Here is a 144,179-nt window from a genome sequence, read left to right as displayed (position 1 = left end):
TTGATGCAGATGTGAGTACCTATTCTTAGACTCAGTGTAAGAGTGACATGCTACATAAGCAACAAATACACACGTTACTCACGTGATGATCTAATGAATCTGTTTGTTGGAATTTTCACACTTAAGTCAACAATGTGAAAATTAGATAGGGCAAATCTCATTAACTACCTTTGTAGCGTTGACATTTCATTTGCATCCAGCAAGACGAAAGCACATCTCTTCATTTCACACTTTACTTTCCCAATTTCCTCCGCAGCTCTGCCAGTGGGGCACGAAAGGAAACAATGTATGACATTAATTTCCGCGGCGTTTTATTAATGCACAGATGTCAACTGCAGGAGCATACAGTAGAGTATGTGTGCATATTTTCTCTGGATGTGTTAATGAAGCTGTCAACCCACTACTAATGACCTCCAAACCACCTCATGTAGACACTCTGTTCTCTGTTCTCTTCTCAGTTTCAAGCTCTGGATACAGTATGTTAGATATGTCAGGACAGTACAGTGTGTTAAAGACTCACAGTGTATCTGTGTCTGACTGTGTCTGTCAGACAGAGGGTCCTCTATCCAGGTTTCTGAAACCAGGATATAGGGTTTACATGCGCAACACATAACCAGAGGGGTGTTCCATCAACACAGCTAAAGAAAGCTGCGCTTACTTGAAAATGCCTGCCTTGAATTAACCCTTTGAAAACGGACGTCCCGCGGGCGACCCTAGACTGGCCGCGGGGGGTCGCTGTTTACATAGTCCAATTCAAATAGATCTAAAATAAAAACCATTACAGCTAGAGCTTTCATTCTTTTTGCAGCCGAAAGCTAAGGCTCTCATCTTTTACGCAATCATGTTGTACGGTTGTGTCAGAAGATGATGACGCCATTATATCACGTTACGTGCGGGTAATAAAACCGGGTAAAACGTAATGACGACGCGGGGTCGCGCAATGGCGCAGAGTGCAGCAGAGCAGAGAAGCAGGTCAAAGTCTGAGAGATTGAGAGAAAGTTGAGAGATTCATATTCAGATATTGAGAGAGTAAGTGTATTTTTGGAGCATATACGTGTCTTTTTTTTGTCATGATGATGAAGAAAAGAGGGCTTTGGAGGTTTTGTTCGCAAGTGGTGACCAAACAGAAGAGGCGCTTTCTTCTGATCCAGCCTCCTTCAGTGAGGATGAAGACCATTTTGCTGAAGGCATCGATCCATATCAGGATATGAAAGTACATTTTTAGGGATTATTATTTATTTATTTGTTTGTTTTTTACATTTTGTAGGTTTTTTTTGTGCTGTGTGTGTGTGTATAGCGGGTGTGGGAAGTTTCAGTCCCAGAACGTTTCTGCTCGTCAAAAGATCATATTTTCAATTTCATCATTATTTTTAATGATATGGTTTTTTTAAATGTTTTTTCTAATGTCATTTTCATTTATCTTTGTTTTAGCCCCACTGGAGATGAATTGTGTTATATATTTTTTAAATATATGATACAATTTCAATACCTATATCAATTATTGTGATTTATTGACTTTCATTAACCTTTTAGCTTAGGTTGTACAGATTCTAGGGATATGAAGCATTGGAGATACTCCAAAAAATGACATCACAATAATCAAAAATACCAATGTACCAATTGCGTGTGCATGGAGTGCATAAGCAGCCCAGAAGAGTTGACTGTTGACAAGATGATACTGTGTTGCCAAAAGAAGTGAAAACTAGAGTGGTGTTGTTTTCAGCAGCGAGACAAACCCTGCTGATGAAATGAAGGTTATGATATTGTGACTCTAGCTCTATAAGCACAAGCGAAGCCCTCTACAGGACTCTATGGGTAATATGCTCCTCCAATCAATGCATCCAAGCACATGAAATTTGCATGTACATAGCCGGCCAAATAGGACACGCCTACCGATTCTGTGTGTCCCACACAGTATAAAAGGCAGCACCTCGCTGCAGTTCCCATCCTGAAGCCACCTCAGCGGATGGTGTGCAGGGTCTATAGGTAGAAGGCTCCGTCTGTACTTATACAACGAGGGTTACAATATCATAATCCCACACAGGGTCGTCCCTCTACCTGACTCTATGGGTATGAATGTTTGCCCTGCCACAACATGTCATCAGACTGCCTCACTGAGCTCGACCGTCCACACCAGGGCCCTCCTACTGCTTTATAATCCCAGCCACTTAAGTGGAGCAGTAGGGGGCCCAACCCAGCCCATGTAACATGTACATGAACTGCGTAAAACCATGGCCTAACCAGGCAGGGGACACTGGTCACCCTGCACACCCCATTCCCCGAGTCATCTGAGATCATGGGAGAATGCAGCCTGCATCAGCCTGTCTCTCAGGAGCCAAGCCTGGAGAGGTTGGCCCAGCATGGACAGAGCCTCCCACACTTGGGCAATGGACCAGGGCTGGGCTGCCAACATCTGGGCCAAATCAGTGTACCACGGCGCCAAGTGATTGTCCAGGGATATCAGGATGACCAGCAGTCTCTCTTGTCTCACTCTCGCCAGCAGAGGGAGCATGAGATGAAGAGGAGAAAAGGTGTAAAGCAGCCTCCTTGGTCATGGCAGATGTGGAAACGCATCCACCCCCAAGGATGGGATTGTACGAGAACCAAATGGTGGAAGTACGGCGGTGTCTCGGTTAGACAACAGCAAGATGGCGCTGCCTGGTGGTGGGGAAAGACTTTGGTGAAGGGAAAAACACGTGCGTGGGGTACCTACATTAGCGAAGCTGACTCACAGAAGGATGAGGTTCCTCCTAGCTCAGTTCACAATGAGGGCGTGTTCTTCAGAGCGTGTTCAGTTTTTAAAAAAAAAAAAGGGGCAGTGATGTCATGGCTGTGTCATCAAGACGCTCCGCTGTGCAGGAGCATCTCCGCCAATGAGAGACTGTATGTTGACTGTTCCCTGCTGAGGTGTGAAAATTGCAAAGCATCACTGGAAATTGAGTTTGCAATGGACTCCCCTTGTCTGTAAGCAGAGTTCTTGGCGCTGTTCCTTTGTCTCAGGGGGACAAAGGAAAGACCACCTCGTAGTCAGGCCTCAGCGGATACATGTAGGCCTTCTCTGTGTGACCTCGTGGTTTGAGGCCCAACACCAGGATACTGTGGCATGTAAACACATGGTCCAGGTTTCAACAAGGGGAGTCACATCCACCTGCTACATGATGCACATTTCCTAATTTGGACCTCACCAGACCAGAATTGGGGGTGTTTGCCAGAGATAAAACTGAGTTCTCAAGTGACTCTACATAACCTGTTGTTCCCCTGTTGTTAGGTTGTAAAAAATAGGAAATAAATGAAAAGTGCAAAGCAATAATCGCTTTTGGAGTTCTGCCCTACAGGTTACATGCTGTGCTGTCTTTGTGTTATGGGTGTATAAATACCTACAGGGTATTTATGAGCTAAGTTTTTAGCTCAATAGTCAGCGCAGTCATCTATGTTCTGGGAGATTCAATTTCGAAACTTGGTGTGGGGACCTCCTTTGTAAGATAGTTTATTCATAAACCCTTATTTAAACACTTTAATATCCTAAAATTAAAAGTGTAATAAAAACAAAAACAGGACTTTTATACCTATTTCCACTTTTATTTGAATACAAATACACATAATTTTGCTGCCTCAACAAATATAGATAAAAATACAAATACTGGGCCCTCTGCACATCCCTAATGGAGATGAGTAACCTCGTTTCTCATGCTCCATGTAAATGTCATATCTCGAATATGATCAAAACCAGGATACTGGTGTGCATGTAAACTCACTCATTCTGTTTTGATACACAGAATGTGCTTACATACATGAGTATCCTGGTTTCGATCGTATTCGAGATATGATATTAGTATTCTGGTTTCTGATCATCTGTGTCCAGTTTTGTCTTGATTCCTCAACATCTCAGCTGCTCACTTCTCTACCAACAGAGATAGTTTACAAACCTGGGGGCAGCCGGCTCAGGAGGTCGTTCACTAATCGGAAGATCCTCCAGTCTGCATGCCGAAGTGTCTTTGGGCAAGATACTGAACCTCACATTGTTCCTCATGGCTGTGCCGTCAGTGAATGAATGTGTGTGAATGGTTAGTTCCCTCTGATGGGCAGGTTGGGACCTTGCATGGTAGCTCCTGTACCCATTCAGCGTATGAATGTGTGTGAATGGGTGAATGTGGCTCGTAGTGTAAAAGTGCTTTGAGTGGTCAGAAGACTAGAAAGGCGCTATACAAGTACAATCTATTTACCATTTAACATTTACCAGGATCAGGTGTTTACATGCTACAGTATCCTGGTTTCTATTGGAGTACTACAGGTAGCATATCCAGGTTTCTGCCCAACACATAACTTGAATACTCCAAAAACCTGATAATAGCCAGGATATTGGTGTGCATGTAAATGCTCTCATAGATATATAAAAAAATATATACATATCATAATTAAAACCATTAAGAAAATGCTTGATTTTTACTGTGTTCATAGTAGAGATTAGGATTGGATGCCAGAAGGTTTTTTGTACTGGTGGAGATATGTGGGGTGATTGCGTTGTTTCAATCATAACATCTCCAGCAGTCTGAGTTAAATAATGATAATTTTAGATGAATGAGGAAACAATCCTCTCACTTGGAAAGTTTTTATAACTTTTAATATTATTGATATTCTAATCATTCTCTGAGAGGCTAGACTCTGTGTGTGTTTCTGTGATGTGGACTGAGAGGCAAGCAGCTAAAACAAGTGTCTCTGACACTCCCGGAGAAACCCAGAGAGCAGAGAGTGAAGCGAGGCCACCAGTAGTAACAGCAGCAGTCGCAGAGTGTGTTCTCAATCTTACTGGCTGGATATCAGCTGCTGCCATCTGTGCCAGCCACATTTCACATTCAGCTCCCCTTTCTGAGCCCAGAAATCAAGCAGGCAGATTCTCCTAAAGTCTTGGCATTACATAGGGAGTGGAACAAATGGGATTTCTCTTGTCTTTGATCTTTATTTTCAGTTTGATGCCATCTGCATGCAAAGGCACTAGCATGGCCCACTACTGCAGAAAAGGGAGCCACATTAATATATAAATGAGAGCAATTATCTAAAGAGGCTGCCTGCATATGTGTTGTCACATGCCTCATTGTGGAGGCTGCAACTGCTATGCACATTCTATTATACATATGAAAATCATAAGATGAGGATTCTCTCCATATTGTGCAGGGATGATCTGACTATCTCCATATACAGTACATACAGTATTTTTAGCAGACCCCCCAAACAATATGTGTACTGCAAACACTCAAAGTGATGCGATTTAGTGTAATGATGTTATTGCTTTTGGTCGTCACATTCAGGGAGGTTTAGGCATAATCACACATAATTACAGCCCATTACAGTCAGGAGCTAAATGATGAAAGAGACTTAATCCTGAGGAAAGGTGGAAGCTGGTTCTCCCTGTAGATGAGAAGCAGATGGAATCCTCTTTTCAACTATCCTTGCCATTCTCCACAAAGTTAAATATCCAGAGCAAATTTTATCTATGTAATATTGACACCTCATGTTAAAACTCTATTTGAAGGTGAGAGGGAGATGTACAGATGGATATCAATGTCATGTCTGTATATTCAGTACAGAGCTGGAGTCAGGACACGGTAAGCCTAGCTTAGCATAAAGACTGGAAATAGGGGAAACAGCTAGCCTGAATTTGTTTAAATGAAAATGTAAAAATGGCAGTTTGTGCTGGAGCTACAATTTCTAAGCTAACCACCTCCTGACTCAGATTCTCTTGTTAATAAGGAAATAAATAAATCATATAAATCTCAAAGTTTTATCTCAGGAAATCAATGTGATCATTTGATAAGGGATATAAAATATTTTCATGTGGCCCCTCAGTTCGCTCAAGCTCAATTGATGTCATCGTACGGTTGTTGAGTGACAGTCAAATGAGTTGGCGGTTGTCCTGGTCAGTGGAGAGTTGTTTTCGCCCTCTGCCGGTCCATAGCTTTGTTGTCTTATGAACCACGGTCTTTGAAATTTTAAGGATGGAAGCAAACCCTCGCTCACTGTATCCCTCTGCCAGTAAAGAATTGAACTCTTCTCTTCCTAACTCAAAACTTGTCTTTTCAACCTTTTTGGCATGGTCAATAGTTATTTCAATTACTTTTGAGGTTCTACAAGCACTGTTTTTGCCATCTAGCTGGTTCTATTTCAAGAGGATAGTGATAACTACAGTAGTGGTTTTTATACTTTTCCTCGTTAAATAAGATTTGGTTCACGTGATCACCTAATCAATTCCTCATTAAGTACAATCAGGTGTGCTTGTGTTGGAATTCAACAGACAGTGGAATGGAATGGCTGCCACACATGTAAAGATGCTGATTTAAGAAAATTTTGGAGGTGTATGTGTTCTGCCTTCATGGTTTATGAATTAGTGCCCCCTCCAGGCCTTTTAATGTACTTTTAGTTTGACATGCACTGTGACCCAGAACAGGAAATCAACTATTTTAGTTTCCAGTATGCAGCCACATTTTTGCTGAATGGTCTCAATAACCATCTGCAGCAGTCCTTCTTATTGTTTATGCCTTTGAAAGCATCGTCTATAAGTATTAATTTAGCACAGACCATAGAACAATATCTGAATAGTATTTTTAGGATGTATATTTTATAATGCCTCATTTCTGTACATTAGCAATTTGTTAGCTTAACCACATGCCATGTCTACTGCACCGGAATCATAAGATAGCCTGTAAGAGGTATCTACAATATGTTAATATGTCATTGACATTTATTGTCCCTATCAACTATTATCAATATATCTGAGTTAGAAAAGCTTTGAAGTTTGTAAATAGGTTCTAACTCTATATTTCTCTGCTCTAGCATCAGCATATCCTGTAGCTGCTACACTGTACACCTGAAGCATTATACGACAGATGCATAGTAGCTATATGGAGTTTATATAGTAGCGTATAATTTGATTATGCATCTTGCGTATTGTTTTCCGTTGTTTATGTTTTTCAATTTCACTACTATTCATGCTGTATATAAGGGTGCCGCCCAAAAAAGCACCAGGAGCTTGGACACTATATCCTGGCTCCCGTATTCAATTGAATAGAGTTTGGCTTACTGCTGAATTGTGTGCCGATGCACACATGCAAGGAGAGCAGTACAATATGAATGAAAATAAGGAAAAACACAATAAGTTCCCTTTAAAATTTAAAATAACATTACAGGTACCCTTGATTGATACCACCCACCAGCACCTCCGAAGCTCAATAATTAACATGTTATATCTCATTTATGTCACATAACATATGATATCTACTCATGCCAGTCTACTTCCCAAACGGGAGCAGCAACTTCCTGAAATTTCAAGATGTAGGCATACAAGATATAACACATTAATTAGTGAACTTCAGAGGTGGAAGATTTTGTAAGCATTGGACACAGCCAGTCTGTTTCCAGTCTTTGTGCTAAGCTAAGCTAACCAGCTGCTGGCTGTAAAGTCATATTTTACAGACAGATATGAAAGTGATATCACTCTCCTCATCTAACACTTCACCAGAAAGTGTATTTCCAAAATGTCAAACTATTGCAGATGTGGCCGAAAATACTGGTATCCTTCCACCTTTTTTCTTTAAAAAAAAAACTAAATTTTCTCTGTATTAAGTTGAAACTGACAGAAGTATATGGTATCCATCATTCTTTATTTCACATTGACTATAACTGAAACTTTGCTTTTGATTTACAACTTAATATATTATTCATTACAATAAAATAAATGAAAATGGCATGGCCAAAAATATTGGTACCCTTAACTTAATATTTTGTAGCACGGCCTTTGGAGGTAATAACTGCAGTTAAGCGCTTTCTGTAACTGAATAAGGTTTCTACACTTCTCCACCGGAAGTTCGGCCCACTCTTCTTGAGCAAACTGCTCCATTTATCTCAGGTTTGATGGGTGCCATCTGACAACTGCAAGTTTCAGCTCTTTCCACAAATGTTCAATAGGATTCAGATCAGAACACATAGCAGGCCACTTCAAAACAGTCCAACGGTTTCTTTTCATCCACTCTTGGGTACTTTTTGATGTATGTTTAGGGTTATTATCCTGCTGGAAGACCCATGACCTGCAACTAAGACACAGCTTTCTGACACTGGGCTGTATGTTTCGCTCCAAAGCGCCTTGATAGTGTTCTGATTTCATTGTGTCCTGCACAGATTCAAGGCATCCAGTACCTGAGGCAGCAAAGCAACCCCAAAACATCACTGAACCTCCTCCATGTTTCACAGTAGGCATGGTGTTCTTTTCTTTGAAGGCTTCATTTTTTCTTCCATAAATATAGGGTTGGTGTGATTTACCAGAAAGTTCTAATTTTGTTTCATCTGTCCAAAGCACATTCTCCCAGAAGGACTGTGGCTTGTCAACGTGCATTTTAGCAAAGTCCAGTCTGGCTTTTTTGTGTCTCCCTCTCAGAGGTGGGGTCTTCCTGTGTCTATTACCATGGTGCCTGTTTTCATTCAGACAGTGACAGATGATGTTGCCTTGAAACTACTGTACCTTGAACATGAAGATCAGCTTGGATCTGTATTGAAGTTTTCCTTGGTTCTTTCTCCACCATTTAAGCAATCCTTCTGTTCAATCTCGGTCCCATTTTCCTCTTGCAACCACTTCCAGAGATGTTGGCTCTATTTCCATGGGCCTTAAACTTCTTACTAACATTGGCAACAATAGTCAGAGGAACATCAAGCTCTTTGGAGATGGTGTTATAACCTTTACATTGACCATGCTTGGCTATTAACTTTTTTTCTAATGTCTTCAGACCACTCTCTAGTTTTCCTTCTGTTTTCCATGTTCAATGTTATGCACCCAGTGGCACAAAACAGTAGAGTGAGTAATTTTCTCCTTTTAAACTAGCTGCATGAGAGATTATATGACTGAAAACACCTGTGATACTAATTAAAACACAATAGTCTGCTTAAAGTATCACTACAAATCAATTATTTCTTACAATTTCTACCGCCAGTAGGCCACATAGCCGACCTCTACCTGAGCAGTCTGGTGTCCACACAGACAGTGTTGCTGCTGCGGTGCTGCTACTGTCAGCTCTATTTTTCTTCATAGAGTTTGGCTTTGATAATGGCCATCAATAATATAATGTTTCATATCACTTCATTATATATTTAATTTATATTTAGTTTAGTCAGAAAAAGGTTAAGAAGCATGTGCTCAATTGTTAAAAAATAAATAATATGTGAGGTGAAAGTGGTTTCTTTCTTACGTTCATGGTGGGGTCTGGTTCGGGCTACTTCTGTATCAGCCACATACACTCCTCACACAGGATAGATTTTTTTATTGATTATATGAATCATTCCGCCAGTTAAACCCCCAATGTCACTGCTCCAAGTGAAGAAAATCCCTCCTGACGACACCAAGGTCCCCAAACGAGCCAAACACACTCCGACAAACAAACCTCCAAAATAACTGTCAGGAGGGAAACTGACAACAAATAAGGAAAATAACAACACCAAATCTCCTTCTGGAAGCAGGTGAAGCAACCCGCAGGAGTCCAAGTTTGAATTAATATCACAGAAAGCAAGGAGGAGTCGAGAAAAGAAGCTCCGTGTGTCACTGACTCTCCGTACTGGAGTTCCGTGGAAGAGAGGCTCTCCGCCCTGGCCTGCACCACGCAGGCTGACCCATAGTGGAGACACTTCATGTCTATGACACATTCTACAGATATAGACATTGAAACCATAGTGAAATGTGTAATGCTGCTGGTATGATGTCAATATGACTATCAACTGATCATTTTTTGAGAACCCCGCGCGTCACATGGAAAAAATAGGCGAGACCCCGAATCCCTAGACGCGAGTCTAACGCGGGCTGTGGGGCTGCTCTAATCTTTTAACATGGGCGCCGAAATGAAAAGCAAGAGGTCCTGTGACGCCCACGTGCTGCTCACGCAGTCTCTCTGCCCCGGCATGAAGGGTCCCAGATGTAAAGGGTACCACTAATTTTGTCCAGACTATTTTAGAATGTTTTTTTCTTTGTCTTTTGTTCCACCACAAACCAAACATAGACATGCATTAATAATAAAATATATTTTAATTTCAACATTGTTCACCGTGAATGGTGTATTATTTTAATAAAATACCAGTGTTCCAATAATTTTGGCCATCTCTGTATGTTATATACTGTATAATGTTTAATTAACCCTTTGAAAACAGACGTCCTGAGGGCGGCCCTAGAATGGCTGTGGGTCGCTGTTAGTCCAATTCAAACAGATCTAAAATAAAAACCATAACAGCTAGAGCTTTCATTCTTTTTGCAGCCGAAAGCTAAGGCTCTCATCTTTCACGTAATCACGTTGTAGACTTGTGTCGGAAGATGATGATGCCATTATATTATGTTACATGTGGGTAATAAAACCGGGTAAAATGTAGTGGCGACGCGAGGTGGCGCAGAGTGGAACAGAGCGGAGAAGCAGGTTGAAGTCTGAGAGATTGAGAGAAAGTTGAGAGATTCAGATTCAGATATTGATAGAGTAAGTGTATTTTTGGAGCATATATGTGTCTTTTTTTTGTCATGATGATGAAGAAAAGAGGGCTTTGGAGGTTTTGTTCACGGGTGGTGACCAAACAGAAGAGGCGCTTTCTTCTGATCTGAACTCCTTCAGTGAGGCTGAAGACCATTTTGCTGAAGGCATCGATCCATATCAGGATATGAAAGTACATTTTCAGGGATTGCTATTTATTTATTTGTTTGTTTTTTTCATTTTAGAGAGTTGTTTTTTGTGCTGTGTGTGTGTATGGCGGTTGTGTGTGTTTTTTGCAGGTGTGTTTTTTGTGGGTGTGTTTTTTTCCCACACCGGCCATACACACACACCCACGAAAAACAGGTGTGTGTGTGTGTGTGTGTGTGTGTGTGTTTGTGTGTGTGTGTGTGTGTGTGTGTGTGTGTGTGATTTTCACGGGTGTGGGAAGTTTCTGCACAAGGCAGAGCGTTTCTGCTTGTGAAAGGATCATATTTTCAGTTTCATTATTATTTTTAATGATATATTTTTTTTAATGTTTTTTCTAATGTCATTTTCATTTATCTTTGTTTTAGCCCCACTGTAGATGAAGGAGCAACAGAGGACCACCCAGAGGCAAAGCATCCCAACACACATTTTGTCTTTTGTTTAATTGATGACACAATTTCAATACTTATATCAATCATTATGGTTTATTGGCTTACATAACCTTTTAGCTTAGGTTGTACAGATTTTAGGGATATGAAGCATTCTAAGATATTCTGGGAAATGACATCACAATAAGCAAAAATACCAATGTAGGCACTGGGGAAATATGTGTACTGCAGATGAAACTAACAAAACACCTTTGCACTCTATCTATCTATCTATCTATCTATATATCTATATATATATATCTATATATCTCAAAAACTAAAAAATGTACAAAGTTCAAATAACTTATGGAATGTTAAGAAATATTTTGTTCATGTTTCTACATTCAGAAATGTTTTGGATCAATGTGTTTTGTGTGTTTATTCAGTCAAATTTGATGAAAATATATGAAATATATGACACAATTTCAATACCTTTATCAATTATTATGGTTTATTGACTTACATAACCTTTTAGGTACCTTAGGTTGTACAGATTCTAGGGATATGAAGCATTTGAAGATACTCCAAAAAATGACATCACAATAAGCAAAAATACCAATGTAGGCACTGGCAGACCATTTCTATTGCAGAGTTCAAAGGGTTAAGGTGCATATCCATGTTGTCACTTCATGTTTTGTGTTAATTCACAAATAAATCAATGGATAATAATATATTAATGACATTTAATGTGTTTTGTGCATGGTTTAATAAAACCATCCCTAAATGTTCACCTTAATTGCAAAATTAGGGGCCTTAGGTATAAATTAAGGGATGGTTTCGTGTTGGGGGGGGGGTTACTTCTCAAAATCCCCTACATATATCCTCTTAAAATGCCTTAATGTGTTAGAATTCATCAATTTAACTTCTTTTATTTAAAAAAAATTAAATTTAGACTTAAAATATATTATTTACAATATTATTAATGGCTAAAATAATATATCTTTAAAACTAAAACTCCAATACATTAATTCATCCATTATTTCTCCTCTTAAAATCTTAAATACCTTAAGTTAGATCTTTATTTGCGGATGATAGTTTTGTAGCAGTACTTTAAACACTACCATGAGATTGATATTAATCATTTCATTTCACTCTCAGAAGGAAGGAAAATATTTCCATAAATGTTCCTTTAGACTCTGCTGTGTGCCTTGGCAGTCAGATGTCAGAAGAAGATAAGTGTGTGCCACAGTGTGTCTTGGGGATAGGGTTTTTATTCCTCTGAGTTTAGCTGCATATGTCTTTGTTTGCTCCCCTGTTTGTGTAAATGAACACCTTCTTCTTCCATAATGACTTCTTAACTGCTGCTGTTTCATATCCGTTTGGACAGCCTAATTGGCCCAAATCATCTATTCGCCGCTAGCTTTCATTCTCTGGGCGCTGTTAGGAAGACTCCCTGCTGGTCAGGAACCTGCCTCCTCCTGCCATGCAAATGAGGCAGAGCCGAAGCGAAAACACTGGCAGAATAAACTGTCCCTCCCCCCTCTCAGCCAGCCCCAGCACACCACCACTATACACCTCATTAACCCACAGAGGGCACAGGAAATGAAACCTCTGACAGGACGTTAGGGAGCAACTAATGACCCAATCAGCATGGTTGCCACCAGCCAAATTAGCATTAAGCAAATGCTACTGACTCTCTCGCTCTCTGTATGTGTGTGTGTGTGTGTGTGTGTGTGTGTGTGTGTGTGTAGGGGGTTGAGTGTGAGTGTGAGCCCTCAAGAAAAGTTATCCATCCACTGCAGCCCTCACTTCTATAACTGTGTCTCCTCAGTAAAGAAAGGAAATAAAAGTAGATGTTCTGCACAGATAAACCATGAATTACGTTGGCATTATGTTCGTCCCTCAGAAGTTCCCTCAAAAACATTTTTATCTAGTTTTAAGCCACATTTTTACTACTCCTTACTGGCTCCTGGCCACCAGGTTTTTAACTTATTTTCAGTTATACGTCTCCCAGTTGGATCAGCCTGTCAAGCCTTGCACAACCCGGCTTGATTTTAGCATGGGAACTAACTAGCATCAGCTAACCAGGACTCCAGATACCAAGCATCAAGAAGCTACAACTATTAACTGAAGCCGAATTTCCGCAGCAGGTCCACTTGTCGGACCTGTGTCAGTAAATTCCGATGCTTGATGCTGTTTCTGTGGGTCACCTTTGCTAATACCAGATCAACGCTGAGGGCTCTGGGTCGGAGCCCTTGCGTGTAAGTGCCTGTGCCCTCCCTGCTAGCAGCTGCTACCCACCACAACTGGTCGCTTAACTATTATTCTGCACTCTCAGCTCTGTACTGGCTTCCTTTTTATTTTCTGTTTCCCAGCTACACATCCATAAGCAATACCTCCACTCACCTCTCCGCTGGACTGTGTCAGCTGTGGGGATGAATTTACACACTGTACAAAATCCAAGAGTCACCTGTCACCACCACGCCCTGTCCTGCTGCTGAGGCTACTTCTCCTCCTGTCGTCACCGAGCCTGCCTGTCCATTGTAAGCAGCTCTATGCCTCTGGTCCCCTCCCCCCACTTAACTGTGGTGTGGGTCGCTTCAACTGCACATTGAGTTGCACTCAACCTGTGCAACCCAGAAAATAGCTTTTGTTGACAATTTTAATCTCCTCTGGTCATATCAACAACGTTACAAAGATAGCTTTTTATCATTTAAGAAAAATGGCAAGACTCACACCCTACCTTTCTTTGGAAGATGCTAAAAACTGACTCATGCCTTTGTTTTTATCACGCTTAGGTTATTGTAATGCACTTTATACTGGTTTACCAAATAAAACGACGATGGGCTGCAACTTGTTCAAAAGTCAGCAGCAAGAATTTTAAAAAACACCGCTCTCAAAAGTAAGAAAAGGGAACATGTTACACCAGTATTAGCATCATTGCACTGGCTACCTGTAAAGCTGTGGATATTTTTGAAAATTCTTTTACCAGTTTTTAAAACCCAAAAAGGTCTAGCATCTTCATATCTTTCAGATTGCTTGTCAGAGTATGTTCCAAACCATTCACTTATGTGAAAAAAGTATGGTAAGGCAGCTTTTTGTAGCTATGCACTGAAGATTTGGAACAAACTCCCACCACCTAATAGAAAAACATCCCCTGTTGATAATTTCAAGAGGTAGCTCAAAATTTATTTTGATGGTCTTGCTTTTAATTATCTTTTTTTTGTTTTTTATACCTTTTTTGTAAAGCACTTTGAGCTGCATTTTATGTTATGAAAGGTGCTATATAAATAAAGTTTTTTTATTATTATTATTATTAAATATTGAGTCACAGGATCTGATATACACACACAGACTCTGTGATGCAGGGAGCTACAGATCAGCCACCATATATTCAAACATATTTTGATGCATTTATTTTGGTGCATCCTGCCCTCATATATTTGCATGCTAAATAAAGCCTTATAGGTAAATGTTTGATGGCTGTTAATCCATGGCTTGTGAATGGTAATAAGATCCTACTTAACCCCAGGCTGCCCATTCCTCTGCACTGTGTGGGGCTCCTGGTGCCACACACACACACACACACACACACACACACACACAAACACTCACACACACACACGCTATCCAGTGTTTCCATGCAAATGTTGTGCAATTTTTACAGGGATTTTCAGAAAGTCTTCAAAACGAAAATGTAAATATGTGTTGAGATGATGCAGTGTGAAAAACAAGATCAATGACTAGAAGAGTAACACTGTTACATCGTACCGTTTCACTGCTGCTTCCCATCTTACGTGTCATTGGTATAATTTTCAGAAATGAATTTGTCTCCTGTGTCGACACACTGTGTGTGGTGTGTTTGCTTGCTTCTTTTTTACTCTTTGGTGTTTGTGATGCAGTGGAGGCATAGGAAGGTGGGCAGCAGGCATATGCTGATGTTGCATTTACACTGCCAGAAGTAGAGGGGTGTTCTATCAACGCAGCTAAAGAACACTGCGCTAACTTGAAAAAGCCTGGCTAGAACTAACGTGAACTTTCACTTGAGAGTGAAGCCGTTCCTCTAAACATAGCTGTATCTAATCAAGACTAACTCTAGCCAGGCTAGAATAAGCTTGCAGTATGCATGTGCACGTAGGATATCAGCAGCCCAGAACAGTCAATTGTTGAGAAGAAGATACTATGTCTGAAAAAGAAGGGAAAACTAGAGCAGTGTTCTTCTCAGCAGCAGAACAAACCCTGCTGATGAAAGTATATGAAGAATATAAAGGAGTCATCACCAAAAAGGGCAATACTACCGCAGGTGAGGGAGATCGTTTGGCACAGAATTGATGACAGATTCAATTTTTTTTTTTTTGTAGGTGTGTAGTGATGGCCTAAAGGTTAGAAGAACAAACTTATTACTAGAAGACAGTTCGATCCCCCCATCTGGTTTGATGAGTCTGGGTGGGGAAAGAAATGAGTAGGGCTTGTCCGTGTACATGGTTTTATCTTTATTTGTTAATAAATGAGCATTCAGATTGTGGCTATATTATCACTAGGCTAGATTATATCATATGTATGTTTAAAATTATGGTGTAGGCAACTTAAGAGAACCAATTTGGCATTACCAACATTATCATCTACTCTTTGACACATTTTCTCTTTCGCAGGACGTCCATTTACAAGCGTCAATGAAAGTTAAAAATTAGGAAGTTACAGTTGGAGATGAAGAAACTGGAGAGGTACAGTGGAAACCTCTTATATTGATCACGTCTGTCTGTGTCAGATATCACTACAGGCAGATAATTATTAGAACCAATTTATTTTTCTTTATTTTGCATGCAGAATACCATCTAATTGACATTTGTATATTTATTAGAGTATAAAGAAAGTGGTAGGCAAAGGCAAGTGGTAGGGGTAAGGGGTGTATTGGGATTGACCCTTGGACTCATCAGCAGGAGTGGTCGTCACCTGTGAGGAGTAGAAATAAGATGAAGAAAGGCATCAGGATTAAGGCACATGCACTACTGTGGAAAACATTTTTACTGAGAGTGATTACTTTCTAATTAACTGTCCTTTCATCACACAATCATCTGTCAGTCCCCATCATCCCAGGTCTCGCTGTGCAAGGTAAGATTTTCATTTATTTATAAGTCTTTGAAAATCCACAGACAAAGCCAATTTAGCCAGCTCTTGTGGCAGTTGTGCTTGTTATACTATGTGCCTGTTTTTAGATATTTTATATTTATATTTTATATTTATTTTGGCTTAACTACAAGCACCTCAGCAGTCATCTGCTTAGATCTGTTTTATGTTTTAAGTCACACAAACCATGTTTTATCTGTTGTGTAAGTTTTCACAGAGAAAACAGTACTTTTAGGTAATTGAATTGTCAATTCAGTGTTTGATTATCAGTCATCAGCAGAACCTGAACCTGATATCCTGTGAGCGACCAAATAGATGCTGTTGATCTGTTGTTGTTTCTGGAGATTTCACCACCACCTTGGCTGTTCTTCACACTGAGCGCATTCATGAGCGCTATGTTAGGCACGATGTGGTGAGAAAAACACATATCCCGCCTGACATAGCGACACTCAAAAGTGGGTTTATGGTTCACTGCGCTTGCCTGTACTGTTATTTTTTGGACCGGCCAGCGCAGCTCATCTCCCTGGGAAACGATGATTCGGAAAGCAGCGTTATATCCATACACAGGAATAACGCCACGTTATTCACTTCATGTCTGCTTAGTGTCAGTACTGTCTCCCGCTGTTCATGTTGCTCTGCTCAGGACCGGCATTGGATCTTCGCATTGTGAACTGAGTCTGATTTAACCAGGCGATTGGTTCACCACCATTGACCTGAAAGGTGCATATTTTCATGACGAGGTGGTGCTTCAGCCAGGCTGTGGGCTGCTCTGTCAGAACCCAGACGGATGGTCCTGCCGTCCAAGACGGATGGCCCTCAGACTGCGGCGGGGAGTGGCAATGACAGCTTTGATTGTCACGCAGGCATTGGGGCTCATGGCAGTGGACCATCCAGCCATTCCACCGGGGCTCCTGCACATACGCCGCCTGCAACGTTGGTTCACCAGCCTATGCTTGGATCCACAGAAGCACAAGCATCGCTTTGTGAATATCCCCCCATCAGTGCAGGAGGACCTGCACTATTGGGAGTCCCCACAGAATCTGTTGGCAGGGACACTGCTTGTCCAAGTGACCTCCTATATAGTGGTGTTCACAGATGCGTCCCTGACGGGGTTAGGGGGCACTTGTCTTGGGAGAGCAATAGGTGGTTTGTGGCCTTCAGGGTAAAACCTACACATCAACCTCCTCAAACTTAAGGAAGTGCTCCTGGTTCTCCAACACTTCCTGACACTTCAGGGAAGACACGTGTTGGTGAGAATAGACAACCACACCACAGTTGCCTACATCAACAGGCAGGGCGGAGTCCAGTCCGCAGCCCCATTGAAGATAGTAGAGAACCTGTTGGTGTGGACCTCAGAATACCTTCTGTCTCTGAGAGCCCACCACGTTCTGGGTCTGGTGAACACCGGTGCCAACTTCATGTGGAAGGGTGGCCCTCTGTCGGACACCAGTCGAAACAACTCTTCTCCTAGTGCTTTTGTTTACAATAACTTACTGAAACTCAAATGTATGTTTGAGTTAAGAATTTTTGTAGAAATTGATCCCTGCAAATGGGGCTGATGAAAGGTTTTGGAATTCCAATATCAGTGTATAAAATAGGGTCAGAAAAGATGTAGCCTATAGCTCTCATGAAGACGTCTTATGGTTGTCCAAAAATTCTGTCTTTATCATGTTTTTTTATTGACATCTATACAACAGCCAGAACACATGTGTAACAAACTTTCATTTTGGCTCTTCCAAAGACATTCTCTGCCTGTCCAACAATTATGTCTTTAACATGTCTTTTCATTGATGTCTATACAATGTCCCGAAAAGACATAAAAAACTTCCATTCTGGCTCCCCTGAGGATGTCTTCTGGATGTCCAGAAATCAGGTATTTTTGACATCTTTTGGACGACTTTTTGCTCACTGGGGTGGTAGATGATGCCAGCATGTATTTCTATGTTCAATCAGTGCAAACTGTCTGACAGCTGCAGACGTGCACATGAGATACAACCACTGTCAGCAGAACTCCAATCACCTGTCTCTCCAAGAATGTTCAATATAACAGACTGCTGGAGCATCTATCCATCCTTCCATCCAGAAGTGAAAATAATACGTTTATAATTAAGGTGCTGCCTATCCAGAGTCCAGCCTATTAAACCCATGTAAGTCATTTTTGTCTACATTAAGGTTAGATGGTGGCTCACACACTCTTATTCCCTCCATGACTACAGTTTCTCTGTAGCACATGAGGATTGGAAATGAGGACTGGATGTAGGTATATAAATGCTGACAGAGGTCCTAATATGTGAGCAACATTTTGAGGCAACACTATTTAGCATGTTTGACATTTAAAAATAGAGTGATACATATACATGGTGTAAAATATGGTTATACCACACAAAACTTTCTAGATCACCAACAGGAGGCATTTTGAGAAAATATGAGTAACTGAAACATGCTGATCATATGGAGAGAGAGTATACACCACAAGACTGGTTCATCTGTCAGTGTGACTTTTTCAGTGATCGGTGTATGTGTGATGTCCATCATGGATGAAATAAATAAATATGTTATTTTGCGCACTGCTCACTGCTTCCATGGCAATGTTATGCTTTCTTTTTACACTAAAAGAATGATGGGAAAGTCTCAAAATATATTCATTCCATAAGAAAAAAAGAGCATGCTTCACACAGCCATTCACTTTTTCAACAGAGCTAAGGCTTAGAATGTCCCATCAACATAGTTCTTATGTCCCTAGAACACTCTCCTCTATCATTACTTGGTGGCGTAGGGACAACCTGTGTACACATGCAAAAAATCCAAATTGTTGCATTTTTCTTCATAAAAAGAACATGTGTAGTTTTACTCACATGCAAAACAATGGCCTTTCTGAGTTTCTAATGAGTTGACGCGCATCACCTTGTCTGCATACATCACTCTCTTGTTCCCTACCACCAACAGGCAGCAACTCTGTAATATAAAATAAGATAAATACAGTTTTATTATATTTGTTTCCTGATAGACACATCCCAACTAATGCACCATAACTCTTTCTGTCCATATGATGTGCTCGGTGTGCTGGGGGCGTCAAATGAGGCAATGCTATGCCACTGTGTGTTGAACTTAACTTATTGCCAGAATACCAATATATGGCAGGTCTGGATTTATAGTGACTATGGGCCCTATCTACGTCGGCACAGAGCGGCGCTAAGCGCAGCGCAAATGTCTTTGCTATTTTGAGACCGACGCAGTTATCATTTTCCTGTCCAGCGCTCACGTTGCTAAAATAGCAATGGCACTTGTGCCCATCAGAGCGCCCATGGGTGTGTTGGTCTAAAAGTAAGGTGTGGTCAGGCTCAATGTTGGCGCATTGCTATCTTGAGGCAGCAGAGAGCGATTGTGCTATTGACCAACAAAAACTTGGTCTGAAGTCAATGGCGCAGTGTTTCACTGTTATTTTAAGGGCGCGCTATCAAGACAGTAATATGTGCCTACAGATGTGGGTGCACAACATATGCTCTGCTTGTTACACACACAGGACGTGCAGCAGCGCAAAAACATGCAAAAGGTAACAAATAAAAGGATTACAATGTGAGAGATTATTATTGTGTATATTAATATATTTTAAAAAATACATGTCATAATACGTAGTCATAATATTTATCAGAATTAACTAATTGCAGTAATGATGGATTAAATTGTTTAATTATTTGACCAAATCGTGGCAATACATGTATGTATTTAAACAGACGGACAACAACGGATCAGACACAGATCGACTTTCCTGCTGCATCAATACAGGAGGACATGAGGAACACATGAGGAAATAAATGAGGTGAAAACAATGATTCAACTAAAGAAGGAAATAAATCTGTACAGCTTCTATCTGCTGCCAGCAGCAGGATCAGCACCTTGGAGAGATGATCAAGTCCTGATAACTGTGTTAATGATTCTTTACATGATTAAAATTAATGATTTAATTTTTGAACAATATTTAACAAATATTCTTTAACATCTCCGAGAGTACAGTGATCAGGTTTCCATACTTTCAGTAATTAAAACCTCGCTGATTTGACCTGTTACTCCATGACTGAACAAAACGAGTTTAAAGAAACCAAAGCTGTCATTAAAAAAATAAACCTTTTCAAAAACCTAACGAAGATAAATTTGCAACAAATTAATGAACAGGACCTTAAACTAGTGGTCTGTGGCTGACCACGGGAGGGTCCAGGAGCAGCAGGGGCCAGTGTGCTTGTTATGGATCGTGCACTTTCCCTTTGAGCACTAGCAGGTCTGTTTCTTCTGCAGAGAAGTGTTCCTTCTTACTACTTGGCAAATGCACCGTCATAATAGCAATCTGCCAAGGTGCAAGCGCACCTGGCTCTTAAAGGGAATGGGAGATGATTCTCTGATTGGTTTATTGCATGTTAAACCCAAAACACACCCATAATTAATTAGGAGTCTATGGACAACCCCTTTGAACCATGCGCCTGGTGCATCGACCATTTTTCACAGCAAAAGTGTATTTGGACACACCCTAAATGCGCTTCAGACCATGCGCTTTAGATCATTGAAATAGGGCCCTATGTCTTAAAGTCCAACTTAAATTCCTTTTTTTTCTGCTACAACATACATATCTACTCTGTAAATCATTTGTCCTGTGTTCTCTCTTAAGAAAAAACTGGAAACCAAAAGTCAAGTCAAGTCAAATTTATTTATATAGCACATTTCATACAAGTGCAAACTCAGTGTGCTTAAAAACAAAAGCAAAAAAAAAAACAGGTTAAGATTATACATGACAAAAACATATAACATACATATATAAAACATATAAGATAAAAACATAAAAAAGGGGACGTTACATATATAAAAAAACATATAAGACATCATATAAATTTAGGTAAGAAAATATTACATAAAGAGAGTAGGATAAGAAGGTATCATTATTATTATTATTATTATTATTATTTATTATAATAATAATAATAAAGATATAAGACATCATATAAATTTAGGTAAGAAAATATTACAATAAAGAGAGTAGGATAAGAAGGTATCATTATTATTATTATTATTATTATAAATAATAATAATAATAATAATAATAATAATAATAATAATAATAATAATAATAATGATTCTAAAATGAAAGTTTTACCCATTAACCACACACTTTAAACCTAACTAAAAGCTTGTGAAAAAAAAAAAAGTTTTTAGTTTGCTTTTAAAAGAAGACACTGTTGTAACAGACCTGAGTTCATGTGGTAGAGAATTCCAGAGAGTAGGATCATAATGACTGAAAGCATCATGAGCTGATTTAGAATTTATTCTGGGTATAGTGAGGAGACCTTTACTTTATGATCTCAGGGGTCTGTCTGGTGTGTATTCAGAGAGCATGTCAATGACGTACTGGGGAGCTAAGCCGTTCATAGCTTTAAAAACAATAAGAAGTATTTTAAAATCAATTCTTTGTTTTACTTGGAGCCAGTGAAGAGAAGTTAAAATAGGAGTGATGTGTTCACACCTTTTGGTTTTAGTTAATACTCAGTGTAATATAGGCCTACACAGGCTTACACAAAAGATCACTTAAGTAGAAAATGCATTACCATTAGAAGAGCTGTAGTCTGTGACTGGCGTGCTGAACTTGCACAGCACAAGGTCCTTCCATTCGTCTCTCAGCTTCCTCATTAGGTCTCATTCAAAAGCCAGCTGTATGAGCTGAGCCTTGCAAGAGTACATCATTGTAAAAATGTTTTTAAGAATTGAGAACAAGTTCTCACACATGGTGGCAGAGGCACCTAATGTCAGCGAAAGTTTGAGGGCAAGCAAAAGAGTGAGCATGGCTTGAACTACTCCATGTTGTTCTGAGAGGAGTCTTGACACGGTCATCTTCTTCTGATCATCCTCTTTCACTCTAGCAACGTATTGCTTTGCTGCGATGTACTCCATTTCCACAATGGTGGATTTTGTTAGCTCCATAAGGGTTTGCACTCCTGTCATGTTCGAGAAAGTGTCACTCTCTGGGTCAAGAGTGACAAGTGCAGCTGCCAATTTGGAGTTGCATTCACTGAAGCATCCTTACATTTCACCAAGACCGTGGTCCAACAGACTGAAATACAGCCTGCACAACTCAACCTTATCCATTGTGTTGCATCCAGTTGTTTCCTCAACCACATACTCAGCCAGCAGATTTTACAAGTGCCATTCCTTGGCTGTGAAATTATTGCTGTTGAGCAATTCAACCACTTTCTCAAATCCATGGCTGTGATGAAAATATTCAGCTAGCTAACTTAAACTAGCTTTCTCATGGCATTGACAAACTTTTAGTTTTCAAAACTTGAATTCCGGCTCAACTTAAAACTTAAAATGTAAAAATCTAGTGCATTAGGTCACAGCATTGTAAAAGCTAAAGCTATGTATTTCAGATTTTCAGTCATTTACAATGGATTTCAGTCATCGCTAGATGTACGCTGATGGGAGAAAACAGTGACATGCTTTTATGCAAGTGAGGGTGCACAGTGAGTGAAGTGGAGGGGCACTGCACCCTGGTGCCCCTTCATGAACCCAACTCTGATTCACCAGGGAAAAGTGCTCAGCTAATGTCAGTTAGCAGCTAGTTAGCTAATTAGCTGCTCAGCTGCAGCACATTAAACAACATGTAAACATACCTGCAAATGCCACTTTGAACCCGTTAAATGCTGGTTTGGCACTTGCTTTTCAAAAGCACTGTTAGTGACACACTGTCCATGACTTGTAGCAGTTTGTTTACTTTGTCTCTGTTCCACACAGTGTAACATCAGTACCCTGCCAGCTGCTGTCAACGAAACACACACATCCCCCCACAGCCGTCTAAGACAAAAAGGAGCATTTCTGGTATTTCCCCAAAGACCTGCTTTCTTCATTTTTAATAATACAGAACTATTAACAATGTATTTTAAAAATGTTGACCTGATTTTGACTGCAAAGAAGGATGATTAAATGTGATATCAGTATGACTTTAAACCTGTAAATAAAGAAAGTGAAAACAGTAGTTTACTTCCCTAAACTTAACCAAACACTAACCATATGATTGGCAGAGCACTCATAAGAATAATTGTTGTAATGCTAATATAGCTCATCGTTGTGTTCAGGAAGTGATTTTGTGATGTAGGACGATGAGAAAGCTATACGAGACTCAGGTAGTAAGTGAGGATCAACGGCCAACACTGAACAGTTATTTTGCACAATAACAGCAGCCTGATCTAATTTAACAGAATAATCCTATTGGAGATCGTTAAAACCTAGCAGCTCCATTAACTGGAAACTAAATGTGAGAGGTTGTGCAATCAGGCACCATTTAGAGAAATCCATTTTCTACTTTAAATGAGGAGAGCCAGTTGTCTCAGAACATACTGTATGTATTTGATCTATTTAGCCACTGACCTCATTTACTATCACAGCTCCCATTTCCACAAGCATAATTGATCCTGAATGTTTCAGGCTTCTTGGTATTGTCATATGATGTCACTGCATTTCAATAAGATCACGCACTTTACAAAGGCAGTGACATGTACATTTAATTAATTAAGTCTTTGTTGTAGGTGTAAATGAACTGGTCCCAGATGGATTCAGTGCAACAGATCCATGAATTTGTTCTGTTTAATTGCACACCACATATAATGAGGCATTGGTGGTAGATGGAGGTAAAGAAGTGTTTTGAGAATTCTGTGTCAGAACAACAGTACTAGACTGAATTAAGCATGAAAGCAAGATTTAACATTTCATATAACATTTATTATCTTCCCCCTACTTTTGCTTTCGGATAAAGGAAATAAGACAGTGACAACACAGACACAAATACATATATGAGGATTAGAGTCACTCAAATATATGCATGTTTGCATGCATGAGGATGGGCACTGTGGCAGCTCTGAAAAGGTGTATTACACGCAACATTTCAATTCTATTGTCTCCACATCTCTGGGATTCACCACCAAAATGCTCAGATTATCATCATGTAATGTGTGTGTGTGTGTGCGTGTGTGTGTGTGTGTGTGTGTGTGTGTGTGTGTGTGTGTGTGTGTGTGTGTGTGTGTGTGTGTGTAGATAAGTGGGCCAGTTGTAATGAATCAAATTGACTGGAGACAGAAAAAAGGAGTGAGAAACAAAAAGAGGCCATCCTCACAGATGCTCTTGTGAGGTGGTAAACAATTTAAACTTTACAGTAAATAAAGGCAGAAAACAATAATGGGAAGGCACTCTTGCACAGTATCCACCACTCCATGCTTTCTGAAGACATTTCCCACTGTAATGAAGACAAATCAGGAACAGGTTTCAGTATTAGAGACACAGTCAGGACTAGAGACATCAAGTGAGGCTTTATCAGCATTGACTTAAGTGGGAGAATCTGATTAGATCCCTGTCTATCTGTATGAATTGTGTGTTTAGGGGTTTTTAAGCAGTGTTAAAAACATCTTTGCTCTACAAAGAGACCAAATGATAGCATTTCATGTTATCTTCTTTATGCTTTTAATGGATGAGGCTGGTGTTATTCTGTATATTTCCTATTGTCAACAAATCCCATGAAAAGACCAAAACCAACATTTTGACTTCTCTGCCTGCCTCCAGTTTATTCATACTAACACAGATATATATTTTTATTTATATGAAAAAGGCTCAGTTATTTCTTAAAAACGCTGATCACTCTAGGTTTTAATAAATGTTACTCAAACAGGAGAAAATGATGCATTTGTTGGGGACTATTTTCAGCAGTGCTCTAGTAATAATTGGTGCTGTAGTGAGTATATCTGGCAGCAGGACAGTGTGTGTGGGATTGTATAGATATATATACAGTACTGTGCAAAAGTTTTAGGCACCCTAGATGTTTAGATTCTTATCCATTATGCAATACCATCAGGGAGGTGTCTGATCGGTCCCAAATTTATTCATGACATAACAATGACCCCAAGCATACAGCTAGAGTCATAAAGAACTATTTTCAGCAACAAGAAGAATGATGAGTCCTGCAACAGATGGTATGGTTTGGCCCCCACAGAGCCCTGATCTCAACATCATGGAGTCAATCTGGGATTACATGAAGAAGCACCTGAGATAGCCTAAATAATAAATCCACAGAAGAACATTCTATCTCCAGGATGGTTACAACAACCTACCTGCAAGTTACCATGAAAAACTGTGTTAAAGTGTACCGAGGAGAACTGCTGCTGTTTTAAAGGCAAAGCTGCTCACAGTTTCATTGAGGTTTATATATATATACACACACACACACACACACACACACACACACACACACACACACACACACACATATATATATATATATGTGTGTGTGTGTGTGTGTGTGTGTGTGTGTATGTATGTATATATATGTACATATATGTACATATATATATATATATATATATATATATATATATATATATATATATATATATATATATATATATATATATATATATATGTGTGTGTGTGTGTGTGTGTGTGTGTGTGTGTGTGTGTGTGTACACACACGTATATATATATATATACATATATTCACTTGAATATAGAAAGTGGTTTAGGTTAGGTTACATTAAGGTTAGGCAACAAAAGCACATTGGTTAAGGTTAGTGAAAGACAGTGCTTTTGGTTAAATGGTAATGAACACATCATGTCAAGTCAATTCAGCCTTTTTTTCCGTATTAAGATCATGATCTTTCCCTAACCTTCACCAAGAGCTGCCAGAGCCTAAACTTAACCATATGTTGTTCTGTAAAATTGGAAACAAATTAAATACATCGTCACTGACCAACTTTCCTCATTATTTTGACAGAAAACATAATTTAGGCAGCATTACATTTCCTGCAAACATATTGGTTATTACAATTTAGCAGTATATAAACTTATATTTCTGAGAGACAGGGTTGCTCTGCAGCAACACACAACTTTGATAAAAAATCATAAGAATCTCTCATAAGAATCTAAAAAGAATCTTAAAATTCCTATTCTTTAAAATTTGATGATACATTTTCCTAAGACTTGATTCCTGTTAAGAAGGAGTGATGACTGAAGATCCATCAGAAGAAGAAAAGATGACAGAACACTTCGTCCTGTCAGAAATAAAAATTAAATTCTAGAGGGTCACTCTGGTTCAGCAGAGTGGTTTTGTTAGAGAGTCTCTCCATGTCCCCACATGTAATTGAGGAAGTCTCAGCTCCACACATGTCGACCATTAGGTTAAGTACCTTTTAAAGATAATTGGAAAATGCAAATGAGCAATAATTGTACTGTATTATGCCTACTTGTTGGACCCTTTTCATTTGAGTAAATGAATGTAGTACTAATACCTTCATTCTGTGGAGCAGGAGAGAGAAGTGGAACAGAATAAAGGCTCTGTAGTTCAGTGATTGACCAAAGGTGACTGAGTAAAGCACTTCTCATTCAGACTCTGTGATTATCTTTCTGTGTGAGAAGTGACTTCCCAAGTTACACACTAATTTGTTGAATTTGTTGTACCACAAAACTGAACATATTAAGCTCCACAGTGACCCCTAGAGGCATAAATGTTCATTAAAAACATGCACTGTGGAGGAGCCTTACAAAATACTTAGGGACTGTATGAAAATGATTTGTGTGAGGAGGGGTGAGGTCTCTTTTTGAAGAACCCACAGCTACTAAATGATTCCAAATAAATCAGATCTAAGCGTCAAGTCCCACATTAACAAGGTGACAAAGACATCATTTTTCAACCTTAGAAACATAGCTAAAATATGACCATTTACAAATCAAAAAGATGCTGAAAAATTCATTCATGCCTTCATTTCAAGTCTGTGTCACACTTATGCACTGCTGCTTCTTTTAAGATATACTTTACTTTACTCGATTTAATGCATTCTATGTATTCTATTTTTAACTTCATTTTTATTTTATTATTATTTTATATTATATTATTTATATTATTATATTATTATTATTATTATCAAGTGGGTTTTATTTTCCAACTTATGTTACAATGTTTTTTAACATGCTTTTCATTTGAAGCACTTGGTGCATGTAGTTTCTCTGTTGTAGTGCACTTTAACAAATAAACTTAATAAACGTAGTAATAATAATAATAATAATAATAATAATAATAATAATAATAATATATTATTATTATTATTATTATTATGGTGATGATGAAAATAATGGTGAGCTCAATGGGTAAATCCTGAGATACACTCTAGCTGAAATCTTCAGATGTGCAAGAACAAACTTCAGTCCCTCACACATAGAGAAGAAGGAGCATGTGGAATGCTGAAATAAGCCTATATCAGTTACATGGCTTGTTCAGGATGAAAAAAAAAGAAAAAATGAACAGTTTTGACCTTTGCAGGTTGTCATCAGGGTCGTCATCAGGGTTTCAAATGAAGAGACAGTACCTGAGCCTGAACCAAAAAATTAAAAACTTCTAACTTACAAAAAACTTTTTTTTGTAAGTTAGATAGTTAAGTTAGGCATGTGTAAAAACAATTACACATGCAAACAAGCCAATATACCACAAAGGTGGTTACTATTGAACAAGCCATATAACTAATAAAGACTTTGTCAAAATTCCACATACAGTAGTACTCCTGCCCTCTGGCACATGAGAGTGCCTGAAATTTGTTCCTTTGCGCATGTTTGGACAAACAAATGTGAATAAGATCATCAGATGTTGTTGTAGATGTTGTGTCAGATGTCCATTCACCATAATTAAACCAATACCTAAGATGTATGACCAGGCATCTTTTGGAGCAAGGCCTGGAGACTCAGAGTTTCCTCCAGACAGCTTAGATCACACCCTCAAATATCTAATCTTAACTTAATTACAAACTGAAATGGTTAAATCCAACTGCTCCTGTGTGAAAGAGGGTGCTCTCATGTTGCAACTGATCAGCTCTGGTTTTAACATGACATTCTCATGAAAGCTCCAGTAAGCTCTGCTTGTAACTCCTGAAGAATAAAAGTGTGTTCAGATTCCCCATAGATTGAAGAAAACATAATAGACTGATCATGTTAGTAATGTTCCAAACTAAACATTTCAAACTTCACTAATTAGTACAACAAGCTGGCAAAGTTTAATGCTAAATTATACATTATTATAGGCAGGAAATGGCTGGCTAGGGTGAAAATGTGAGTTCTTTGATGTTCACTCTGTAATAAATATAAAGACAACCACATATCCTATGTTTCTCAAATTGGACACAGTGTTCCTGCTAGCTACTAGTTGGTTGTGACAAGTAAAATAAAGCCCTGATATAGAGACATGACTGTTGCTCTCTGTTGCAAAGCACACCTTTATGGCCTGTGCCATGATGTACATGAAAGCTTAATGAACAAATCTCACAAGGGAAGGCTGAACAAAATCTAAATCTAAGGTGAGAAAAAAATAAAAGGCCTTGCTCTTTCAAAAAACAACAGACTACCCCACCCTCAGCCAAAGAAAGAACACACTATGATTTAGCTTAGCTGGTATGTCCTGAGGGAAGGGAAAAGGAGAGAGAAAGGGACATGGGATGACCAAAATCAAAAGGGTTCATCCTCTTTGGAATATAAATGTAGATTTCATAGCATCAGATCTTGTATGCAAAGTTGACATATTGACCACTGCTGTCATCACAAGGTTTAGGTAATTATGTGATTGAGGCTGCATTCACACCAAATCAGGCCAATCAGAAAATAACGTTTTTTTGATCTGATTCACCGGCTTTCCCACTACCAGCGCTCCCTCTCTTCATTCACTCTCTAGCTCGCTCGACCACAGCTGCTCTCTCTCTCTCTCTTTTTCTCTCGTCTTTTTTAAAATGAGTCGGGAAGCTGACAGCAAAGTCTAACTTTACTAACGTTATCAAGCGAAGAGAAATGTCCTCCCCCTGTCCTAGTAATGTCTTTGTCCTCCCTCACGGCAGAGTTTACAACTCTTGTCAGTCTGATCTTACGTTGTGATTGGCCACCGCAGCCTTCAGCTGCAGTGACATTGGGTTACGTTTCTCCAAAAGTTGACTCTGGCTCAACTTTACAGCTGCAGTCCATTGCGGCGCCGCAGCAGCTAAAACGGCCGCAGCCAAGCTGCACTACCCCCATTCAAATGAATGAGACGACTGGCGTTTTCACCGCACCGCCTGATTTGATGTGAATGCAGCCTAACATGTAGATAACATGGGACCCTTACTGTCCTGTTTGATTACTCACTAAACCCTCAGTGAGAGATGACATTAAAGAATAGGGCTCTCCTCCATGGGAGATCCTGACTTTTATTTATCCCATGAATATGAGGGCTGCAGTCTGCTCCTTTTATCAAGCTGTTTTATTTGCTACTTTCCAATGCCTTAAAGCAACAAGAGGAGTGAAAGCAATCAGACAGATTTATGTCTCAATCAGAAACGGTTCTTCAAACCAGCTTTACCTTTCACAAGACAATAACAACAGGAACACAACAAAATCTTAAGTAGAGACATTCAGAAATATGATGTTGAGATTTCTTTTGATTGCTTTGTTAATTTGTTTAATCAGGATTTACATTAAGCTACCTTCACAAGGCTCTACAAAGTTGGAGGAATAGAGGGATTCTCCTTTCAGTTCCACTTTGGTAGGCTCACTGCTTGTGCAACATCACTGTGCATGACATAATCTGAGTTGTCTTCTGCACGTGGTTTTTGGCCCTTTATTTGTGAATTTTGTGAGAATTTAAAGTACAGCTTAAATCGGCATTAGTCTTCCCTTTATTTGCAGTCAAAACCATGTCCAAGTGATATTTTAAAATGTATTGGTAATATTGATTTTATTACTGACAGGTAATAAAAGGTCTTTGGGGATAAATCAAAAAAGTTCCTAGGGGCATTATACAGTATTTAATTTCAGTTTGATTTAACTACTGAAAAAAACACATTATCTACTAGGGATATACCCAAATACAAATATGTTATTTGGCAAAGCATGAATAGGGGGTTTCTTACGAATATTTGTTTAATACAAATATTTTAAAAATATTTGTTTTCAGGAAGAAAAAAACCCATGTCAAATACCAGCGCGTAGGTCTGTTACATCACTATCTCTCTCCTCTGATCTTCTGTTACGTCTATCAGCAGGTCTCAATGAGGGGAGTCACATCCACCTGCTACGTGGAAAGTTCCTCTGTGCTCATTGAATATACACTTTTAAGGGTTGGGCCTTATGGTTTATGACATACGAAGTAATTTAGAGCCAGTCATGGTCCAGTATGCAACTTGCAAAAACTTGAAGCCTCCAGTGCACATACACTGAAAATTGACTTTACAGTGAAATAGGAGACATCTTGTTTTCAGCAGTTAAACTTTTAAAATGAAATATATTTACATATTTATAGATTCTGGAATTTTTAATGAGGGAGAAGGTGTAGATGCTATCTTAAAAAATTTAACATGGTAATTATACTTTTTTTGTGTAAAAAACATATTAGATGCACAGTATTGTTCCCGACAGAGTATTCTTATATGTTTTAATACATATCTGGGGGGGATCTTTTATAAATAAGATATATTATTACAATTCAAACTGTGGTGATGGTGATGATGATAATGGTGATAATAATAATAATAATAGTAACATGTGATTTGTCACATCTTGTGTTTGTCACATCTTGTGTTCCTTTTGCTACGTCTATCACCACTGCCTTCTTCTGTTGTTTGTCGATCAACATGATCTCCGGTTGGTTAGCCATCACCAGCTTGTCAGTCTGGATCTGGAAGTCCCACAGGATCTTAGCTTGGTCATTCTCAACCACCTAAGGAGGTGTCTTCCATTGTGATCTTGGGACTTCCAGCCCATACTCAGTGCAGATGTTCCTGTACACTATGCCAGCCACTTGCTTATGGCGTGTCATGTACGCTGTTCCTGCCTGCGTCTTACACCCTGCTATTATGTGCTGAACTGTCTCAGGAGCATCTTTGCACAGCCTGCACCTGAGATCCTGTCTGGTGTGGTAGATTCCCTATTAATCTTGTACAGAGTGCCTGTTCTTGTGCTGTCATGATTAGTGCTTCTGTGCTGTCTTTCAGTCCAGCCTTTTCCAGCCACTGGTAGGATTTCTTGATATCAGCCACTTCCTCTATCTGTCGGTGGTACATGCCATGTAGGGGCTTGTCCCTCCATGATGGTTCTTCCTCCTCCTCCTCTGCATCATTGGGGTTTCTGCTACCTGAGGTATTCACTTAGCAGTTCATCTTTGGGGGCCATCTTCCTGATGTATTCCTGGATCTTGGTTGTTTCATCCTGGACAGTGGCTCTGACGCTCACCAGTCCTCGGCCTCCCTCGTTCCACTTAGTGTACAGTCTCAGGGTGCTGGACTTGGGATGAAACCCTCCATACATTGTGTGGAGCTTCCTTGTCTTGATATCAGTGGCCTCTATCTCCTCCTTTGGCTAGCTTATTATACCGGGGTATCTGATGACTGGCAGGGCGTACATGTTGATGGCTCGTATCTTGTTCTTCCCACTCAGGTTTGGTTATGGCTGACTTCCCTGTGGCCTCCTCATGGTCCCCATTTGCGGGACCCCAAGGTATTTGTAGCTGTCCTGAACATCTGCAATGCTGCCTTCTGGTAGTTCTGGTATATATATACACACACACACACACACACATATATATATATATATATATATAATTTTTCAAATTTCAGTTGGACTTTAAATCATTGAAGCATTCCTTTAAAGTGACAGAGAACAGAAAGGAACCTTTACTTTAGATGGCATGGAAATAAAAATCCTGAAACTCTAAAACCTTTCATGTGACTGAAAATAATTAGTTGCTTTTTTTCCCATTGCGAGCTGATAGGACAGAAGCTTTTCACTCACTTTAGGTCTCTTTGAAAATCTTTGGTATCACCCATATACATTCCATAACCCATGTTCATACCCACAGTATGAACCAGTGCTTCGATGATTGCTATTGTGTGCTGTTCTGTGACACAACTTTTGGTTTGTGCCAGACCATATGCTATTTCAGGGGGGAAAGGCAATTTTGTGAGAGTGGGGACTCCAGGGATAACATTCCCTCAGCTCTTCTCAATTGCATTTCTAAGCCGCTACCAAAACAATCTGATATTTACTTTGTGGAATTAGAGAGCAAAAGAGAGCATGACCACACTGTTCTCCAACCTAGCAACACACTCTGAGGAAAGATACAAATAACAAGTCTACTGTGAAAAGTGCTTCTCATTCATACATCGCTAATAGGAAGTGAGAGAGTAGAAAGGTGTGTTTCCATGTGTGTGTTCATACTGATTTATTTTGTTTTCTTTTCCTGTTCTACGTGGTTTATCTTTGTATCCAGTAAACTGGCTTCTGAGAAGAGTTCTCACACAGTGCCTCAACCATTCACCACCTTGAGATCTCTGCCTCCTAACCTTATACATAGTTGACAGCTGTGGGGAACACTTCATCAGCAAGGACCCTGAACAAGAGAGTGAATGACCACACCAACTGTTTGTGAACATCAGACCAAAACCACTCCCAGCATCCACCAAGAAGAGATCAAAGGTCATCGAGCATAAGACAGTGGACGATCGGAGAAAGATCAAGAAAAACATCTGACATCGCTGTTGTAAAAACTTTTTTTTCCCATTTATTTATTGCTTTCATTGTTGAATAATGATGTGCTTTTTATAATGCCCAACAGAATGTTTCAGGTTCCTACAGAACCTGAAAATAAATATACAGTATTAAAAATCTTCATTTGCAAAATAGTACTCAGATCTGTTATTTAAGTAAAAGTACCAATACAGCAGTGTAAAACTATTCCATTACAAGTACAAGTCCTGCATGAAAAATCCCACTGAAGCAAAAGTACATAAGTATTATGAGCTTGATCTAGTCAAAGTATTGCAGTAAAATTAGTGGTTTGGTCCCTTTGACTGATATATTATTATATATGACATCATTAGATTATTAATAGTGAAGCATGTTAGAGCAGCATGTTACTGTTGTAGCTGCTGGAGGTGGAGCTAGTTTACACTACTTTATGTACAGTTAGCTAGTTTAGTCCAGTGGTTCCCAACCAAGGGGTCAGACCCCTTCAAAATTTTGTGGAGGTGTCTTGTGTCAAAATACAGTTTTATTTTCAGTGTATGTTCTGCTTACTTTACATATTATTAAATAATTTTGTTTTTACAAAATTACAAAAAGCCAAGTGACACACACAAAACCTGGTGAAGCCGGCAGTGTAATGCAGCCATGTCTCAGGCTGCTGCTGGGGCTTTCCTGTTTTGTGGGCTTCATAGGGTCTTATCAGGGCTTGTCTCTGCCCTGTTCAGTAGGATAAAGAGAGGAGAAGCCCCTGCCTCTCTTACCTTTCCTCTGTGTTTCTGGTTTTGAGGCTTCTCTTTCCCTTGATCGGTGGAATATGTCAGACGGAAGTTAGCAGTAGATGATGCTAACTTGCAGTGAGTTGTGCAACTGAGAAAGAACAGAAAATGACAGTAGGTGAGTTTGATGGCATGATCTCCCACAGGATGCTATGTTACAACTTGGTAAAAATTCCTTTGAAATAAAGCTTTCTTAAGGAAACAAATCAAAGGAGGGTATGGCGCTTGTACTGGGGGTCCTGGATATTTTAACCCATTAATCCATGGATGTTATACTCAAGATTAAACTGGTAGTTTGCTCAACATAAATGCTTTGGCATAACTTAAGTTGGTCAGTTCACATAACAAATAATAACAGACACACTGCAGACTGATTTTGATGCTAAATGTACTTGTCTCAGTTCTCTTAGGCTCTGATGTGTCCTTGCTTGTCTGAAAGGCTTGTATTGAACAAAGGTGCAACCTCTCCTGCAGACTTTATTTTTCATCCTTTATTATATTTTATTTTTTTACTTTTTGGAACAACAGATATCACTGTGAACGGATATGTAACCAGTGTTTGGTAACACACCTCCCCCCCAAGAAAAAATAAGACACTGTAGAAAACAAAAGAAGAACTGATAAGAACCTAGCTAGTCAGAAATTGTTAAGAGTCAGTGCAGCTGATTTGCATACATATACAGTATAATTAACATCTGTATGGACTGAAATAAATTACACAGTAGTTAACTGACATCTGGAAAAACAGCAAAGTCAAGTCAAAAGGAGTCAGATGGTCAGACAGGTTTTTAAATAACCAACAATTTATCCAGATAATCTAAAAACTTTCAGTTTGGAGGTCAAACTGAAAGTGAGCACATGCTGAAGCATGCACATCCATCATTGCACAGGAAAACTGTGTGCACAACTACAGTGTTGGTCCATAAACTGTCATGGATGTTTACCACATACAGTTTGAGTATAATAATTTCAAAGTTCATCTTTATTTTGTCGTCATTTGGTGAGTATCATGCATCATTATTGACAGAACCAATGGCCACAGCAATGAAAATAAATCCCATGTTGTAATAAAGCATAGTTTTCCTTTAGGCTGGGTAACAGGCCATTGAATTCAGAGGTGAGGCTGTAATGATCATCTCTCTGATGACCATGGGAGGAGGTGATGAAGGGACTGATTGGGTGTAAGTTAGCATTCATTGATCTGCATATCATCTGTCTATCCACATACTGTACCAGCTCTTGACAGCTCTACATGTTTGAGTCCATACATCATCACTGCACTCCAGCCTTCCTTTCATATCCCCATCATCAGTGATACAGAGGAATATAACTAAACTCACTGATAGCAGCCAACTATGTGAAATAAAATGAGAAAGCAAGAGGTGAGGTATTAACCCCAGTGTTTGGGTGTTTAATAAGTGAGCTGGATCAATGTAGTGAACAGACTGGAGTGTAATTGATAAGACAGTTTGACATCAGACTCTTCAATTAAAAAGGCACTCAGAACACTCTCCAGTTGAAATATTTATATGCTTGGATATCACATTTCATTCTATCGGCTGTGGAAAATCACTACAAATAAGCTGTGCAAGCGAGAGGGCTTTGTGCAACCATGTGTAAATATGATACATTGATTTGACATTTACATAGGTACTTGGCAAGGAACTCACATCCGAGATTGACTTTGAATGGCAGAGGGAAGAATGTTTTTTTACAGCGTTGTCAGTGAAAGTATGGCTAATGAAACGGAAGTGCTGGAGGAGTGGAGGTGGAGAAGAAGTGGAGTGGTGCTGGAGAGAGAAGCATAAGAGGGGAAAAAGGTGTCAATGGATAATAAAGTTGCTTAAAATTAAGGGTGGGTGAGGAAAAGAAAACAAGAGGCAAAAATAGTGTGTTCATACACTGTCATGAACACACTCTCAATAACAATGATTGTATTGATAACTATATTCACAACTTATTTCCCTCCAACACCCTGATAAACACACTGCTCCGACATATGATGACCTGGAATGTTTTTTTCCTCTCTCATACAAGATTCATGAGAGCACATAAGTGTAGCAAGTATAAAGGATGTTTGACTGATGAGTAGTAGATCTAAGAATGTGGGAGGCAGGGATAGAAGCAAGAAGGAAATATCAGTGTTGTGTGTGTGTGCAGGCACAGAGCAGAGATTATGAAAGAGAAAGAAAGAAAGAAACTAAATGGGTTTCCATCCACTTTTTTTATTCACATTTTACAAAACCTTTGTGGAAGCATGGAAAAAAAAACCTCTAACTATTGCAAAATAGTGTTTATACTTGACTGAGATGTAGAAGTTTGAGTATGGAAGAAAAAAAATAAATGCGGTTAAGTGCAATCTCTTAGCAAATAAATGATAACATACATGAAACATGTGATTTAAACATCCACAGAAGCTACAACTGAAGAGACAGAAAAATAGCAGCAAATCTGTGTGGAGCGATGATGAGACAAAGATGTCATTACATAATTTTTCCACATGATTTTCCATCATTTGAGCTTTGACTGCCACTCTTTCAGTGAGGTCTCCTCATATGTTGTATACACCAGGGCAATACGGTGGTGTAGTGGTGGTAGTGGTTAGCAGTGTCGCCTTGTAGCAAGAAGGTTCTGGTTTTGAACCACCCAGCTGGCCTTTCATTCTGGTGTTTGTACATTCTCCCTATGCCTGCATGCATTTCTTCCGGGTGCTCCGGCTTCCTCTTACAAACCAAAGACATGCAGGGTAGGTTAATCAGTGACTCTAAACTGCCCTTAGGTGTTAATGGTAGTCTGTCTCTACTGTCAGTCATGTGAATGGCTGTCCAGGGTGCCCTGCCTCTCGCCTAGCCTACAACCCTCTAGAAGATAAGCAGTATAGCTGATGGATGGACAGTATACCTTCATATTGTTACCAGCTGCAGAATTAGCTCCACCAACTACTACTCTCAAAGGTGGCTGAGAAAGTTGTCATTAAACAACTGACAACATTTCTTAATACAAGCAGTTTTGGTCTACATTGTATGCAATTTGGCTTTAGAGCCAATCATTCCACTGAAACTGCTACCTTGCACTTAATAGAGCAAATTGAATCAAGACTTGACAAAGGAGGAGTAGTTGGTGCTGTATTTTTAGATCTGCGTAAAGCATTCGACACAATCAATCATGATGTTTTAATATCGAAATTCTCTAAATTTAACTTCTCATCTACAGCACTAGCATGGATGTCTTCATATTTGTCTAATAGGATACAATGTGCTAAAGTTGGTGACACACTGTCCAGTAACATGAAGTGCACAATGGGTGTTCCACAAGGGTCAGTGTTAGGTCCCCTGTTATTTAGCCTCTATATTAATGATCTCCCTCAACAGTGTCATGATGTAGAACTACCAATGTATGCAGATGACACCGTTGTGTACACACATGCAAAAACAGCTGAGTTAGCTGCTGCTAAGCTAACAATTGCATTGGAAAGGATCACACATTGGCTTGATCAATCATGTCTGAGTCTAAATGTAAACAAGACAAAAGGTATGTTTTTCTCTAAAACTGTGGTACAACCTCCTAACACCTCAACTTCATCAAATTTTAAATGGTTTGGCCACTCCTCCACTATGTGACTTTGTGTACACTCGCTCAGTAAGTTCTATTAGATCCTCCAGAATATCCTCTATACAAGATTGTACCATACCATTTTGTCGCACTGCATTTGGGCAGTCAGCTTTCTGTGTTAAAGCCACAACTCAATGGAATGCCCTACCTGATGATATGAAGAACTGTAGTTCAATCAATACATTCAAGGCCAAATTAAAAAATCTACTGAAGACCAATCAGCTGTGTGGCCACTGAGTCTAAACTTTATCCATGGTCTTCTCATTAGCGCAGGAAGTCTTGCTTTCAATTTGACAAGTTTACATCATTCATTTCTAATTGACATCGTGGGTGTATGTGATGTGTTGTTGTGTGTAGCTTTGTATTTTGTATTTTGAATGGTGTGTTCTGTTTGTTTTTTGCTTTGTACTGTTTGTTGTTGTGCTGTTGTATGTTTTGATTGTGGGGGACTGCGGATGTAAATTAGCTTTGAGCTAACTCCTTTGCAATGCATCATTAACGTTTAAAACTGCACACTGTCCCAATCAATAAATGAACACAATCTTCCAAATTGTTTGTCTTGATGAACCAATAACCAATATTAACATAATGACTTGACTGCATTTTTGAAAAATCATTGTATTTCAGGTAGAGGGATGATTTCATGGACCATTAGTGTGGAACTGAAAACATGTACTACAATCTGCAAATTTTAAAAAATGTTTTAAAAGTCATTAAAGGGGACATAATATACTGTTCGTAGTTTTCTTTTATTCATATCCTATTATGATGTTGGGTGTTAAACATGGTCAAAATTCCAAAACTTAGGGTTAATGTATGTATACTACTACTACTACTACTACTACTACTACTACTACTACTACTAATAATAATAATAATAATAATAATAATAGTTCTAGTAATGATATGGGCAGCTGAATTCCAGACCAACTGAAGTTTATGAAGACAATTGTTGATGTGTGCTTCAAAAGATAATGTGCTGTCCAAGATGACACCCAGACTCTTAACCTGAGGGGAAGGAGGAACTATGGAGTTGTCAATAGTCAGAGAAAAAACAGGTATACCATAGCCAAATTTTTCATCATTATTAAGTTTGAGAAAGTTGTATAAGAAATGCTGCCTGCAAGTTGAAATCCAAGGCCAGTGCCGCCGCTCCGCATACGCAGAGTATGCAGAGCGCGTGGGGCCTCAAGTACCAGACGGGGCCCCCCAAAATTAAGGTTGATAAAAATGTCATGATAATTATCACATTATTACATTTTAACACAAATTGAAAAAATATATAAATTAGTTAAGGACATGCCCACCGTTGTTTCTTTCATTGTATGTACCCTATCACTCAATTCAGGCAAATTAGATGTTTTTACCTAAAATATAAAAAGAGTTGATTCTACAGGAAGTAAAGACTGCAGAAGCAGCGATTCAAAGTTTATGAGTAACTTCGCTGAAAACTTTATCCAAAATATGAGATATTCGCGTCTTTTTATGTTTATGGTGTATGAAACTTGCCAGACAAAGGTCCCTTCTGAGGCTCATTAACAGCTATTTGCGTTCGTGGATGAGGCCAAACTATCCAACCTCACTTTGCTGTGTGTTGAGCAGGACATAAACACTAATAAGGACTAAGTGAAGGAGAGGAGAATGAAGTTTTAAAAGGGACCGTGAAATGCACAATGTTTGTTAAACTGTTTGGATTATTTTGTTCCATGGAGGATGGAGAAATACACAAATGGACTAACTTTACACTAAACTACAGCTGTCTAAGCATCTAAGCAAGGACAACATAACTTAAAAGTTAGTTATGAAGAAATCAGTCATAATGTTAGATTAATCTGTTGTTTAACTCTATGTTTACCACATCTCAGCATGTGTCTCTGTCACTGCCTGTGGTATTGTAGACTGTCCACTTTGTATTTGAATAGGCCTTGTAGTGTTGTAGACCACTGTGTCTATTTTATGTTTATGTTATTCCCGTGTTAGAAAGACTCAGTGCTGAAACATTTGAACATGGCTGGCAACCTGTTTTCTTTTTTGTTCTTCAGAACAAGCTTGTCTCAAAGTGGCTTCACTGTATGTTACCTGAGACATAGGCTTACATGGCTCAATAACAATTTGTGATTATGGGTAATAGGATATATCAGCTATTTTACAGTTGCGAATTCTAAAATGAAAAAGGCCCCTTTAGAATGCTTTGCCCCCTCTGTGCTGAGAGTCTAGCTCCACCCCTGAATGAGGCATAATGGCAAGTAAGAGACAACATGAATCTCTGAAAAAAAGCTGAAAAACAGAAGAAGAGGAAACTGGGCCCCCCATGAACAATTATTCTTAGGGCCTCCAAATGGTTAGCAGAGGCCCTGTCCAAGGCTTTAACTAGCTATACGCTTCATCTGCGACAGTTTTTTCTACCTTGCCGATGAGCTGATGTTAGCTTGTTGTGCATGCCTATAAATGGCTGTCCATTCCGTAGAATTGGTTGCTAAGGTTGTTGCTAAGGTCTTTCCATGTGTTGTTCGTGTTGCCTACTCTCATATTTCAGATTGAACATGTACAGATGTATTTAAGAAGTTTTCTTTTCGAGTAAAGAATGAGAAAAAGAAGTAATCCTACAACTGTAGTTTGTTGACATAGCCTCCTGAACCGCCAGAGGTTGGCTTAGATGTAGCTTCCAGAAGCTAACTAGTCAGAACATAGTGGGCTCATCTGGAGGGGGACCTTAAAGGGACAGGAGCTAAAACAGCCTGTTTCAGGCTGAACTGAGGGGCTGCATAAAGGGTCAGTATGGGGTAAATAAGTTTTTAACTGTAAATCATGCAACGATATTCAAGAGCACCAGATTTAAAACATAAAGCTGGAAATGTGTATAATGTAATAATTCATAATTTAATGAACAAGTATAAAAATGTATGATCAGAATAGCGTTATTAACATTAGCATGGTAGGAACATTGTACGGTTTTGTCTGATATTATGTTTAATGCTTAACAGGGTGAGGATTGTCAGAAGGTTAGGTGTACCTTCAAACTACAAATTTTTGATGTATACTTTATACTACGTTGTATTGTTTCTCACTGTGCTGTGTGTTTGTTTTCTATTGCCCCAAATTCTTTGTGTAATTATTTAGAAACCAAATGTCAAAAGAAAAGGTTGAAAGTTTGATATTTTGAAGGAGTGGTGATGGTGGGGAAGTTAGAGTAATTAAATAGATGTAGATACATGAAGGGAAAGACAACGATTCTGCTGGGGAAGAACTGTGGAGCAGGAGAGTGATAGAGAGCCTGCTCTGAATAGTTCAGGAGGAAATAGGAGTAATGGTGGATGACCACTGGAGTACAGTGAATAAAATAAGAAGGCGAGAGCCAGGTGAGACATGGAGAGGAAAATAAAACTATGATTAATGAGAATAGACAGGGGGAGTGAAGGAAAAGTATTTTTCTCCATCTTCTCTGAAGTATATTCGATTGGTTTTCTCAAAGCTGTGGAAAGCAAGTCCATAATATAAAATATATAGACCTCCAAAACCACTGCAATCCTGTTATAGAAATGTGTTTTGCATTTTCCCAGCAATTTCTTAACATGCATAAATGTTACTTGTACTGTTTAACGATTACTGTTTAACGTGCAAAGCTACACCACTCATCAATGTCACACTTGGGCCGGGCTGCCCCAGGTACAACTCTGAAATGGGCAGGTTAATCTGTTTGTGTAGGATTCTTCCAAGTGTTCCAGTCTAGCTGACCAAAGACGTACATGTTTGGTGAACTGGAAACTTTAATTTACTGAGTGGATGTAAATGTGTTTATCAATCAATCAATCAATCAATCAATCAATTTTTATTTGTATAGCGCCAATCATCAGGGTAGAAACCTCAGAATAACAACAATCATAACGACAACAGCATCAGCAACAGCAACAGCCAGGGAAGGATGCCAACAGGACTGTGAAGGACCGCGAAGGCTCGGCCCAGAACCCAGGGTTTCATGCGAGATGAGAAAGCACAAAAAAAACTCTGGGGAAGAAGCAGACCAACATTAGCCCTGCATGAAAAAATTCACTCAGTGGGGGTGCCAGCACAGAGAGTTTTGCAGAGCAACACAGGGTTGCCTTGGAAAAAAAGTTGAAGCTGGTTCAAATTTTGTGCAACATGACATCATCCAGGAGGGTGCAGCATTACACAATCACTTATATCCAAGCACACATTGCTGGTGGATAACTTCGGAATGACAACACTGCATTTCTGCTGTTAACCTCATCATCGTCACAACAAAAGATAAAGTAGTTGCTGTAATGATAACTTTTCATAATTGTAAAAGTCTGTCTGTGAGTATTACAAATTACTGTGTGGTGTTTTGGTATGTGATAAACATCTACACATTACTCTGTTACTCAAACTGGAATTCCTGTCTTCAGCCCTGGGCATGGGATACTAGTCCAGCTTACTCACTCTGCTGACTTTCCTGAAGTCCAAATAGAAGTCCCTTTCTTGGGGACTAGGATGATTGGACTGCTCCATTCACTGGAGGAAGGCTCGATCAATTACATTTCTCTCATCATGTCCAGTTCTTTCTTTAGTACAGGTAACAGCTGCTCCGGGACCCTGTACACTGGCTGTCACAGAGGAGTGGGATCCTATGAGGAGATGTGATGATGTACCACCTCTGTTCTCTCAAGTGTCTGCAGAAAAAGGTCAAGGGGCGAGATCTCAAGTAGCGCCCTCATCCTTTCATCTGACAGGTGAGTCAAGTCCAGCTGTGTCTCGTCTTCTCCAATAGGAAGAAACTGTTCCTCCAACTCTTCTTCTTCCTTCACAGCATGGACCAAGAGGGAATTAGTTGCAAGCAGTTCTGGAACAGAGCAGGGGTGCCACTTCTTCAGCATGTTTATATGGAAGGTCTGGAGAGGCTGTTTACACCCTGGCATGAGGATCTGGTAAGGCACCTCCTGCACTTTCCTCTTCACCTGGTAAGGGCCCTGCCACTTTACCAGCAGTTTTTTCTCAGACGTTGGCAAAGGCAATAAGACTTGCTCACCAGGCTCCAAGCTCCACTTCCCGGTTGATCAGCCATGCCAATCTTTTTGCTTGACCTAGGATTTCAGCAGGTTCTCACAAGCCATGGTGGTGGTTTTCATCAACTGGACACACTCTCTTCATCACAAAGGAGATGATATTCATACTTTTGGGTGAATCAGACTCCTCCCACATCTCCCGAAGCGCATCCATGATGGTCTTAGATCAGCTCAAATGGCCAAAACCCTCTTGAGCTCTGGGAAACCTCATAGTAAGCAAAGAGCAAGAATGGCAGCCATTTTTCCCATTTCTTTCCTGTTTCTGAGACAAACATCTTAAACATGCAGATCAGAGTTTTTTTTAAACACTCTACCAGACCATCACTCTCAGGGTGGTAAGGGGTGGTTCTTATTCTCTTATTCCCTAAGAGCTGACAGACTTGGGAGAGTGTGTGGCTCATGAAATTGGGCCCCTGATCTGTAAGGACCTCTTTAGGAAGACCAACCTGAATGAAAAACTTAAGCATGGCTGTAGTAAGTAAGTAAGTAAGTAAGTAAAATTTTATTTATATAGCACATTTTTTAACAGAGGTTACAAAGTGCTTTACATCAACATCAGCACAGAAAGAATGAGAACACAAACCAAAGCACATACAATACATACAGACATAACACACATACGAACACAGAAAGCATACAGCAACCAGTCATCACCCAGAGAATACCCTTGAAGTTATTGAAAGTTATAGAAAGGCCATCCTAAAAATGTGGGTTTTTAAATGTTTAAAACAGTCAACAGAGTCAGCTGATCTAATGAGATGAGGGAATGCAGTTGCCTTTGGTTTTACGTTTGGCATACAACATAAAGTTGAGTAAGTAAAGTAACACTAACACAGATATTTACATTATCTTAGCGCACAGAAATCACATAAGATGATTATTTGCATTTTTATACCTATGCTTTTGATTTTTGTGTTCATGTTTTCTAATAACAAGTTGTGTCAACAAATGGTTTTATTTGAGATCTAATTCAGAGAAAAAATGTTTTTCAGAACTTTATTAGGGCCTGATATGCTTTAGATCAGTGTTTCCCAACCAGGTACGTGTACCTCAGTTGCTCTTCCTAATATTTCTTCCATTTTTACCCCATTAAAAGTTTTTGTTTTTTTGACTCCAGCAGAGACAGCAGCAGAGATATTATTCAGTGTTGATGATGTAAGCTGCAGAGGAAACATGTTGCTAAGCTACCTGCTTAGCTGTTACCTTTCTCAAGGGGTAGGCTTCTCAATATCTGGTAGCATAATCGCAGACAACCAAAAGTAACTCATTGCTTGACTGACTCCCTTCAACTGGGCCATTATGTCAACACCAATACATTCAAAAGGCATTGAAATGACAGGAAGTAGAATGAGAGGTACAGGGGCTGTATGCTTTCCTGCAGTGATCTGACAGTCTGTTTTACAGTAGTCTTTGATTTGAGTGTACATTCCTGCCCAGTAAAATCTCTTGCTTACTCTCAGAAAAGTCTTCATAACACCCAAATGACATGCCCATGGAATGGTATGCCCTCCTTTCATCACCTGAGCCATCGATGCTTGGGGGGGTAATTTTTCTGCTGAAGAGAAAGGTCACAGGGAAATGTAAAAGAAAATGAAAAAAGAAAGAGCAATTCCCCAACATGGTCTCTGCACCTTTCAAGCCTTTCCTCTTGTGTCACTCGTGTCTTCTGACGCATTATCTACCTGCTAATTGTAGATGACATAAGCTGTAGTGTGTCACTGGTAAAAGCTGGTCTTGAATGAGAGGGCCTATGGCTTGGTGCATCAGTGACCCGACTGATGGTGCAACCTGCTTCTGTATGTGCAGTGATTGTATCTTGAGCAGCAGACTAAGACATAACAGGGGCTGGTAAAACAAGATCAGGGTCTGGCTGAACTAATCCTGGCTCTTCAAACACTGTTGGAGATGCAGCCTGCTTTGATCTAGCCCTGGTGACAACCCCACACATTTTAATCCTGCTCTCTTGGATTAGGTCTAAGAGGATGGGCAAATCAGTCCCTAATAAAACAGGAAAATGAAACTCTGGAGTTACTCCCACTTTAATGAGGCATTGTTAGTTGTCGACTTCTATGTAGCAGCACATTCTTGGCACATCTGAACTACAGTATGTCCATGTACACAAACAACTGGTACTGTGTCTTCTACACACCACAGCTCTCTGGGAAAGAATTTAGCCTGCACAGGAGACTATATGAAACCTGTGTCTAAGAGTGCTGAGAGGGATGTGCCATTTACCTGTACATTAGCTACTGGTGACATACAGGTGTTACCTGTTTTATTTGTCTGCTTTACTGCTGCGTTACCGCGGTGCTGCTGCAGCGGTAAAAGAGGGGACTGCACAAGATAACTGTAGATGCTAGGTGGCAGCTGAGTGCTTGAATGCTGCTGACAGGATTTTAGGATAATACCCTCTCCAACCACAATGTAGTTGCAATGGCAGAGTGGCACTATATGTTTTTCCGCTCGATAACACCACCAGAAGTGAAGCAACTGCAGAAGAAACTGACTGACTGCAGCGAGCTACCCTTCTTGTAGCTTAGAGCCACACATACTGTAGTTGTGTATGACACTTTATGCTCATCATGTCTTAAATCAAGGCTCCCTTGTCATATTGTTTGTTTGATAATGGTCCTGTTGCATATTAAAAATGATTATGGGTTCATAAATACCGTTTTGTGTACACATCTAGTCATGGTTTTAAGTTAAAAATAGTGTAACATTAACCATTTTATGTAGGATTTCCCATTGTATTAATATGTTGTTAGCATCATGCTAAGCAAGGATGAGTGTCCTGTCAGCTAGTTCAGTTTGTGACGTTAAGTGTCATTTTGTGAAACAGTTTAACAGAGCTGAGTTTACCAATAAACATCTACTCCTTCTAAAAGATAAATTTGATTTCTTTTAAACAAACAAACATTCAACATAATTCAGTATTAATTTTACCTCCATGTAAAGTGAATAAACGTGATGTTTCCCAGATAATGTTTGTCTGCCTTAATGATACAGTTTACATATTTTTATAACTACTGATTTATTAAATATGAGTTCTACTGAGTGAAACATGACGCTGAATTTGGCAGTAGACCCCAGTAATACATAAAAAGACTGTTTTGTCAGGTAATAAACATTATCAGTGTCTGATATCTAATAATGACGTCATTATTTATGTTTAGGTGTTCCGATTAGGCTACATCTATCGTCTTTTGCCCTTAATGTCTTGTATTTTGATGCACTTGTGACAATGCTGTGGTTAAGGTCTGGTTAGGTTTAGGCACGAAAACCACTTGGTTGGGGTTAGGGAAAAATCTTTTTTTGGATTAAAATGATCACAAGATATTAACTCCAGGGAGAGTGTGTATTTTAAAAGCTGCAGTTTTCTATGGTGTTCTGCATCAAATCATCTGACTAACATTAGTAACAATTTTAGTAAAAGAATTTAAAATAGCAAAACAGGTAGATGGTCACTTATATCATTTATTAGTAATCCACCCACACATTTTTTTTAAGTTATTTGTACATATTTTGTCAATTAACCCTTTCATGCATAGAGGTCACTACAGTGGACAGCTATTCAAAAGCTGTTTTCTTATATATACATCAGCCACCACAGTGGATGCTAGTGTGTCATCCCATACACTGACATCCATTGGCCAGCCTTTGTAAGTGCAACACAAATTACTCAAAACCAAGATGGCTGCAGGCTGGCCGGAAACACTCAGCAGCTCAGGAATATATTGCCAATCCTTTTCAAGTCATCTGTAGTTCATGTGCTAATAAATGCAGTAAGACAAAGGGAAGAGGCTGAGGAGTCAGGAACAAGGTTCAATGGTTTTGCATTGCATTGAACAATATTAGAATATGTTAAAATATGTTAAAACATTAGTTTAACAGCTTTGAAAATATATTATTTTATAGTTTTCAAATAATATATCATTTTATTCATTGGTTTGTTAAATACATATTCCTAAAGTTGAAAACTCAAACGCATGCTGTCCACCTGAGTGGACATGTGAAAAACTCCTTGAAAAATGCATATTTAAAAAAAAATGAAGTTCAAATATTTTTTTTCATGCCTAAAGAAGAATAAAAACACTTAGGAAAAAATCCTGACTGAGGTTATCATAATTCATGCATGACAAACAGGCAAGCTGCAGTGTGACATCTAGAACAAAATATTCCCTTTCTCACACCTTGCATAATCTATCTATTCATCCCCTGTGGCTTCAAACAACATAGAGCAAGATTTTTGAAACAAATCTTAGAAAAACATGAGACTTTAATGAAGTTATTGAAGTTGAAGGAAAAGATAGAAAATATTACATCAAGAAATAATCCATTTTTGAAAAAATACACAAGATGAGCTACAGAAGTTACTACTTCATCATATGCACAATTTGTGAGATATGAACCCTACAGTTTACACCAGAAAACTATAACATAATGCAAAATCTGTATGGAGAAAATACAGAAGAAACTGAAAACTTGTGTGCAAATCTGCAACATATCATTTCAGTAAATGAAATAATTAATGAGTATCCAATCTCTACCAAAAAGAGACTTCCCAAGTACATCCTTCTATACATATTCACTCCAGGGTAATATAAGTGGATGAAGCTTACATGTAGATCCACAAGAGTTTTAAGGTTCCATATACATACTGACAATCCCGCACAGCTGATCAGGACCAACTGTCTGTGAACAAGTACCAGAGTAGTTGTTGGTAGAGATTAGCAAAGTGAAAACAATGTCATATATATGTCCACTGAATAAACACATGTTCTAGCGTTTCCACCATATGATTACAAAAAGAGCATTTGTCTTCTATATTACGAATATATATGATAAGCAACACGATAAGCATATAATGTCAGTTGACAGTGCATTAATTACAGTACTATGCTCACTTTGGGAGTCAGGAACACTATATTTCTCTATAAATATTCACATGAATACAGAAGCCATTCACAGTTAAATAGCTGTTTTACTGTTGTTAAACCAGTTTTCAAAAATAATGATTTGTTTCTGTATGTGATATTAACATTATTCCATAAAAAAAAAAAACATTTGTGAGGAGAAAAATTGTGCTTATATAGAAGAGACCAACACATAAGAACTTGCCTATGAAAGTTAGAGTTTTATATGAAGTTTATCAACAGCACAAGGGCACATTAATAAAAAATTAAGACAACCCACTTTTTCAAACAGAAAGTTTGGGATAATATTCCACATGCTATATGGATCTTTTAGAAATCTTTTGATCCAGTTAATTTTGATAATATGGTTGAATGAGGAAAAAGTCCAAAACATAAGACCTCCCTCTGTTAGAGACATAGGGCCCTATTTTAACAATCTAAAGCGCACGGTCTGAAGCGCATGGTGCAATTGCATTTATGGTGTGTCCAAATCCACTTTTGCTATGTTAACGGCGGAGAAATGGTCGATGCGCCAGGTGCATGGTTCAAAGGGGTTGTCCATAGACTCCTAATTAATCTTGGGTGTGTTTTCGGCCTAACATGCAATAAACCAATCATAGTGTCATCTCCCATTCCCCCTAAGAGCCAGGTGCACTTGCACCTTGGTGGATTGCTATTATGACGGCACATTTGCCAAGTAGTAAGAAGGAACACTTCTCTGCAGAGGAAACAGATCTGCTTGTGCGCAAAGGGAAAGTGCACGATCCATAACAAGCACACTGGCCCCTGCTGCTCCTGGACCATCAGCCACAGACCACCAGTTTAACATCCTGTTCATTAATTTGTTGCAAATTTATCTTCGTTTGGTTTCTGAAAAGGTTTGTTTTTTTAAATGACAGCTTTGGTTTCTTTAAAATCGTTTTGTTCAGTCATGGAGTAACAGGTCAAATCATCAGGTTTTAATTACTGAAAGTATGGAAACCTGATCACTGTACTCTCGGAGATGTTAAAGAATATTTGTTAAATATTGTTCAAAAATTAAATCATTAATTTTAATCATGTAAAGAATCATTAACACAGTTATCAGGACTTGATCATCTCTCCAAGGTTCTGATCTTGCTGCTGGCAGCAGATAGAAGCTGTACAGATTTATTTCTTTCATTAGTTGAATCATTGTTTTCACCTCATTTATTTCCTCATGTGTTCCTCATGTCATCATGTATTGATGCAGCAGGAATGTCAATCTGTGTCTGATCCGTTGTTGTCCGTCTGTTTAAATACATACATGTATTGCCACGATTTGGTCAAATAATTAAACAATTTAATCCATCATTACTGCAATTAGTTAATTCTGATAAACATTATGACTAAGCATTATTTTATTATTTTTTAAAATATATTAATATATACAATAATAATCTCTCACATTGTAATCCTTTTATTTGTTACCTTTTGCATGTTTGTGTGCTGCTGCACGTCCTGTGTGTGTAACAAGCAGAGTGTATGTTGTGCACCCGCCTGTATAACAGTGAAACATTGCGCCATTGACTTCAGACAGGTTTTTGTTAGTCAATAGTGCAATCGTTCTCTGCTGCCTCAAGATAGCAATGCGCCAACAATGCACCTGACCACACCTCATTTTAAGAGCAACACGCCCATGGGGCGAAAGTGTCATTGCTATTTTAACAACGTGGGCACTGGACAGGAAAATGACGACTGCGTCGGGCTTAAAATAGCAAAGACACTTGCGCTGCGCTTAGCGCCGCTCTGCACCGGCCGTAAGATAGGGCCCATAGACATAACCTCCTTTTTTACCTTGTCTGGCTTATTTTTCTAGATAAAGTTAAAAAGCCTGTCTAAACAAGAGGTCACTCTGGAAACTAAATGAAACTGAAGAATAATGAGAGAGAGATTTCCTCCTGACAATTCCTGTTAGAGAGAAGGGTTATCACCTATCTATTCAGCCAATGATAATCACCCTCTATAATAGCTGTGGTAAATAAGGGGGTGAAAACGTGATAAACCCCCCCTAGCTCCAGATAAACTTTTGAATATATTTTTGTGCAACATAGGGACTGTACCACTAATTACACTGTGAATGCATTTGCAGGAGATCTTCTAATGGTCAGTATAACCAGAAGGAATGATAACAGCAAGCAAATCCTCTTTCATTATCCATATGGGCACCAGACTGTTGTTTTACTGCAGACAGAAAAAAATGTGAATCAGTTCTTTAAGGTCCAGGTTACCATCATTTGTGTTTATTCACCCCAAATATCCAAAATACTGTTAGCTAGTTATTAATGGAAGGTGGGAGTATTTATAGTGTGTTTGTGTTCAGTTCAGCCTCTGACTGAACTCAGAACTAACCAGGAACTCTGGTTCTTTCCATTATTTCCATCCAGTCTTTCTCCTTTTCCCCTCTCCTCTCTGTACATTTATGAAGTACATTCATAAAGCCCTGCGATATGCACAAATTTTTCACTCAAGTTGAAACATGTACTGTAATGCTGTTTGTTAAGGATAGGGTTAGGACTATAGGCCCTCACAAGTATAGTCATGCAAATGTGTGTGTGTGTGTGTTTTATAGAGAGTGTGGGTAAGGAGATATAGAAATTGTCTGTGTAACAACAGCACATCTATAATGTTACATTCATTAACGTCTTAATTTTAGATTATCAACTCCATCACTCACTCAGCAAACCAATATTTTATTTTACTGTCCCTCTCTGTCTTTGTCTTTTGCAGTATATCTCAATGACTTTGTCCCTTTCTTTTTCAGTCTCTATCCCACTGCTCCTGTATACTATTTCAGACCTTCCTTTGAAAGTGTTTCTTTTTTTTTTTTCTTTTCCACTGTGGCTTCAGCTAAACCGTCTGCAGATCTGAACTGCTGAATGGGGGCTTTGAAGTGTCCCCCTCCCCTCCCCAGCTTCATCTCGCCATATTGCTACGCTGAATGGTAATGTGAGCACTGCCTGCCACCTCTAATAGAAGTGCCATGCAGTGGAGAGACAGATGGAGGGAGGAGGATCAACCTGTCAGGACAGTAAGTAAAGACAAAATTTCATGCAGACAAAGCAACAGTCTGATGAGAGAGTATGTAAAGCACTCAAAGTGCTTAGAGTCCGAGTTGACATATTGATTTTACCGTAGAAGACGTAGAAGATTTCTCTGTCTGGGAAGGTCTCTGGAGTTTCATTTTAGCCTAAAGGCCTGTCACGACAAACAGCATTATCAGAGTTATGGAAAGTTGTGGATATAGAAGATCTGCTTGGTGCTAGTCAAACTCTTACCCACATAATCTGGAGACATGCTTTGATATTTCCTACTGATATGTCTTTGATGTTTACATGATGGGTCATTGTTGGTAACCTGACGTGCCAGGTGGGTTGTTACACAGAACCATCTGAGAAGTCATCCATGGAGACTGTTTGGAAAAGGGCAGGCACTTTCAAAAAAAACTTGGCAGGTGATTGGATGAACCATCTTTCTATCACCGTCTTACCTTGTGAAGCAGCTGGATTTGCAATGCTGATTGGTCTGAACCACTGGTGGTTCGAACACAAGTAGATAACTTGAAGCCTGACAAGATGGATTCTCATGTGATCTTGTGATGTCATGATGTTGTAAATCCAGCTGCCTTGCAAGGTAACATTGTTGGAGGGTATGGAGTCTTTCTTTCTGTATGTCCATCTGGTCTGGTGGCCAACACAGGGGCTCTGGAGAGGAGAGATTTGTTGTAGTCCAGGTGGGAGATTACAAGCACCAGGGGCCAGATAAACAATGCGTATGCACAAAACAATGCATACGCTATTTCCCGCACATAAACTGGTATTTATAAACACAGAATGTGCAGTGAGAATGTGCACACCACCTCATGCATTCTTTTGACCATGCGTATACACAGTTTTCCAGAGCATGCCAAGTGTGATACAGCAAAGTGAAAATGCAAAATAAGGCGAGACATGGAATTTAAAATAAAACAAAATAGCCAACTTCACAGAGCTTGCATTCATTATTATGAGTTTTGCTGTTTACACTGCAATAACAATTTTACAATTCATAAATTGTGTTTGTGTGTTCAATGTTTCCTTCAGCATCATTTATCTTATATCATTATTTATTGTGAGGCATTCTGTAAACTGTTTCAATACTGTTTTAATATCTACTAACCATCGCAATTTTGGACAGCTGTCTGATGTTTAAGACGTTACTGCAGATGATGACACTATAAGTGTTATAAATAGCTGCAAACATGCTTAATGGTCGTGACAAGGATAGCAGCTCTGGCGTTGTTGGAGGACCTTGCCAATGTTGCTATAAGACAAGAAAGAGTTATTAGAGATTGTTCTAATTTTCTGGATAATGATGATGATCAGTCTTCAGGTTTTAAGAACACTTGGATTTGGACAACACCTTTCAACAGGGGCTTGCTGGGATATTTCAGTCAACATTAAGCCATGTATGCCCACAGTGTGGGATGGCATTATTAATCTAAGTCAGAGATACATCAGATTCCCATAAAATGCAGGTGGGTAGGCCGACATCAAAATGCAATTTGCAGCAATGTCCGGTTTTCCAAACATGATCAGATCAATTGACTGCACACATGTTGCAATAAGGGCACCACAGGAGGATGAATATGTATTTGTGAACAGAAAGCAATGTCATTCTGTCAGTGTCCAGATAACTTGTGATGCACAAAAGGTGTTAACAAACATTGTGGCTAAATGGCTAGGCTCTACCCATGATGCATGTATACTCTCTCAAAGCAGCGTTGGGAGAAACCTGCAGGCTGATGTGGTAATGGATGAATGGCTTCTTGGTAAGATTTCTGCCAGTGAAAATATATGCCTAATATTGAGATTAAATTTTAAAATCTGTTGTGTGTCTATCCTGTCGCTATTGACCCCATTTATTAATCCACAGACAGTGCAACAAGTGCACTACAATATAGTGCACAGCCTGTGTTGTAGGCTGTGCCTGGATGCATCTGATGGTAGATTAGTACACCAGCCAGAAAAGGTGTGCAAGATAATCCGGGCCTTTGCTGTGTTCAATCAATTCAATCAATCAATTTTTATTTATATAGCACCATATCACAACAAAAGTCATCTCAAGGCACTTTTCACATAGAGCAGGTCAAGACTATACTCTTTAATTTACAGAGACCCAACAATTCCCCCATGAGCAAGCACTTGGCGACAGCGGTAAGGAAAAACTCCACTTTAACGGGTAGAAACCTCAAGCAGAACCCGGCTCTTGGTGGGCGGCCATCTGCTTTGACTGGTTGGGTTGAGAGAGAGAAAGAAAGAGGGAGAGGGGGGGGGCAGACAGGACTGTGAAGGACCGCAAAGGCTCGGCCCAGAACCCAGGGTTTCCTGTGAGATGAGCAAAGTTAGTGACATGCATTGATGTTACATGAATGCATACAGATGGAGAGGAGGAGGAGGAGAGAGGAGCTCAGTGCATCATGGGAAGTCCCCCAGTAGTCTAGGCCTATAGCAGCATAACTAAGGGCTGATCCAAGGTGAGCCTGGTCGGCCCTAACTATAAGCTTTATCAAAAAGGAAAGTTTTAAGCCTACTCTTAAACATAGAGAGGGTGTCTGCACCCCGGACCGAATCTGGAAGATGGTTCCACAGGAGAGGAACCTGATAGCTGAAGGCTCTGCCTCCCATTCTACTTTTAAAGACTGTAGGAACCACCAGTAAGCCTGCATACTGGGAGCGCAGTGTTCTAGTGGGATAATGCGGTATTATGAGCTCTTCAAGATGATGGTCTTCATGATGGTGCCTGACCATTAAGGGCTTTGTAAGTTAGGAGAAGGATTTTAAATTCTATTCTAGATTTTACAGGAAGCCAATGTAGTGAAGCTAAAATGGGAGAAATGTGATCTCTTTTTCTAGTTTTAGTCAGTACACGTGCAGCTGCATTCTGGACCAGCTGGAGAGTCTTTAGAGACTTGTTAGGGCAGCCTGATAATAAGGAATTGCAATAATCCAGCCTAGAAGTAACAAATGCGTGAACTAGTTTTTCTGCATCTTTTTGGGACAGGATGTGCCTGATTTCTGCGATATTACGTAAATGAAAAAAGGCAGTCCTCGAGATTTGATTTATGTGGGAGTTAAAGGACATATCCTGATCAAAGATAACTCCCAGATTCCTTACGGTGGTGTTGGAGGCCAGGGTAATGCCATCCAGAGTAGCTATATCATTAGATAATGTGTTGCATAATGTGGCACAAATGAATGGTGTTTCCTTCCCCCCTGAGCACCTGCGACCTGATGACCATCAGAATCATGGGGTCCCACATTAGCAAGCTCAAACAGCAGCACTGGCTAGAAGAGTTAAATCAGCTGAGCGCGCCTGGTCTGCTACACCCCATGGACCCAAAGGAGACCACGGCCTTGCCTGGAGCTGCACCAGAGAGGAAACATCAAAAGTGGTGTAATAGGACGTGGAAGCAGAGCAGATGCAGAGGAGTGCAAGCTAGTAACTGCTCACCCATATAAACAGCAGTTTCAATTATCATGTTGCCAAATATTCCCTAGATAGCAAAATGGATTATATAACTCCCCCGTCAGTGCTGGTCACTTGTTGTCCAAGAGCTGTCTACATCGAACTGAGACATGCTTTTTTCTCTCTAAATGCACATTAATGCATTGTGCTGCTAACTTCTTGTTCTTTTTTTGTTTTTTTGTTTTTCCCTTGGGATTTATATGTTTTTATCATTTTATCATTCAAGTGATTTTTTAGATAAAGGTATATCTTTATCCTCCCTGTTGTTTTTCACTGCTGTGGACTGGGAGGAATAGCATTTCATTTTTTTGTGTGTGTGTATGCAAATACACAAGAAAATGACAAGACACGAAATCTTGAATCTTGAATCTTAATGTGATGTGTCAACTATAGCTTAGTAAAGTTTCATGTGTGTAATACAAAGTGTATAGAAAACAGGCTCCAATACTCACATACACACACAAAAATACACACATATATATATATATATATATATATATATATATACACACACACACACATACTGCTACATATGTCAGACATAACCTGTATTTCCCTCAACTCCATTGCAACGTTGTCAATTGCGTTAATAATCTCTCTCTGTGACTCCAACACAGCATCTGTGAGGACACGCATACACGGCTGATTTGCAGGGTTTGGCAAAGATTACGCATAAGCAGTAGAAGAAGCCTCCCTATGCCCACTGGCACCGGTGGTAGATGCAGTCTTTCCACCCTCAATCTCCTGTGTCCCTGGGGAGCCACGTGGTCATCGCCTGAATCTATGGAACATTTTGTTTAATAAAAAATTCTGTTTAGCTTAATATACCCATCTTAATAAAACAACCAACATACCATATTCCATCTGTGTGTCTGTGCCTCCCTTGTGGTTATCAACAATTGCACACAAACTGTGTGGCCCAAAAATAGAAGTAATGCGTTGATCCATACTAGATAAAGCAGGGCCTGCTGGCCCTCCTCCTGTTGCCGTCTGGCTTTCTTTGTGTAGACTGATGTGCTTTTTTCCTCCCATTTATAATCTGACCATTTTTTTTTACTTCTTCGTGGGTCCATTGGAATATGTGGAGACCAAACCAGAGCTGAAAAGACAGTACATAATCATCTTACATTGACCAGGGGGCCAGAAATATGATGACAATGCAAATGTTCCTCTGTGTCTGCTGGATATGTAAACAGGCAATTTTATAAGGTGATAATTAACCTTAAATACCATATGTGGCACTGCCCCCAAGTGGATGAATGCAGGCATTAATTTTGTTGAAGTAAACATTAAAAATGGTACTGAACATTAAAAAATGTTGTTATTAAAAGTTTAACAAAGCCATCCAATACCAGCATACTGGTCTGGTGATACGGTTAAAGAAGTGCAGGCCCAACCTTTTTGCAGTCAAGTCTTAACTTTTTGTTAGAAATTTTAAGTAGGTCTACTTGGGTCTTACATACTCAAAACAGAACCAGAACATGGTTTGCAACTGGGACACAGCTCAAGATCTATTGTGTGAGGAGTCTCATGTAATTAATGACTTACTCTCCAGTGTCTGCTTTTCATGATGATCAAATTCACTTAAATCATCAAAGATAAATTAGAATTTTGCCACAACATGCATGTGGACAATGAATAGCTGGATTTTATTAATGCCTTCCTTTGTCGCCACTCACAAGGAGAAACAACATGTTGTCTTAAATGACCAAGAGTTTGATTTGGATACCAGGGGAGATCTTTCTTCAATATATCGTCAATCACTGAATGTCTTCCTCCATATAGTGAGAGCCGCATGTGATTAAAACTGCCAGTTATCTACACAATTATAGCAAATCACTGGACTCGTCTTTGTTAGAGCTGAGGTTGAGCGGTGCATTAGACCTGGAACTCACTGCAGGCTGTTTTTATAATGCTGATGGATAGGTTAGGCATCCATCATTCTTGCTGTGAGAGTCTTTCCATACACACACAAACACACACACACACACACACACACACACACACACACACACACACACACACACACACACACACACACACACATACACACACACACACAGGCAGGCAGATTGTTGCACTTGTTTTGCTTCCCTGATTTATTTGGACTTTCTGCTTTCTGCTTTCAATTTCAATTTTCAACAACAAAGTGTCACTTCAATATGTATCCAATTTCTTGGTGCTACCCTTTGCACTCTAAGTGAATTTCTGCACCCTTAAATCATCAGCATACATATGGAAAAGGCTGAATGCAAATCCATCCTTTGACCTACATTTGGCTTTGCCCCCTCCAGCACTTGGACAATTTCAATGTTTCTGTTTGGATATTTACAACAATCTCACAATTATTTATGATGCAGAGATGAAAGGCATTTATGTGTTAAGCTCAGTGATATTAGCGTTTGTTTGTGTCGAACAACATCAAATCAAAGAAAAGAGGGAGGGAGGGGGCATGAGGCAGATGCTGAGAGGGAGAAAGAGACTGCTTCATCAGGTTAAAGGCAGCATTTAACTGTGTCTTTTTTACAAAAATCATTTAAAAACCAGAACCATCAATTTAAATAATTCAAGAGCAACGTAACACCTCAATTAAAGGACGCATTCACAGTGTTTCAAATGTGTCTTAAAAGAACTATCAGGAGCCCAAATGAAAATTGAAACGTGTTTTTCTTGCTGTAATCATTCCTCCTGTTCATACTGGCCATTAGAAGATCCCTTTATAATGCAATTACAATGTAAGTGATGGGGACCAGAATCCACAGTCCTCCTTTTGTACAAAAATGTATTTAAAAGTTTATCTGAAGCTAATTTAAGCTTCAGCTGCCCAAATGAGTCAAATCAGGTTGATATCTTTCAATGTTACAGTCTCTTTAGTGCCAAAGTCTCTCTTTTTGTTACTATACTTCCACCGCAGCTCAACAGGGAAACACTGTCCGAGGAAACACAAAGAGGGAATTTGATGCTAAAAAGACTGTAAATATGGCAGATATCCACTTGATATGACTAACTCAGACTGCTGAAGCCTCATATAAGATTCACATCAACTTTTAAATGACTGTGTGGACACACTGTGGATTTTCGCCTCTATCACTTACATTGAAAGCACATTCGACAGGGATCTTTTAATAGTCAGTATGAACAGGAGGAATGATTACAGGGAGGAAAACCTCTTTCACTGTTCATATGGACACCTGACCATTGTTTTAAGACAGACTGGGAAAACTGTGAACTTGTCCTTTGAGTCTGAACAGAATTGCATTCAAACTCAGACAGACACCCACACCTCAACCCCTAGTTACTCCTGACAAACACTGAAGCTTTATTCATATAATTACAGTTGTTACCCTCCACTCCTCTGTTGCAATTTTGAAATTTGCTGGGAGGGAGGGAGCTAGCAGAATTTGAAGGTATAGTTACTCTGTAAAGATGGAGGAGGAAGCTGTGTGCTGTGTGATAATCACACATCATCATCATATTGAGACCAAACTGAAAAACATTTAGGGCCAAATCCACAAAGAATGGATTGCGCCTGCTAATAGCACCGTGAATTGCATAGCATTTGCACCCACAGTCTGCCCCATTTTAAGGCCCTATCCATAAAATATTTTGCGCTAATGATATGCTTGCGCAAACACGCCAATAAAGTTTTGCAGCTGAGTGCAATTTACCCTTGTTTTCTATCTGTGTGAGTGAGTGGAGCAGTTTCCAGCATTCCAGGCTTTTCTCTACATTTCAGCACACAGATTGGTCCATAATGAAAACTGCAGAGGGCAAAAAGCCTCAAATTTTGTGTCTTTAATTGGCAGAGGTGCACACACACAGAGCTCTCCACAGTCACTAACCAGCTTTCATGTAATTTGCTCCTTTTACTTCTCTAGTGTTTCACATCTATAACATAATCTTCCGGAATGTCCATCAAAATAGGCTACATCTATTAATGTGACTCTGGCAAGTCTGAAATGTGTTGGAATAATCTCTGAATCTTACAGTAATGTTGTTCAGGTGTCACTGAATGTATCCGGGATTTCGCAGAAACATCAGTACTGATGTCCTGTTTGTTGCCCACAGCTAGCTGCATGTCACAGCTGGCTGCAGCATCAAACAGCAGCTGAAACGATTGTTGCGTCTCCAAACTGAGCATTTACGAATGCGGCACAGCAGCAGCAACTTCATTAGCACCGGATCTGTCAGGATCTGACCATAATTAATGTTCTGTGTTTTGGTACACACACAGATTCCAAGTTTATACGGTGGCATTGTTTATAATAAAGCAGCCCTTATGGATGAATCCTGAGCTTCATCAGAGCTGTCAGGACATTTTTATTTTTAAGTAGCTGAAAGTCCGAGATAAGCCTACCACCCCAAACTCACTTGATCCCCCTTGATGTCTCACTGAAGATTTCACCCTTGATGTCATTCAATATCAATTCACTATCATTCAAGCCTTACAAGCCTGAGGATTTCAAGAGAGAGAGGGAAGACAGAAAGAGAGTGAGTGAGGAGTGAGTGTGTGTGCAGTTAACACCAACTATCTGAAGTCAAGTCAAGTCACATTTATTTATAGAGCATATTTAAAAACAACACAAGGTGGCCAAAGTGCTGTACAGAACAAAATCAATCAATCAATCAATCAATCAATCGATTTTTATTTACATAGCACCAAATCACAACAAAAGTCATCTCAGGTCACTTTTCACTTCTCACTACCTCTCGCTCTCCTTGCTCAACCACCGCCGCGCTGTCTCTCTCTCTCTAGCTCGCCAGTACTCAGCTGACCTGCGCTATCTCTCTCTTTTTTGGCTGCAGAGAAAACAGCTTTGGGCGCTGGGTCCTCATTTGACGCTCCAAAAATCGAGACAAGGTCGGAGTAGGTGCATCAAACTGCCTTGACGCGCATCATAACGCTTCTAGTGCGTGTTCGGCCATTGAAAACAATGGGCATAATTCAAAACACGTGCATCAGACGCTTCCAGTGCGTTTAGGCCTTAAAAGTGTGTTTTGAGCCTGGACTTGAAGGAATCAGTGGAGGAGGCAGATCTGATAGCAAGGGGGATGCTGCTCCACAGTCTAGGGGCTGCACAAGCCTGAGCTAAAGATTTCTTTGCGGGACAGCCAGGAGCCCCAGGGTTTTAAAAACAAATCGTAGAACCTTGAAATCAATCCTGAACCACACACCAGTGGAGAGAGACCAGAATAGGGCTAAAATGGGCTCTCTCTCTCTTCCTCTCACCTGTCAGTAGTCATTCTGGACCAATTGCAGGTGAGATAGGGATGACTGACTAATCCCCATGTGCAGTAGTTTAAGCGGGAGGAAATGAAGGCATGGATGACTTTTTCAAGGTCTTTCAATGAGAGGAAAGACTTGATTTTAGCAATAGTGCGGAGCTGAAAGAAGCTAGCTTTTACTACCACATTGACCTGCTTGTTAAACTTTAGGGCGGAGTCAAATATCACCCCTAGGATTAATTTGATTTGATTTATTGATTGGGACAGTGTGCAGTTTTAAACATTAAAGATGCACTACACTGGAGTTAGCTTGAAGCGAATTTGCATCCGTAATCCCCCACAATCAAAACATACAACAGCACAACAATAACAGTACAAAGCAAAAAAAACAAAAAAAAAACAAACAAAAAAAACAAAACAAAACAAAACAAAACAAACAAACAAAAAAAACCCACACAGAACACACCATACAAAATACAAAATACAAAGCTACACACAACAGCACATCACATACACCCACAATGTCAATTAGAAATGAATAATGTAAACTAGATTCAGTGGTCACACAGCTGATTGGTCTTTAGTACATTTTTTAGTTTGGCCTTGAATGTATTGATAGAACTACAGTTCTTCATATCATCAGGTAGGGCATTCCACTGAGTTGTGGCTTTCACAGAGAAAGCTGACTGCTCAAATGCAGTGCGACGAAATGGTATGGTACAATCTTGTATAGATGATATTCTGGAGGATCTAATAGAACTTACTGAGCGAGTGTACACAAAGTCACACAGTGGAGGAGGGGCAAAACCATTTAAAATTTTATAAACTAGGCACAAATTTGAGAATAATCTAAAATTCTCAAAGCTCAGTAAATTGTATTTCTCCAGTTCCCTACAGACATAGAAATGCATTGGTTTTTTGTCCAGAGTTTTTAGAGTATGTTTGCATAAGGACTCAATAGGTTTTATGGCTGTTTCTCCAACCTGCCCCCAACATGTGATGCAATAAGACATATGGGAAAGAATCATAGCATGCATAAATATCTTGGCTGCCTCCAAAGAGAGACAGTTTCTAATATGTCTAAAATTTGCTAAGGTGTACTTTATGGTTTTAACCGTTTTTTTAAATGTTTCTTAAAGTTCAAATTTGTCTAGATATCTAAAATCAGTAACTATGTCACCTATGTTCACCTTTCATGAAAATATCAGCATTAGGAGGTTGTACCATAGTTAAAGAAAAACATACCTTTTGTCTTGTTTACATTTAGACTCAGACATGATTAATCAAGCCAATGTGTGATCCTTTCCAATGCAGTTGTTAGCTTAGCAGCAGCTAACTCAGCTGTTTTTGCATGTGTGTACACAACAGTGTCATCTGCATACATTTGTAGTTCTACATCATGACACTGTTGAGGGAGATCATTAATATAGAGGCTAAATAATAGGGGACCTAACACTGACCCTTGTGGAACACCCATTGTGCACTTCATGTTACTGGACAGTGTGTCATCAACTTTAACACGTATTCTATTAGATAAATATGAAGACATCCATGCCAGTGCTCTAGAAGAGAAGTTAAATTTAGAGAGTTTCGATATTAAAACATCATGATTGACTGTAATGAATGCTTTACGCAGATCTAAAAATACAACACCAACTATTCCTCCATTGTCAAGTCTTGATTTAATTTGCTCTATTTAGTGCTAGGTAGCAGTTTTGGTGGAATGATTTGCTCTAAAGCCAAATTGCATACAGTGTAGACCAAAATTGCTTGTATTAAGAAATGTTGTCACTTGTTTAATGACAATTTTCTCAGCAACCTTTCCTGATGACTGGAAATGGCACATTTCCAGTCATCAGGAAAGGAACTGTGTTTAAAAGATCAGTTAATTAAATGAGCAATAGGGGGAGTTAAAATATCTTTGTGTGATTTGACAAACACAGTGTCAAATTGGAAAGCATCTCTACTTTTGGAGCTTTTTAAGGAGCTGATGATTTTGTTTACTTGTAACTCATTAGTCTCTACCAGCTCGAAAACCTGACCTGTAGCATCTATAGGAACGATATCCAGTTTCTTTTATGTAAATTAATGAAACTAACTCATATGTACAGACTCAAGAAAAAAAATATTAAAGACAGAAGCAACAGTAAAATGATCTTCAATTAACTTTCCCTGTACTTTGAGTTTAAAATCCTCTAAAAAATTTTGGGTCCCTCTTTGTGAGATTATCGGTGTTTTTCCAGATCAATTTACTGTTGCTTTTTGCCTCATTCAAAATATTGAGATAAAAATGAGATTTAGCTTCTCTTAGCTCTTGGATAACTTTGTTCCTTAAACTTTTCTAAATCAGCATGTCAGTGTCTCTTCTAGTTTTAATTGCCTTCCTTAGTGCAGCATCTCTAGATTTCATTAGTTTCCATGAATTTTCATTAAACCACGGTAAATTGTTTTTATTTTTAGATTTGATCTGTATCCTCACATTAAATCTTTCCCTCACAAAGTTAATTCTGTGAGTAAAAGTATCACAGCCATAATCCAGGTCATCAGAGGACAGTACATCATCCCAGTTCAAGCTATTAATTTCATTGATAAATTCTTCTTGCTTAGCTCTGGGTATGCATTGAAGGATCATTGTCTTAGTTGCTGTGGTCTTAAATCTACTTTTAGTCAGTTTTCTCACACATAGGGTTAGGATGTGATCTGATAAGCCAGTGATTAAATCATAACTTTTAGTTATTCTTTCTGGTTTGTTAGTAAATATCAGATCAATTTGTGTACTGGATTTGCATTTTGCAATCCTAGTGGCCTTTTACTAGTTGTCCTAGTTGGAATTTCTTTGTGATAATTTTTAGTTTTTTTCTCTTAGTTTTATCCTCCCAGTTCACATTAAAACCATCCATAAGTATTAATTCTTTGTTGAGATTGCACTCTTTCAAGACTTCTGTGAGTTGATCATAGAAAGTGTCATCTGCAGAAGGGGGCCTATAGATACCTATGATGTTAAAAGACATTTGCTGGGATAACATTATTTTTAACCCAACATATTCTAAAATTCCCAAGTATTGCTTGTATGTTGGGAGAAAATGACGGTTAATCATCTGTCCACTAAGTTGGACATAATCCATCGCTGACTATATTTCAACTACATTATTATACTATTACTGCGACTTTGTTGTTCTTGAAAATACTTCATCTAGAGTAACTCTTTTGGCTGTAAATCAATTGATTTATGTCATTAGAATGTAACTTGCAGTTTTGAGGGGGCTAAGGACACTCAGGGAGCTGAGGATGCTGGAGGGCTGAGGATGTTGAGGGGGCTGAGTGGGTTAAGGATCCTGGTGATGTTGAGGGGGATAAGGATGTTGAGGGAGCTGAGGATGCTGAGGGAAAGCCTGGCACCGCAAAAGAATGTCTGGGTTAGAAAAGAAGGATCTTCGGCATTTCAAGTCATCTGTAGCTCATGTGCTAATAAATGCAGTAAGACAAAGGGAAGAGGCTGAGGAGTCAGGAACAAGGTTCAATGGTTTTGCGTTGCATTGAACAGTATTAGAATATGTTAAAATATGTTAAAACATTAGTTTAACAGCTTTGAAAGTATATATTATTTTATAGTTTTCAAATAATATAACATTTTATTAATTAATTTGTTAAATACATACATACCTCCACCTGAGTGGACATGAAAAATGCATGTTCAAAAAAATGAAGTTCAAATATTTTTTTTCATGCCTAACTGAGAATAAAGGGAGAATAAAAACACTTAGGAAAAAAATCCTGACTGAAGTTATCATAATTCATGCATGAAAGGGTTCACATGGGGTTTGACACAGGTGGACAGGTTGCCTAGGCTGTCGTAAATTGATTTGGTGGAGTCAGAGGGGCCAGATAGGACAGCTTCAGTCTTGGTCTCGTAGCAAGTTTTGTGCCATCCAACACTTAATGTCCTTAAGGCAGTTCATAAGACCGAAAAGGTTGGACTGGTCATTTGGTTTCAGGGGGAGTTACAATTGCGTGTCATCTGCATAGCAGTGGAAGGAGATGTTGTACTTTTGGATGATTTGACCAAGGGGAAGCATGTAAACAGAGAACATGATGGGAACTAGGATGGAAACTTGTGGGACACTGCAGGAGAGACAGGCTAGGAGAGAGGAAGAATTGCCTATGTTGGCAGAGAAGCTTCTATTGCTGAGGTATGAGGTGAACCAGTTTAAGGCAGAGCCAATAACACCAACCCCATACTGGAGAGAGTTGATTAAAATGTTATGGTCTACTGTATCAAATGTTGCAGTGAGGTCAAGTAGAGTCAGGGCAGTACAGTAACCAGAGTTGACTAAAAGGAGCAGGTCATTGGATACTTTCAGCAAGGCAGATTCTGTGCTATAGTGGGCCCTAAAACCAGACTGGAATTTTTCCAAGATGTTATTTGGTGTAAGTACAGCAGGAACTGATATAGGATAACCTTTTCAAGATTTTTTGATGAGAATGGGAGCTTAGAGATTGGTCCATAGTTACTAAGTAGGGTGGGGTCTAGGTTGGGTTTTTTTCAAGAGGGGCTGGAGCACTGTGTGTTTTAGGCAGGTTGGAACAGTACCAGTGGCCAGGAAGCTGTTGATTATGGAGAGGATGCTGGGACTGGTCGTGTCAAAGACCTCCTTCAGGAGAGCAGTGGGAACAATATCAAGGGGGCAGCTTGCAGGTTTCATGGGTGAAACAGTCTTTATGAGGGAGGGTAATGAGATGGGTTGAAAGCAGTCCAAGGTGGATGAACAGACCAGTGAGACAACTAGGTCACAGGTGCAAGGGGAAATGTTTAATCTGATGTGTTCAACTTTGGAGATGAAAGATTTTAAAAAATTCCTCACACTTTGCTGGGGCACAGAACAGATGAGAGCATTAATGGTATTGAATATGACCTTGGGATTATGGGAGTTGTTGGTGATGATAATGATTTCAGAGAAGTATTTTGCTCTTGCTGCCTGATAGTTGTGACAAGTAACCTTTAAAATTTCAAGAGAAATTTGAAGCTTATCACACTTCCACTTCTGCTGTGCTTTTCTGCACTCCCTCTTAAGGGCTCTAGTGGCTTCATTAAGCCAGGGCAGGCTTTTAGGTTTAGGTTTTTTTGACTTAAGGAGGAGAAGCCTCAATAGTGCAGGTAATGGGGGCAGCCACGAGGGCATCAGTGCATTTATTGGCATTTGAAGAGTTAATGAAGCAAGAGCGGCAAGCAAGGAGATGAGGTTTAGTTGGAAAAGAAGGCAGAGAGGTATCAAACGAGATTGCATTATGATCTAACAGACAAGCATCAATTGTTTCCATATCGTGAATCATAAAGCCAAATGTTAAAACTAGGTTGAATGGCCTAGCTTGTGGGTAGTAATGAACTATGTAAGGTTAAAAGATTCCACCAGATGCATAAAATCAGTCACAAGGGGTTTAGAGGAACAGCAAACTTAGATATTAAAATCACCAAGAATCAGGACTGTCAAAGTTGGGTATGATGTTTGAAAGTCAGCAAATTGTGAAATGAAGTCTTTATGTATTCTTGGTGTACAATAGACAAGTGCAATAAAGAGGGAATTTGCCAGGCCAACTTCAATAAATTGCACCTCAAAACTGGAGAAATTATCACGATTTAATAGGCAGCAGTTAAAATGTTTTTTTTAACACAATGACACAACCCCCACCTTGTCCGGAGGATCTAGGTGTGCTAAAAAAAGGCACAGTCATCAGGACAGAGTTCAATAAGTGAGAGCAAGCTCATCAATGTTAAGCCACATTTCTGTCAGCAGGAAGAAGTCCAGGCCATGGGTGATGAAAAAGTTATTAAAATACAAGTCTGATTTAATAGAGATCTTACATTGATCAGAGCTATTTTAGCCAAGGCAGGAGCAGATATGCTTGGGAGAGCAGAGGTGAGAGAGCTAATGGGGACATAGATTAAATTATTTACATTTGCTTTTGGACTGGGCAGCCAGCTCTCACCGTCTGTGATGAGGACAGTGGTTCAGGTTGGAAGGTCTGCGCAGGTGGGCAGGAGTGAGGAGGCTCAGCCCAAGGAAGACCTCCCAAGTGTCTGATGACGGCCTCTGCAGCATCCTACGGTGCTTCGTCCTGACTGTGGAGTAACAAGCCACCCAATCTGCACTGGCCACAGGTGGAAGAGATGCAACGGTGACGGGAGGGGCCATAGCTGGAGTGGGGTCCAACAGCTTGGGGTCAAGCGGGACTGCAGTGGCATCACTAGGATGGACCAAACCTCATCCATCAGGGATATGGAGCAGTTAGAGAGAGTTAAAGGAGGTGGTGGTGTCCGGTGCCCCCGCCACGAGCTCTCATTCGGAGGAATGGCCCTTCACTTCGGCTACAGGACTCTCCGTATGGGCCAGCCCAGTGCCGATGTGCATCAAAGGCAGCTGGGGAAGGGTGGCTGCAGAGGCTGACACCAGTTGTGACATTGGAGAGGAGGGCTATTGGGCTGCTTGGGTGATAAGGCTGGAGGATTGCATATAGGAAATATGCTTTGCCTGGGCAGCAGCAATAGAGATAAAGCTGTCTATCAGCTGATCCTTTTCTTGAAGTTCTGTCTTCAGGTGGTCGATATCCTCCTTCAACTGTGACTATTGATGATTGCAGTCCACATTCACAGCCATTATAGATGAATTCAATTCCGGAATAACTCACAAAACAACACAATCATGAAGATGGAAAACTTAAGATCAGTGAGAGTGGCATTCTCAGACGTGTGCTCTTGTGCTTTCACGAGAATACCTGCAGAAGACAAGTCGTTAAAACAGCTTGAGATCTGTGTCTGATGATTAAAAATCCTTATCCTGTTAAAAGATGAGATTAAAATGACCAATATCTAAAAGTGTATAAAAATAGATATGGCCTTAAACTGGATAAAAACTGGATAGAAAGTCAATTTCTGACAGAGCTTCTGATGGGTACACACAGACGCTGATGCATGTATTGTGTAAAGCAGTCGTAAATTAGGTTAGTGAGGTGAGTAGAAGGTCTGGAGACGCTAATAACTCCAGCCTAATTGCATGTGGCAATTAGTGCTGGTCTTTGTGAATTAGACTGTTTTTACAATGAGGCTTATTTGCATAGAAAGGGGTCAATTACAGGGGATATGAATGAGTGGTAGGGAGGAATGGAGTTTGCCCAAAACACCATGACACTGGTCAGCGCTGTAAACTACTGACAAAAACTAGTACTAGTACTAGTGCTATAAGCAAGTAGTATTGTAGTGCTATTAATATTACATACACTCTTAGTTTCTCAATGTCATTGTGTATTACAACTTTCCTCAAAGTTGTATTACTCTCTACACTGCCAACAGCTGATTTATGCTTTTATATTTTGGGGGTGAGGGTGGGGTATTTAGGGTGAACCTGACATTGACTTTTTTTTTTTAACTTAATCTTCTCTGGAAAAAGGCAAGGGGCACCTGTTGCAATGAACTCTACAGGCTGGGACCAGGATTAGTTGACAGTATAATGACACATGACACATAATTCTCCCACTGTAAAAAAAAAAAAAGAAAATTTACATAGCAATGCCAACAATGTTACGGATAGTCATATGCCCCTGGAAGTATAAGGGGGACTTGGACCACTTTTTGTTAAAACTCACAAATCACATCATAATTATAATGAAAATGTAATTTTTTGTTTATTTGTTGCTAGTGAAGCAGCACTTTTATTACTATTCCAATCACATCATTATCATCAGATGTTAGGTTGACTGGTTTGAGGAAAGACTGGTTCACATGCACAAGTATGAAGCTGAACTGTCCTGAGGTACAGGGATGAGATGTGTGAATATTTTAAATAGGTGTTATCTTGCTTTAATGAAATCATTAAAATACTAAAAGGAAATCCAATATTACTGCATGTTTCTGCAGTTTTTAGGTGGGTGCAATCGAGGAGGAACCTCTAGTGAAAACATATGACATGGTTCATTGTATCCATTTTCTAATTATAGTTTATCTAATTATAATTATCAGCTCAACAGATCAGTGTGATCCTGATCTAACTAGTCCAAATGAGCTCTTGGCTTGAGTGATTCAGGCTTACATGTATTCAAAGTGCCATCAAAATAAGCATTAGTTTTACTTGTTGCCTAGTCTCCAAAGGTTCAGACACTAACTGGTGAACTGGTGACACAGACATCACCAACTTCGTCTCCTGTCCCTACGGGTTTGTAAAAAAAAATAAGGTAATGAATAAAATAAAACAAAGACATGTTTATTTCTGTTTCATAAATGTACACTGCTTCTATTATATAGTTTGCACAGCCCAACTCCAGCCTCATTGGTTCCTGCTGTTGTCATGTCTGCCTTCATGTTTCCTCCAGTTGCATCGACTCCTCTGTGGCTGCTGCTTGCTGGGTATCAATCCTGCTTGAAAACAATTGAAGGACCTGAATCCAACTGAATCCTCATTACATCATGTCAAACAGTTGGTGTGGAGAGTTTGAAATTGACTGGAAGTGAGCCACAAGGTCTGGGTAGCAATAAAGAGGAGCCAGCTAACTGTGTGTGGACTTGATAGAGTTACTGGGAGAGCTGCCTCAAATGGAACAGAAACAACAACAACAACAACAACAAAGAAAGAAATGTATCTGTTTCTATGTCACCAACCTTTTTCAGGTGCTCTAAAATATTGGTGCTGGCTGAAAATTGCGTTTGAAAAGTACTTTCTTCATGCTGGGGATGAAAAGAGTCTGTTCAAAGCTTGTCCAAACTATCCTGCCACAATGACACTCTTCCCTTTACAAAAAATAATATAGGATGCTAAAGATGATATGCTCCTGTTTTTCAGCCTTAGAGTTACTATACCATAATAGGAAACCCTCTCCACAGAAACCAAGGCTGTTCCAACAATGTCACTACCAATTAGATCCAGGAAAAAATATGTTTCACAAGTCATGTATGAATACTGGCTGTAACTATGTTGCCAATACATTTTCGGAGGAAAATATAAAGAGAGTACATACATTTAGTGCTTCGTCAATATAAAACAAGAGAGGTCAAACTCCAAAAGCACTGGACCATACATTTCTCATAATTCATCTCAACCGCATCTTTCATTAGACCCTCCATGCCTGGTAAATACCCACATCTTTCAAACTCTTCACTTCATGTTTGTCATCAGTCACAAGGAGTGGATGATGAGAATCCCACTCTGACTTTTGACCAGGAAAGACTATTCTTACTACAAACCACTCAACACATCAAGATCTCTGCTGGTGCACCTCAAAGACATGACTCCCTCTGAGAGGAAGACTGGAGTGGTGTATGACATCATCATGACATCATATGTAATAGCTGTGGGGAACATGACATCAATGAAACTGCAAGGACCCTGAAGAAGAGACTAAATGAACACATGTCTGTGAACACCAGACCAAAACCTCTTGCAGCATCCACTGAGAAGAGGCCAAAGGTCATCGACAGTGGTTACCATCTCCACCCATACGCAACCACCTGTTATAATGTGATTGCAGTTCCATACCTTGGTCACATGATAACACCTAAGGAAGTTCCATTTGCTGAAGATAAGAAAAAAGAGAGTAAATGCACCTGGAGTTTAGGTTATTTCATAATGTATCTTTGTACATGGCATGTTTAAATATAAGCTATGATTACTGAGATGGTTGAAAGCTTGCCTTATTTGCAGTGCTGCTTTACACCTTGGGCTGGGAGAGGGGGGCACTAAGGAAGAGGAAGAACCTTTTTGTCATTAATTTCACATACTCAATCTTCCAACCAGAGGAAGGAGAAGAAAGATGTTTAAGTTAAACATAGTGGTATGTACATTTTTGTCATGAGATGATGCTAGCTGGCTAGTGTACATAGTAAGCTAAATACCAACCCCATTTGTGATCCCTGCACATTATTATAGAGCCCACAACAGTGTAAACTGCTTAAATTAAGTGGTTGATGTACTGTAAGCCTAGCCTGTTTTGAAAGTGCAGCACGGGACCCCACCCCCCAAATTCTGTCTAAACTGTATGTTTGATCAGCACTTATTTAATGGAAAGCTGTTTATTGGTATTTGTTCTAAAAAACTGTATCAAATATAAGTGTTGAACCATGTTTTCTTTTGCTTTTTGTAAAGGCTTGGAACATACGGAGCAGTGATGGCGGTTCTGTAGCTCTCCAGATGTAAGAAGCACAGCACATACAGTATAGCAGGGGAGGGAGCAGGGATTTGCAGTGTGTGTTACTCTTCTCTCTGTTTGCCTCCCTGCTGTAGCTCATCTGTAAATTGCGCTGAGACCATGAAAAGCCCTCTCTCTGTTTACTGATCATTACTGGCTTTAAAGAGCCAGGCTCAAACACAGGGCCAACAGATTGACTACCTACTGGTAAGAGTAATCCAATTTATTATTCACTCCATTTGACCAGGCTGTCTCTGGGATAGTAAGGAAACACTGGACCATGGCCTTGGGGACTCCTTAGCAACTCAGAATCTTTTATTCCTTCTTCTCTGTTTTAATTGAAGTCTTTTTTTTGCCTGCCAATCATGATGATGCTGGCTGCTGTAAATGTGCAGGTTGAAGACTGTGAGTTGTCATAACAAAGTCTCTTATTTAAACGAGAGACACTTCAGTTGCTGAAAGTCCTGCCATTTCCATCATTACTAGGCAATGTATGCAGCAAGGTGTTCCCAAAACTAATCAGATCTACTATGTGAGGACAAGGCTTTTGTGCAGATAAACTGTAACAGTAAAAGTGAGGCCTATTTTTAGCAGACTGTTGCTGCCTTTTTCACAGGGTGAGACACTGAACCTGAAAGGATGCTGACACATATGCAGGCGCAAAATGTCTATAGGTTAGCTGAGAGTCTATTTAAAGTCCTCAGAAACTCAGCAGAAAGCACACAGAACAGAAAGTATACAATATTTTACAGGCTTTAAAATCCACAAATCTGTAAGTGTGGACATTTGGATTCTGCTCTAGTGTGAAAAGGACAGCAGCTCCGGCCTGACAGGGATCTATGGTGGGAGTGTCAGTGGGGTCCGTACAGGTGGGTTAAGTTCAGTTCAATACTGACACACTACAAAACTTGAAGATGATGATGATGTGACAGCAAGTTGAAGTTCCATGAAATTAGAATATTGGTGATTGAAGTTATTTGATGATAACATCAAAGCTGTCAGTGTTGTTAAAAAGAGAAGAGGATGGAGGAGAAGGGCAGCAGTGGGTCTGTCCTCAGGCAGTGAAATAGTTAGAAATGACCCTGACTGCAATCCACTGCTGTACAACTAACTGAAATCCAATAAAAATGACCATTAATTATTTGAAGTTTTCCTTTGGATCAGATCTTGTGGATAATAGAGAAATCAATGATATAAAAGCTCTATCGGATTTTAAATCACTGACATTCCAATGAGATGACAGCGGTCTTCTCAATAACTGTGCTCATTGTTGTCCTCATCACAGCCACAAGAGACCTGTGTGTCAGCAGCTCTGGGATTATTCAGGTATGTATTGTACAAAAATAACTCAATACAGCTACAACAGAACTGTTAAAACTTTAAAATAATTAAAACCTGTAATAACCTTGGTATTTCACTTATTTACCATCTGCATGTTGATATAGTCAAAAGAGACAATTTTAAAGAAACAGCTTATTCAGTGATCCAGCCAAACATATTAACATGAAGATTCCTCAAAATGATTTCCTTCATTCCTCAGCAGGCTGCAGCCACCTAATTATTCAGCTACATTTACACTATAACAGAAAAAAGCATGTCAGCTCACCCCTGCCATTACTGTACGTTTTATGTTGTGAAGGTCCTGTGGTGATGGATGCAGCATGCTACATGAAGTGGCACTGTGCTGAAAATTCAAGTTTGGTGAACTTTGACTCCAACTGTAATGACCTTTGAGAGCAAGTAGGTGTAAATAATAAAATGAATGAGGGCTGAATTTAATTTAGCTGCATGCTGACTCACTGTCACACTGTCATGGCTTAAGCTGCTGGGACACTTGAATAGAACGGAGCCATCATTAATGTTATTAGTTACACCTGTGCAGACTTCAGCTACCAGGTAATCTAACTACTGCACACAGTTGTGTCACCCTGTTGAGGGCTCTCGGGCAAACATTTGGTCCCCTACTGACCTCCTATCTGCCACTGTCTGTGAAAAATAAAAACAAAAAAACCCCACAACATTAAGATTGATGTAATTTTTTAAACACAAATTTATTTTAAAAGCACGTAATACACACACATACATATATAGTCTAGATTTGGACACAGGGCCCTCTGTAAAAAGGTTTTTAATCCTGCTTTAAAAGAGTCTAGGGTCTATGCTGCCCTCAGATGGTTAGTAAGGCTGTTTCACAAGCGTGGTGCAGCAGAGCAGAAGGCTCCATCCCCAATGGTGGAGAGTTTAGTACTGGGGGCCTGGAGGAGCAAACTGCCGGCAGATCTGAGGGTGTGGGTGTAGGTTTGTGGTATGATCAGTTCCTGTAGGTAGGAAGGCGCATGTCTGTTGATGGATTTGTATGTGAGTAGGACTTTGTAGTCAATCCTGTAGGAGACAGGGAGCCAGTGCAATGAAAACAACATTGGTGTTATATGTTCATGTTTTCACACTCTCATCAGGAACCTGTCAGTGCTGTTCTGAATGTACTAGAGCTTCTGGATGCCAGGGATCCCTGGTGCAGGTCTAGATCACTCCCTGATCCACGGTTGACAGGGAGCAATCTAGACCTGCATCCTCCAAGTAAGACATAGAGTATAAGAGTATGAGAAGGGGATCAGATGGAACAATTCAATTCAATTCAATTCAAAGCACTTTATTTGTCCCGGAGGGGCAATTTGCAGAGGCACATATACTAGCACAACCTACAAGCAAGAGTTGAGTAGAGGAGCTGAAAAGCCTTGAGGACAAAGGCTGCCCTTCTCCTCTGTGTCCTGCAGCCTGGGCGACAAAGCCGGCGTCCTGAGGGGAGCTGCTCAAATGCAGGGTACAGGTTATGTGAGGGGTCCTGTCAGCTGACCTTAACATCTGCTGCTCGTATAGAGTGGAGAGTTCTCTGACAGGGAGTCCAATAATTTTGGAGCAGACTTTGACTGTGCTTTTGTAGTGGAGACAGATGTCCCCAACAATCAGTTATGCTAGTAAATGTGCAACATGTTTGTAACTGTGCAAAGATAACATTTATGTCAATAAGAGACGGTTCCCAGGGGAATTTGGAAGGGGATGATCAATAATGTCACATTTTGATTTCCTGTGTAATGATTGAAGGCCACTAGGCCATGTGTATTGTGAGAAATGTGGAAAATGCCAGGTACAATTGATACATGTTAGAGAAGTTTGAGACACCTTTTTTTTAGATGAATCATGTCTGGTTTATTTCCAAAGTGTCAAAGTCAAGTGTGGTGGAGTTTAGAACATAAGCTCTGCATTAAGAGGGGTTATGAGAGGTATATAATATAATGTTTTATGATTTTGCATTAGGTTATTTATCCTGGGTCAAAGCCTCAGTTTGCTCTGTATTTCACTTTAATGCACAGTAAACCTATTCACATTGAACTCTTTCAGCTTCCAGTGTTTTTCTTTGAGTCTTTCTCTTTCTGAGTTTTGAGTTTAATGCTAAGTTATGGGTGACCTGAAGATTTATTGGCCTATCTGAAGATTTCCCATGACACTCTGCAGGTGGTTTCTGTTCTGGAGGCTGATGAAGTGGAACCAGCAGGTGAATATGATGAGTATGTCATAATGCTCTCAATGAAGGAGTAGTAAAATGTTGTAAGGAAGACCTTGCTGACTCCAAAGGAGTTGAGCTTCCTCGGGAGGTACTGCCACTGCTGGCATTTCCTGAGGATCTCCTCTGTGTTGGAGGCAAATTTCAGTAAGTTATCGAAGATTGTGCCCAGGTACATAAATTCCTCAACAATCTCTACGGGCTTCCCATGGATAGTGGTGATGACTGCTGCAGCCAGTTCCATCTGCTTGTTGGAGAAGGTCACTACCATCTCCTCTGTCTTGTTCATAGTAAGTTCCAGGCAGGAGTTGTCATACCACTCCGCAAACTCAAGAGCTGAGCTGTGGTCCTGTAACAGGTCTGAAAGAAGAGACAGGAGGACCGTGTCATCAGCAAACCTGAGAAGGTGTTGTTGACCAGCACTCTCTGTGACCTGTTGGTGAGAAAGTCCATTATCCACAGTATTAGGCTGTATTCAGATCAAATCCGGCGATGCGGTGAAAATGCCAATGGGAGTAGTGCGTTTCAGCTGCGGCTGTTTTGGCCACTGTGGCGCCACACCGGACTGCGGACGGAAATATCAATAAAACGTTATTTTCAGATTGTCTCACAGCTGTTACATTCTAGAGTACAAATAAACACGCCCACGCCCACACCCCCACACACCTCCGCTCGACCCTGTGGCTGAACGCCACACCGCCTGATTTGGTCTGAATACGGCCTAAGACGGTTATCCAGGTGGAAACGGGTGTAGAGTTTTTCAGCAAGAATGTGTGGCTGCAGGGTGTGAATACCTGGGAGAAGTCTGCAAACTGGAGTGTTGATGTAATGTTGGGGTGTTCCAGATGCTTATGTGTGATGTCTATAATGAATGCTTTTGCGTCATCAACATTCCCTGTGCCAGAGGAAAGTAACTGGCCGGGCATTTTGGTTATCATGGATGGGTCCACCTGCATCAACAACCATTCATGACTGCAGTTTAATTTTTTTAAAATTTTATGACTGTTGTAGCACCAGATATCAGTATAAGCCCATAATGAAGCATACGTATATGGTACAGTAACTGTTTCACCAAAAAGTACAGACCGGTTCACTGTAGACCATCTCTCTCACACATAATGCACGCATATGCATGCTTACACACACACACACACACACACGCACACACACACAAACAGATGAAACAACCGAAGTCCATTCCTACCTTTAAAACATCTTCCTCCTGGTTTTACTGGTCGTAATATTCAGGGTTTAACAATGTCACTTTCCAGTGACATCAATATTAACTCAAGTATGATTCCGTTTTAATTCAACATTTTAATTAAATGTTTTCACTGTTTCACTGTACATGTTTTGTTTGTGTTTTCAACAGCGGCCGTCACCACGACAACCACGACACGTTTAGCTGAAAGTCACAGGATAACACGCTCACTGGTCAGATCAAAACACTGGCCGGCGTGTCAATCCCAGCTCGCTGCTTTAACTTCCTCCTCTGGTGTCACATGCCGACAAAAACTGAATTGCAGTAACTGCCACGAACTGAAGCTTAGATTGTTAATAAAACTTCTTAGAAACAGAAAGAGATTACAGAAAGATTAAAGAAGAGTGAAACTAAAAGTGTAAAGGTGACAACTGGTACTGCCAACAAAACAAACGCACTTTTGGTTTCCGCTAAGGAGCAGCAGAAATACTAAAGAACTTTGCTCTAAATCCAGACACCACAAATGAACAAAAAATGTACAAACGACGCAGGAGCTTTTTCCTCCCTGTGATTTTTTTTTTTTTTCCCTTGGAGCCTCGTGGGCCCTTTCACGTCATTGGGCCTGGGACTTACATCCTGGTAAGTCCATGCATATAACGCCAATTTCTCCTGGGAGGGCCAAATTCCCAGATGGGTGGGCCTGGCCCCCTGGGGCCCATCATCAATCCATATGCCCACGCAGTATGCAAACAGAAGTGGATCCATCTGAGAGTGTGCTGCCTTGATATGGTTATCAACGACCCTCTCCATAGCCTTCATCACAGGAGAGGTGGGAGCCACAGGCCTAAGGTCATTCAGGGCCTTGATAGTGCCCTGTATGGGAATAACTGTGAAGTGTTTCCTCAGCTGGAGGACTATGCCACTGGTCATGGAGCTCTGGAACAGGAGATGGAACATGTCCCCCTAGCTGCTCAGCACAGTACCTCAGAGTAGAGACACTGATGATGTCTGGCCCATGTGTTGTGTTTGATTTTTGTGTTTGCTTGCAACCTGAATGAGCTTGTGGATGGTGGAAGCAGTATTCACAGCTGCCATGTTCTTGAGACCCTGCCAAGCTGAGCGAAGGTTCCCTCATGTAAATGTTTGTTTCTCTTTTTCTTGTTGAGGATTTCTTTGGGTTCTTTGGTCACCAAAAGTTTATTGTTGGGGAAGATTGTGACCTTCTTGTTAGGAATAATATTGTCCACACAGAAGGAGATGTATGATGGGACCATGTCCACTTGCTCATTGATGTTGCTGTCATTTGTCCACTGTTTGATGGTTTTAATTACCTTCTCGGTCCTCCTTATCAGTTGGCTGGTGCAAGCAGGATGGCGTGGTGGTCGGCAGAGCCAAGGGGGGTAGAGGGCGACGGATCTGTATGCATCTGGGACTGAACCAGTTAAAGAGTACAGTCTAGACCTGCTCTATGTGAAAAGTACCCTGAGATAACTTTTGCTATGATTTGGCACCATATAAATAAAATTGAATTGAAATGAACCATAGCATTTGTCCAGTGTATTTCCCAGGTGGGTGGTACATGTGATGTATTAGGTGGTTGCATTTGCTCTGGGGTGGATGTAAACCAGAATGAAAAAAAGCAGTAAGAATTCCCTGGGGAGATAGAAAGGGTGCAGGGAAACGGCCAGGATTTCAATGTAAGTATTGCACAGCTTCTCCCTGACAATGACTGTTGAGCACCAGCGTGTGTTTACATAGATACAAACACCGCTGCAATGTTGTTTAGCAGTGAGCTCATTATTCATACATGTGATTAACGTTGACTTGAAGTTTGTCTGTCATTTTGTTGTTGTTGTTTTGGGTTTTTTTTGCTGAGGGAGCGCACATTAGCCAGAATGACGAGGGTGCATGATGAGGGGTGCGGTTGGTGTTTACATTTCTCCCGTCTAAGTCTGGCTCTACTCTGTCCCTTTTTCTTCCTCCTTCTAGTTATCTTCTTTTTGATGTGTGAAGAATCCTCTTGATTGGAAGAGTACTAGCATAATATTTCCTCTGGAAACGTCTCTGTAGTAAATGCTTGGGGGAATGAAGTATTAATTGCAGCAGATAATCACTGGGGTATGTGACTCGCAGGCTGTCGGGAAGGTTGTGACCAGTTGTTAAGCAAGATACATACTCCAAAAATTGCATAAAATGCAAAAACACCAATGACCAAAAGAGTCTCCAGCAATATGTGCAGTCCAACTGTGAGCAGGCATGGCAAGCAAATGAAGAAGGCAGAACTGAAAAATAGATGAGCATGAAAAAAAAAAAAAACTTGCCAAGAATGCGTTAAAAACTGCAACATAAGCAGCCAAATGTCAAACACAATATGTAAACATAACACGAGCAACATATACAAAAAATAACACTAATTAAACCTGCAAGCAGCGATGGACAGGCCCTCGCACCTCGCGCGTGTCAGAGTGAGAGGCAGCCGTGGTATCACTATTGGAGGTCTGTTGACACAGCTCTGAATTCGAAGGATCATCAGACACTGTGAATGGGTAAAATCTTATTTTCTGTGTGCAGTATGTGGCACTGGAGCTCATAAGAAATTGTGTATACATTTGATTAACCACGTGTCATTTAGGCCTCACTTCCTGTTGCACATAGGCGATATTACATCAATGAAATATTAATGCAGCAGTATATTTACTAGAGGGCAACTGACATGGACAATTTCATACATCTACGTCAAATTTAAAGATGTAGGCTTTGACTTTGAAATTTTCTAGAGGGTGCCCCCAGCCATTTTTTCACACCCAAATCCAAGACCCATATCATACATCAAGTTATGCCACTGATGTATGTTCAAAGGTTTGTGAGTTTTTGAGCACCCCTAGCACCTCAAAGTAATTAGGGCCAACAAGCCATGCCCTAACTCAATTGTGATAGTAATCGAAATACTCAAACATAGGTGCAAAGTTTCATGAGTTTTCATGCATTCTAAAGGCCTCAAACATGTTTTCATAAAATGAAAATTAATGCACGAAACTCAAAATGGATGACCTCCTCCAGCAATAAACAGGCCATCGTATCTCGTGCATTTCGGGGGGGAGCTGCAGGTGATCACATAAGGCTGATTTCCTTTTGTCAGTTGGGGGCACTCTAACTATGACTCTATATTGACATGTACATGTATTCAGGTTTATCAAGCATGAGAAATTTGGGGCAGAATGGACAATGTAAAGTGGAGTTACAACAACTTCCTGTTTAATGCTCCAAACATGTTTTGGGCAAAATTGTCTGGCACGCCACGCCAAGGATATTCCATGAAAACTAAAATTTAGGGTAAAAGTCCAAGAGGCTTTTTAAAATCTAGAAATGATACATCTGCCTACCAAATTCTGTACATATACATCAAATTTAAAGGTGTGGGCTTTGTCTTTGAAATTTTCTATGGGGTGCCCTTGCATGTGCAAAGTTTTGTGAGTTTTCGAGTACTCCTAGTACAAAAATGCTAAAAATAATTAGGGGGCCCTAAAGAGCCAAAATGCCACACCCAAGCCCAATTTTGGTAAGAATTGAAGTATTTATTAGTTTGAACATATATGCAAAGTTTCATTACTTTTCGCGCATTCTAAAAGCCTCAAAAACATGTTGCACATCAAAGAAACTTTGTTCCAAAATGGGCCCTGCGTTTGGGGGCGCTATGGAGTGCACTGCCATTACCCAAGCCCAGTCACTACAGAATATTGCAATTTTCACCAATTCTGACGTGTGCAAATTTTTGTGAGTTTTTGAGCCACTCAAAAATGCAAGGGCATACCATAATAATAATAATAATAATAATAATTAAAGCTGCAATCAGCAATGATTGGGCCCTCACTCCTGTGCACACGTCGGGGCACTCCACAGTCGAAGGGCTTTTATTGCAGGCATGCAGATGTGTTCAGGACCGGGCTCTTATCAGACACTCCACAAGTTAGTTAAGTATCACTTCCTGTCCACTATGTGGTGTCAGAGAACACCCACTGCCAGTAGGTGGCGCTATGACTATCACTCAGTATTGACATGGAGATGTGTTCAGGCCAGGACTCTTCAAGCAAGACTATCAAGCATGAAAAATTTGGTTCAATGTACATTCAAGTTACAACAACCTCCTGTTTCATGGCGAAACATCGAAGTTCACCACATCGCCATGGCAACAGCGTTCAATGAAAACTCTAGATGTTGATAACTTTTTATCATAAAGGTCTATTGATGACACTGACCAAAGTTGAAGTCAGTCAACTCAAATCTCTAGGAGGAGTTCCTTAAAATACAATGCCTGTAAATTCCAAAAATTACACTAAAATTACAAAGTAAATTCAAAATGTCTGACTTCCTGTTGGACTATGGACTAGGGTGGACTTGGATTAGAGTATGGCTCCCAGAGGCATTTTTGTGCATCGGGACATGATACATGTTCCTATCAAATTTGGCTCATCTATGTTAAATTTAAATGTGAGGGCTTTGACTTTGAAATTTTCTAGGGGGCGCCCTCGAGCTATTTTGCTACACCCGAGGCCAAGACCCATATGAGACAAATAAATCGATCAATCAATCAATCAGTCAATCAATCAGTTTTTATTTATATAACGCCAAATCACAACAAAAGTCATCTCAGGGCACTTTTCACATAGAGCGGATCTAGACCATACTCTTTAATTTAGAGAACCAACAATTCCCCCATGAGCAAGCACTTGGTGACAGCGGTAAGAAAAAACTCCCCTTTAACGGGTAGAAACCTCAAGCAGAAACCAGCTCTTGGTGGGCGGCCATCTGCCTTGACCGGTTCGGTTGAGAGAGAGAAAGAAAGAGGGGGGAGGGAGAGGGGGAGAGGGGACAGAATAACAACAATCATAACAATAACATTAACAGCAGCAATAGTCGGGGAGGGACACCAACAGGACTGTGAAGGACCATGAAGCCTTGGCCTGCAACCCAGGGTTTTCTGCGTGATGAGAAAACACAAAAAAAATCTAGGGAAGAAGCCAAGTTAGTAAAATGCATTGATGGTACATGAATGGAGGAGAGAGAGAGGAGCTCAGTGGCCCTCAGAGGCCCTAACTATAAGCTTTATCAAAAAGGAAAGTTTTAGTCTTTTAGATGTGGAGAGGGTGTCTGCCCCCTTGGACCGAATCTGGAAGATGGTTCCACAGGAGAGGAGCCTGATAGGTGAAGGCTCTGCCTCCCATTCTACTTTTAAAGACTGTAGGAACCACCAGTAAGCCTGCATTCTGGGAGCGCAGTGTTCTAGTGGGGTAATACGGTACTATGAGCTCTTCAAGATATGATGGTGCCTGACCATTAAGGACTTTGTAAGTTAGGAGAAGAATTTTAAATTATTCTAGATTTTACAGGAAGTCAATGTAGCAAAGCTAAAATGGTAGAAATGTGATCTCTTTTACCAGATTTTGTTAGTATATGTGCAGCTGCATTCTGGACCAGTTGGAGAGTCTTTAGAGACTTGTTAGGGTAGCCTGATAGTAAGGAATTGCAATAATCCATCCTTTTTGGGACAGGATGTGCCTGATTTTTGCAATATTACCATAGTGAAAAAAGGCAGTCCTTGAAATTTGATTTATGTGGGAGTTAAGGACATATCCTGATCAAAGATAACTCCCAGATTCCTTACAATGGTGCTGGAGGCCAGGGTAATGCCATCCATAATAGTTATATCATTAGATAATGTGTTTCTAAGGTATTTAGGGCCAAGCACAATAACTTCAGTTTTATCTGAGTTTAGTAGTAGAAAATTGCAGGTCATCCAGGTCCTTATGTCCTTAAGGCATGCTTGGAGTTTGTTTAACTGATTGGTTTCATCAGGCTTCACTGATTGTTAATTGGCTATCATCTGCATAACAATGAAAATTTATGGAGTATTTCCTAATAATATTACCTAAAGGAAGCATATACAAAGTGAACAGTCTTGGTCCAAGTACAGAACCTTGTGGAACTCTGTGTCTAACCTTTGCGTGCATGGAGGATTCATCATTAACGTGTACAAACAGAAATCGGTCTGATAAATAGGATTTAAACCAGCTTAATGCAGTTTCTTTAATGCCAATCAAATGTTCCAGTCTCTGTAATAGGATGTGATGGTCAATTTTGTCGAATGTAGCACTAAGATCTAACAAGACAAGTATGGAGAGAAGTCCTTTGTCTGATGTCTTTCTTTATGTAGAAAGTCACATAACTGATTAGAGACCGCTTTCTCAAGGATCTTAGAGAGAAAGGGAAGATTAGATATAGGTCTATAGGTGGTTAAAATTCCTGAATCAAGAGAAGGCTTCTTAAGAAGAGGTTTAATTACAGCTATTTTAAAGGACTGTGGTACATTGCTGTTACTAAAGACAGATTGATCATATCTAGTAAGGAGATGCTAACTGAGGGTAAGGCTTCCTTAAGCAGCCTAGTTGGGTTGGGGTCTAAGACACAGGTTGATGATTTAGATGAACAAATCATTGAAGTTAGTTCAGGAAAGTCGACTGGAGAAAAACAGTCCAAATATATGTCAGGATTTACAGCTATTTCTATGGTTCCTGAGTTTGGGGATAAATCAGTGCCTGTTGAGGGCAGGAGGTGGTGAATTTTGTCTCTAATAATTAGAATTTTATCATTAAAGAAGCTCATGAAGTCGAGTTATGAGTCTTTGTCAGCCTGGCCAAAGTGCTGAAAAGGAACCTGGGGCTGTTTTTATTCTCCTCTATTAATGATGAGTAATAGGCGGCTCTGGCATTACAGAGGGCCCTCCTATATGTTTTAAGACTATCTTGGGAGACTACGCGAGATTCTTCCACTTTGGTGAAATGCCAAATCCTTTCAAATTTTCACGATGTTTGCTTTAATTTGTGGGTTTGGGAGTTATATTATTATACCATGGAGCTAACCTCTTATGTTTTATTATCTTCCTTTTTAAAGGGGCGATGGAGTCGACCAGTGTCTCGAGGAATGTGAGTATTAATATGACTCGGGGGGAGTGGATTCATTTGGACTGACATATTCTTCATTACACAGCCAGGTTTCAGTAAGACAAAATAAATCAATATGATGGTCTGAGATTAAATTGTTTACTAATACGGCTTTAGATGATCAATTGTTTAAGAGTCTATATTTAATTCTCCTATTTTGTTGTACTATTGCAGTATTGCAGTAGTGGTTTTAATTTTTATTAGATTTTTATGAATGAATCCTCTTCTGTTTACTTAAGATTTAATTGATTTAAGTGGTCGGGGACAGACACAGTTTCTATGTGGTTTTGGGTGGGTAACTGCTCTAATGGAAGCGCATGTGGGACTGCAGCTCTGCCTCCTGATCTCAATTCTGGGTTGTCATGGTTTCGGTCGACTAATAAATTCAGCCATATTCCTAGATATGAGAGCAGCTCCATCCAAAGTGGGATGCATGCTGTCTCTCCTAATCAGACCAGGGGTCCGTTTCACAAAGCGGGTTTAGTGAAAACTCAGAGTTTGTTAACCCTGAAATGAGGGAAACTCTGAGTTTTCCGTTTCAAAAAGGGAGGTAACTCAAACCAGAGAAAGAGGGATAACTCTAGCCTGTTTCACAGAGAGGGGTAATTTAAACTCTCGGTCAGTTACCGTAGTAACAGACTCTATGAACCTAACCTGGTCGGGACCAGGTTTTTCTCAATGAACCTCGAGTTTCTCTCAGTCTCCGCCCTCTTTCAGAGCCACACACTCCATTTGATTTCCTCATTCATTCAGTCAGCAGGCGAGTTTTGGCGTAGCCTAGTTCTGCCGTCTATCATTTAAAAAAATCATTAAAAAAATCAGAGTCAGTATATTAGAAGTCCATTAGGCACAGTAGGTGGCGACTTTTTCACTAACATGGCATGTCCTTTTGATAACGATCCCGTGGATGAAGGTGCAGCATTACTGCGCAGAGAATTAAATATTCGTTGAGAGATGGTTATCAGACCGCCCATAGATGTTCTAGCATTTCCAGACAATTATCTTTTTGAGACCGTTTCACGTCACAGTCCATCATCTACATACACAACCTAATCCGTCCTTACATTTGCAACATTACCAATCGTAATCATGCTCTCACATCCCAGCAGATATTGTGTGTTGCGCTGTGTTTCTTTGCAAACGGAAGTTTTTTTGTACAGTGTCGGGGCCAGCCACTGGCCTTCCTATGTTCTGGCTTAGGGCCAGCTCCTCTGCCTCCGTTAGAGGTGGCGGTGCTGGACCACCACCCGTTTTACGGACATCTGCCTTCTTTCTGTTGGCTGAGTAGAAGTCTGTGTTAGTTTAAATAGGATTAATTATTTAACAGAACATGATGTAGATGAGAAGACATTTATGTGTGTGAAACCAGCATTATGTTGGGGATAAAACAACTGCACAGTCAAACAGCCACTTAATATTTACTTTACAATGTAAAACATGATCAAAATGAGGTTCCCCCATGAGATTATGCCGAGGTCTCACCTGTTTGAACAATGTTTTTATATTTCATCCTAAACTGCTTCCAAGTGCGCTTCTCCCTCGCGGGATTGGACCTAAATGAAATAAATTAATAGGCGACCAATCAAGCAGTTTTCCTCTGTAATATTATTGTGATTGCAAAGGACCACATTTAAACTTACGCATTGACCCGAGCAGCGATGTTCTCCCACGCCGTCTCCCTCTCTTTTGCAGCTGCAGCGGTGTTGCACTTCTTTTTGAAAACATGTTCAAACTCGCCGTATTATCGCATTAAGATTTCTAGCCCTAGTGGGGCGAAAAACGCAGCCCTCCGCTTCCCCGTTGCCATGGTGACTCGTTGAATCGGGGCTCCATTGATGCTGGCTTTTTATAGTTGTGGTGCACGCACTTAACTCCAGGTGAAACTACTCCGAGTTGATTAAACTGACTCAAATCAGCTGTTCTGAAACCGGAGACTCAGAGTTTCCTATCTCAGAGTAGATCAACTCAGAGTTCAGGATTAGACTCAGAGTTTGTTGAACCTGCTTTGTGAAACGGACCCCAGGTCTTTCCCAGAAAGTCTGCCAATTATCTACGAAGCCCACATCGTTTGCTGGACACCACCTCGACAGTTAGTGGTTGAATTGTGCCTGGTGCCCCTAGTGTTTACAAAATAAAATACAAATAATGAAATAATCAAACAAGTGAAATAGCTCCTATAAATGTCCTTCATAAATATATAGACAGGAGAGGGAAAAGGAGAGAGACTAGAGGGAAATAACAAAAAGAACCAGTTTCTGGTGAGTTCTGAGTTCATTCAGAAGCTGGACTGAACACAAACACACAGACACACTCCCACAAACACCTCAGTGCAACCATTTGTAGACTGCTTACAGCTCATGTACAGTTGGTATGTTGGCTTTTTGGGGCAAATAAAATAGTCCAGCAGTCAAACTTGCATGAATGATGTGAGGCAAAAATTTGCTTCGTGTTCTGTATCTTTGGCTTAGGTTACACAGTCAACATTTTTCCACCATATATCATACCAAACAAAAGGGGTTTGACACTTAAAATATAACACAAAATTCATTATGTCACAAGAGGTTTTGAGTGGTGAAATTATCTTGTGAGGTTTCTCAGCAGAGAAACCTGGATCATTTATAATGGATCATTTATAGCATATCCAGGGGCAGTTTTCCATTATATGTTATTGGCATGGTTAAAGTACAATGAAGGATTTGTGTAGCATCTTTGGAATTATTGATCAAACATTATATAAATGGTTGAATAAAATAATTATCGTAGAGTGGCTGATGTGGTTAGCCTAGCTTAGCATAAAGACTGGAAATGGGGAGAAACAGCTTGCCTGGCTCTGTCCAAAGTCCAAAAATAGACCGACCAAACACCTCTAAAGCCATAATTATTTTTTTCACTAAAGCTGTTGTTTGTCTAAATGCTAAGCTTGGCTAACTATTTCCTGACTCCATTTGAACATCTTCAACATCTCTCAGAAAAAAGTGAATTAGTGTATTTCTGTGCTGTTGTGTAAAAAGACTGTCTGCCCAGACAAACAAACCTGAGACAGGTTAGGAATGCATTTACACATCACATTGGTCAGTTCCAACAGGAGAAATGCCATTTATTTATCTGTATGTTATATATATCATGTCATTTCATTCTCTGACCATGCAGAGTTACAATGAAGAAGTGCTGGGATGAAGAGTGAATTATTAAATTTGATAGTGGTTCTGTTCTTTTCTTCAATCTCAGAATATGATCATGTTTATCCCAAAATAAACAGATCTTCATTCAGCTCTGGTTAATTGTAGAATGTATTCCAAATGAAGCATGTCTGTGCCAGCTTAGAAGACAAACCTCACATCTGTTATTGCATCTCTTCGTCACATCTCAATTTTAGCATTTGACCTTTGCAGATCAAATTAGAGGAGAGAGGAGGGAAGAGGAATGGCACATTTTGAATTCAACCATTAATTCCACTGATGCTTGCACAGTCATTTAGCTGGCAGGCCTGGGCATAGGAATCTATCCATTCTGGCTCCAGCATTACAACTCTCTGGGACATGCATGGCTAGCTTGGCTATAGCAACCCACAATGGTGTCAATGGGCAGTTAGAGTCCCGCGGTGCAGGACAGACTGTAGAGACTAATACAGGACACGGCAGCCAAGACTGGGAGATGGGATGGCAGGGGAAGCCAGGACTGGGATAGATGGGAGAGATGACTAAACAGAGAGGGAGGCCACAGACTCAGGACTGAGCTGCAGTCGTGCAAAGCTGGTTGATGAGCAGGAGAGGACAGGTCAAGGACAATCAAGGTGTACTTGAACTGATTTGTATCAGCTTTATTAAAAAATAATTCCAGTTTTTTACAACTTGGGTCTTGTTTTTGTCATTTTGGTCATTTCTATCAGTAATAACAGTGTGCTTACCAAGTTAATAGCTGATATCTTGAACACAGCGTCATCACTATCAAGAAGTCTAATAGATCAAGAAACACAAGCAATTATGCGATCAGACACATTGTAAACAAACCCCTAGGTTAGACAAAATAGACAAATTTGGAAGAGAAAATGTAGATGGCAAAAACCCCTCACTGTCTGTTGTTAACATCCAACCATCCACAGTTTACCCACTTCCTGCTTCAACTTTAACCAACTGTACTGCACTTTCTATAGCTGTAGCTGTGCACACACAGTTTTCCTACACAATGAGAGTTTATTAGCAAAATTTTAGGTGCATTCACTTTCAGTTTGACCTCCAAATAGAATGATTTAAATTGATCAGTTTATTTTGTTGTACACTAAAAACACCAAATGATATTCTTTGACATAAGTAACAATTTGAAACCTAAATCAACAGCATTCAAAGTAAAATTAAAATTTTGCCAACAAATCAAGCAACTCTGTGTCTTTGCACTTGAAAATGTCATAAGTTATACAAACCTTTCTTGTATTATTGACTCAATGTAATTGGATAGGTTTGTCAGTTTCACTTTCAGTTCAGCTGACTAAATGTCCAATGGATCGTTTACTTCACCCATCAAATGAAGTTATTTAGAAACATTGTTAGCTTGTACTTCCAAGCATGCATTGTATTTAGGTTAAAATTCTTCTTTTTTCTCAAATGAAAAAAGTTACATGATGCATGAGGCCATTGCAGTGGTGTCTAAGTCACAATTTACTGCAATTTGTTGCCTTTAACCTTTTTTACAGTGTAGCCATGTCACAGTACAGATTGACAGAGTAGTTTAATTTGATTTTTGTAATATCTGTGTTGCATTAGAACTAGCTGAAGCTAAGAGATGCTAAATCTCATTTTTATTTCAATATACTGAATGAGGCAAAACTGATCTGGAAAAACATGGATAATTTCATAATTTTTAGGAGATTTTAAACTCAAAGTACAGGGGAAGTTAATTGAAGATCATCTTACTGTTGTTTCTGTCTTTAATAATTTTTTTCTTGAGTCTATATATGAGTTAGGAAAAAAAATTACAAAAAGGAAACTGGATATTGTTTCTATAGATGCTACAGGTCAGGTTTTCGAGCTGGTAGAGACTAATGACTTACAAGTAAACAAAATCATCATCTCCTTAAAAAGCTTCAAAAGTGGAGATGCTTTCCAATTTGACATCATATTTGTTAAATCACACAAAGATATTTTAACTCCCGCCATTGCTCATTTAATTAACTTGTCTTTCAAACACAGCTCCTTTCCTGATGGCTGGAAAGGTGCCATTGTCACGCTTATTTTTAAATCTGGAGACTGCCTTGAAGCCAGTAACTAGAGAGTCAATAAGTATACTGCCAGTACTCTCAAAGGTTGCTCAGAAAGTTGTTATTGAACAACTGACAACATTTCTTAACACAAGCAATTTTGGTCTACATTGTATGCAATATGGCTTTAGTGCAAATCATTCCACCAAAACTGCTACCTTGCACTTCATAGAGCAAATTAAATCAAGACTTGATAAATGAGGGGTAGTTGGTGCTGTATTTTTAGATCTGTGTAAAGCACAGTCAATCATGATGTTTTAATATCAAAACTCTTTAAATTTAACTTCTCATCTAGAGCACTGGCATGGATGTCTTCATATTTATCTAATAGCATACAATGTGTTTAAGTTTGTGACACACTGTCCAGTAACATGAAGTGCGCAATGGGTGTTCCGTAAGGGTCAGTGTTAGGTCCCCTATTATTTAGCCTCTATATTAATGATCTTCCTAAACATTGTCATGATGTAGAACTACAAATGTATGCAGATGACACTGTTGTGTACACACATGCAAAAACGGTTGAGTTAGCTGCTGCTAAGCTAACAATTGCATTAGAAAGGATCACACATTGGCTCAATCAATCATGTTTGAGTCTAAATGTAAACAAGACAAAGGGTATCTTTTTCTCTAAAACCATGGTGCAACCTCCTAACGCTGATATTCTCATCAAAGGTGAAAGGACTGACATAGTCACTGATTTTAAATATCTTAGTGTGACACTGGATCCAAATTTGAACTTTAAGAAACATGTTTAAAAAACAGTTAAAACCATAAAGTACAACTTAGCAAATTTTAGACATATTAGAAACTGTCTCTCTTTGGACGCAGCCAAGATATTTATGCATGCTATGACTCTTTCTCATATGTCTTATTGCATCACATGTTGGGGGCAGGCTGGAGAAACAGCCATAAGACCTTTTGAGTCCTTATACAAACAAACTCTGGACAAAAAGCCAATGCATTTCCCTCACTATGGGGTACTGGCGAAATACAATTTACTGAGCTTTGAGAATTTTAGATTATTATTAAATTTGTGCCTATTTTATAAAATTTTAAATGGTTTGGCCCCTCCTCCACTACGTGACTTGTGTATACTTGCTCAGTAAGTTCTATTATATCCTCCAGAATATCCTTCATAAAAGACTGTACTATACCATTTTGTCGAACTGCATTTGGGCAATCAGCTTTCTACGTGAAAGCCACAACTCAGTGGAATGCCCAACTGATGATATGAAGAACTGCAGTTCCATCAGTATGTTCAAAACCAAATTAAAAATTCTTCTTAAAACTCAGCTCTGTAACCACTGAATCTGAATTTCATCTCATGGTTTTCTCATGAACGCAAATAATCTTGCTTTTAATTTGACAAGACATTATGAATTTCTAGATGACATTGTGGGTGTATGTGATGTGCTGTCGTGTGTAGCTTTGTATTTTGTATTATGTGTCCTGTATGTTTTTTGCTTTGTACTGTTTGTAATTGTGCTGTTATATTTGTGACCTGTTTAAGGGACTGCAGATGAAAAACAGCTATAAGCTAACTCTGGTACAGCACCTTAAATGGTAACATTTATGTTTAACACTGTACATGCTCCCAATAAATAAATAAATAAATGAATAAACATCACTTAAATTCCTGCAGCCACAGGCAGTTTTATGCCCACAGCTGTAGGTTTAAACCAGATACAGGAATCATGTTACTACCTGTTGTTTAGCCCAAATGCTGACCTCATCATTCTGTATTTTACTGTGTAATTCACATGACGGTCACAGGATAACCTGAACTGTGGGCTTTGACAGTCTGGTAGGACCCCTCTCTTCTATAAAGTAACGTCTCATGGGTATCAGTGCTAGTGTTAGCAAACTAAGCTAATTAGAATACATACTTAAAATGTTGCAAGTTAAAGGGGCTAACTAGGGACAGCTAATGATAGCTAACACTATGTAGACTTGTTAAAAAAGGGAAAAGTCCTTTACCAGTTTTTGTAGGTTGTACAGTATGACCTTCCACAGCCTGAGGGAAACTGTCGCTCAGAGGTTCGAGGCATAGATGTTGTTTCCACCAACATGTCCAAAACCAGTTTCATCCTCCTCTGAACACTGGGGAAAAATGCACAATAGCTGATATATCATTATAGTTTATATTAAACAATTAATTCAACAAACAATTCTAATTACTGTTTTCTTTGAAATAAAGTACTGTAAATGTTTTTGTGAGAGAACAAGTATTGTCCAGACCAGCTGTGTTTCTATTATCAGCAGCTAGATCACTGATAGATATCAAACTATTTACTGATAACTGGTCTATGCTAGTTGGTGGAAAAAACATATGAGATGCAGTCTACTCATGAAAGTGATGGATGCGTTTCTTCTTCCTAATCGATTATACAAATAATTGTGGATGTGGATAGTTAAATGACACATGAACAATCCCATTCTTTAGACACAAAGTGGACATCAAACACATTTAGCCTGGAACAAAAGAACTGAAATGAGTCACTGCTGTCTGGAAGTCCTGAAACACTGCAGACTGCCGGGCCAACACAGCACAAGGTTGAGAAGTACTTATCTATAGAGAGGGAGGAGGAAAGATGGTAAGAGGAGATGAAAAAAGATGGGGGGTTGGGGGATATGGGGTGCTAGCTGGATGGAGAAGAGAGGTGTGGGTGGAGATGGCCTCAGGCTGGGATTTACAGGAAGAACGCCAATAAGAGTCCAGCCTTCTCTTGACTTGTGTTTTTCCCTGCTCTCCATTTTTGTTGGCAGTATTTTACTGCAGTGGGACAAGAGTTTATGCAAGCCATTTGAGACTGGAGGAAATATAGATCTAATTTGAATATTTACATATATTTGCTTTGAAATAGGAGGCGAATAACCAACATAGAATCCTACAACACCCACACAGCTGACAGAAACTGTTAAGCCCAATTTTTTTCAGCTGTTCTGAAAGGCAAACTGCCCTTTTAAGCTATATTACAGTATTTAAATTTTAATTGCCTTAAAAGTTATTCAGCAAATACATGTTTTTTTACCAACACTGGGATACTCAGTAACAGATGGTGCAAGAGATGGCAAACCATGCCAAGAATGTCACTTTCTGCTCCCCATTCCATTTTTATTTTGTCCCATTTAAATTTCCCCCAACACCAACTGGAGCTTAGCGTAACTGTAGAAGCTACCATTGATTTGGTTGCTCCTGCTTCAGTCAGGACAATTATAAACAACTGTTCACTATTACTATTTATGTTTCTGAATGATAATTTAATCTTGCAAATATTAAAGTTTTATATTGTTAAATATGGATGTTTCACTGTTGATGCTCAGGTTGGCAATCAGTTACCACAAAAAGGGGGAATGAACTCCCAAAAAAGCTAATGCACACTGCTATGTCAAGGTACACAAGTTAAAAAGCCTTTATAAGCCTTAAAATTAAGTACTTATACAATGAACAAATTGGTATTTCGAAAAACACTGAATTTGATATTGGTTCGATCTACTGTTTACTATTCTATGGGACACATATAGTTTGTCATTTTAATGTAATTTTCCAAGAAACGTTCATGATTAAACAAAACAGAAAAAAAATATAAAATAACATTACTTGAAAAATATTCCTACTACTGAATACTTCTCCAAAAAAAGAGCAAAAAAGACCAGAAAATGTGTTTCCTGCGGAAATTGCATGTGAGCTGCTTTGCAGATATCAAAAAATGATAATAAAGACTTAAAGAACAAAAGTGTGAATACTGAAAGCATTCACACTAATAAATCTTTTAAGAACAAAAGAACACTGATAACTAGAAAGTGCTTTACCTGCAGAAAATGCACATGAATGCTGAGAGCTGAAATAAATTGCAAAGTATACAGATTTGTTTAACAACCCCATCTGTACAAGTGCACAGAATTTACTTACCATGGAATATTACATTAAAGGGATGTGGCAGTTAATGTATGGTGGTGTTTTACTAATGACCACAAGGTGGGACTATTGATGTCATGATTTAGTATGTCCTGCATATTTACATGGAGAAATTGTGTACCAAGTTTAATTTAATTAAAGACCACCGATTTGCAGAAATATTGTGTTATAATGTTACTTTAGCAACCCCTATGGGTATAGCTATATGAAATTTTACACACTTATGCAATGTGACTCTATGTACAAAATTCCCAAATTTGGTTGCAATCCAATTTAATATTGAAGAGTTATGGCCCATCTCCAAGTGCATCAGGCTACACCTTCAAAAGTTTGATAACCAATTACAGTCAAATGGTACATGATATCCAAAAACAAACTCATAAGTTTTGTTCGGGGTCATCTAAATATTGTATATACCAAGTTTGTTGAAGATTATATGATATATAAAAAATGTGTTTACCAAAAATCCAAAATAGCAGAATTTTTTTTCGGGTGGATATGGGCGGTGACTATATCAGTCTAATCAGCATCATCCAAGGAACACGCTGTGCAAATATGGTTTTGATAGGCCTTACAGTTCATGAGTTATTAACCAAAATGTAAAATGCATAATAACTGACTCACATGGAGGGGATACTGGTCCTATGTTTTAATATGTTAAGCATTTCCACATGGGACAGCTGTACATGACCTATAAATACTTCAGCACTTTTAGTTTTTGAGTTATCAACTGTAAAACATTCAACCCATAGATTTCCATTATAAATTTTAATATTTTAAAAATTATATAAACTCACTAGATCGTGCACAATGAAGAAAAGTAATAGAATACATCTCCTTAAGGGAATGTATGTTACAAAGAGCAAAGATGAAAGCTGCTTTGCAGGTCTGTTGACGCGGCTCTGAATTGTCAGGATCATCAGACACTGTGTGAATGGGTAAAATATTTCCTGCAATACGTGGTGCTGGTGATGACTCATTGGAAATTGTGTATATATTTGGTAAACTATTCGTCATTCAAGCCTCACCTTCTGTTGCACATAGGCAATACTACATAAGTGAAATATTGATACAGCAATACATTTACCTGAAGGAAAATGACAGGAATATACATTTTCATGGATATTGGACATTGCATGTAGGAGATAACTATCACTTTCTGTGTCCACTATGTGGCGCTAGAGAACACCAATAATTATATGTCATGTTGATTTGTATCACTTATAGACCACACCATTTCAATTTCATGTAAATTGGTTGATGTTTCTCACATAAGGCTGATTTCCTGTTGTCAGTAGGTGGCGCTATGAATATTACTCAATAGTGACATGTTGCTGATGTGTTCAGGCCTGGACTCTTATCAAGCATGAGAAATTTGGGGCAGATTGGACAATGTAAGGCCAAGTTACAATAACTTAATGTTTAATGCCCCAAACGTGTTTTTCACAAAATTGTTCGGCACGCCATGCCAAGGGCGTTCCATGAAAACCAAAAACCTTCACAATTTAACATTGCAAAGGTCTTTAGATGTAACCTACTAAATTTGAAGTCGCTAGGGTTAAATCTCTGGGAGGAGTTTGTTAAAGAACAATGCCTGTCAATGGCTTCACTTTGCAAAAAAATTCAAAGTAGATTCAAAATGGCTGATTTCCTGTTGGACTTAGGGTATGGCTCCAATAGGCTTTTTTTTCAGACTTGGGATGGTACATCTGCCTACCAAACTTCATACATCTACATCAAATGTAAAGGTGGGGGCTTTGACTTTGAAGTTTTCTAGAGGGTGCCATTGAGCCATTTTGCCACACCCATGCCTGAGACCCATATCAGATATCAAGTCACACTCCTTTTGATGCATGTGCAAAGTTTCATGAGCACCCCTTGTACCTCAAAATTGCTGAAAGTGTTTAGGGGGCTCTATGGAGCTGATGTGCCATGACGAAGCCCAATTTTGATACTAATTGAAGGATTTATTAGTTTGAACATATTTGCAAAGTTTTGTTAGTTTTCATGCATCCTAAAGGCTTAAAACAAATGTTCATAAAATGAAAATTCACATACGAATTCCAAAACTTCCTGTTGGGTGAAAAAAATTGAAAAAATATGTATGCAATAATAACAACAATAATAATAATTGTTATTATAATAATAATCCCTTCAAAAACAATAGGCTCCTTGCACTTTCATGCTTGGGCCCTAATAATAATAATAATAATAATAATAATAATAATGATAATCCCTTCAAAAACAATAGGTTCCTCGCACGTTCAGTGCTAGGGACCATTGGGCCCTTGGCACTTTCATGCTCAGGTCCTAATAATGCCTTAAAAAACAAAAGGTTTCTCCTTCCCTCTCAGCCCAACAGTCCCTGGCACTTTTGTGTTCGGGCCCTAATTATCCCCTCAAAAACAATAGGTTCCTCACACTTTCAGTGCCAGGGACCATTGAGCCCCTGGCACTTTCATGCTTGGGCCCTAATAAAGCTTTGAAGAACAAAAGTGTGAATAACTAGAAACTGCATTCCCCATGGATAATGTGTGTTAATGCTGACAGTTGAAATAAATTGCATTGCTGAAAGAATGGTGTTCATCCCTCCAGAAGAGTTCCAGAGACTTGTAGAATCAGTGCCAAGGCTGAGGAACACCATTCTTCAAAAAGATATCCCCTCATTTGGTGTTTTGATTAAGGTGGTGGAGAGCGCTGTCTAACACGTCAGTCTAAGATCTCCCATAGGCGTTCAATTCTGTTGAGATCTGGTGACTGCGAAGGCCATAGCATATGATTCACATCATTTTCATACTCATCAAACCATTCAGTGACCCCTCATGTCCTGTGAATTAGGGCATTGTCATCCTGGAAGAGACCACTCCCATCAGGATAGAAATGTTTCATCATAGGATAAAGGTGATGACTCAGAACAACTTTGTATTGATTAATAGTGACCCTTCCCTATAAGGGGACAAGTGGACCCAAACCATGCCAGTAAAATGCCCCCACAGCATAACAGAGCCACCAGATCCCCTCACTGTAGGGGTCAAGCATTCAGACCTGCACCATTTTTTTTCAATTTGTCACCCATCTGTATATTGAAGAGAGTCACAGGGCAGACTGAAAACAGAAAACCTAATTTCTTATTATTTGTGAATGCAGCCTTGCATTATACAGTCAAATCAGAAACTGTAAAAAGCAAATACTTTGCAAAAATGACCACAAATGACTATGTCAGCCCTTAATTATTATTCTCAGCTAGATTGCTGAACGCTCCACCCATGGTTGATCCTGACCTGTTCTCTGCATACTAATGCAATCTGACACCTGAGCCACTAGTTATCAAGACACTTTTCAGTCCAATTCAATTTTATTTATACAGCGACAAAAGTCATCTCAGGGCACTTTTCACTTGGAGCATGTCTAGACCATACTCTCTAATTTACAGAGAGAGGGACCCAACATTTCCCCCCTGAGCAAGCACTTGGCGACAGCGGTGAGGAAAATCCCTTTTAACGGGAAGAAACCTCAAGCAGAACCCGGCTCTAGGTGGGCGGCCATCTGCTTTGACTGATTGGGTTGAGAGAGAGAGAGAGAAATGGGTGGGGGGGGTGGGGACACAGAGAAGCAGAACGTTGAGTGGGAAATCAGACCTAACTGGCCCAAAATTCTCAAAGTGACAGTGTAGCATCTTTAACAAGTCCTCACACTAACACCACACAATACATTGTTTGTCAGTCCTTTCCAACATGACCCACATCAGTGTTAGAAATACTATTCATATAGTGTTTTCTGATCTGCTGGTTAGGGTTTCGTTTGGTTTAGGCTCAGATACTGCTGTAGAGTTGGGGGAAGAGTGTGGTTTGGATAAAGGGTTAGGGTTTGGTGTAGTTAACCTGCATCATCAAAGCACTTTGTTAAGGTGGGGGAATTATCATGATCAAACTAGTGTTGATTGTCAGTAGGAGTGTAATCAGACTGTGGTCTCCTGTGTTAAAGTGAGGTTCTGTTTCTGACAAAGCTATAATTCATTATGTTATGAGTTTAAGATAAATGACTGTTGGCTGATATATTTTTTTAAATTTTGATGTCTGTATCAGCCTTAACAATCCAGTACTGGTAAGGCTATGGTTTTAACCCAAACCATGATCTTTCCTTAACCTTAACCAAGTAGTTTTTGTGTCCAAACCTAATATGAACTATAGTGGTGGCAGATAAGAAAACAGTCACATGCATCATTTTTGTGACAGTAATTTGATTTTGGAAGGCACTTAGAAACAATGTAATCCTACCAATAGGGCTGTCAGCTCACAGCACACTTCTATGGATCATCTTGGACAAATTACTTTTTTTTTCTTTAGCTTGGACTGAGTTTAGGGATTCATTGTAGGGGCTCATTTTCATAGCATGCCAATATAAACTGAAACCATTAATGCCTCAAACATCTGGCATGCTTTGGGAAGCTAAACACACTTTGTAGTTGATAAGCAAAAAATTCCATGATATAATCATTCAACAGTCCTTCGCCTTGTATCCATTCACTGCCTCTCTTTAGCATTACCTCTCCTACTAAACCAACCATGAAGGCTATAGAAGTTGTGTGCCTTGCACTTCAGCAGCAGTCCTATGGGATCAGGCTCTGGGCCGCAGCAGTCCAGCCCTGTTTGTGGACTGTCTACACAGGTAAAGCAGTCAGGCAGATGGCTGGCTGGACAGCCAGCTGCCTCTGCAGGTGTTAGCCACCTGTTGGCTTTGGAGCCATCCAGGGAAATAGACAGGCCTCTGTGCCGTGGAGGAAGCAGAGGGCCTGGGGAGATGTGGGTTTTCTGGGTGGAGGAAATGGGAACTTCTGAGACCACTGTTGAATTTGGCAAGATGGTTGCTAAGAAAAGGCTGCAATGAACATCAGACAAACACAGATACAGGGCAGGTAAATGGAATGTAGTTTGGATGAATTGCATTGTTAATCTTAGTGGAATATTTAGAGATGTGCTTAAAAGCAGATGCTGTACATAATTTAGCATTTAGATTTGTTTTTGTTTTTGACTGCAGTCTGGGAATTTTGCTGTTTTCTTTGCTCATCGGGCACAAATAATGAAATATAACTTCTTCTTAGTTGTCAGTTATACAACAATTAGACATTCATTACAATTGTACTGTCTCAAGCTGACTAGAAAGTCAAACAGCAGCAAAAGAGGGGCAGAAAGGGAAGAAAAATGTTGCTGCATTATTATCAGCTGTGTTATTAATCATCTCATACTGATCTGTAGGTGAACATAAAGACACATGCACACACACATGCACACACACACACACACACACACACACACACACATACACACAACCATCTGTTCCATGGAGGAAACCTTTATTGCTCCTATCTTCAAATTTATCTGAAATCAATGCAGGTCCAGTCACTGGTGGTCACAGAGTGCAACACACCCATTTTTTTACCTGGATCTTTGTTCATGTCTTCAGTGACTTTTAAAGAGTCATAAATATGGAAGGAAACCAGCTGCCTGCTGATGAATATGCACTACTGACACCCCTCACCATACGTGCTGCAGTGTGCCGTTTAACATGGAACAACTCTCCTGAGACTGAAAACGTGATTATTGTTATTAGTGTTTGGAGCCATTTCTAAACAAACTAAAGTAACAAAACTCTTCATAATGGAGGAACATGTCACCCAGTACAGCAGTGTGGGTCATTGACATGTTTTTAATAGTTTTTGGACAACAATGGAGGTCTAAGGCACAGAGGGATAAGATGTATCAGGATACACACACAATACTTGTTGGTAGATCAGTTCATTGGTGGTTTGGATCTGCACATGAGATTTGTTGACAATAATAAAAATATAGAAAATTACCAGCATTATCCTTTAAGGACTGCCAGAGCAGGGCAAAAATGAGAAACTGTCTTCCATAGCAGTCTGACAAACATCAACTGTGTTTGGTTAGGGTTGGTTTGGTTAGATCAGTTGTCCTGCACAGGGCTAGGATTTTCTGGTCATGTTATCATAGTTAATAGTCCTGGTTACTGGTATATACTGTATGCATATATAATACACAATGAGCCAAATCCACAAAAGGATTGCACAGCTTTTGTGGCCACTAAACCTGTGCAAATGAGACAAAAACATAGTGTGTAATTCACAAAGCACCTGCAAAGGGTGAAATGCACTGCAAACTGCGCTGTCAAGAAAATAGCGTTATGGTGCACCTATTCCATTTGCATGTATGTAAATTAGGTAATATTCATACATTTGGTGCAAAATTGGCCACTTTCTATGCAATAAGCCTTGTTGCAGTCTAATTCACAAAGACCAGCGCTAATTACCACACACAGTTAGGGTGGAGTTATTAGTGTCTTCAGATAGTTGGTATTAACTGCGCGCACACTCATTCCTCACTCACTCTCTCTCTCTGTCTCTCTCTCTCTCCCTTCAAATCTTCAAGCTTGTGAGGCTTGGATGATATTGAATTGATATTGCATGACATTAAGGGTGAAATCTACAGTCAGATATGGGGGGATCAAGTGGAGTTGTGGGTTTATGTCAGATTTTAAAGTAAAAATAACAGTACTGACAGAGCTCAAGATTCATCCATACAGTAAGGGGCTGCTTTACTACAAACAGTTCCACCATATAAACCTGGAATCTGTAGCAGTCATGTAATGTGTAAGAGCTGACCTGTGAAGATGTGTAATAGAACACAGAACATTAATTTCTGTCAGATCCTGACTGATCCGGTGTTAATGAAGTTACCGCTGCTGTGTCGCATGCACAAATGCACACAGCCTCTTTCTCAGTTTGGAGACGCACTTACTGTTTCAACTGCTGTGTGATGCTGCAGCCAGCTGTGACACACAGCTAGCTGTGGGACAAACATCAGTACTGATGTATGTGCGATAGATTCAGTGACACCTGAACATTATTGTAAGATTCAGACATTAATCTAACATGTTTCAGACCTGCCCACTGAGTCACATTAATAGCTGTATTTTGAAATTCAAATGTGTACAATCAAAATGTGGGCTAATACAATATTTCTTCATTCAAAACAGAGACTGTACAATGAGAGATTGATGTTTTTCTTTATGTAGTTACACTATTACACACACAAGATTTATATTTTTATTGAGGATCAGAATGTTTTTGTGATCCAGTAATAATAATTTAATAACCCAGATTATTTTTTATTTTATAATATTTTTTAAGAGCACTCATGAGCATCAGTGCTCTTAAAATGAGACATCAAGCTACAGCTGCAACACAAGCTAAAGAAAACAATGTTGATAAGATAGTCTTTTTATTCCGATATCTGTGATGGATGTAGTAGTGCCCCCATCCACTGACTTTACTTGTGTTCACTTGAGGCGGCTGTGGCTCAGGAGGTAGAGTGGGTCGTCCACTAATCGGAAGATTGGCAGTTCGATTCCCGGCTCCTCCAGTCCGCATGTCAATGTGTCCTTGGGCAAGATACTTAACCCCAAATTGCGCCTGATGGCTGTGTCATCAGTGTGTGAATGTGTGTGAATGATTAGATTTACTCTGATGGGCACGTTGGGACCTTGTATGGTAGCCCCTGTAACCATTCAGCGTGTGAACAGGTGAATGTGATTCGTAGTGTAAAAAGCGATTTGAGTGGTTGGCAAACCTTTTCTCCATACCAACAATTCTTGCTTTTTAAGCTATATATTCTGGTGCTAATGATCTAGACTCAGAATTAATATTCCACACATGCTAAGATTGAATACCTAATTATAGTATAATTGAATATTCGCTAATTTGACAGGGTTTTATCGAGCTAAAGAAAGTTGAATATCAAATTGAATGTTGTGATGCAAATAATTCAAGAAAAAAGTAGTTGTTTTGAATTGGATTAATGTGATTATGTGAAATTTGTAAGCTTTTGACCATTTCAGTGAAAGTATTTGGACAACTGAATGAAATGATGAGCTCTGTATTAATTCATGCAAACACACGGTCATAAATTCCTGGAAGGACTGATTAACTCTGATGTCTGGCTGGCCATCCTTCTACACATTTCAACCTCTTCATGAATATGGTAAAACCGATTTAGAATTTGGGATGAAGGCAGTGGAACAGTTGACTTCACTTGGCTCACAGCCTATCATTATTGCTCCCTATTATTCCCTATGTGCTGAAAAAACTCCAAATACAACAGAGTAGAGAAGCTGTGTGGAAGTGTGTGTGTGGGGATTGGAGAAACTCGGGCTGTGGGTGATAGTTGAATGTATACTAATGCACTTTCCTCTCTAGTTCCCCCCTACTCATTAATATACATATTTAAAAAGGGAGCATTATGCAAATCCTGCTCCACATTAGATAGCAGAGCTGGTAATTTGGTCTGAAATATAATTCTGTACACATTAACAAGTCACCTACAGCAAAAAAGTATTCTTGAACTTGGTTTAATCTAATTATAGAGCAAACAATAGAACTCCATTTGGGTTGCCTTGCCTGTTTTCTGCAGGCTACGTTGTGGCCTGTGGTGCAGATGAATGCTGAAGCTCACTCAGCTCATGCCAGTTGTAGATGATTGCTCTTTCATGTGCTCTGCTGCTGATTTGAAACAATGTGAAATGATGTGACCAATAAATAATACATAACAACCGAAAGAACATTATTGTTTTTGACCCTAGACACAGGGCCCTATTTGCCTGCAGGCACAAGGCCCGCACTGGTCCAGATACAGTCTTCATGCAGTTTTCCTGAGGTGCAAGTCTACTTTTTGTGCACCTTTGTAGGTTCAGTAATTTCCAACCACCAAAGGAACACACTTGCGCCGATGTAGGAGGAGAGGCACAGCTGAGGCTGTGTTTATGTAGATTAAGTCTGCAGTGCAATTTTGGTGCTCATTTTGGCACAAAATTGTGTTTGTGATAACACCTGCTCAGACCACCTCTTATCACATATGCAGATAAAGAGCAATTTTCATGGCTTCAGTTGGCAGAGGCACACGCACACAGACGTCTCCAAATTCACAAAACACCTTTCATTGAAGTTTTGTCCCTTTCAGTTCGCTACACATTTTACTATTTACTGCAGATTGACATGAGAATCAAAACACAATTTTACTAGGGAAGATTCTAACCAATAATATCATGCACATGAGCATAATTCGGTGACCCAGAGTTCAGAAACACATTCTGTGAGGCTTCGTTTCCCACAACCATTTATAGACGTCGGATCTTTTCCATGTTTACGAAATAGCTGAAGTAATCACACAGCACTAGGAATGATACGTGTGTTTCATGTGCAGTCTCTAATTTGAGAGTAGGGCTGTGCATCAGTTAATGCATCAGTGCAGTTTATGCATCAGTGTTAAAAAAAAATTCCGTCATGTCATGAGGATCATTACAAGTTTTGAGTTTTCAGTTATGTCACTTAGAGTCAAATCTCAGTTCTGCACATGGACGTATATCCATTTAATCAGTGTGTAAAATATCCTCTGACAGCTGGAGGTTCTGTGCCATACGTGCTCCTTCCTAAACAGAGTAGTCAACATCCTGTATGCCTTGAACAAATAAAACATGTTCATAAAAACCTTTTAAAACAGCTGGCACAGCATGGATACTTTCATTCATCAATTACATTTTTTGATGAAACAGTGACAGAACTTGTGAGCTTTTCAAACACTAACCAGCAAATTTCCAAACCCAATATTTTATCTGTTTATTTAAGGATATTGTATATACTTAAAATCATAAATGATGACTTTCAAATATACAGAGGAGGAGTAGAACTCCTGAGTTTAAATGGATTAATTACCCTATATTGATTGCACAAAATAAGCAACAGATCCTCATACCAAAATGACAGAATAGGTCTATTTCTAATGACTCCCAAAATGACATATATGGGTGTTTTCAGCACCCTCTATAGGATGGATGGGGATCAAACCACATTAGTCGATTATACCTGCACTCTAGAACGGCCCATAGGAGCGTAATATTCCCTAACACTTGGTTAGGGTTAGGGAAAGATCATGGTTTGGGTCACTTGAAAGAGAAGCAATAGAAAGTAGCTGTCACAGTTGATCCTCCCTGGGATTCACTATGTTTCCGTCTGCAAATGAGATATTAAGTACAGTAATTGCCTGTCAGTGCCTCTTCATTTGGCCATCCCACCAGTCACCAGCTGAAGGGGAAAACTTCACAAGAGGCAGGAGACATCTCTAAGGCCACCCTTGATAACCAAAAGCCTGACAGTGTATCCATCCCATTTCCTTGTGTCAATACCAGCTGTTTAATAAGGATTTGGGCTGATTCGGGGTAAGAAAAGCTCCGAGAGGATACTGTCTTTTCCTCGAGATCTCCGAGAGGCTTAAGGAGAATTCAGCTTGAAAATAGAATAAACAAGTAGACAGGTTTCTGTAATTGAAATGTCAATTATGCACTGTTGCTCAAAGGAGTCAAAAGGAGTTAAGTGAATTTTAAACTTACAGTTAGAAGGAAAGATCTTTGGAGTATGGCTCCAACTAACAATTAATTTGATTAGCGATTAATCGGTAGAATAATTCCTGCATTCATTAATTATCATTTTAGTCAATCAAATGTTTGCTGTTGGGCCTCAACCATGAAGTCACACAAAGAAGGCCTACATGTAAACCCTGAGGCCTGGCCATGAGGCATCTCTTTTCTCTTTGTCCCCCTGAAACAAAGGAACAGCGCCAAAAGGCAGATCACAAACTCCATATCCCAAGATGCACCAGTTTCGCACCAAGGTGCTAAACAGGAAATGGTCTCAACATACAGTCTCTGATTGGCAGACACGCATCAACATCACAGAGAGTCATGGCAATGCAGCCGTGACATCACTCCCCTTTAAAACACAGGTCGGGAGCAAGTCTCGTTCTCTCTCAGGTATCCTTGCTCAGGAGAAGGTTTGCTTTTTCGGTCAGCCAGATCACCAACAAAAGTGACTTGTACACTTGTGCTTATTCGACTTTTTCTTTTGGAGCTTCTCCCCTGGCTGGATGAAACAAGACTTCGACCCGTGGGTTAGAGTTAGGGTTAGGGTTAGGGTTTGTGAAAGCACCCGCTGCTCTCCTCTCACAGTTGCGGGACCGAGAGTCGGCCTCCCTTCTTCTCTTTCCTTCTCTTTTACTAACATACACACACATACACACACTCACTGTTCACTTAGTGCTGCTGATACCCCAGGTGTTAACTCCCCTAATTGAATAATTTGTTCATGAGACTACTTTCATAGTTTGGTTATTGGTCCGGTTTCCGGGCGGTGCCCCCCATTATTTATTAAGTTTAATAATTTCTGATTTCATAATCCATAATTATGAATTATAACTAATAACCAAACTCACTCCTTTCAAACCCAACACTGCTAATAGTGACATTTTATAGATGAAACCATCACAAATTCCAGAACCCATACTGAATCTGAAACTCTGAGGATCTTTTTATGTTTTGTTGAGGCTGTTATCTGGTTGTCCATCAGTGTCGCCTATTGATGGAATGGTAATGTTAAAAATATGCACAAGGATATTCTGTATTTTTTCTTACTGTCAATAAATGCAAATCCAAAACAACTATGGGCACATTTCCATCCACTTGGTTTTATGTACATTTTCAATTTATGAATAAAAAAAAAAAAGGAAATGTTTTAAAAAGTGCAAAAAATAATATACAGTCTATAACAGTTTTATGCTTGGCTGAAAAATTGGAGTATTGACAAAAGCAAAATGCAACTAAGTGCAATGGAAACATACTTAGCAAATAAATTATGACATATATGAAGCATGTGAATTAGACGTCCACTGGAGAGACGAGAAATAGCACCAGACAAAAACATCAGATGTGTGTAAAGAGACTGTGAAGTTCCTCAAATTAACAAACCAAAATGTCATCTTTCCATCATGATCTTTTAATTATGTCATCTTGTTGTATCCTCTTCTTCTGCAATGGTTTAATGGCATCAGACTGGTAAATTAGTGCCATCAACTGTTTATCTTGATGAACCAAATCTGAATATTTGCATAACAGTAGTGAATGGAAACTTACATTAATTAATTCTTTAGCCATTTTTCAGGAAGCTTTTTTGGACAACAGGCTCTGATAAACACAGTACTTATTAGTGGGATACATGCATTGTTGGTTTGAGTCTGCACATGAGATTTGACATTCAGAAAAATATAGAATATTGGCATCATATTTTTCTCTATCGCCATGATGATCCATATCATGTTAACATGTTACAGTTAAGGAACTATAATCCACATGCATCTTCCAGGCATATGAGAGCAGTGAATATGTATGTGTGGCTACCAGGCATGATGAGCCTGGACGCTGTCACATCCTCCCTCCTCAGAGCCCTCAGTGTTTCGCTCAATCACTTCCCATCTGCCTCTTTGTCACACACAACAGACAGGTGCGAGAGATGATTCATTGAGCTTCCTTCACCCAGCGAGACTCCAACGAGGGAAAGTGATTTAGTCCATGTAACTCATAGCAGTTACGATCCTAACAGGAGCAGTTGCAGAGATTGTATTTGTTTCAATTACTTTGGATTTAAGACGGCTGGTGGATCAGCTTTAAATTCTTTCTGTAGTAACCAGGATATTAAGATCAGTCTCATAAAATCAGTTTCATGAATAATTCACCATAATTTTTGGAACTTATTAAATTTAAGTTAAAGTACGAAAATAAATAGAAAATCTACTAAAATTATTGTTTTAATTTCAGTTATAATTATATTACAAACAGATCTATAACACCAGTGGAATAACAATGTAATGAATGTAATTGGTGTACTTTCTTGGCAGAGGATGACTTCAGATAATATTACAGCATGAACAGCAAATACAACCGTTTACTAGAATTAAAGGGGTTTTTGGCTCATTTTAATGTTAATAATCTATTCAATCAAGTTAACAAACTTATAACGACCTACCCTATAACTTAAACCATCTTGGGCCAGTATTGAACAGCAATCTGTCACATCCAGTCAGCTAAAACAATGTCTTTTTATCAAACGTAGTAGTAAATCTCCCCCACCCATGCCTAAGCAAAAGAACCACCTAAAGCCTCCTATTGGGACAAAGGTTTATTAGCAAGAGATATCTCTCAGTTAAAAACAATAAAACTACTATAAAGAAGTTATAAACAAAATATCATCTGATTTTCCAGCTCTGAAAAGGGTTTGGGTCATGGATCTAAGATGTGCTATAACAAATGGTGAATGGAACAAGGTCTGGAGAAGAGTTCAGCCTATCTCCAAGAATGTCTCACTGAAACTAACTCAGCTCAAAACATTACAGGTATCACTGGACTCCCAATAGGTTGTGGAGGGTGAGGTTAGGGCCAGACAGACTCGTCTAATAAAGGGTCACATCTACATATATTATTGGAATGTGTTACTGTTCAAAAGTTTTAGATTCAAGTTCTCCAGAAAATGTGTTCTGTGACAAAAGTTTGTATTCAGCCCGATTCCGCACTTTGTATAATAGGGGTTCTGTCAAGACTGGAGACTCATTTACCACCATTGCCAGCAGTTTCAGGTTGGGCATCAGCACCGTGAGGAAGATTGTGAGGGAGACCTGTGACCAAATCTAGCTTCAAGTCTAGGAAAAATACATGCCACCTCCAACAGAGGAGATCTGGAAGAACATTGCAAGGAGGTTCAATGAGAGATGGGACTTCCCTAATTGACTTGGAGCTCTGGATGGGAAGCATGTCAGAAATGAGGCCGCTGTAAACACAGGTTCCCTTTTTTTAATTATAATGGCACCTTTTCCACTGTCCTACTTGTCTTAGTGGATGTGGATTACTGTTTCTTTGCTATAGATGTGGGGAGCTATGGTAGAAATAGCAACAGAGACATATTTGCAGATTCTGCGCTGGGACGGGCCCTCCAGCATGGAACACAGAATGTTCCACCCCCACTGGAGCTCCTGTCTGCACCTGAAGTGGGGATGGTCAGTCATGTTATTGTGGCAGATGAGGCCATACCTCCTCTGACCCTACCCTGGAAAGTGTCTTGAAGAGGACAAGCTCATCTTCAACCTCCGTCTGTCAAGAACGTGTCACATATCAGAAAATGAGTTCAGCATTCTGACCCAATGTTTCAGGGTTTACAAAAGGCCGGTGGAGGTGAACCGTGACCTGGCAGACAGCATAGTCAAAGTAACCTGCATATTATGCAACTACCTGCGCCATGAAGTGGAGGGAGTAGCCAGCCAGGATGACAGTTTTGATGATGCTGACAGCAGCGCGTGTCTACAGGAGATTCAGAGGCCAAGGGGCAACTGGGCATCTGCAGAGGCTCTGCACATTCGAGACACATTTAAACAATATTTTGTCTCACCTGCTGGGCAACTTCCATGGCAATACGACCATCTGTGCTGTGGACTCATAGGTTAGAGATACGGCAATGCAATTGTAGAAGAAACAAGATGTCAGATATTTTAAATTTCTTTGAATGTTGGTCATAGGTTCAATACTGTATAGTGAAATATATTGGCTGCTGTAATATTTTTTAACACTCAGTTTACACATTATTTTTGCTATTGATAGTTATATTTTGTAAATACAACACTGTACCAAGAATTGTTATATACTCATAGTTTACACATTATTATTACTATTGTTATTGTTATATTTTGTAAATACCATTCTGAACCAGATATCGTTATGCAGACATGTACATATAAAGTAAAAGAACAAAAGACAAATGAACTTGTTCCCTGTTTATTTTGCATTCATAAATACAAGGAGTAGAACTTTTGCACACGTGCAGATCGACAGGTGCGTCAGAGAAAACCATGGGTCAACAATAGTAGAACAAAGAACTCCCACACACTGTCTTCTGTGCTTGCAATTAGAAGAGATTTATTTTGAACATTTAGGTACGCAGACCTTCCTCAGGTTATTTCAAAATAAACTATTTTGAAATAACCTGAGGATGGTCTGCATATCGAAACGTTGTTCCCAATACATCTCCTCAAATGTAAGCACAGAAGACAGTGTGCAGGAGTTCTTTGTTCTGCAATCATAAATACAAAAGACCCTGCTGCTCAGAAGAGCAGAACCTGAACCAATGCAGACAAAAAGGTGCTATGTTAAAAAAAATAATAAGCATAAGTTGTTAACTGACAAATTATAAATTAGTAATAACAATTGTTTTAAAATTTGGTGATATAACATTTAAATGGTTATAAAAAAATTATTCAAACAGTGTAACATGTTCAACATTGTAACACTAACAAGATAAATATGAAAAAATATGAACTCTCATGATATACAGTGCTGCTTGAAAGTTTGTGAACCTTTGAGAATGTTCTCTATTTCTGCATAAATATGATCTAAAATGTGATATTTACAGTTTTAGGACTTGTAAAGTCCTAAAACTAGATAAAGTTAACCCAATTAAACAAATGAGACAAAAAATAAACTTCTTCATTTATTTATGGAGGAAAATTATCCAAATCCAATCCAAATCTTACATATTTGTGTGAGGCTAAAGTATGTGAACCCTTGTTTTCAGGTACAAATGCTGTTTAGATAATTAGCTTATAGTAATCAAGTAGTCAGCTTACAGTGTTCATTTTGGGTCCAGCAGTTGCCAACTTGACCAGGCAGGAGTGCAGTTTTGCTTGCCGGTTAAGTAGCTTGCTGAACCAGCCCATGAGCATATCCGCTGATCACACAGTCTCTCAAGTAGATAACCCATGACCGCATTTCAGACACTGCCTTGGATTTCTGACAACCAGCAGCTGTAATCAAGCAGTTACAGGAGGCAGGCTGTAAGCTCCGTTTAGCCGCTAGCTCCACTAGCCATCAGCTCTGCCAGCTGTGCTGTGGCGACCACATGGTGGCTGTCAGCAGCTCAAACTGCCGGGATTAGGCCCAGCAAGTAATGCCGAACAGTAGATCAGTTAAAAAGATTTAAAAGTCATTAAAAACCAGCATTCATTTCCTATATTCAGTGAGGAAACTTTTAAAATATAGAAACCAGATTTCTGCCCAGTGTGGCGATGTGTACTTTATTTTAAACAGTCAATAAAATTCAGTAGCGATGCTGTCCATTTCATTACTTTATATTGTAATAAATATGCAAATATCAATTAGATGGTAATCTGCATGAGAAATAAAGAAAAAGAAAAAAAATAACTTGATCACTATAAGCAGTTTCAACTGTATTAGGCGTGTTGAGTTACAGTAATGTTTAGAAATTTAATACCCATCAGAACACATTTTTACGGTGTGTTTATTCATTATAACACTCACACACACCCACATACACACAAGGACTTTTAAGTTTCATCTCCATGCTCTTGTAGACTGCAGCTGGTCTACATGGGGATTAAGCAAACACATTCACATATATTCACATACACACTGTGACTGTGAGCACCTCCTGCTGTGACCTGTTCACAGCAGCCTCAGCAAATGATTACATGAGTTAACATCACATCAATCCACACTTGCACAGACGTACAGAGTTAGAGAGGACAATACAGTACAAAGCAGGCTGCAGTGACACAAGCCCCTCAGCTAACACAGACCACATACAGTACCAACAGACTGAGAAAGTCCACTATCCCTTAAATCCAAGCCTCTGTCCCTGGAGAAGCTCATCCATGAATTTCTGCACCGTCAGTCCTAGATCAACTCCTGTCTCCGGCTGGCTGGCATCGAGCTACCTGTGGCTGATGACTGGTGTGTTGGTTTAACTGGTGGTTGAATTAATTGGTGATATTCCAGTGCATTAGGCGGTGGTAGGTGGCTGTGTCGATGCCTGTTCAAAATACTGCAAACACCAGTAGCATTAAGTTGTTCACAAAATGTTGTCACTGATAGTCTGATATTCTGATATTCTGTCATGAATCTGACGTCAAGTCAATTTGAGAACTGTTTCCACTTTCATACAGCTTGTAAATGAAACATACAGTCTGAGGTATGTATGTGTTCAACTTGTACATAGCGTGGAGTTAGCTGGCAGCTGGGTTAGCGGTGTCAAGTTGTGATAACGTAACGCCCAGTTTAATTTGTGACATCTGTAATGTTATGTACCATCGATCATGTTTTATATAGAAGGCTACAGGCATTTATCTCTCTCATCACAGCAATATACTTACACAATTCATCACGCTCATTCATCCATATTAGACACGACTTTTAGCTTTCATTCAGCAAATAGTGACAGAAATTAGATAACATTCACCCACAAGCGTAGAAACCAAAATCACTACGGGGATACAATAGTCTATATAAATTTAGTTAACATTATTAGTTCTCAATATAGAGATTCATTTGCACTAACCTGTCCTTCATAATTTTGAAATGACGTTTGTGTGTTTAGATTGTTCAGTGTCCAGCAGAGCCAATATTAAATATTATTAAAGGCAGTAACATCAAACATCAATAAATCATTAACAAAATGTTCTTGTTGTCAGTGTCATATTTGTATCAAATATATATATTAATCTGATGTCAAGTCGATGTGAGAACTGTTTATACTTTCATACAGATTGTAACATACAGAGTATGTTCACACCCAGTTCCAACATAGAGTGGAGTCAGCTGTGGAAAAGCGTAATGCGTCCATATGTATTTGTGATTATACAAAGGTGTAGGAAATGAAATGACGAGGGGGGAGTGGAAGCTATGTAAAGTCGATTAACATGCCACAACTTTGTGGGTTTGATGGTTAGGTGTTTTGACAGAGCTTTGGCGACAACTATTCAATTCAGTTAGCAAGATATAGTGAGTGATAGAGAGTGACAGTGCGTGATTGAGTGTCTTTGTGAGTGAAAGTGAGGTGTGTTTCTGTGAGAGGCTATTTTGTGTCTGTGTATTTTTGTCATTTCATTTGTGTATTGTGTGAATTATAATTGTTTGTGTGAAAAGGTAAGGGAAAGGAAGTAGGATTAGGTAAGATAAAATGGATCCAAAGATTGTGATTGCAGTGCTGTTGGTGGGCATTGTGGTGTTGAGAAGACCCACAGTGCCATCATTCAGAGGTACTATTGGCCTGGCATGGAGGAGGACATTCGCATGTGGGTGAGTTGGTATCTTTAAAATATTGAGGTGGAATACAAATGTAGTGGCTGTACAGAGCACATTACAGATAATTCCAAAAATAGTTAATACCTGCTGATACTGGACACTCAACAGCCTACCACTAGTTCTCTATATAGGAATTTCATTTGCACATTTGTAATAAGTTTGAAATGTTTGTCTGTTCAGATTGCTCAGTGTCCACAGTGCCAGGCCAAGAGAGCCAGTATTAAAGAAAAGAGGGAGTATGAGCCCATACAGGTAAGGGAATTAATGGTATCAACAGTGATACAGTGGTAGACTACTATAATGCTCATGTCTCATTTTTTTCCTTTTTGTTTTCTATTCCTCACAGGTAACTGAGCCTCTCGAACTTGGAATGGATCTGGTGGGTAAACTCATGCAGACACATGGTGGCAACCAGTACATATGTGTCATGGTTGATTATTTCACCAAATGGGCAGAGGCCTACCCACTTAAGAGCAAAACAGCAGATGAGGTGACAAGTTGTATTCTTGACTTCTTTTACAAATTTGGTGCATCTAAGAGACTGCTAACAGACCAGGGCACTGAGTTCTGCAACAAGGTACAGTATTGAGTCAATATGAATCCCCAATATGTAACTGTTGCTGTGCTGACTTCTTCCATTCTTGTCCAACTAATCGTTTCTAGGTCAACTATGGCCTTTGTGAGAGGCTAGGCATAAAAAAGAGCTTGTGCTCACTGTACCATCCACAGACAAATGGCCTTGTGGGGAAATTAAATGGAACAATACAGAGGTATATTTTGTCATTCACATGTGAATGAATTCTAGTTCTCGTTATGAGATTCTGTCGTTATCTGAACGTGCAATCAGTAACAATTTCTGAGAATAGGTTGTCATATTGTACCAAGGAACCCAAATTCTCTCCTTCCTATTCGTGCCTGAATTCTGTTTTGAGGTCCCTGAACAAAGTTGTCATGGACAACCCCCAACGGTGGGACCTCTACCTGCAGTCCACCATGTTTGGTCTTTGTACCAAAAAGCAGCTAACTACTAAATACAGCCAATATTTCCTCATGTTTGGGAGGGAGGTGAGGTATCCCTCTGAGGTACCAGAGGAGTATAACGTAAGATTCTCTTATGTATTGTTTTTATTGTTTTAGAAATTTAGATTTGAATGAACAGTCAGCTATTCCACCTATATTCTCTACATTCTATCTGTAGTTTGTGGCAGGTAATGGAAGACAGAGTCGCAAACATCATTAAAAATGAGGAGATTCCCAAGGGACTGAAAACACAGCAGGAAACATATATGGAGGTCAACGAAAATATAAAGAAGAGCCAGAACAAGGTCCGCAAGAGAAGAGAGGAGAAGGGCCAGGAGGACCACTTCAAAGTGGGGGATGTGGTAATGCGAAAAATTGGCCAGACCATGTGGTGTCTCGAACCACATGTGCTGCTTGAACCAAAGTTTGCAAATATATATATATATATATATATATATATATATATATATATATATATATATATATATGTGTGTGTATATATATATATATATGTGTATATATATGTATATATATATGTATATATACACACACACACACACACAGGTTTAGGTTTAGGTTTTAAAAAACAGGCAATAAAGGAAAAGTGCAAAGCAAGGTCATCTTTGAAGTTCCTTCCAACATGTTACACACTGTGCTGTCTCTGTGTTATTAGTGAATAAATAGGTAGAGGTCTGTCTGCAAAGAGTTTTAGCTCAGTAGTCAGCGCAGTCATCTATGATCTGGGAGACTCCAGTTCAAGACCCGGTGTTGGGACCTCCTTCATGAAGATTTATTGTAACACTTAAATAAAATCAAATTTTTTAAGCCTCTTTCCACTTTTATTTGAATACAAATAATTTTGCTGCCTCAACAAATATAGACACAAACATAAATACTGGGCCCTCTGCACATTCCTAATTATATATATATATATATATATATATATATGTGTGTGTGTGTGTGTGTGTGTGTATGCAAATAAACTAAACTAAAATGAGGCTGTCTTGTGCACAATGGATATATACACTTCAGGAATTGTGATGTTTGGGAGAGGCTCAGAGCAAAGCAGGGCTGAGAAGATGACATGTGCCTGGCAGCTCTGTTTTTATCATTGAACGATTTATAGGTTTAGAGGAAGAGTAGGTCTGAGCACATCTCTGTTTATTCATTCTTGATCTTGGGAACAGTAATCTAAAAGAATAATCGTAACTCTAAGGTCCACTTACAAGCACTTCCAGAGCTTTCAAATACATCCTGCAAGCTTCATCAGTGTCACCACAAGAATTAACTTTTATACTCATGTAGACTACTCAAAGAACTGGGTTATGGTTGGGGAAATCTGGTATTTTTCATTAAAAACCGAAAATCTAGGTTAACTCTGTTTGTTGATTAAGGCGGGGAGAAGCAGATCCCTGCATCAAGAATGAACTTTCATGCTCAAATTAGCATTAGCATTAGTAAGAAATATTACTGTTTTAGCAACATAATTAGGTCACTCAGCAAGCTGTAAAGCATTTACTGTCAGTGTTTTTTTTTTTTTTTTTACAATGTCCTCTTCCTGGCAACAGAGAGCATGATAAACTTTTAACTAACTGACTTTGTGTCATCTTTGAAGAGAGACAAGGTTACATTCTCCCCCCACGTGACCTCTTCAGTAAGTGGTGCATCTCCGTCTCCCCACAGTACATTTTAAGACTGAAAAAAGCTTAGTTTAAAAATATTGTAAAAGATATTGACTTGAAATGTCCAAATATTCAAAATATAAACAGTACATATAATGTGTAAATGTAATAATACAGATTACTGTATTCATGTAACGGGCCATTGTTGGGTGTGATGGGTTCAGAGATGTACAAATGATGACATTTTTAATATAATGTGTCCATGGATGGGATAGAGTCTGTGTCAGTGGGGGTCCCGGGCCTTGTTAATAAGGCTGGTTGCAGATGGGAAGAAACTATTTTTGTGGCGTGCAGTTTTGGTCTTGATAGACTTATCAGTGGTGAATGACAAATCTTTCCTCCCAACATCATTTTCAGTCAATACAATAGCTGCAGTAGCAGTTAAAAAAACAGTTAAAACCATAAAGTACAACTAGCAAATTTTAGACATATTAGAAACTGTCTCTCTTTTAACACAGCCAAGATATTTATGCATGCTATGATTCTTTCCCATATGTCTTATTGCATCACAGGCAAGGCTGGAGAAACAGCCATAAAACCTCTTGAATCCTTACGCCTGGTCCACACAGCCTACCTCTACCTGAGCAGTGCGTGTGCATCACTGAGCTGCTGCGTCCCGCATGTCTGCAGCGTCCACACAGACAGTGTTGCTTCTGCTACTGTCGCTCTATCTTTCTACAGAGAGTTTGACTTTGATAATGGCCATCAATGATAATATGTTTCATATCATTTAATTTAATTTATATTTAGTTTAGACATGAAAAGATTAAGAGGCGTGTACTCAATTGTGAAAATTGTGTGTCGGCCGGTAAAAGACTTCCGTGAAGGCTGCTCTCGTGTTTCCTCGCTCCTCGATCCTCAGAGATCCCTCCTCGCTCCTCGCTCCTCGCTCCTTGGAGCAGAATAAGAGACTTGGGACGCCTGTCAAAATGGCGCATCAGGAACAACATCCGGTTCAGGCGAGGAGCGAGGAGCGAGGAGACATAAATTAAGAGACTTGAGATGTACCCCAGGAGTAGGGCTGGGCTAACAAGGGTGATGCAGGGCAGGTGAGAGAAGGTTCACATAAACACAGGAGGAACACACAAGGGAAACAGAGAAAACCAAGAGAACAAAAACAAAGTCCTGGCAGGATGTGACGGAAATGAAAAGCAAGAGGTTCCGCAATGCACATGCACTGCTCACGCAGGCTGTGTGTCCCAGGCGTTACACAAACAAACTCTAAAAACTCTTGACAAAAAGCCAATGCATTTCCAAATACAATGTACTGAGCTTTGAGAATTTTAGATTATTTTCAAATTTGTGCCTAGTTTATAAAATGTTAAATGGTTTGGCCCCTCCTCCACTGTGTGACTTTGTGTACACTCGCTCAGTAAGTTCTATTAGATCCTCCAGAATATCCTCTATACAGGATTGTACCATACCATTTTGTCATACTGCATTTGGGCAGTCAGCTTTCTCTGTGAAAGCCACAATTTAGTGGAATGTCCTATCTGATGATATGAAGAGCTGCAGTTCCACAAGTACGTTCAAAACCAAATTAAAAAATCTGCTAAAAACTACTCAGCTCTGTAACCACTGAATCTAAATTTCATCTCATGGTCTTCTCATGAACACAAATAATCTTGCTTTTAATTTGACAAGCTTACATTATTAATTTCTAGTTGACATTGTGGGTGTATGTGATGTGCTATTGTGTGTAGCTTTATATTTTGTATTATGTGTCCTGTGTGTTTTTTGCTTTGTACTGTTTGTTATTGTGCTGTTATATGTTTTAATTTTAAGGGACTGCAGATGAAAATTTGCTGTAAGCTAACTCTGGTGCAGTATATCACATGTTAACGTTTATGTTTAAAACTGTACAATGTCCCAATAAATACAATACAAGTTGTTAGGAGCAAGTTTTTTTTTTTTTCGTTGATAGAATGAAAATGATAAGTCACCTTACACCAACCTATACAGCTGTGTCCATCTTCACCACTTTAGTGAGGATAGCTAGCTAGCTATGAAGGAAGATGATGTCCCCAATCTTAATTCAGGGTACAGAACACTGATTGGTCAGCTGAAACAGCCGTCTGTGGGCACAGCACCGGACCTATATAATTTGCTAATAAATGGGAGATGGTTCATGATAGGCATCTTAAATGTTGTTTATGTTAAGATGATCATTGGATAATCACTGGATCAAAACAGAGAGGTGGAGCCTTAGTGAGATGAAATTAAAATTGCAATCATCCTCCTGCTTGAGCTTGTGCTAAAAGCTTCATCACAAAACATGACATCTGTAGGGAACAAAATCCATGCAGCAATTTGGTTTCCACCAAAACATACTTGCAAAGCAGATTAATAGGGTATAAGTGTATTTTGTAGTAGTCAGGTTGCTCATCAGCTGTCCTTAAGCAGCAATCCTTAATCCCTCACCATCCTCTCCACAGACGAAAGCGAGACATCCTGCTTGTCCCAGGCCTGAATTGAGTTGATGTGTGAGCATTGACAACAGTTTGGTTCCTCTGCTGCCACTGCAGTGATGCCATGATGAGTTGACAGCCAGTCAAAGGGGAGATGTCTGTGATTGTTGGGCTTCATCCCCCTCTCTGTCTCCTGTGATCTTTGTTGGAGCATGAATGAAAACTGTCAGCTCAGTATTACCTGGGAGGGATGGAAGCAGATAAAGGGAGGGTGATACAAGGAGTAGTGACACAGGATGGAGGGAATAGTACCATGGAAATGATTGTGTGCTTCACCTCAGGGACTTTCAACTGGAGAAGATGGGCTGAGTAGCAAGTCTGATAGGAGAAATGATGGAGATGACAGGGGAGGGATCATGAGACAGCCAGTCTCCACTGTCTGACAGACATTAACACTACAGGTACTTGTGCCAATGCCATTGTGTGCTGACAATGAAAAAAAGACACTCCAGTGTGTGTGCAGCATTCAAATTGTTCCCAAATAACATGTATGTTGAAAAATGGACTGGATAAAGTACATTTTCTTGCTCTTGACCCTGTTTTATTGTTATTTTAACAATAACAATAACAAATTTAACCTGACTTAAACCTGGGGAATGAGCCCCCCTCTGCCCACCCAACTATGCTCTGTATGCTCCTAGACTAACAGGCTGTGGTGGCGGCATTGCAACTGTTTTTAAGAATAACTTTACTTGTACTCCACTCAGATTCGGCTCCTTTACAGTTTCAAAATTCTTTCATATAAAATGGTGTGTGACACCCCGGTTTGCTGTGTAACCATTTATCAACCACCTAATTCAATTGTTGGTTTTCTAGATGAATTCTTAGTGTTGATGTCCTCTCTTGTGGTAAAATTTGACAGGGCTATTATAGTTGGTGATTTTAAATCCATATCCATCCATCTATCCATCTAACTCATTTGCCCTAGATTACACATCTGCAGTTCTTTTAACCTTGTGCAGCACATCTCTGGACCTACTCATAACCATGGACACACTCTTGATTTAGTTTTGACTGTAGACATGCCTCTTAATTCCTTGAATATGACTGAGTTTGTCTCTGACTATAGATGTATTATCTTTGATGTATACCTGTTACCTCCTACAATAATCCAGAAACGTAAAATCTGCTCCCACATCTTTAATGAACAATCAGCTGTCCTGTTTTCAAGCTACCTCTCTGATCTGGTCAATTGCCCTCCTCACTTCACTAATATTAATGATTTTGTTAATTCATTCATTTCCAGATCTGTCCCAGTTACTAACCCAACTCGCTGGATCGATGAAATTATCAGACAGCAGAGAAGGGAATATAGGTAGGCAGAACCTAGATGGAAAAAAAAACATCTGTGAAAACTTCCTATCTTTCTTTGTTGGCAAGATTGATAGTCTCAAGTCACATTTTACCCCTACTGTGTTACCCCCGGCTCCCTACAGTTGTGCTATTCTACTGTCTGAATTTTCTCCTATTACCCTCCAGTGCCTTTTAAACACTGTAACCCAAATGTGTCCCTCCTCCAGCTCATGTGATATGATCCCCATCAGCTTCCTAAAATCCATCCTTCCTGTATTAGGTCCCAGCCTACTCTACATTGTTAATTATTCTCTGTCTTCTGGCTCTGTACCTGATTATTTTAAAACCACCAGTGTCCAGCCTCTCCTTAAAAAACCCTCTCTCAACCCAGTTAGAGAATTATAGACCAATCTCCTTTTCTATCCAAAATCCTTGAAAAAATTGTCACTGACCAACTCCTGAATCTGGTTCAGGATCATAACATTTTTGATAAATTTCAATCCAGCTTTCATCACAAACACAGTACTGAGACAGCACTATTAAGAGTAACCAATTACATTTTCATGCATGCTGACAAAGGTGAATATTCCATTTTCATTCTATTTGACTTAACTGCTGCATTTGATACCATCGACCATACCATCCTACTTGATCGATTGCATAACTGGGTGCGCATTACTGGTGCAGCTTTAAACTGCTAAGTATGGTTTCATTCATACTTAACAAATGGATTTTTCATAGTCTGTGTTAATAATCATGTATCCTCTTGAGCTCCCCACCAGTGTGGAGTCCCTCAGGGTTCCGTCCTTGGGCGGTTTTCATTGTACATGCTCTTTCTGGGTCAGTTGTCATGCCGATGATACTTAGATCTATTTCTCTGCCAAACTCAATAACTTGAACCAACTGTCCTCCCTTCATGATTGTTTAACTGCTACCAAAGAGTGGATGACTCGAAATTTTCTCTATCTAAACCCTGACAAAACTGAAGTTCTCTTAATGGTTTAATTCTGTGTGTGTGCAGATTTGATTGTTAATTATTAATTTATTAATAATAACTAATTCATTTAACTTGTAATTCTAATTTGATGGACACTGAAACAAGGAAATTCAGATTGTGTGATAACTGCTCTGCATACTTGTGTTCGAGCTGTTTTGTGTCTTTTTGAGGGACGATTCTATCTGTGAGTGGAGCTGCTTCGTCTGCCATCCAGATCGTCATCACTGCTCGTGGATACCTTCATCTTGGCGGGATGCTGACATGTGGATGTTGCACCGTTCCAAGGGGGCAATAAGAACCAAATTGAAGGGAACCAAACTAAGGAGCATTCTATTTTATTTTAATTTTTCCTGAGATCTCAGATTATTTTGTTCTTCTTAGGCCCAAAACAGACTTAAAAACTGACCACAACTGATGCCATAAAGAGGCTCAAAGTTGAAAAACAACGTTAAAGGAACATTTGAAGTGAAGGAACCCAAGACCAAATGAGACTAATAACCTTAAGGTAACTTAAGGGAAAACAAAGACTGTCAAGAACCAATAACTGATAATAAGTGCATTTTGATCCCACAGAGGATACATTTAATTTGTGTGTCAAGCACTGAGAGTTGAATACTTCTTAATTTCTGATTTACTGCAGTTTTGTTTGTACATTAATTTGTTTTTGATTTTGTTTTTGTGGTATAATTGAGTTAAAGATTTGCATCAAACAAACAAATGTTTTTACTAAAGAGATGCTTTGCATGTATAAAAAGAAGCTATCAGGAAAATGAAAAAGGACAGAATGCCTTTATAAATATATTTTCTATTATTTTTCCTAAGTCAGCGGTCGTGTGTGTTTTGTGTGGCCTGGAGGTCTTTTCTCCTTGTAGAGGTATTATATTTTTCTCTTTTGAATTAGCCTGTTATTTCTATACTATTTTTGAATTTCATGTCGAATTTGGTTTAGCTTCAGTTTAATTTTCAGTAGTTTGTTTTTATTAGTTTTGTTTTTATCACAGATTGTTGGAGAGTTTATCAAAGACTGTCACAAGTTGGTTCCATCCATTATCATGCCAGCCATAAGTGACACTTTGTGTATCTACAGACAGGGTCTCATACACAACATATTGAGAGAGCAGCTCTCAATATGATTCACAGAAGTTAGGCAGAAATTAGTTGGAAATTAGGCTGCAATAACTCATTTTAATTTAGGGATTCACTCAGTAGAAATTAGACAGAAACTATTCGGAAATTAAGCTGCAACAACTCACTTATTTACTATGAAATTTGAGGTAAATGCTGGGGTAATTTTGTGGTAATTTCGACAAAATTTCAAATAACTTACTTGCTAATTATCACCTAATTACCATGAAATTTGAGGTCAATTTTGGGGTAATTTCAAAGAAATTTCAAAGAAGTTACTTGCTAATTACCACCTAATTACCATGAAATTTGTGGACCTGTAAAATGAAGTGTTACAGAAAAATGTATTATATAAAGACTTTTTAAAGAGGAGAACAAAAGACGCGGAACACAAATATCAGACATATAAGAACAAACTGACAAGAATTATGAGAAGCAGTAGAAGGGATTACTACAGTAATTTACCAGAAGACAACAAAAATAACATAAAAAATATATGGAAGGTACTGAATAACATTATTAGAAATAGAATTTGGAAAACAGGATACCCAAACCACTTATCAAAACTATTCAAATCATGTACAGAGTAAAAAATCAGCAATTACCAAACAGTATCCAAAGGTTGTTTCAAATGAGGGAAAGTAAATATGATTTCAGAGGAATATGTATGTTCAAAAAACAATTAGTGAGGACTAATGCAAAACTTCATTGTATCACAACAAAGGGAATTTATCTATGGAACAACTGCTGTGAAGAAATGAAAACATGTACAACATTGAGTACGTTTAAACAAATCTTTATAAAGAACATACTGAACAGATATAGAATGAATGAACGTAGAGGTTGACTGGAATAATATGATTTGGTACAGTGTCTTTTTGACTTGTGTTGTTTTTGTTTGTTGTTATTGTTTCTATGCAAGTTATATATTTTTTTTTTGTGTTGTTTTGAATGTTTTTTCTGGCTTTGACTTGATCAATAATGTAAAAAAAATAATTAATTAATTTAAAAAAGGGATAGGACCGGAAAAGTTCTCTACTTCATACTACGCCCTTTTCGAACATTGAATGTTGAATGTTATTATTTGCATAGCTTACGGAAAGTTTGCTGTTATTTTGTTTTTCTTTGTTTGTTTTTGTTTTGTTTGTTTCATTGCCAATATATTTTATTTTGTTATTTTAACATGTTCAAAGTAAAATAATCCAATCCAATCCAAAAAGTGCACAAAAATCGCAAAGTTAATTCAAAATGGCTGACTTCCTGTTGGACTTAGGGTATGGCTCCAAAAGGCTTTTTTATGCATCTGGACATGATACATGTGCCTACCAAATTTTCTTCATCTACATCAAATTTAAAGGTGGGAGCTTTGACTTATAAATTTTCGAGGGGGTGCCCTTGAGTCATTTTGCCACACCCAAGCCCATGACCCATACAAGACAACTAAATACCACCCTTCTGATGGGTGTGCCAAGTTTTGTGAGTTTTTAAGCATCCCTTCAAAAACAGCTTCCTCTTTCATGGCAAATGTGTCACCATGGCAACAACTTTTCATGAAAACTCAAAAGCTTCACAATTTAGCATTATCAACATCTAGAATTTAGCTGACCAAATTTTAGGTGGATCTGGTTAACCTGCTAAGAGTAGTTAGCAAAAGTATGGGGCCTATAACTTCCTGTTGCCAGTAGGTGGCGCTATTACTATGATTCAACATTGGCCTGTACATGTCTTCAGACCAGGACTCTTATCAAACATGAAATGTGGGAAAGATCTGACCATGTTGAGTCGAGTTTAGGTCGAGTCTTAAGGCTTTTCTCACCAAATCTGAAATGGATGCGTTCAGCCTGTTAGGCAGAGGTAATAAAAGTTTGGCACCTGTAACTTCATGTTGCCAGTAGGTGGCGCTATAACTATGATTCAGTATTTACATGTAGTTATGTTCAGATTGGGACCCTTATCAAGCCTGACAAATGTGGTGCAGGTTGGACAATGTACATTGAAGTTACAACAACTTCCTGCTTCATGGTGAAACATCGAAGTTTGCCGCATCCCCATGGCAAGGGCATTCAATGAAAATTTAAGATTTTGATAACTTTTCATCACAAATGTCTTTAGATGACACTGACCAAATTTGAAGTCGGCTGGGTTAAATCTCTAGGAGGAGGAGTTTGTTCAAAGCCTGGAAATGGCAGAAATTGTGCAAAAATCGCAAAGTAAATTCAAAATGCCGACTTCCTGTTGAGGAGAAGTAGAAATTGATCTATGTACACTTAAGTTATAGCAACTTCCTGTTTCATAGCAAAACATCAAAGTTCGCCACATCACGGCATTCAATGAAAAGTAAAGATTTTCATCACAAAGGTCTTTAGATGACACTGACCAAATTTGAGGTTGGTCGGGTCAATGTTTAGGAGGAATTTGTTAAATTACCACCCCTGCAAATGGCAAAAACTGCACAAAAATTGCAAAGTAAATTAAAAGTGGCCAACTTCCTGTTGGATTTAGGGTATAGCTCCAAGAGGCTTTTTTGTGCATCTGGACATGATACATGTGCCTACCAAATTCCGTTCATCTATGCCAATTCTGAAGGAGGGGCTTTGAATTTGAAATTTTCTAGGGAAAGCTATCGAGCCATTTTGCCTGGTAGTTAAATCTCACTACTCTAGCCACTCTGTTCTGATCCACTGTCAGCTTTGCAGCAGTGCTCTGCATGCTATAAGTGCATCCTGTAGTATTTAGCAGCTATAACTTTAATTGTCACAATTACTGTTAGGCATCAGTATGTTAACTGTACTCACAAGAAAAATGACAGCATTGGGTGGACCTTAACCAAGTAGTTTTTGTGCCTAAACCTAACCATAGAGATGGCAGATCAGAAAATTGTCATGTGAATCATTCTGTAATGGCTTTTGGAAGCAGCTGACAAACAACGCTTCCATACAATACTTCTCAGATGGTTTGTTGTCATAATTAACCATTTAGCACGGTTAGCTAGATTTCTACATTTTTCCAAGTTTATTGATGGCTCAACAGAGCATGCAACAGGTCAGATGGAAGCAAGGATGTATTTCATGAATACTTCCCTCTGAAGTACAAGACACAGCCTGTTATGCTTTTACATTTCATCAATCCATTAGCTATACCACTAATCCTTTTAGAGGGCCACAAGGGGCTGGAGCCAATCCCAGCTGATAGTGGGTAAGAGGCGAGTACACCCTAGATGGGTCATAGAGACTAAGGATGTGAAGAGAGCACAGTACTTGTATTTGTATCTATATTTGTTGAGGCAGCAAAATTATTATTATTGTTTATATTTGTATTTGTATTCAAATAAAAGTGGAAATAGGCATGAAAATCCAGATTTTGTTTTCATTATGCTTTTAATTTTAGGATATTTAAGTGTTGAAATAAGTGTTTATGAATAAATTATCTTACAGAGATAATAGGTCCCCACACCGGGTCTCGAACTCACGTCTCCCAGATCATAGACGTCTGCACTGACTGCTGAGATGAACCGAGTGCACTGTCAATGCGCACAGACCTCTACTTATTTATAAACTCATAACAGAGAGCACAGCATACAAAGTGTAAAGAAGAACTCCCCTCGTTGAGACCTGCTGATGGACGTAACAGTGGAGCAGAGGATAGAGACTGAGATAGCAATGTAACCGACCTGTGTGCTGGTATTTGACATGGTTTTATTTTTTCTTCTCAAAAACAAATAATTTTAAAAATATTTGTATGAAATAAATGTTCGGAAAAAAAACCCACTATTTGTGCTTTGCCGAATAACGTATTTGGATTCGAGCACACCCCTTAGAGAGACAGACAACCATTCACACTCACAATTATTAACCATTGTTAATTGGTGACTCTAAATTACCATAGGTGTGAATCTGAGTGTAAATGTTTTTCTATGTGTCAGCCCAGTGAATAACTGGTGACCTGTCCAAGGTATTTATACTGTTCATTTTAAAGTTGAGCAGATCATGGTCAAATTTAAGTCAAATATAAGTATTTTTTTTCCAACACATAAACAGTAATCTAAATTTCAAAATGAAAGGGACAGCTATATTTGGAGGATTGTTGAGACAGTTGTGACCCTTGTGTATGAAGGAGTGCATTTTCATAAATCCAAGCATGGAAGGTTTATTGGGCCAACCAAAAGTGATCAAGAGCACCACTAGAGGAAGGGTGACAAATTAAAATTTGTTGCAATTTTCAAATTTTGCTTCATTACTTATAATTATGCTTGATCATTCATTTTTTGTCTTTATTAACCCCTTGGACTTGTGAAAAAGGGTACTGTGTATTCTAGAGAAAAGGTTAGTGGGTCATCAGAATATTAGGGCTCATTGTCTTGAAATTAAGAACATCAAAAGCACATTTGAAAGTAGTCTAGTAGATTTTGAAGTACATTGTCATGGAGCTAGGGTTTGGTCAAAGAGACCTTTTAGTAGATGCTAAAGGAAAGGTCAGGTGTCACCAAAATAATTTGGAATAATCTCCTAGGGGCTTGAACATCTATGCTAAATTTTCAGTCTAGCTAAAGATGTCTTGCTCAGGACCAAAGGGCCGGACAGATACATGAAAAGAAATACACACCAACCAAACTGATCAACATCACCATGTTACAATGAGCCAGAGCTAGAAATTTGTTCATATTCACTCAGCTGCATACATACAGTACGGCCTTAGCATCTACTGTGCAGCATCTAATTTCACAGCATAACAGTGATTTACACTGATGGAGCACTGAGCAATTTCACAGTGTTTGTGACTTTTGGACTGTAGAGGATGCAGACTAAAGCCGACCAGACTTTAGTCTGCCCCCTGGGCTTTCCTCTTGGCTCTGTGGTGGGCTTCAGCAGTCAGGCCCTTCCACTATTAAACAGCTGAACACAATTCATCAAGATTCCTCAGCCAAACAACTCTCTGTTTCATGCTGACACTCTCTTTTTCTTTGCCCCCACTCTCTATCTCCCTGACACTTGAGGCTCTCTGACGTTTTATCTTTACAAACAAAGTGGGCCTGAGCCAGTCACCCAGAACCTATAGCCAATTGTAGTGTGTCATCAGTAAATGTAGACTAGGTGTCAGGGTGACTGGAGAGTAGGAGGACGTGCTACTCAGAGTGCAGTCATTGTAGGGAAACAAACTTGGCCTCATCTGTCAAACTTTTTTCAGCACATGTTCAGTGTTTAACTGTTATATACATAACCTTTGCTATGTGCAGTATGAGAAAATATTTATACTTTTCTCTACCTTCTGTCTAGTGTAAAATTTGACATGAAAAGACAAAAAACACACATATAAAAGGTAGGACTGCAATAATCTTCGATCATGTCTTTCACCACTGAGTGAAGGATTTCAACATTTATATCATCTTATATAGTGCATCACTACTTCACATTAACCGCTGTGAATTTATACAATACTAAGTGTCCACAAGGAAAGGACACCTGTTAATGTACACCTTAAATTAATTCAGAAGAAGATTATTGTGAAATTTGCATGGAATAAAAAGTCAAAAAGTCAAGTCATAAATGCTGCTAATGCTTCTCAGGTTGCCATTACATTAAAATATCACTTGATTGATTTAGCATTGCACTCTATTATCAGTGATGGATAGTCAAGAAAAAAAGTATCAAAATCGATGCAGCAGAGCTAGAGATATTGGGCCTCATTCACAAGAAGTGCATATGCACAAATCTGTGCTTAAACTGTGCGTATGAACGTTTTAAGCACAAATCCAGGATTCATCAATATGTTCTTACCTGCATTTGTTCTTACTCTGCAAAAAATTTAGAACTGCCTTAGACCATGCTTAAGTACAAATCATAAACATCCCACAGTATTCAAAAATGATACAGTCAAAATTTATTCATTGTAAACAGTATATAATAGTTAAGATATTGTAATCCATAAATCATCATCCTAAATGTAATGAAATTATTAATATATTAAAATTGTCCTGTTCCCACTTTTAGATGACTATAGCTTATATATCAGAGTTCCCATACTGGAATGTGACAGCAATTAATTCCCCCCATCAGATTTGGCTGTGATATATGCACCTGGTTAACCAGCAGCCTGTTCAGTGTCCTCACAGCCTGACAGTTCAGTAGAGGTACAGGGAGGGGATGCTTTGCTTTCACTACATCATGGTCTCTTGTGGACAGAGATGAAACACGATGCGCACCTGGCGCAGCAGTAGAGATTTATTTAGATCAAGTCCACAGATCTACACATTTACCAGCTTTTCATTTTCTTATGGACTTAGTGATGCAACAGGTATGCAGGCTGTATTCACATTGGGCTCCAAACGGTTATGCCAATGACATAATAACCAGCCAAATCTGCCTTTTTTTGGCTTCTACTTCTGAGCAGTGAAGTTTTTCTACATTTTTACCATCACAGCCCTATTTGCAATGAGTGACAGCTCTCTCCACTGCTGCACCGCTCCAACAGAGCTTTCCTTATACAGAGAAATGTGGGCATGGTAGTATGCTAATCGATGATAGCGGGCACGTGCCTGTCAGTTTAGAGTGATTCTGATTCACTTGGCCGGTGTGCACGTGTCATAAATCCGATGGTAATTTTGTGTGCACACTTATTTTGTGTGCCAAGTTAGAACATTTCTATGCACATATTAGTGAAACCTGACAGTAGAAGTAGTCATGATACAGTAGCTGGGATGTGTCAAACCTTTAGAGGTTTTGATTTAAGGTACGCTGTATACAAGCTGCCTGCTCCCTATTCAATAGGGAGATTACATTTAAGCAAGGAACTTCTTTTTTGACCTTGGGAACACATATCTGTGATACAATAATCTAAACTCAGCCACTTGGGATCACCCTGGGGGCTTTTTCAAAGATTTGTCACCTAAAATGATGTGGCTTGTAGAATGGTCATAATAGAGCGATGCAGAATGGTGAAAAACATGGTTACAGAATCTAAGCAGCAGTGTAATAGATGATAAAATGCCAGAGTGTTGTCCTCCCATGTCTTTCCACCTGAAAAATGTTGCTGATGTACAGTCAGTGTGGACATTCTCATTGAAATGTTCTCTTTTCTTTGTGTGTCTGTCTGCCTTTCTTTCTTCTTAACACAATGACAATGTTCATACAGTCCTGTGAGCTGGTGTGAGCTGGGTTGCTGTCCATGGTGCTGTACATCTCCCAATAATTCTAGAAAGGCCAGACACTGTTAGGGGGCTGCAGCTTGTTACTAGCCAGGCCTTGTGGCTCACTCTCAGTTGCTTTGAAAATCTCCCTTTGAAAATCTCCCAACTGTTCAAGCAGGGTTGATATCCAGTGATCAGCAACTACAAATGTGGCTAATGTGAGCTGGAGGAAACATGATGGCCGAGATGACACAGCAGGAACCAATGAAGCTGTGGTTGCATTGTGCAAACAGTTTGATACAAGCAGTGCACATTTGTTTTGTCAATCCAAAGGCCTTTGTTTTTGTTTTGTTTTTTTCCATTTATTTTTTTATAACAAAGGCAAGGCTGGTGGAATTGTGGCAAGTGTCTGTTAAAAAACTCAAACTAAGAACTGTGCTGTTTGAGAAGAATGTGGTGTAGTGCTATCTATATGGCAGCTGCCAGACCTGTAGGATTCTGTCATCTACCAGGGAAGCAGTCACTAAGGGTCAGTTCACCCAAATTACAAATTATTTTCTGACTGACCTCTACTGTGATCTGTGTGGCTAGATAGCATCAAAGGTACATGAAGGAATATGTTTTGTTTGTTTGTTTGTTTTTTATATTTTGGGATTATTTGGACCAGTAAGGTCAGGATCCCATAAACATTTAAAAAACAAAGCCTTTGTTATAAAGTGGAGGTGTAGAGTTTGAAAGATGTGGGTGTTTACCAGACAGGATTCAATTTTTTGGGATCTTGATCCACAGTCAGAATGTCTTATTTCTGTTAGTTCAGTTTTGACCATCCTGTTTTTAATCAGTCCCCCAACTTCAATACTGGAACTCACCTTTAACTCCTAACCTCACACAGCAGTGACAAAATAACAGGATGAGTTAATAATGACTACATTTGAATATTTGTACATATAATTCCCATACATGTTACATACATTTTTAATATCACATTACATCCTTGTTACCTTGTGGGACATCACTTACTATAAAGGTAAGCCCGGTAACTGAAAAACTGTGATACAAGAAAGCACTTATGAACATAACCACAACATAATACAGACACAATAATACAGAAATATGTTGACCCATGCTATGTAAAATGTGTACCTATGTTCCTTAAATTCTAAAATCTGAATGAAGAGATGTGATTTCCTTTGATTCCTCAGCTCAGCCAGTCATCGGAGCTGTCAGAGAGACAGCTTTTTATCTCTAGTGTCCAGTGGGAGCATACCTGTTCCAGAGGGGCATAGCTGTAATGCTATTTCACAGCATTCCCACTGTCTCATATAACAGGGAGCACAGAGGGGTCAGTGCCCAGACAGTGGCCTCTGATCCATTGTATCCTTCGTCCAATGCTCACTCATATCCTCCTTATTACCATCAGTGCCCAGTGCCTAGAAAAGCAGCAGTCCTTTTAAAGTTAGGCACTAAATCACAGCTCTCAGCCTTCAAAGCAGTCCAATTCTCCACTCAGGTCACCTGTTCTCCTCAGGCAAAACAGAGGGATGAAGTAATTTCACAGCCAATGACACAACATGTGTCACAGCACATGGGCCACAGCACTGGTGTCATTTTCCCTTTTGGCTCCAGGAGAGTTGCTGCTATGCTGTCTTTCTGGCTTTCATTACTCATGTTTTTTTTGTTCTTAAATGACATGGCTGGCTCTGGCACATTACGGCTTGCCATGCCACTCTATTCAGCTGTGAAAACAGGAAGCTTAGGGCTTATGTGAGCAAATTGTTCTGTTTTAAAACAAGTTGTGCTGTTCCACTCTATTTGGAGGTATTTGTGGAACTGCACAGCAGAAAATATTGTGTTCTTTATTTTAAGATTGTATATATATATATGTTTATATGTTTATACATACATATAAAATATGTATATACATATATACATATATATACATATACATATACATACATATATATATATATATATATATATATATATATATAAATCCAATCTTAAAATAGAGAACACAATATGTATATATACATTTTTTTCTGTAGGTGTTTTACAGTATTTTACATTCAAGTTTTACAGTATAGATGTGTTTGTTAAGGTTAACCCAAATAATGTGGAGTGCTAACAGGTACAAGAGGATGATAAGATTCCCATCCAAGCATAATGACAAGCAAAGGACAGATACTGCTAACTTAACAGGTACCATCAGTGAGACTCCCTTACATGGCTAGACTATCAGAACATATAACCAGAGCCTTCAGGTCTGATCACGCAACGTGTGAACTGGTATCTGACCCAGAGAAATTCACAAAGCTGATGTTTAGTGATGATTATGACATGAGACAGTTTTGCTTCATCTCTGACGATGTTGCTATGGTATAGTGGCGTCACAAAAATGCTGATTTCTGAAAAAATAGATAACATTGTATATATTTACTTGTGTTGGCAGCTGTTATATGACAACTAGTTAAAAATAAGGGATATAAATTTTGTGGAATGACTACCGTCTTCTCTCTGTGACGACACTCTTCTCCCACCACATAAAGACAGCCTACTTATTATTGACGATCTGATGAATGATGCGAGTGGCAGTTTAGAAGTTCAGAACGTTTTTTACCAAGTATGTCCACCATAGAAACCTCAGTTGTATATATCTTGTACAGAATTTATTTATTCAGGGTAAGGCCAGTGGAAGCATATGTCTGAATAACAATTATCTTGTTCTTTTTAAAAACCCTAGAGACCAATACCAAACTTTCTGTTACCCAGACAGATGTTTCCATAAAAGACAAAATATTTCGTATTATCTTTTAGTAATGCAACAGCTGCACCATACGGGTATTTATTAGTTGACTTTCAAGCCATGACACCAGGGGTCCATTTCACAAAGCAGGTTCAACAAACTCTGAGTCTAATCCTGAACTCTGAGTTGATCTACTCTGAGATAGGAAACTCTGAGTCTCCGGTTTCAGAACAGCTGATTTGAGTCAGTTTAATCAACTCGGAGTAGTTTCACCTGGAGTTAAGTGCGTGCACCACAACTATAAAAAGCCAGCATCAATGGAGCCCCAATTCAACGAGTCACCATGGCAATGGGGAAGAGGAGGGCGGCGTTTTTCGCCCCACTAGAACTAGAAATCTGAATTCGCTCATACGCCGAGTTTGAGCATGTTTTCAGAAAGAAGTGGAGGGAGAGGGAGACGGCGTGAAAACATTGCTGCTCGGGTCAGTGCGTAAGTTTAAATGTAGTCCTTTGTAATCACAATAATATTACAGAGGAAAACTGCTTGAATGATCTCCTATTAATTTATTTCATTTAGGTGCAATGCCGCAGGGGAGAAGCGCACTTGGCAGCAGTTTAAGATGAAATATAAAAACATTGTTAAAACAAGTAAAACCTCGATGTAATCTCATGGGGGTACCTCATTTTGATCATGTTTTACATTGTAATGTAAATATTAAGCGGCTGTTTGACTGTGCAGTTGTTTTATCCCCAACATAATGCTGGTTTCACATACATAAATGTCTTCTCATCTACATCATGTTCTGTTAAATAATTAAGCCTATTTAAACTAACACAGACTTCTACTCAGCCAACAGAAAGAAGGCAGATGCCCGTAAAACGGGTGGTGGCCCAGCACCGCCACCTCTAACGGAGGCAGAGGAGCTGGCCCTCAGCCAGAATTTAGGAAGGCCAGTGGCTGGCTTTGACATTGTACAAAAAACTTCTATTTGCAAAGAAACACAGCGCAACACACAATATCTGCTGGGATGTGAGAGCATGACTACGATTGGTAATGTTGCAAATATAAGGACGGATTAGGTTGTGTATGTAGATGATGGACTGTGATGTGAAACGGTACCGCTCAAAAAGATAATTGTCTGGAAATGCTAGAACATCTATGCGCAGTCTGATAACCATCTCTCTACAAATATTTAATTCTCTGCGCAGTAATGCTGCACCTTCATCCATGGGATCGTTATCAAAAGGACATGCCATATTAGTGAAAAAGTTGCCACTTACTGTGCCTAATGGACTTCTAATATACTGACTCTGATTTTTTTTTTTTTAATGATTTTTTAAAATGACAGACGGCAGAACTAGGCTACGCCAAAACTCGCCTGCTGACTGAATGAATGAGGAAATCAAATGGAGTGTGTGGCTCTGAAAGAGGGCGGAGACTGAGAGAAACTCGAGGTTCATTGAGAAAAACCTGGTCCCGACCAGGTTAGGTTCATGGAGTCTGTTACTACGGTAACTGACCAAGAGCTTAAGTTACATCTCTCTCTGAAACAGGCTAGAGTTATCCCTCTTTCCCTGGTTTGAGTTACCTCCCTTTTTCAAACAGAAAACTCAGAGTTTCCCTCATTTCAGGGTTAACAGACTCTGAGTGTTCACTAAACCTGCTTTGTGGAATGGACCCCTGATAATTTGAGACTCAAAACAGATATGTTGTCAGACCATCCTGTTGTTTATGTACCAAAGAACAAGTGATGTAATAAAATGTCATTTCATATCCATAGAAATGTGGATCAACTGAACATGTTATATAAGGCTCCAAGTCCTCTGAGGAAAGTTATTCTAAGCAATGCCACCAATGATTTTATCCATGCTTTGTGTGAAATCGTACCGTCAAAAGGACAAATACCATTGACTATGAATCAGTACAGATGTTTGAAGAAGTCTGGTCTGGGATTAGACTGATTGCCAACAAGAAGATTGGTGTCTAAAAAAAAAAAAAAAGTGATCAACCAGACTGGAGGAAGATTTTTGCTATTGCTACTAGAAGCCGTCATACCTTTTATTAGCGGTCTTTTCTCACAAGGCTAAAATGTTTTAGTTTGTTTGTTTGTTTTGTTGTTGAACATATGCTGAAAATGTATTTGGTTTCTCAGCATCAGAGTTCCCGTAACTCTCATTGCAATGTTGATGAATATTCATTTTCAGATATGCCTGTAACTAGTGTAAAGAAAAATTGTATGATTATTAGACAAACATGTATGTGAGAGAAGAAAACATAATATTTACTAACTCACTTTTGTGTACATATGAATGTGTGAAATGTTTGAATAAAACTTTGAAATGCTGACTTTTTCGTCTGACTTTTATTTGTTGTACAAAAGAAATCATAACACAATATACAAAAACACAGGTGAAATCAAAACAATGATATAAATCAGGTTGAATTTGATTAACAAACTTACAGACCATTAGATCCTTACAAACAAGATTATTACTATACTTTTTTTAATAGTAGGGCAGACCTTTTTGAATATTAAAGAAAGACAGTTTTGGCCACAAGTGGTTGCAAATTTGTCTTGCAACCACTTGTGGTGTTCATTCCTATGTCTCAACAGTGGTCGAGGAGCACTTGACGGTTCGATATCTCAAAAACAGATCTGTTGGTTGAATCAATTGGAAATATTCATGGGTGTATTGTACATTTTGAAAATCTGGCTGGGATGGCTTAGCAGGATATCTATGCCCATCAGTATATATAGCTAAAAACTTGTTGTCATAGTGCTGGAATCTAAATGGGTTACGGCCATAGGCACCAGTAAAAGCCTCATTATCGACAAAACACATAACAAAAAACTTTGGGATCTGCCCCAAAAATAAATTGTCTTGATTACAGACCAGTTGGAATGGAAAAATTTTCTAGACACACACGTTCAATTGAATATTTTACATTAGCATGGGTCAAAGCTTTGGCGTGAGCCATCTTGATACCAGGGGCTACAGAAACCTTTTTAACATAAAAACTATCTATCAATAAATCTATCAATTGTTATTTATATACTGCCAAATCACAACGAAAGTCATATCAGGGCACTTTTCACATAGAGCAGGCCTAGACTGTACTCTTTAATTTACAAAGACCCAACAATTTCCCCATGAGCAAGCACTTGGCGACAGTGGTAAGGAAAAACTCCGATTTTACAGGTAGAAACCTCAAGCCGAACCCAGCTCTTGGTGGGTGGCCATCTGCTTTGACCAGTTGGGTTGAGAGAGAGAAAGAAAGATAGGGGATGGGAAGGGGGAGGGGGACAGAATAACAACAATCATAACAATAACAATAACAGCAGCAATAGCCGGGGAAGGACACCAACAGGACTGCGAAGGACCGCAAAGGCTCGGCCTTCAACCAAGGGTTTCCTGCGAGATGAGAAAGCACAAAAAACTCCGGGGAAGGAGCCAAGTTAGTAACATGCATTGATGGTACATGAATGCATACAGATGGAGAGGAGGAGGAGGAGAGAGGAGCTCAGTGCATCATGGGAAGTTCCCCGGCAGTCTAGGCCTATAGCAACATAACTAAGGGCTGATCCAAGGTGAGCCTGGCTGGTCCTAACTATAAGCTTTATCAAAAAGGAAAGTTTTAAGCCTACTTGCATACTAGCAGATACTATGTTCACACAATAGTTCAGATTTCCTAGAGCCATAAGACAAAATTAATCTTCTGCTCGGATAAATTTAATTTTAAGATCAACACCGTTTATTCGTAATTTTTCTTGAAATAATAGATCAGCATGAACAGGAGAGTTCAATTCTACAATTAGACTTTGAGATGTATGTTGTGCCCTCTGTCTCAATCCTTGGTTGTCACCTAAAGGTGAACGTTCATTCATATAACCAGTTGTATCCTTGATAAATAGTCCACGGGCAAACTGTGAGTCTAGTGTATCCTCTCTCATAGTTTAGTAGGCATTCTATCACACCCCTATATGGGTATGTGTTTGAATATTGGGAAATCAGTCTGTCTCCCAAGGTTATATCAACTTGTGAAGTGTACAACCAGGGTTGTTGATCATTGATTGATCTGGCAATGCTCCCAATTACCCCTTGGTCTTTTTACAGCCATCACAAGTCCTGATCTTTGCTGTCTTGACATGGCGGATTTGGTTATATTCGCAACATCACTGACAATATTTGTTACAGCAGATGTCACATGGGGCTTGGCTAAACTTAGACCATGTCTGAATATAGGCATAGCCATTCTGAAGAGACTGCAAAACATACCACCATGACCAGCTCCATACTGTGTGCTTGATCCTACAAAGCTTTTAAATAACTTTTTTTAACGTTTCCTTGTTGTGACTTGGTGTGGTAACCATTTTTAAATCAACTAATACTGTTGTTTTACAGGTCTGAAGTGAAGTTTGACTACAGCATTACCATATGTGAATAGTATGTGTGTAGACTAATTTCATTATCACCGATTGCTGATTTGGACAGAGGCACGTAATGTGGCTTGTTGAACTGAAGAATGGGATATAGCTTGCCGTACCCATTATATTAATGCTGCGCAAGAAGGGAACAAAACTGTCACCAACAAGTTGGTAGTCCACAATGTCTAACAAACATGTTATAACATCCGCCATAAATATCAGCTGGATGCGGGGCATACTGTTTGTGGTAGTGCTGCCCATCAGGAGTCAAAACCACCACACCTGGTTTGAACCCTAAAATATGCACCAGCTTACCATTAAATGTGACCACTATGTTTGGGCCACCTGAAACAGCAACTGTTTCATATATCATTGTATTGTAATGACAGGCTTCTAATTCCGTTGTTTTGGGTAACCACTGCACGAAATTCAGACAGAATTTTTGGTATGCTGTCATAGAAGCCCGGTGGCAAAGATATAACTTCCCTCCTTTGTGTTTTAAAAGTCACATACATAACAGCATCAGATTTTGTAATGCATGGATAATGTATCTCAGTTAACCCCACCATGTTTCCTTAAAGTTGATAGGTTTTGCAAGCTTTGTTCTGTAATTCCATATTTTGTTTACAGGGTACACAGATAAAGACGCACTGCTAGGCAGTGTCACAAAAAAGCCATCAGTACCCATACTTACATTTTTTCATTCGTCCTCACACCTTTCCAGTATGACACAGAGTGGTTAATATTCAGTTTAGGTGTCGCATATGTCTTTTTCCAAAATCCAAAAGTTAAACTTGTTAAACCCAGCCATTTCACTAGAACAATGGTCTTACATCCCACCTTTTTTCTTCTTTTTGCAACGCTTTCTCATTAAATGATCGTTGCAACATTTCCCCAGCACAGTCGTTAAATTTATAAACAGGGGGGTTGCGTGGTACACACTCTGTTATTATAAAATGTTTGTTTGTAAAAGTTGTTATTGTTCATAATCTTTTCTGAAAATTCCACAAAGCTTTGAGATTCTCACTTTGTCGCCAATATCATATTTAAAGTATATAGATGTTTCAGGCTTTGCTTTGTACAAATGGTTGAAAACTGTCCCTTCGTTTTCCTTATTGACCTGAGCATTGACTTGTCATTTTGATTGATGTATAGTAGGAGTGATTATAAGCATGCACAATGTGTTGTAATTTATCCATGTAACGCTGTTAATTGACAGCTGTTAGATACCTCCACATACGTGTTTTTAGGGTCTTATTGAAACACTCTACTGTGCTAGCTTTTGTCTCATTAGATGTTGAAAAATGTTTAATTTTGTATGATTCCAGCAGAGATTGGAATTGTTTATTATAAAATTTGTCTTTGACAGGTGCAGTTTCTTTTATTTCATCCAGCTCCGTGCGACTAAACAATAAAGACAGATATAAGTCTTTTAATAAACACAGTTGCAGCTTACTCAAATCCTTAAAATTATTGCAGAACTCACACATTTCAATATTCTCATATACAAAATATCGCATAGTACCCTACATAATTAATAAATAATTAATACAAGCAATCCAAAACACACATCATATTGAATAAAGTGTTTTTAAACTTTCACATTTAACTTTCTAATCAATAAACAATAACTCCATACAAAAATAGCCATCAACGGCACTTCACAGCTACAGTTTCAATTTCATCATCCAAAGGGCGTAATATACATACGTTGCTCTGCTAAGCAGGGGTGCAAAACTCCAAAACACTGGCTACTTTCACAGGTAGCGGTCACGTTATTAACTCCTTGCAGACCAGTCAGCATGCTAAAGCAGCAGAATGCAAACAGAACACGTTAAGGAATATCATTAAAACACCAGAACTTACAACATACTGTGCTAGTCCATGGGCCAACACAGGTTGAGTGAACAAGACACCTGATTGGCAATACTACATGAGTAGTCTAAATACATGCATGTACGCCATGCAGGTTCTGGGGCTTGCTGCTTCATAAAATGTCTGACAGTAAACAAATGCAAACACAGATTCTGGGGCCCAGCTTCAGACTACCCATGAATGAAATAAGTGACAGCTCTAGCAGACACCTACAGTCCCACCAAATCATGTTACGATGAATAAACTCAGAAAAGCAACCAAACAGTGAGTTATGTATGATTTCTAGGCTATAATAAGTGACTATACATTAAAATATGAATGGATAACACATACAAATAGCCTCAGGATTGCCTTTAACAAAACAGCAGAACTAGCATGTCTGATGTTAAGTGTATCCTTTGAAAGTGACAGTCAATTATTCACTTTCAAGGATTTTGGACTGGCCGTTCGAAGACTGAAGGTTTGGAGGAACACCCCTTTTCCATCTTTGATTTCCACTCCCCTACTTGCACCTTGACACTACGAACTAGACCATTGGTCCCTTCCATAGTTTCGACAACTCATCCCAGATGCAACTAGTTGCCACAGATGCCTTGGAAGTGTGTTCTCACTGATAATGATTATGTCATTCACTTTCAGATTCTGCCGAAGTAAGTACATGTCACTTTTGCCTTGAGGAAGCATTCAGCAGGTACTCCTTCTTCCACTGGCTCAAGAACTGCTCAATCAGGTATTGTACCTGACACCATCTTTTTGCGGCGAACAACCTTAGATTTCATCAAGATGAGGTGGTTTGGGGTCAAAGGCTCTAGTGCCTTGGGATCATTAATTCCATCAACATTCAATGGGCGACTATTTACAATGGCCATGGCTTCATAGAACAGCGTTCTAAGGGAGGTATCATCTAGTCAACCAAGTGATGCTGCACTGAGCGATTGTAACATTCAGTACATTGAATTTATTGCTCCCAGATGCTGCAGGCATGACTTGCTGAAGAAGCATTGAAAATGAACTCACACTGTTTATCTGCCAGGAAGGCTTCCAGCAACTTGGTGTCACATTGCTTGAGAGCCTCCTTGAACTCATTTTTAGCTCCCACAAAGTTTGTGCCCCGATCACAGCGTAGTTGGCAAACTACTCCTCTAAGGCTAGTAAAGCACCTTGACGCTAATAAAGCACCTTGTGGTCATATCTTCCAGCATTTTGATATGGACTGCTCAAGAAGATAGACAGGTGATGATTAGTCCATATCTCTTGCCTCCTTTCTACCCCACTTGACAACAAATGGGCCAAAGCAATCCATGCCACAGAATGTGAAGGGAACTGAAACTTCCTTGAAGGAAACTTGAAGATTCCCTCAAGGAGGCATCATTAGCTCTTGTGAAAGTGTCTTAAGCTCTTGTGGAAAGGCCTACTGTTGTACAAGCTTAATCACCTCCTCAGCAGCCCTCCTATCTTCCTTGACAGTCACAAGGTCACCATGATCTTTTAACTTAGACCCTAGTTTCTTGATTCTGGAAACTGTCTTAACAAGCTTTGTCCAGGTGGATAACCAGCTCAGATGGCTCAAGACATCCTGCTGATCGTTAATTCAGGTTGCAAAGGCTTTAATTAATTTAACCGCAGGGTCACAATCAAGCAGCACAGTTGAGGGATTAGGTGTTGGAAAACATCTCGTTCCCATAGAAACTTGTGCCCTGATAACCAGTTAGCTGAGGAGATGTCTGCTGTGGAGACCTCTAGAGGTATGATCAGCTGGGTTTTGTGTTGTATCAACATAGTGCCATTGATTTGGATTTGTACTCTCTCTTATCAGTTGAACATGGTTAGCCACAAACACATGGAATCTCCATGCTTCATTTTTATTGTAAGCCAACACAACCTGAGAGTTAATCCAGAAGAATTCATCATCAATTTTCATCTTTAGCACCGCCTTCAGCATAACACTCGTCCTGGCTGAAGTGACAGTGGACGAAGGCTTGTAATCATTGTAGGTGCGACCCTTGCCTTGGCCATTACAAGACTGCAATCAATCTTGTCCTTGTCATTTTTGTATCTGAGGTACGAACCTGAACCATATATTGCATTATTTGCATCTGAGAAGTGGTGCCATTCCACACTAACGATGTTGCCAAAATTGTGAGGGTGATAACATCTGGGTATGGTAACTTCCTTCAACCTTTGCAGACTGTTCTTCCACTCCTCCTACCATGCATGCAGTTTCTCAGGAATTGGATCATCCCATCCAATGCCTCTATGACACAGGTCCTTTGGGATGCACTTTCCACTTAGGGTGAAAGGAACCACAAACCTTAGTGGGTCATACAGAGAGGCAACAACTGAGAGGAGACTATGGTGAGTTGGGGGGTGCTCTTTCGCGTCAATGTTAAAGCTGAAGGTGTCATTTACTACTGACCACTGGATGCCAAGAATGTATTCTTCTGATGTTGCATCTGGATTAAGGTTTGGACGATCAGTGGTTACTGCTCTTTCTGACAGGGCTAAGAGTGAACTTTCTTTCGGTTTGAGTTGAACTCATGCAGACGTAAACCTGCGCTCTTGCACAGATCCTGAGCTGCAACAATCAGTTCTTTAGCCTCTTTGACGGTTAGAACACTGGTTAGCCCATCATCCATACAGAAGGTCTTCTCAATGAAAGCTGATGATAAAGAGTAGTTGGTCTTTTGTTGCTGAAAGAAATATCATCCTGAGACATGAACTTATCTCCAAAGCTCCTTTCATTAAAGTCTGATTCCACGACTTTCAACACATCCATACAACACATCCACAGATGGTGGCAATGGTAGTTCCTTCACTGAAACTCGATGCACATAGCTCTGGTTTCCTTGTCTATCCAAGTGGGGATTTGCTAACCCGATGATGCTCCATTCTAGCACAGTCCTTTGAGCAAAAGGTTAATTTCCATCACCCATGAATTACCTCCAAGGAAGCTAGTGCCGATGGGCAGTCATAACCCATTAGCAGTCCAACCTTGCAGTCTTATAGTGGTGGTAACTTGTTTCTTAGATGTTTGAGATGAGCCCACTGGAGTGCTGTATTTTTAGTAGGGATGTGAGACTTATTAACTGGAATGAAATCTCATGTGTAGGCCTGCTGTATTTGGATGTAGATTCAGAGTTGAATCCCCATACTTGCAGACTACTGACAGTTTTGCTTGTTATTACTGTGTTGACAGCTGTCATTGTACTGAGTCTAATTCAGCAGCTAAATCCTCCAAAATAAAAGTTGAATTGCTCTGGGTGTCAAGTAGGGTGCAAGTAAGAATCTCTCTCTGGGGCTCTGTTGTTCCAAAAACTGGAACAATACTAGAAGTGGCACAAACAACGATAAACAAACACAAACACAGATTCCAGGGCCCAGCTTCAAACTACCCATGAATGAAATGAGTGACAGCTCTAGTGGACACTCACAATTAACAAACAACTTTTTAACACAAGAAACTGAAAAATAATAGCAGCTAATAATCAAATCATCTACAAAAATGTTTCATTGTTGTTTTTGTTTTTTGTTTTTTTTCCATTCTAGCACAGTCCTTGTGCTAGTTTTTTTTCTTGTTGTTGTTTTTTCTCTAGTGATGGTTGCCAGAGATAAGCAGCATCGGTAATGACAGATTCATCTGTATTCTTTATGAGAGTTTCTCAAATTTCAGCTAGTTTCTGTTCAATGTTTGGTTCTGGTAGTAAGGCAGTGAGTGTCGCTTCAACAATACCAAGAATCATCTAAGGTTCTGTGCAAATATCTAGAGTGGTATCCAAAAATGCCATTAATCATTAATGTTTTTAAGGAATATTCTTTGTATATATCTTTTCACGTATGTATAAAATTTTACATTGAAATTAAAAACACAAATGATAACCTTTTATCACTGCAATAGTCACCGTCTTCACTTTTTCACTGCTGATGGGAAAACATCTTTGCTTCACACACATGTTGAACACTAGCCTCACAGCACTCAATAACAAATGGAAAAGCTGGCAGAAAAAAACACTCTCTGAGCGCACCTCAGTACATGAAAGCTTTATATTCTTTGTCATAGTAGACCACCTCTTAAAAAATCCAATGCAAGTTTGTCTAGTTACACCACTGAATGTGAACAATGGCAATGAGCCGAAGACAGTCATACCGGATGATGTAGACTTGACAACAAATGGTTGATAGTGCGATGTAGCAGCATCCATAGTTGAGAGGATTGAGGTGAAGGTAAACAAAAGCAGACAGTCTTTTGTCAAAGGTCGATAACATGACTAGACTGATTCTCAACTTATACACCCACAATAAGGTTGTTAAAATATGCCCCCTTTTTCTTTGAACAATTCAAATACATCCCCTTTTTATTGTTAGATCATGCCTCAGTCACACCTTGTAAAAAGACAAAAACATCCACAAAAACCCATTTCACCCTTCTTTTTTATAACACCACTCCTCCACTTGACTTATACCTTTCCCACCTCACATGATATGATATACACACATATGACATACACAACCATATATCACACGATCCATATAACATGCACAACCACATGTCACATGACACATGGGCTATGCATGCACATGAAGTACCCTGTGTGTGCGTGTGATGTGTGTGTCTCGTGTACATGCACACACACAAGAAAAAGTGACTTATTAATACTACTTTCAGCTCTGTGTGTTGTGTCCATAAACTATAATAAGTATGGACACAATGCATAGAAATGAATGAAGCAATTTTACTATTTGTATTTCACATTTCAGTGTAATATACACTAGGGGTGTGCCGAATACAAATACATTATTCGCCAAAGCACAAATAGTGCGTTTTATATGAATATTTGTTTCATACAAATATTTTAAAAATTATTTGTCGGGGGTGTTCCCCCGAGATAAAGTTGAGCTACTAACACAAGCAAAGTGCTCTTAAAGACTCTCCATAAACTGTTGTTCCCCATCTCCTTTCCGCAAAGTTAGGTTGTAAAAAATAGGTGGTACGGGACCCTCTTTTTACACTTTGTTGACATTGCTGCCACCAACAGCTACATCCTGAACAAGTAACTGTGTGCTGCAGAGGTATGGCCCATGACTCACCAGGCATTTCGAGAGCAGCTTGCTCCTTTGCTGCTACTGGACTTTTCAGTCCCTGACAGGGTATATGCCCATGTACCTTTTTCTTTAAGAACAATGACATGACCTGTGTTGTGAATGTTTGCTAAGTGTATGCATAAACAGTGACCATCCCTGGCAGTGTTTTTCTCCTGGGATTAAGTGTCAGTGTTTGCCTGTCTATCCTGATGATTTCTCTCTGGCACAGCCAACAGGGGATGGACAGAGAAATCAATCACACTGTGGCCCAAACACTAATGCTGATGCTTGCAATTTTTTTCCCCTCCTTTTTCTGTGAAGGATTTATTGTAATATAGTGTCAACCACATAGTTAAATGCATCCTATAAAAGCATAGAAATGTGGGGGCATGAATATACAGTAATGTGCAAAAGTTTTAGGCACTGAAAGTAGAGTGAGAATGCTTACAAAAATATTGCTATAAATTGTTTTAATTTATCAATTAACTTCTTACAAAGTCGAGTAAACAGCAGAAACCTCAATGAAATCAATATTTGCTGTGAGCAGCTTTGCCTTTAAAACAGCAGCAGTTCTCCTCGGTACACTTTAACACAGTTTTTCATGGTAACTTGCAGGTAGGTTGTTGTAACCATCCTGGCGTAAGAATGTTCTTCTGTGGGTTTATTATTTAGGCCATCTCAGGTGTTTCTTCATGTAATCCCAGATTGACTCCATGATGTTGAGATCAGGGCGCTGTGGGGGCCATACCATACTATCTGTTGCAGGACTCATCGTTTTTCTTGTTGCTGAAAATAGTTCTTTATGAGCTGTATGCTTGGGGTCATTGTCATGTCATGAATAAATTTGGGGCCGATCAGACACCTCCCATCTAAACATCTAGAGTGCCTAAAACTTTTGCACAGTACTGTATATCAATTAATCAATTAATATAATTAATCAATATTCAACAATTATTCAACAAGTACAAGTACATTTTCCCTATCATCATGCAAATTAGTAGTATATACAGTGCTGCTTCAAAGTTTGTGAATCCTTTAGAATTTGCTCTATTTCTGCATAAATATGATCTAAATCGTGATCAGACTTCCATCCCAGTCCTAAAACTAGATAAAGAGACATCAGTTAAACAAATGAGACAAAAACCTTACACTTGTTCATTTATTTATTGAGGTAAATGATCCAATGTTATATATTTGTGGCAAACGTATGTGAACCTCTAGGATTATCAATTCATTTGAAGGGGAAATTACAGTCAGGTGTTTCAATCAATGGGATTACAATCAAGTGTGAGTCTGGGAGGCCCTGCCTTATTTAAAGAAGAGAAATCTGAGTCTTCACTATCAAAGTCTGAGCTTCACAACACAGGTTTGTGGAAGTGTGTCATGGCTCAAACAAAGGAGATTTTTGAGGACCTTAGAAGAAGAGCTGTTGTTGATGCTCACCCAGCTGGAAAGGGTTACAAAACCATTTCTAAAGAGTTTGGACTCCACCAGTCAATTGTCAGGCAGATCATGTACAAATTGAAGACATCCAACACTGTTTTGTTCGACCACTCTCCAGGAGTGGACGAACAAAAATCACACCAAGAGCAGGCATGTAATACTCTGGGAGGACATAAGGGAACCCAGGGTAACATCTAGGAAACTAAAGGCCTCTCTTGCTGTGGCTACACTCAATGTTCATGAATCCACCATCAGGAGAACATTGAACATCAATGGTGTGCATGGCAGAGTTGCAAGCAAAAAAGCCACTTCTCTCCAGATGAGAAGCCAAGCCAGAGGGTGATTGGAAAACCAAAATCAAACTTTTCAGCTTGAATGAGAAGCATTATGTTTGGTGATTAGCAAACACTGCATTCCAGCATAAGAACCTTATCCCATCTGTGAAACATGGTGGTGGTAGTATCATGATTTGGGCCTGCTTTGCTGCTTCTGAACCAGGACAGCTTGCAATCACTGATGGAACTGTGAGTTGTACCAGTAAATTCTATAGGAAGATGTATAGGAAGATGAACCCTAAACACACTAGTTGTTCTACCAAAGAATGGTTAGAGCAGAAGAAAGTCAAGTCAAAGTCCTGACCTTAATCCTATAGCAGTACTGTGGAAGGACCTGAAGCAGGTAGTTCATGCAAAGACGCCCACCAACATCCCTGAGTTGAGACTGTTCTGTAAGGAGCAATGGGCTAAAATTCTTTGAAGCTGTTATGCAGAGCTGATAAACAGTTACCAGAAACGTTTGGTTGAAGTTATTGCTGTAGAAGGGGGTCACACCAATTACTAAAAGCAAGGGTTCATGTACTTTTTCCTCACGCAAATATGTATGATTGGATCATTTACCTCAATAAATAAATGAAGAAGTGTATCTTTTGTCTCATTTGTTTAATTGGGTTCACTTTATCTAGTTTTAGGACTTGTAAATATCTGATCACGGTTTGGGTCATATTTATACAGAATTAGAGAACATTCTCAAGGGTTCACAAACTTTCAAGCAGCACTGTGCATACAGCTCTGGAAAAAATTAAGAGACCACTCCAAAATTATGAGTTTCTCTGGTTTCATTATTTATAGGCATGTGAACAAAATGAACATTTTTGTTTTACTCTGTAAACTACTGACAACATTTCTCCCAAATTCCAAATAAAAATATTGTCATTTGAAGCATTTATTTGCAGAAAATGACAACTGGTCAAAATAAAAAAAAGAAACAACACAGTACCAATGTTTTAATTTAGGAACAGTTCAGAAATCAATATTTGGTGGAATAACCCTGATTTTTAATCACAGCCTTCATACATCTTTGAATGCTCTCCACCAGTCTTTTACATTGCTGTTGGCCAATTTTATGCCACTCTTGGTGCAAAAATTCAAGCAGCTCTGCTTTGTTTGAAGGCTTGTGACTATCCAGCTTCCTCTTAATCACATTCCAGAGGTTTTCAATGGGGCTCAGGTCTGGATATTGGGCTGGCCAAGACAGTCTTGATCTGGTAGTCCTCTATCCACACCTTGATTGACCTGGCTGTGTGGCATGGAGCATTGTCCTGCTGGAAAAACCAATCCTCAGAGTTAGGGAGCACTGTCAGCACAGAAGGAAGCAAGTTTTCTTCCAGGATAACCCTGTATATAGCTTGATTCACGCATCCTTCAAAAGACAAATCTGCCCGATTCCAGCTTTGCTGAAGCACCCCAGATCATCACCAATCCTCCATGGAATTTCACAGTGGGTGCAAGACATTGCTGCTTGCAGGCCTCTCCAGGTCTCCATCTAACCATAAGATGTCCAGGTGTTGGGCAAAGTTGAGAACTGGACTCATCAGAGAAGATGACTTTACTCCAGTCCTCTATGGTCCGATCCTCTTTGCTTTTCACTGATGAAGGGCTTTTTTCTAGCTTTGCAAGACTTCAGCCCTGCCCCTAGGAGTCTGTTTCGAACTGTCCTAGCCATACACTTCACCCCAGCTGCCATTTGCCATTCTTTATGTAGGTCCCCTGATGTCATCCTACGGTTGTTGAGTGACAGTCGAATGAGTGGCGGTCATGTATATACATACGTACATCCCTCGCTGCCATTACTGCTGCTATTTCCCAAGGGACTTGATGTTTCTACTAAATAAAAGCAGCTGTGCTGTCCTGAATAGGGGAAAGCTTAGAGGAGCTGCTTTGTTTTCTGCTGCCAAATGCTGTTTAGATGGTAAATGCCTTTGATTAACTGTTGTTGTTGTTGTTGTTGCCATGGTTCCCTGGGAAGCTTGCAGAAATGGATTGAGAGAACACTTAATCCTTGGTAAAGAAGGTTCAAAGTAATTTTGTCTTGTCCAGAGGAAAGATTAAAAATCTACATCTTGGATGCTTCTCTTTGATGGGTGTACATAATGTGCATTAGCAGGCAGCTGGAACAGATAAATAAAATAAAGCATCTTAGTGGGGATCAGTCCCTCTCTGATGGACTGTTCTCAGCTAAGTGAGAAGAATAAGTCTCTGAGAAGTCAGGAGTGACAGCCTGCATTGTAACAAAATTAAATGGCAGTATTTTGATGATAAATTCCTTGACTTTATTGTCATGCACCACAGCGTTCACAAATCCCAGAATGTCCTCCCAGATCACTGCTGGTGCTGTTACACTCTACTGTTAACTGTGTCGATATAAATCAGAGTGGAATAAAGAAATTTTGATTTACATAACTTAACAGTATATATATATATATATATATATATATATATATATATATATATATATGTATAAACCTCATAAACAACCTCTTCTTCCGCCTGTGGAGTCAATGAACAGAAATACGGACAGCGCCACTCTGCCATTACAACCCACATTGTGATAGGAGGTGGGATTGCTACGCAGTGCTAATGACTTGAAAAAGTTTAAGAGACTTTCTACTATTGAACTTTGTACTGTGAATGAAACTTGCCATGTACGACTTACTGCAGGATGTCTCATAAACGTTTTGAATGGGCACCACAGTTTATATAACTGCAAGGCAAGAAATCTCTGTCTGTCTGTCTGTCTGAGCTTTTAATCAAGAATGGACACTCTTACCCTGTGTCTAGACAGAAAGCATAGCATTAGCAGCACGTTTAGCAGATCAGCAGCAAGTGACTACAGAGGAGGCGTTCAGATACATTGTTGAGTGTCACCCGTGTTTTGGAAGCACTGAGAGCCCAATACACAATTACTGTAGCTCATCTGATCGACTTTACACTTGGCAGTGTATTGCTGGGGACCCAAGGACATGCAGCTGCTCAGCTCCGTGTCTGAGTGCAGTGGGGGCTGTTTGATATAAACACCATCACATCACAGTAGTGGGGGGCTTCTGTGGCTCTGACACAACTTCACAGGCTCTGACTTGCTGAGCGGTACAAAGGCATGTGCCCCACTTCGTTAAACTGCCCGAGATAGAAGAACGAGCATACATAGGAGGAAAAAAACAGATGCAAAGGCAGTAAAACTAGCCAATAAGAGTGCAGACACCTTTGATTGGGCAAGAGATCAAATAATGGAAGGCTGTAAACTGCTTCTATGGTTCAACCTCAGTTTAGTCTCACTGTCTGGATTTAAACCATTTAATTTATTAATTTCTTATTGTTTTAATTGATATGTTTGTCAATTGATACATACATTTGTGGTTCTTGAGAAATAATAATTGGCCTGTTCTAAAGAGGCACATTCTGAACAGGCACTGCACTAGTTGTACAAAACATGCCTTCATGTTAGCATTGAGTTTGTCAATACTGAAAAAAGATAAAATTAGAAAATGTCAGGTTTTCTAAGTTAAAATAATAATAAAAAGACTTTTAATTAATTTATTTATTTTTAATGTGATAAAAGTCCAAATGGTGGAGGTGTCTCTGGATCAGTTCAGTTCCTGGAGCAACAAGGTTATAGCTACTCTCCAGTGATTGCTAAGTAACTGTGAAACTCTGGTCATCACTCCTGTGCCAGAAGAGAAGCAGCTGGGATCCAGAGGGACTCCCCTGACCGGCCCACAGGGACCCACTCTCCTTGGCCAACATGCAGACTGAAGCAGGAAGTATCAGTCTTGCCTATCCTCCCAGGGTTAATTAAAAATCACCCCATGGCCATAAGTCATGTCATGCTCACAGAGCCTGTAATGTGAGTAAGAAAGAGCAATACAAAGCGGTACAGGCAACATGTCTGTAATCCTAATTAAATACGCCCAGCTGTTTCTCTCACATTCACGGGGTTCACACTTAATTTGAACCATCCATTCATATAGGGAAGGCAGAAATGGAAAAAAAACAGGCTGAGAGAGAGATGGAGAGAGGGTGCTGAAGGTGCACATTGAGAGGCTAAATCTATGAAAGGAGCGGCTGAATCGTCAATTAAAGCTGGTTACTGAAGCAGTTTAGGTGTATCCTCAGACATTCTTCCTCTGCTCAGGAAAACAGGATGGAAAAGGAGATGGGAGTAGGATGGAGGAGGCGGGGGTTTGCACAAGGAGATGAGGATCACACAGACAGGTGGCTGCTGGACATTATTTGTCAGTGTTGCGCAGAGCCACTCCGCTGTGCAAATAATCGTCAGGGAGCTGTGATGTACAGTACTTCCACATCTCTCCTGTCCTTTCATGGGAAAAACAGACTCTGGTCACTCCCATGGAACCAATACACTGAAGACATAAAACTCATTAACTATCAATCTTTGAATGTAATGTCAGGTGTCTGGCTGCCAGGTTGACCAGCTGCTTTCATTAATACAGAGGAGCACTAGCCGGGTTCCAGCCTCTGAATCACAGCTTTCACATTTGTGTCCATCAACAGCTTGTACCAAGAGCTTGACACTTCAGTGTTAACCTTGGAAACAACAGTTGACCAGTTGAGTTTAC

The sequence above is a fragment of the Thunnus albacares genome, chromosome 10 (assembly GCF_914725855.1).
Source record: "Thunnus albacares chromosome 10, fThuAlb1.1, whole genome shotgun sequence".
Classification (NCBI taxonomy): domain Eukaryota; kingdom Metazoa; phylum Chordata; class Actinopteri; order Scombriformes; family Scombridae; genus Thunnus; species Thunnus albacares.
Note: the sequence above shows the minus strand (reverse complement) of the source record.